General features: G+C 35.9%; 2 protein-coding genes, 1 long non-coding RNA gene and 1 pseudogene across 4 annotated transcripts; 3 read left to right on the top strand and 1 right to left on the bottom strand.

Moving 5' to 3' along the window:
- The first annotated feature begins 34,688 nt into the window (after positions 1-34,688).
- Positions 34,689-83,511, top strand: LOC140604154 (transmembrane protease serine 11C-like). The gene is made up of 10 exons (XM_072775240.1): positions 34,689-34,753; positions 35,273-35,391; positions 41,612-41,730; positions 51,274-51,341; positions 54,402-54,565; positions 72,429-72,467; positions 75,637-75,808; positions 77,057-77,316; positions 78,277-78,419; positions 81,971-83,511. Exons 1-10 carry the CDS (start codon positions 34,707-34,709, stop codon positions 82,130-82,132), a joined length of 1,293 nt encoding a protein of 430 aa, XP_072631341.1. The 5' UTR covers positions 34,689-34,706; the 3' UTR covers positions 82,133-83,511.
- LOC140603507 (uncharacterized) lies at positions 67,082-72,068 on the top strand (annotated as a pseudogene).
- Positions 83,512-95,084: 11,573 nt separating the features above from the next.
- GNRHR (gonadotropin releasing hormone receptor) lies at positions 95,085-108,991 on the top strand. The gene is made up of 3 exons (XM_072775224.1): positions 95,085-95,735; positions 105,884-106,103; positions 108,436-108,991. Exons 1-3 carry the CDS (start codon positions 95,217-95,219, stop codon positions 108,678-108,680), a joined length of 984 nt encoding a protein of 327 aa, XP_072631325.1. The 5' UTR covers positions 95,085-95,216; the 3' UTR covers positions 108,681-108,991.
- Positions 105,307-111,235, bottom strand: LOC140604147 (uncharacterized). Of its 2 annotated transcripts, XR_012007175.1 has the most exons (4): positions 110,031-111,235; positions 109,595-109,739; positions 107,503-107,715; positions 105,307-106,047 (listed from the first exon to the last, which is right to left on the bottom strand). It is a non-coding gene; the product is annotated as an uncharacterized lncRNA (long non-coding RNA). The 2 variants fall into 2 exon arrangements; XR_012007174.1 differs by having other exon boundaries at positions 105,309-106,047; positions 109,595-111,232.
- Between the last annotated feature and the right edge of the window lie 596 nt (positions 111,236-111,831).

Here is a 111,831-nt window from a genome sequence, read left to right as displayed (position 1 = left end):
GTGATAAGAGCGAGGAGTGAGAAAAACCGGTACCCTGCGAGTTAAACATTAGAGGACTCTGGATGAGTCTGCAGGGTTAGAGGAGTATTCCCCAAAAAGTCTCACTGAAACTGATAAGTAGGCAAAATAGAGAAACTCACAAGGGGAAAAAGTGGCAGGATAACTTTCAAGACAGAAAGAACAGCAAGAGGCAAGAAAAATACTATTTACTTGAAATTTCTGTTTACTCAATATTCTACAAGTGGTATAAGTCCTAGAATCCCTACAGCAATCTTAATTATCCTATAAAAACACACTCTCATAGGAACTGATAAATTTCAGGCATTTAAGAGCAAAGCTAAAATAGTCATTCCTCAACTAAGACTCCATGAATTATGATTTCATGATGACTTTTATTAAAAAATCCCTCATCTCTATGAAAAAAGAGAACTTATTTCCTCCATAAACTGATGAAATACAACACAACCTTCTCAGCTGACTTATAACTATGCAGTGCTTTTGAACAACTAAATAGGAGTAATCTTAAGAACTAAAGATCACCCAGTGCAAGTTATTTTTGAGAATTTAAGGATCCTCAATAGCTAAATCCAAGTAATGAATTTTCAGTCATATATGAAGAATTGTTTTGCAAAGAGAAAGATTAGTGTAATTTCAATAAAATTATTGTAGAAAAGGAACATTTCTCTCTCTTCCTCTTTCTTTCTCCCTTTGTCTCCCTTACACACACTTTACAAAAGAACATAAATCCATTAAAATTTAATGGCACAGCAATTTATGTAGTCTGAATTGTGAATGTAACTGAATTTTTATGGGATTTTAGCATTAACTGAAGCTTGGTTACGCATGACCATCTATGTGTCAGGGCTTCCTCCTTCTAGAAGCTACATAACATTTGGGTATCAGAACTACAACATGTGTTATGATGCAAACTTCTTGTATTTCCTCATGTAAATTGCTAAACAGATCTACAGAGAAATCTTTTACTTTTAAGGAAAAGAAGTTGAAAATTTAACCAGTTTGATGAAATGTACAAATTATCGATACACCTTATTTCAGATAAACTCTTTTAAAACTATTTCCCCACCTAAGTATTCATGGAAGTCATAGTTATAATTTATGAAGGACAATTCAAAACAATTTATTTAATTGGTTCTCCTACAAGAGAACTAACTGCTAAGTAGAATTTAAAGGCTTGGCACTTCTGCTGCCTTATAATCAAGTCCTATAACTGAGACAAGCGTCCAGCTTGACACTCCTTGGCTTTACCCTGTGAGGACAACATTAAACTGGTAATTTGAGTAAGCCTCAAAGAAAGTGTGTTTTGTGTATGGGTGTGTTGGGGTGTGTGTGTGTGTACATGCCCTCACATAATCATAAACATATTTTTATTTGTTCCTATATTTTGAAAGCTATATAAAGTACTTATTTAGCAAAATAAAACAAACTCAGTTTATTGAAAATAAAATATTATTTAAAAAATATGTTTATTTTTATGAAGAGATATTTGAATACCAGAATACCCATTTAAGAGCTCCTTTCTTATTTATTTATTTATTTTTAAAGTACTGATGGGTTCAACTTCTCTGAGACCTAAGTAACTCCATGAGAACAATTTTGGATATTTGTGGGAAGAGTGGTCATTCATAAATTCTTTCAGTTCCTAAAAAAATCATTCTGGAAACTCTGGCAAAAACTTTCTAGTATCCTAATTCACTGCCAGAAAAAGTTATTACTATCAGGGAAAACTCTGTTCAGCATATAGAAAACACAGACTAACCAGTAAAAAAAAAAAAAAATAGGCAAACAATGTGAATATTTGATGTTCAAACTGAATCCTATTGGGTTTAAAACAGTGAGTAGAACTAATGAAAAGAGAATTATCCAAGAAAGTTTAGAGCAAACAATTGGCTGTTTTTTGCACTACTTGGAGGGCTTAATTGCAGAGTGTAGATCATTCATTTAACAAATTTATTGAGCCCTAATATGTTCTAGGCTGTTTACCAGACACTAATAAAATTAAGATAAATAAGACATAGTACCTACACTTAAGACACCCAGAGAATGGTGGTTTTGATAAACATACAATAAAACTTGATGGATGCAATAATAAAGAGTAGGATATTCATTACAGAATAACAAAAAAAGGGGTGTGGTCCTAGAAGATTCAGGGGAAATATCTTAAATATCAAAAGTGGGGAGACACCTGGGTGGCTCCAGCAATGGAGCATCTGCCTTTGGCTCAGGGCATGATCCCGGGGCCTGGGATCAAGTCTGACATCGGGCTTCCTGAGAAGAGTCTACTTCTCTGTCTGCCTATGTCTCTGCCTCTCTCTGTGTGTCTCCCATGAATAAATAAATAAAATCTTTAAAAAACAAGTGAGTCTCCCAGAACATTGATTTGCCAAAATTAAAAATTACTCTGTAGTTTATATGAGAATGGAGCAAAGAACTTCTTAGATTATCTATCTAAATCTGTCGCAGACTCTCATTTACACAATTTAATTCCTATTTTCCAGTTGGCTAAACATTAAACACTTCCAACAGATCCAAAATAGGTGGGGTATTTTTATACTTTTCATATGTCCACATAATCCAAATCCCAAAACACAGTCTTTCTCATTTCTAGTCAATCAGTTTGATTAATATCCTATGGGGAAAACAGGTTATTTCCCTGCATACTTCTAGTGATTCATTTCTATAAGAATCAGTTGTCCTGGAATGCCTGGGTGGCTCAGTGGTGAAGCATCTGCCTTCGGCTCAGGGTATGACCCTGAAGCTCCAGGATCAAGCCCCCTATTGGGCTTCCTGCATGGAGCCTGCCTTTCCCTCTGCCTCTCACTGTGTCTTTCATGAATAAATAAATAAAATCTTTTTTTTTTTTTAAAGAATCCATTGTCTTTTGAAGGAACAGTTCCCATGTCAAGAGAAATACTTAGGCAGAAGCTGGATGATCACCTACAGAAATGTTTTGGAGGATTTCTACAATGGGTCAGGCTTAAAAAAGGATGATTTCCATGGTCCCTTCCAAGCTAATATTCTACCTTCAATAAGGAAATAGTTTTGAGGGAGCATAAGATCTCTGAGAAAATAAGGAGTTGCAAAGCTTTGGGACATTGTTTGCTTAATCTGGTGCACAACCATGATACAAATCATCTACAGAGAGGAGGGGCAAGACGGCAGAAGAGTAGGGTCCCCAAATCACCTGTCTCCACCAAATTACCTAGATAACCTTCAAATTATCCTGAAAATCTACGAATTCGGCCTGAGATTTAAAGAGAGAACAGCTGGAATGCTCCAGTGAGAAGAGTTCGCGCTTCTACCAAGGTAGGAAGACGGGGAAGAAAGAAATAAAGACACAAAAGGCCTCCAAGGGGGAGGGGCCCGCGAGGAGCCGGGCTGAGGCCGGGGCGAGTGTCCCCAGGACAGGAGAGCCCCGTCCCGGAGACGCAGGAGCTGCACCGACCTTCCCGGGGAAAGGGGCTGCAGGGAGGTGGAGCAGGACCCAGGAGGGCGGGGATGCCCTCGGGCTCCGGGGACACTGACAGACACCTGCGCCCCGGGGGAGTGCGCCGAGCTCCCTAAGGGCTGCAGCGCGCACGGCGGGACCCGGAGCAGCTCGGAGGGGCTCGGGCAGAGGAAGAGGCTCCGTGCGGGGGGGCTGCAGGGCGGGAGCAGCTCGGGGGGCTCGGGCGGGGCTCGCGGAGGGGGCTGCGGGGCGGGAGCAGCTCCGGGGGGCTCGGGGGGGCTCGAGGGCGGCTCCGCGGAGGGGGCTGCAGGGCGGGAGCAGCTCGGGGGGGCTCGGGGGGCTCGGGGGCGGCTCGGTGGAGGGGGCTACGCAGCCCCAGGAGCGCTAATGAAACAGCGCAGGCCCCAGAGCACTGGTCGCCCGGACACAGCCCAGGATCTGGCCTCCCCCGGGACAGGCAGAGGCCGGGAGGGCCCAGGACAGCGGGGACGCTCCTGCCCCAGCTGAGCAGATCAGCGGCCCCGCCCAGAGCCTCCAGGCCCTGCAGACCGAGAGCTCTGGAGTTACTGCGGGAGCTGACTCCAGGGCTGCAGAGCTGGAGTTGTTGTTGTTCCTGCGGTTGTTCCTCCTGGGGCCTCACGGGGTGAACAACCCCCACTGAACCCTGCACCAGGCAGGGGCACAGCAGCTCCCCCAAGTGCTCACACCTGAAAATCAGCACGACAGGCCCCTCCCCCAGAAGACCTAGATGCTAGATGCTAGATGGACAAGTTCCAGGGGAAGTCAAGGGACCTAAAGTACACGGAATCAGAAGATACTCCCCCGTGATTCTTTTTTTATTTTTATTTTTTTTGATGTTGTTTTGTTTTGTTTTGTTTTGCTTTTTGATTTGTTTCCTTCCCCCACCCCCTTTTTTTCTTTCTTTCTTTCTTTTTCTTTCTCTTTTTCTTCTTTTTTTTTTTCGCTTTTTTCTTCCTTTTTTTTTCTCTTTCTCTTTTCTTTCCTTCTTTCTCTCCTCTCTTTTTCTCCTTTTCCCAATGCAACCTGCTTTTGGCCACTCTGCACTGAGCAAAATGACTGGAAGGAAAACCTCACCTCAAAAGAAAGAATCAGAAACAGTCCTCTCTCCCACAGAGTTACTAAATCTGGATTACAATTCAATGTCAGAAAGCCAATTCAGAAGCACTATTATACAGCTACTGGTGGCTCTAGAAAAAAGCATAAAGGACTCAAGAGACTACATGACTGCAGAATTTAGAGCTAATCAGGCAGAAATTAAAAATCAATTGAATGAGATGCAATCCAAACTCGAAGTCCTAACAACGAGGGTAAACCAGGTGGAAGAACGTGTGAGTGACATAGAAGACAAGTTGATGGCAAAGAGGGAAACTGAGGAAAAAAGAGACAAACAAGTAAAAGATCATGAAGATAGATTAAGGGAAATAAACGACAGCCTGAGGAAGAAAAACTTACGTTTAATTGGGGTTACCGAGGGCGCCGAAAGGGACAGAGGGCCAGAATATGTATTTGAACAAATTCTAGCTGAAAACTTTCCTAATCTGGGAAGGGAAACAGACATTCAGATCCAGGAAATAGAGAGATCCCCCCCCCAAAATCAATAAAAACCGTTCAACACCTCAACATTTAATAGTGAAGCTTGCAAATTCCAAAGATAAAGAGAAGATCCTTAAAGCAGCAAGAGACAAGAAATCCCTGACTTTTATGGGGAGGAGTATTAGGGTAACAGCTGACCTCTCCACAGAGACCTGGCAGGCCAGAAAGGGCTGGCAGGATATATTCAGGGTCCTCAATGAGAAGAACATGCAGCCAAGAATACTTTATCCAGCAAGGCACTCATTCAAAATGGAAGGAGAGATAAAGAGCTTCCAAGACAGGCAGCAACTGAAAGAATATGTGACCTCCAAACCAGCTCTGCAAGAAATTTTAAGGGGGACTCTTAAAATTCCCCTTTAAGAAGAAGTTCAGTGGAACAATCCACAAAAACAAGGACTGAATAGATATCATGATGACACTAAACTCATATCTCTCAATAGTAACTCTGAACGTGAACGGGCTTAATGACCCCATCAAAAGGCGCAGAGTTTCAGACTGGATAAAAAAGCAGGACCCATCTATTTGCTGTCTACAAGAGACTCATTTGAGACAGAAGGACACCTACAGCCTGAAAATAAAAGGTTGGAGAACCATTTACCATTCAAATGGTCCTCAAAAGAAAGCAGGGGTAGCCATCCTTATATCAGATAAACTAAAATTTACCCCAAAGACTGTAGTGAGAGATGAAGAGGGACACTATATCATACTTAAAGGATCTATTCAACAAGAGGACTTAACAATCCTCAATATATATGCCCCGAATGTGGGAGCTGCCAAATATATAAATCAATTATTAACCAAAGTGAAGAAATACTTAGATAATAATACACTTACACTTGGTGACTTCAATCTAGCTCTTTCTACCCTCGATAGGTCTTCTAAGCACAACATCTCCAAAGAAACGAGAGCTTTAAATGATACACTGGACCAGATGGATTTCACAGATATCTACAGAACTTTACATCCAAACTCAACTGAATACACATTCTTCTCAAGTGCACATGGAACTTTCTCCAGAATAGACCACATACTGGGTCACAAATCGGGTCTGAACCGATACCAAAAGATTGGGATTGTCCCCTGCATATTCTCAGACCATAATGCCTTGAAATTAGAACTAAATCACAACAAGAAGTTTGGAAGGACCTCAAACACGTGGAGGTTAAGGACCATCCTGCTAAAAGATGAAAGGGTCAACCAGGAAATTAAGGAAGAATTAAAAAGATTCATGGAAACTAATGAGAATGAAGATACAACCGTTCAACATCTTTGGGATGCAGCAAAAGCAGTCCTGAGGGGGAAATACATCGAAATACAAGCATCCATCCAAAAAACGGAAAGAACTCAAATACAAAAGCTAACCTTACACATAAAGGAGCTAGAGAAAAAACAGCAAAGAGATCCTACACCCAGGAGAAGATGAGAGTTAATAAAGATTCGAGCAGAACTCAATGAAATCGAGACCAGAACTGTGGAACAGATCAACGGAACCAGGAGTTGGTTCTTTGAAAGAACTAATAAGATAGATAAACCATTCGCCAGCCTTATTAAAAAGAAGAGAGAGAAGACTCAAATTAATAAAATCATGAATGAGAAAGGAGAGATCACTACCAACACCAAGGAAATACAAACGATTTTAAAAACATATTATGAACAGCTATACGCCAATAAATTAGGCAATCTAGAAGAAATGGACACATTCCTAGAAAGCCACAAACTACCAAAACTGGAACAGGAAGAAATAGAAAACCTGAACAGGCCAATAACCAGGGAGGAAATTGAAGCAGTCATCAAAAATCTCCCAAGACACAAGAGTGAGTCCAGGGCCAGATGGCTTCCCAGGGGAATTTTATCAAACGTTTAAAGAAGAAACCATACCTATTCTCCTAAAGCTGTTTGGAAAGATAGAAAGAGATGGAGTACTTCCAAATTCGTTCTATGAGGCCAGCATCACCTTAGTTCCAAAACCACACAAAGACCCCACCAAAAAGGAGAATTACAGACCAATATCCCTGATGAACATGGATGCAAAAATTCTCAACAAGATACTGGCCAATAGGATCCAACAATACATTAAGAAAATTATTCTCCATGACCAAGTAGGATTTATCCCTGGGACACAAGGCTGGTTCAACACCCGTAAAACAATCAATGTGATTCATCATATCAGCAAGAGAAAAACCAAGAACCATATGATCCTCTCAGATGCAGAGAAAGCATTTGACAAAATACAGCATCCATTCCTGATCAAAACTCTTCAGAGTGTAGGGATAGAGGGAACATTCCTCAATTCCTCGACATCTTAAAAGCCATCTACGAAAAGCCCACAGCGAATATCATTCTCAATGGGGAAGCACTGGGAGCCTTTCCCCTAAGATCAGGAACACGACAGGGATGTCCACTCTCACCACTGCTATTCAACATAGTACTGGAAGTCCTAGCCTCAGCAATCAGACAACAAAAAGACATTAAAGGCATTCAAATTGGCAAAGAAGAAGTCAAACTCTCCCTTTTCGCCGATGACATGATACTCTACATAGAAAACCCAAAATTCTCCACCCCAAGATTGCTAGAACTCATACAGCAATTTGGCAGCATGGCAGGATACAAAATCAATGCCCAGAAGTCAGTGGCATTTCTATACACTAACAATGAGACTGAAGAAAGAGAAATTAAGGAGTCAATCCCATTTACAATTGCACCCAAAAGCATACGATACCTAATAAACCTAACCAAAGATGTAAAGGATCTATACCCTCAAAACTATAGAACACTTCTGAAAGAAATTGAGGAAGACACAAAGAGATGGAAAAATATTCCATGCTCATGGATTGGCAGAATTAATATTGTGAAAATGTCAATGTTACCCAGGGCAATATACATGTTTAATGCAATCCCTATCAAAATACCATGGACTTTCTTCAGAGAGTTAGAACAAATTATTTTAAGATTTGTGTGGAATCAGAAAAGACCCCGAATAGCCAGGGGAATTTTAAAAAAGAAAACCATATCTGGGGGCATCACAATGCCAGATTTCAGGTTGTACTACAAAGCTGTGGTCATCAAGACAGTGTGGTACTGGCACAGAAACAGACACATAGATCAGTGGAACAGAATAGAGAACCCAGAAGTGGACCCTCAACTTTATGGTCAACTAATATTTGACAGAGCAGGAAAGACTATCCACTGGAAGAAAAGACAGTCTCTTCAATACATGGTGCTGGGAAAATTGGACAGCCACGTGCAGAAGAATGAAACTAGACCACTCTCTTTCACCATACACAAAGATAAACTCAAAATGGATGAAAGATCTAAATGTGAGACAAGATTCCATCAAAATCCTAGAGGAGAACACAGGCAACACCCTTTTTGAACTCGGCCACAGTAACTTCTTGCAAGATACATCCATGAAGGCAAAAGAAACAAAAGCAAAAATGAACTATTGGGACTTCATCAAGATAAGAAGCTTTTGCACAGCAAAGGATACAGTCAACAAAACTCAAAGACAACCTACAGAATGGGAGAAGATATTTGCAAATGACGTATCAGATAAAGGGCTAGTTTCCAAGATCTATAAAGAACTTATTAAACTCAACACCAAAGAAACAAACAATCCAATCATGAAATGGGTAAAATACATGAACAGAAACCTCACGGAGGAAGACATAGACATGGCCAACATGCACATGAGAAAATGCTCTGCATCACTTGCCATCAGGGAAATACAAATCAAAACCACAATGAGATTCCACCTCACACCAGTGAGAATGGGGCAAATTAACAAGGCAGGAAACCACAAATGTTGGAGAGGATGCGGAGAAAAGAGAACCCTCTTACACTGTTGGTGGGAATGTGAACTGGTGCAGCCACTCTGGAAAACTGTGTGGAGGTTCCTCAAAGAGTTAAAAATAGACCTGCCCTATGACCCAGCAATTGCACTGTTGGGGATTTACCCCAAAGATTCAGATGCAATGAAACGCAGGGACACCTGCACCCCGATGTTTATAGCAGCAATGTCCACAATAGCCAAGCTGTGGAAGGAGCCTCGGTGTCCAACAAAAGATGAATGGATAAAGAAGATGTGGTCTATGTATACAATGGAATATTCCTCAGCCATTAGAAACGACAAATACCCACCATTTTCTTCAACATGGATGGAACTGGAGGGTATTATGCTGAGTGAAGTAAGTCAGTCGGAGAAGGACAAACATTGTATGTTCTCATTCATGTGGGGAATATAAATAATAGTGAAAGGGAATATAAGGGAAGGGAGAAGAAATGTGTGGGAAATATCAGAAAGGGAGACATAACATAAAGACTCCTAACTCTGGGAAACAAACTAGGGGTGGTGGAAGGGGAGGAGGGCGGGGGGTGGGAGTGATTGGGTGACAGGCACTGGGGGTTATTCTGTATGTTGGTAAATTGAACACCAATAAGAAAAATAAATAAATGAATTAAAAAAAAAACAAAAACAAATCATCTACAGTAAAGAAATCAAACCGATCAAAAATCAAGTGAAGTAGAAATCCATTTTGGAGGAAAAAAAGCAACAAATGAAAACAGGAATTCAAAACGCAAACAGGAATCTCAGGGCATTTTCCAGAGCAACGCCAACCTTTAACCTCCAACAATACAAATTAGACTGAAATTACTAATGCAATAAAAATCAGATGATACATTAATAAAAGGGGTTTCCCTACAAAATTCATCCATCTAACCAGTCATTCATTTTTTCACTCATCCATTTATCAATAGTTTTTTTTAGATTTTATTTACTTATTTGAGAGAGAGAGCAAGCATGAGTGGGGGAGAAAGGAGACGAGAAGCAGACTCTCCCCTGAGCCGGGAGCCGATGTGTGGCTTGATCCTAGGACTGTGAGATTATTACCTGAGCCAAAGGCAGACACTTAACCAACTCAGCCATCCAGGTGCCTCTAAAAATATTTTGAGTGATTATAATGTGCCAGGCATTATTCTGAGCTAGTTAAGGCAACTTCTAAGAAAGACCAAGCCAGGCAGATAAACAAGCAAGTATGTAAGTCCTAAGGTGACAATTTTGTGAGTTTGAGGAACAGTAAGAAGTCAATGTGGTTGGACCAAAGCTATTGAAAGAGAAACTGGTGTTAAAGAAGTTGAAGAAATAGGCACACAGGCTGTACAAAGAAGTTTTTATTTTATTCTAATTTGAGGATAAGATTTTGGGGAGAATCACAACACCTGGGTATCAGAATAACTACATGCATTGTAGTGCAAACTTCTTGTTTTTCTTCATGTAAATTCTGAAGAGGCATACTTTATTTCATTGGTTCTACAAAAAGAGCACTGCCAAGTTAACTCTGAAGGCTTGGCTGTTCTGCTGCCCTATACAATCAAATTTCCATTTTCCAAAGATTAATATGACTACTCTAAGAGAAAGAACTACAACAGGACATAAGTATAAGAAGGGATACAAGTCAGAAGACTCTTGCAATAATCCAGCGAAAATGATGGCTTACTTCGATTGAGGAGCTAATGGTGAATGAAGATGGTGAAAAATGCTTGAAATTTGGGAAATATTTGTAGAAACAGCAGAAATTAGCTTTAGACTAGATTTAGGGGCTGAGGGAAAGGGAATGATCAAGATTTTGAGCCTGAACAATGAAAGGATAATTTGGGAGGAGAACCCAGTTTGAGGATGGGGAATTAAGAGTTTTTTTCTGGGGCACCTGGGTGGCGTCTGTTTGTTAAGCCTCTGATTGTTGATTTTGGCTCAGGTCATGATCTCAGGGCTGTGAAATTGAGCCCTGGGTCAAGCCCCCGAGTGAACCCCTTTAGGCTCCAAATTGATTGTGGAATCTGTTTATCCTTCTCCCTTGTCTCTGCCACTCCCACTCTGTCCCTCCTCCTTTCGCTTGCACAAACACACACACACTCCTTTCGCTTGCACAAACACATGTATGTATATAAATACATATCTGTAGCTCAGAGAAGAGTCTGAAATTGGAAATATCAATTTGATGGTATTACACTTTCAGGGAAGTAGGGGACAAAATCATTTCGGATGACTGGAAGAAAAAATAGGAAATGTAGCTTCTGAAACATAAGGAAATACTTTGATAACCTCAAGAAATATCCTGATGTCTTAAGATGAAAAATTATATTTAGTATCATAACAAAAAAGACTTAAAGAAAATGTTAAATCTGATTTTATTAAATTAAGAACATTTTGTTATTCAAAAGACACTGTTAAAGAATAAAGGGAAAATGACTGAGGGAAGATATTTGTAGTACATATAACTAAAATATAGCTCATATCTAAAATCTATAAGGATCACTACAAATCAATAAGTAAAACCAAATAATAAAAAAATGTACAGAAGATTAGGTACATCAGAAAAAAAATCTGAATGGCCAATAAATGCAATAAAAAGGGTTCCATCTTATTAGAAATAAGGAAAATAAAAAAAATAAAGCCGTTATAATACAGCACAACACACCAATGGATAAAAATTGAAAGTCTAGCAAATTCAAAAACTGGCAAAGATGGCATAGTGTAAACTGTCTTAATATCAGCAGTTTAACAACGGGAAATTGGCATTATCCAATAAAGTATATCATATGTATATCTTACGATTTAGCAATTCTACTCCAAAGTGAGTATGTTAGAAATGGGTGCACATAAGGAGGAATATTCAAAGTGATATGGGAGAGCTTGGTTCTTGTCTCACGGAGTTGCAGAATGAATCTCATGGACAACAGACAATGAGCAAAGATACGAGAAATCTCTCAAAAGTGAGAATGGTCCCTACAGGGTTGCCACGGAGGGCTTTTATTGTCTGTTTTTTTATAGGAAACTGACCAGGGAACTTGGTAAATTTCTTGTCAATATCCGGGTGGATATTTAGAACAAACAGGGTAGACTTGTAACAAACAAGGTTTTGTTTTGTTTTGTTTTGTTTTGTTTTTTGTAAATATCATGAGCACAAAATGTTCCCTTCTCTCTGGTTATTATCTGCTCCGTAACATTTCTCTACATCTGGGATTTCTGTGATTAGTTAGTTGCCATTAAAGGTGGATACGATCTAACATTTTGGAGCTAGGGAGCCAGGTTTATTTTTTGTTTTTACTGTCTTATCTCAGTTTTCTTTGGATGGGTAGGATCCTGACTCTGGGCTTTCCCTTATCTTTCCCTGCCTGGCCCCTAATTCATTCCTACATCAAAAGCAGCATTATTCATAGTAGCCCAAATAGTGGCAACAACCAAATGGCCATCAGCAGGGAAATGAATAAGTAAATTCTGTTATATTCATACAATGGACTATCCTACAGTCATAAAAATGAATAAACTAGAGCCACACTTAACAAAGATGAACCTTAAAAACACAAAGTTAAAAGAAGCTAGTCATTAAAAACAAAATGCATACTATTCCATTTATATGTTTTTCAACTGTATTGTTTAAGAATTCATTTTTACTCATGAAAAACTGTTTTCAAAAAAATCAAGAAATCTATTACCAAAAACTATAAACAATGTTCACCTTTAGGGGAGCAGGGTAGAACTGAACACTGAACCTAAGAAGGGAAAGACAGAGCACTGCTGGCTTGTTAGCAAACTTCTATGGATATTTGCTTTGTAGTAAGTCATTAAGTTGTACACATGTGTTTTATGTACTTTCCTGTATGTGTATTATTTTTCACATCTCTGATACAAAACAATTCCCTTACGATCCTCAGGCATTGTAAGGGAGAGCAATGAATAATTCTTGGATCATTCAGAAAAGAGCCCTTGAAGGAAATATATAAAACTTTTTTAAAAAGTATATATCATGGTAGATAGCAGAAAAAGCAAATTTTTCCCTGTTCATAATCCATATTAATATTTTAACAATTGTTTTCATTTGAATTTTTATAGATCTAGCACAATTGCTTAGCAATGTTAATACTGTTAAGAAACATTTCTAGTAAAAGAAAAAAAAGAAACATTTCTAATGTGCATGGTACTATTAGAATATCTGGTACTATTTCTTTTGCAATTAGTAATTTTCCTAAACTATAAGTTTGAGGATAATATACATATACACATATATTTTTTTGAAGTGCTTTCATAGAGAAAGTCTTGAAGTAAGCATCTTTTAATATTCTAAACATTTCCATTTTTATGACTACCACAACTTATTTTCCTGTGTTGGTTCTACTGGTCAAGGAAAATGGTCAAGGTTTCCTGTCAGCTGTTTCTTTACTTGATTGGCAACAGGGAAAGAAAACTATCAAATATATTAGCCAATACTATGACTTAAGACACTAATATATGCTAAGAAGAGATAAATTCAGTAAATCCCTTTGATATCAGTAGATATTTAAATGTTTGGACTCATGGCAGGGAAAATGTCAGAATTTTGCCTAAACCTATTTCACATAGCTTTCTAAACTATCATAGACTTATAATTTTTAAAAGTAGGTTTTATTGCAGGCATCCACACTGAAAAGAAGCTTTAACATGATGTCAGAGCCTTATGGATACATTTTTGGATGACAACCGTATAAAGAAAAATTTGATGAACAGCAATGATACTATTAGCCTAATTGCTAAGGCCTTGCATTGGATAGTATTTTCAAATTATCAGACATTTTTATATATTGTTATTTTTAGGAAAGAAAAGGATAAGGAAGCAAATTTGACTCATGGTATGATCTAATGGTCATATTTAGTCAAAGAAGCAAGCATTTTCCCTTAAAAAGATGTTTGAACTCTAAGTAAAATGTCAGACATGAACTGAAGTGATCACGCCCACACAGTAGGAAATGGTAGTAGACGGCTCAATTGCTGGTTCTCTGACTCAGACCAAAGCTCTCTATCCCTGTACACCACCTCTCAGCAGCCACTTTAACTATTCCTTCAGTCATACTGGTCTATTGAAGGAACATGGTAGGCTATGGGCAGTGTTCCCATTTCCTTAGCTGTAAGGCTTCGACAATAATTTTCCCTTTTCACAGGGGTTTACTTCAAGTAAACTGAACATTATAATAAAATATGTGAAATGGACATATTAAAATTAAGAACAAAGATTTTAAAATAGAGTAACTCTGAGTAATTTATTTCACAACGGCTATACATTTTAAAGGCCTATTTTTATATTAATCTTGGATTTTAATTCTAAGCAAGAGGTCTTTTTCTAAAGATCTAATCAGAGTCAAAAAAAAAAAAAAAAAAAAAAAAAGATGTGCCCCTCCTTAGCGGAAAGTGCAAAATCCTCTTCCAGATGAAATTTCCAATCCTAGTAAGTGAAAGATTTCAGTTCCCTCCAGTCAGGCTGGGTAATTTCAGTTCCCTCCAGTCAGGCCATCTATTTTTAAAACGGACTGCACTGAGCTCCTCTTCAGAATTCATGCCAGACAAAACCTGATCAGGAAAAATTAAAGTGTGAAAGTTTCAAGGTTCACATGCTCTTGTTACCAATCATCTACATTTTCTCTTTAAATGAAACTATCATTAAACCTCTCTTTTTACACACAGAGATCAGGGAAAGTGTTTTTCTTAAGTTAGTAGGGGAAAGAATAAATTCATATAGAAATACCTCTGGATCACTTTCTTTTACAAATATAAAGAATTCCTAAAATACTGTGAAGTGGGCTTTTCTTACATGATCATAAAACTCATTTGGGGGATCCCTGGGTGGCGCAGCGGTTTGGCGCCTGCCTTTGGCCCAGGGCGCGATCCTGGAGACCCGGGATCGAATCCCACGTCGGGCTCCCGGTGCATGGAGCCTGCTTCTCCCTCTGCCTGTGTCTCTGCCTCATTCTCTCTCTCTCTCTCTCTCTGTGACTATCACAAATAAATAAAAAAAAATTAAAAAAAAAACTCATTTGGGTAGAACCCAGGAAGTAGAGACAATTTCTCTGAATTCTAACATAAATGTATTGAAACTGTGGTTGTTAACATTTTAGGCCTACCCTACTATCAAAGTCTATATATTATCCAAAACATATTCTGTTCTGTTAAAACTTGCTTCAGGTAACAGTTTTATAAGAATATTTGTTTTTACTGATAGTAGTTTTGTTAGGATACTCTCACATCAGCAGATTTGCTGGGTTACCCCAGTTAAACACATGTATTCACAGTTTCTTCACTTGACCAATTTTGAAGTTATCAGCTAAGAAAATTCATTGTAATCTAGAATTTACAAATATTTCCTCATGAACTTTACTACTTCATTGAGAGTATTTTTATGTAATAAGTGGAAACCATAGAAGCAAAAACTTATTTTATCACAAGAATTTTTTGGAAAATAATGTATGACAGGGGACCAAGCAAACGTGACTGATACTCCACTGACTGAAAGTATGAGCTGACAATAACAATAGTTATAAGTTATAGTTATAAGTTATAGTTATAACTATAGTTATAAGTTATAGATGATTCTGATGGGGTCCAGAATCTCAAGATAGTTCTTGAATATTTGGCTTTTATTAATTGTCCTTTCCTTAAAAATTCACCAAACCCCTCATTATAATAAAATGTTCTGTTTTGGTTCTTGACTCCTCTAACCCTGAGAGATGACAGTCTTAAGGACCTGATGCTTCCTCTGAACTCCCTCAGGACACTGCCTCCAACAAAGTCCCGCCTCTAAAAGAAAGAAAACTAACACTTTCCATATATATGTCACTGCGATGAAAACAGATGCTGAGAAGGAATTTAGGATGAAGGTATGAGTGGTGCTGGTAAAAACTTCTGGGCTTCCCGTAAGTCAGCTGGAGACCGTGTTCTACTATAGTTTCAACTTACTGTATCTTTCTCTGTACATGGGGTTGACTAAATCACACACTATCTGTAATTCCTAAACTTCTTTTCTAGTTTTAATATTGTCCTATCTCAATACCACTCACTTGTATTTATCATGGGTCACCTGAAAAATCCTGCTTTTGCTCCTCTCATTGTGATTTATGCCTTCATGGGGTGATTTCACTGACATTTTCTAGGTACCTAAATGGACTGGAATGCAATCCTATATCTTTTCAATCTTAAATATATCACTTTCTACTCTTGAGAGTAAGAGCAATCTAATAAAATATAAATTTTAGTGAACTGTTAAACTCATAAGCAATAAAGATTTTTTCAAAAATCAACACTAGCTCCAAAAATATGTTTATACCACCTACCTGAACCTACTAAAAAAAAGAGCTTTAAAATTATTCTCCAGATGTGAAAGTCTATCTAATTATATTATTCTGGTGAAGAAAGAAAGAAAGAAAGAAGAAAGAAAGAAAGAAAGAAAGAAAGAAAGAAAGAGAAAGAAAGAAAGAAAGAAAAGAGAAAAGAAAGAAAGAAAGAAGAAAGAAAGAAAGAAAGAAAGAAGAAAGAAAGAAAATAAAGAAAAGAAAGAAAAGAAAAAGAAGAGAAAAGAAAAGAAAAAAGAAAAGAAAAGAAAAGAAAAGAAAAGAAAAGAAAAGAAAAGAAAAGAAAAGAAAAGAAAAGAAAAGAAATCCTTCTATTTGGTTTGTAGCACTTCAGCACAAGGAAACTTTTATTTTCTAAAACCCTGAAGATTTTACAATCCCTTCTCTAAACATTTTTATATTAGACTTGTCACACTTGGTTTACATAAATTGAATGTAACTTCATTTTTTTTTTCCCAAACTTGGCTCAGGAAACATCAGTCACAGCATAAAATGCCCTTAATTTTATGGTAACATTTATCCTAAATGGCAGAGATTGAAATGAAGACTTCCTTTCTTCTCCACCAATTCTAGAGAACCAGAAGCATGGCTTTCATTTCTTCATAGTTTCATATTATCTGGGGGATAAATGCCAGCATAGAGACATATAGTTGTAGGACCTTGCCCAGTGGCAACATTAAGAAGGTTAGAAAATAAGAATAACTCTCTCATGAAAGAGAGCTCTCTAATTAGAGGATTCCTTTACCCTGCCTCCAAAAAAAGATTTTTATTATGTCCTTAAATATGTCCTTAAATTTCAAAAGTAAAATTGAAAATTCTTTTTTTTTTTTTTTTTTTTTTTTAAATTGAAAATTCTTAAATGAGTTAAAAGTGAACCAAATAAAATCAGGCAAAGTAATGGAATCTACAAGAATATGCTTCAGGATAATGTTTGTGTTAAGCAAACATGAAATTATCCATCAACTAAATGAAAATATTTACCAATATTTACCAATATATGAGTATATATTTTCAATACTTATGTATATATGAAAAAGTTCAATAGGATCCTACTTTTTGACATACTGGATTTTAATTACTCAGGTAAGTTTTAAACATTTAAAAAAACAAAATTTGTGTATGTGTATTTGCACATTAGGTTTCTTATGGAATTCAATAATATTGAATGATATAATCATTGGGGCTGAGAAGACAAAAATATATAGCAATTGACCTCATGACCAGTTAGGTAATAGCTTTCTCATGAAATTTACACATTCAACACACACACAGAAACTATCCACAAAATCCTTGTGGGATTTAAATTTTCAATATTGACTTTTATCTTAGAATTCCTATCATGATGCATAACAAGTAACAGACATTCAGTGAAACCTTGCCAAAGGATTGAATGAATGAAAATTAAAATTCAATGTCACTAAAATAAAATTACATTTCTTCTCATAGTAGATGGATATTGTAGAGATAGGAAATTTTATCGTATATGCTCCTATTTTTTATTATGGCTTCTAAAATCAAAATACATTTGGGAGAAAAACCTAGAGTGCATTTGATCTAAACTTTAGTAAAATTCTTTCAAAAAGTTTTCCTAGTGTACAGGCTGAGTTAGAAAATGTTATAGTGCTAACACATCAGCTGGGTACATACAGAGACATAGACATAGATATAAACATTTTCAAATATATACAATTATGGAACTTAAAGGAAATATATGTATCCATAGAACCATAATCAGGTACATTAACAAAAAAAATCAAAGAAAGTATTCTCAGGTAAAAATAGAGAATTTGACTAATATTTGTTTTTATTAGATAATTTTTACAAAAATAGATTAAAATATATATACACATATATTAATAAACTCCATAAATACTATTTCTCAAACTATGAATTGCATATATTACAGGATTACCTGTTAAACTATCTTTCTTGGTATTGCAAATAAAAATTTTTACACAGAACACTGTCTTCTAAAATGGGTAATTATGTTTAAAAACCAATAATCTTTCCTCATTCCTAAGTGCCTTTTAAAAAAAAGATTTTATTTATTTACTCATGAGAGACACAAAGAGAGAGGCAGAGGGAGAAGCAGGCTCGGGGTGGGCGGGGGGGTGAGGAGCCCAACCAAGGTGGGACTCAATCCCAGGATCACACCTTGAGCTGAAGGCAAATGCTCAACAGCTGAGCCACCCCATACTTAGTCACCTAAGTATCTTTTAAACATTGAGATATTTTTATGTTTTGTCTTTTGTGGCTTTCCTAACCTTCCCTTCATTAAATGTTTTCTATATGACAACTGGGTGGGAAAGTGCGTAATATGTATTTTATGCTTACTTTTAAAGGATATTCATTTTTAAATTTTCACATGAAGTATTAATAGTGGCTATAAATGAATAGGCCAAAAAAAATTAAGCAATCCTTCCTTTCCTTTTAAGATTTTATTTATTTATTCATGAGAGACACAGAGAGAGAGGCAGAGACATAAGCACAGAGAGAAACAGGCTCCATGCAGGGAGCCCGATGCGGGACTCGATCCTTGGGACTCTAGGATCACGCCCTGAGCCAAAGACAGATGCTCAAACCCCTGAGCCACCCAGGAGTCCCTCAAAATTACTTTTTAATCCTTTCTCATTTCAATCCTATAGTTGGTTATTTTTAACGATGGCTTTTAAAGTGAACACATGAGTTGTAACAAGAAAAAAATATTTTTTAAAGTGTTCTAGTATACATTATCACAGATGTTAGGTGTATAGATAGGGAAGACACTTTCAGACTATAAAATTATGGAATTTAAAAGGAAACTTAGAGCTGTAACTTCCTTATAACCTCTTTCTATGGCATCTTTGTTCTATATAATTTCATAAAGCTACTATCCTATGTCTTTCCTTAATACTTCTAAACATCTCATTGCTTAAAAACTAAAATTTTCTAGAAACTTTTCTTTATGATTTAAAAGCTGCCTCAATATTTAAGCTCATACTCAAACTTGCTACTCTAGCTGATATATTTTCTTGTGATAAACTGAAGTATGCCCCCCACCAAAAGTAATTTTCTTAATTATGTCTCTTTCGAGCCCCGATTCTGCCTAGTGGTGGTAACTATACACTCTCTTCTTGGTAGATTTAATCAATCCAGGGTTTTCCTACATAGCTTAGGGTTTTATCAGGCAAGCTACTATAGTCTTTCCCATCATCTTAGTTCTAGGTATTCTAGCTTTTACCTAGTGTCAAAGGATTGGGGCTAAGGGGCTGACCCTACAGTCATCATTGTCCAGACTGTCCTCTCCAAAGAGGCACATTGCCCCATCTGGTCTGCAGGCATTATCAGCCATCCACACCTGTCCTCTCAGAGGTCTGGGTTCCTATTTTATCTCTGATTTAGACTCAACTCATGCTACTAATGGCTGGCACAGTTTCCAACAGGTCAACCAGCTCTCTCGCACATTTTCTGCACATGGGAGACTTAATTGGTTCAGCATCTGACTCTTGGTTTTGGCTCAGGTTATGATCTCAGAGTCATGAGATTGAGCCCCACATCATTGGGCTCTGCACACAGCGGTGAGTCTGCTGGAGATTCTCTCCCTCATTCTGTCTCTCTCTCTCAAATAAATAAGTCTTTTTAAAAAATGAGTAGGATTTACAAAGATAAATGAGAGTGAGAACATACTGGATATTTTGAGAATATACAGAAGCATAGAGTCTGGAATGCTTTAATACAATTAAAATGGAAATTTTTAAAGAATGCAAATATATTTGTCTGATCAAGGTCCTATCAATAACTGATACAAGAACTACCATTATGGTTCTTTTTCATTCTAAGGCAAATATGATTTCTCTGATTATCTTTCTCTTTACATGTTTGGGGGAGAAGGAGGAGGTCGCATAGGTAGAACAATGATTTTACTTGATCATATGATAAGGTTACCCAAGGAAGCCTTCTGTCCCAGATTCCAGATAACTAGATTCTCCCTTGCTGCTGGTCCCTGGCCTCTGGTAAGTTCTTTCTCTTCCAGTTAGCTAAACATTAGGATGTGTCCTACGTAGTCTCCACACCAATATCTAAATTGGCTGCTGAGAATGAGAATTCTATCCAAAACTTGAAAGATTACTTGTTAAACCCATATATATTTTTAATAAAAAAGCAACACCCTTTGGATTTTAGGGCACAAAAAATTTTTAATGGGTGCTAGTATTAGGACAGCAGTCAAAATTTCATGGAGGAATTCATGAAAGGATAATATATGAGTAGAAGGAAGTTGAAGACAATTATAAATTGGAGAAAATTCAGGTCCTAATGGAGGGTTAGAACTTGGAGAGCCACTGGCCCTCCACCAAAAAGCAATAATTGCGACAGTCTTTGGAAGTGGATTCTAGAGCGTGAGAAGAGCAGAGACTTGTCTCCATATTCACAAAATGCAAAGCTGAGAAAAGGTTCACTATCCTTCTCAATCCAGGTGACCCAACTGGTTCCTCAGTCACAACAAATGAGAGTTTTAAATTTGCCTCCACTTGGGTCATAGGATTATTTATTACTTAAGGAGCAGCATATACATAGCACATGTTTTACTAATATAAAATTAATTAGTAAATGTTCAGAAAGCACTTTGAAGAGGAGTTATATGAGTGCTAAGTATTATCATTATCCTAAAACACATAAAAGTCAGAATTTCATAAGCTAAATAGGTGGAGAATGACTGTGCCACACGGCACTCAAGGAGAAGATGGCAAAGGGACGGGTTCCTCAGAGACAGCATGCATGGACACCACTGCAGAACAGGTAAGCTGATGGCAGTGGGTGGCAGGAGGGCTCGCCATTTCTCCTCGGAGATATTCTCTGAATGGATCAAATTAGTTAAAGTAGTTTCATCTCTATTTTAAAATTCTTAAAAGTAACATTTTATAAAAATAGGAACAATACATCTCCCAAATAAAAGAAAAACTAGAATGATTAAGATTCATAAATTTTAATCATTAGAATCTATTTTGGATGTTAATTTTTGTGAGAAATATCTCCAGCAAAATTAAAGCATTCATGAAAACTATGCTGAAACTGCTGAAATAAAATTGGAGCATTTTACTTTTAAAAAGAATTTCACTTTGAAAATTAAAAGAATAGGGGGATCCCTGGGTGGCGCAGCGGTTTAGCGCCTGCCTTTGGCCCAGGGCGCGATCCTGGGGACCCAGGATCAAATCCCACATCGGGCTCCCGGTGCATGGAGCCTGCTTCTCCCTCTGCCTGTGTCTCTGCCTCTCTCTCTCTCTCTCTCTCTCTCTCTCTCTGTGCGAGTATCATAAATTAAAAAAAAAGAAAGAAAGAAAATTAAAAGAATACAAAATAGTTATATGTATCTATTTCTAATGATGTATGCTGATAATAGAGACATTAATATGTTCACAATATACATTTTAGCTGTAGGATGTGGCAGAAAAAAGTTTAAGTCTTAATTTTTAATTATTGAAACATCACAGTACTTCACTGTTGGACATTTTTAGTGGTATGATTTAAAATTTTAATTGGAAAAAAGAATAGGGGATTTCATCTCTTCCCATTAGCTATGCCTGATGCTCAGATAGCAGTTGGCCTGAAAGTCAAACAAATGTGCTGACTTGTTGGCACATCGTACACACAGATGAACAAATAATTTTTATGGCTTGATTCCTATGCTAATCAAATTAAGGCAAAGATAAATGTTCACATAAATATTACAGTCTTTCCTAGCACTCCAACAAAATGAATGCTTTGATAAACCCATTGAACCCAACCCATATTTTTAATAAAATCTTCAGACAACTTTTCTGGTTGCTACATCATGCCAACATCTAGATTCTAGGTGAACAGTTTAACATATTGTGCAGAATGTAACATCACAATAAACAGCTTTAATAATCACTCACTTTACATATTCACATTAGTATTTAGTTTAATTAGCTAAGAGAATCTCTGAAATATTTTCCAAATTGTTACTGTTAATCCTTATGAATTAACAAAAAGTCTAGTAAAAATGTTTTATCTTAGCTCTCATGTCCATGTCAACTTACTCAACTCCTTGTGCTCCATAAACAGTATGTGAGAAATAATATATAGACAGATCTAGTTTCATCCATTCAAAGAATTAATAAAAAGCACAACTCACCAAAAAAGCCAGTGTTTCTGAAATCGCTAAATAATCCTAAATATCACTACCATCTTAATATAGCACCTGAATGGCTCCAGGATATACTTTGTGAATAAATACAGAAATTTGAAAAAGTTAAGGCACATTGCTAAAATAAAAACAAGATTTTTTATTGCTCATGTTAACATGTTAACTACACCCAAGACCCACTTGCTGCCAAATAAGTAATCTATTTTCAACCAAGATTCCACATAATATAACACTTTGGGAAAATGGAATTTATATGTCTGGCATTGTTTTTAGAAGAATACTTAAAAGAACTGGATCTTGACAGAGTTTAATTTTCCTTTTGAATTCAGGAATACACATACATACACATGCGTGTGCACACACACGCATATACACACAGGGGAAATCACCTTCCAAATCAATAAAACCCTTTGCAAATAGGAAGAACATCTGCATTTTAGAATACTCAGGTAAGAATGACAGCAACATTTAGTTCATTTGCCTTTAAAATTAATTTTTACTCATTAACCAAAATTTTACATTTGTGAATCTAGATAGTAAAATCACTAGTGATCTCAGATTTTGGCTGTCCTCTTAAAATCAGGAAACCAGAATGGGTGATTTGCAAAATCCTTTCCAGTTCCAAAAGGCTATGCATCTCTCATTTTAGGAACTTTATATTGGCAGGAGGATTGAAATCAATCTCCCTATTAAACAAATTCTTAGTTACAAGAATCACTTTTATATCATCTTATGACAAGAGGAGACAATAAACAAAGTGTATCTGTGTACCTCTAGGGTGAATTATTGTAAAATTACCAAAATTCAAGTTTTTTAACCAAAAAAAAGCAGCATTTTTAAATAGTTCGATCTATTAGAAGGATGCAGCTGAGATGAATAAAAAATATACTTCAAGATTTTTTTTTTTTTTTTTTTTTTTTTTTTTTTTTTTTTTTTTTTTTTTTTTATACTTCAAGATTTTGCCACCAATTTCATATTACAATCATCATGTTTTCATTGAGGCTTATTCCATGGCAAACTGTATTGAGTAAAATATATAGGCATACATATGTGGATGTGGGAGAGGATGTTTTAGGATAACAGGAATTTAAGTTACCAGGGTTTCACCATATAATTTAGTTATTTATTTTTTCCTCGAATTTTAAACACTATTCTAAACTCAGTGATTTGGTCAGATTATAAATATTTACAGGAAAACATTTTTCATAGTGAAGTGTCTTTTAGGGATTTTTATTTTATTATGAACCAAAAATGTTCATGGGCATCATACCTTCATAGAAATATGAAGATATTAACATTTATGTGCAAACTGAAAACATAATTTGGACAAAATATATTGAAATGGTCAAAGTGGTTTTTAAGTAAAATGAAATTTCTAAGAACATAAGACTTGAAAATTTAACCTGCATTGGATATCTAGTTAACATTAGCTCCTTAGGGAGTATCATCTATTCAGAGAATGACCATTAACCAAAAAATAAAATTTTTATAGGTACTTGATTCTGTTTTCAAACAAAAAACAAATAAATATAGGTATTTCAAACTAATCAATATTTATTATTATCATTTCACTTATACTGATATGCATATATGAAACATACACACAAACATATAAGCATACATGGAATATTGTACATACTGGCATACTGTTTTGTTTTGTTTTTTTAATATATTTTTTAAAGATTTTATTTATTTATTCATAGAGACACAGAGAGAGAATGAGAGGCAGAGACACAGGCAGAGGGAGAAGCAGGCTCCATGCAGAGAGCATACTGGCATATTGTATATAAAATATAAAATATATAATATCAAGTATATAATGTAATCCAAAAATGTTATTGACCTGAATTGTGTCCCCTCAAAATTCATGTCAACATCCTAAACCATAGAACATCAGAATCTGATTATATTTGGAGATAGGGTCTCTAGAGAAGCAACTAAGTTATAAGGATATCATTAAGGTGGGTCCAATCCAGTATGGCTGGTGTCCTTATAAGAAGAGGAAATTTGGGCAGACATACACAGAGGGAAAATCATCTGAAAACCATGACCATCTTACAAAACAATAAGGGAAACCTCAGGAGAAACTCACCCTCCCAACACCTTGATCTCAGCCTTCTGACCCCTAGAACTGTGAGAAAAGAAATTTTTGTGTTAAGACAGAAAAAAAGAAAGAAACAAAAATAAGGACACAGATATGTACAGAGGGAAGATGATGTGAAGACATAAGGAGAAAAACAGTCATTTATAAGCCAAGGAGAGAAGCGTTAGAAAAAAAACAACCCTGCCAACATCTCTGTCTCAGACTTCTAGCCTCCAGAACTGTGAGAAAATAAGCTTCTGTTGTTGAAGGCACTCAACAACAGTACTTTGTTATGGTAGCCCAAACTAGTACCACCCGTATGCTTGCAAACAAGTATAATAATATAGTATATAATAAGTATATAAAACAAAACTAATATTTTACATTCTTGCAGTTTGCATTTGTTAGTGCTCTTGTTCATCATTGTATACCCCCTGCCTAGCACAATGTCTTGCACATAGAAGATGCTTAATAAACATGAATACAATAAACTATTCAACTTCTAAAGAGTCATTTCCTCCACGCACATTTTGTGTGCTCCAAACATTTAACAATATTGAAACATAGAGACATGGAATAAAGTTGCCTCCCAATTCATAAATGATAGTTTATTATAAGAGCTTTTATTATTCTTATTCTCTTACTCTATCCTACTATTGTTTCCAAACTGTGCGTGTCATCCCATGCTTCTAACAATCCCATGAGTCTATGAATAATGATGAACAATCTCCCAGATTGTTTAAACATTCTTTTTTTTTTAATTTATTTTTATTGGTGTTCAATTTACTAACATACAGAATAACCCCCAGTGCCCGTCACCCATTCACTCCCATCCCCCGCCCTCCTCCCCTTCCACCACCCCTAGTTCGTTTCCCAGAGTTAGCAGTCTTTACGTTCTGTCTCCCTTTCTGATATTTCCCACATATTTCTTCTCCCTTCCCTTATATTCCCTTTCACTATTATTTATATTCCCCAAATGAATGAGAACATATAATGTTTGTCCTTCTCCGACTGACTTACTTCACTCAGCATAATACCCTCCAGTTCCATCCACGTTGAAGAAAATGGTGGGTATTTGTCATTTCTAATAGCTGAGGAATATTCCATTGTATACATAAACCACATCTTCTTTATCCATTCATCTTTCGTTGGACACCGAGGCTCCTTCCACAGTTTGGCTATCGTGGCCATTGCTGCTATAAACATCGGGGTGCAGGTGTCCCGGCATTTCATTGCATTTGTCTCTTTGGGGTAAATCCCCAACAGTGCAATTGCTGGGTCGTAGGGCAGGTCTATTTTTAACTGTTTGAGGAACCTCCACACAGTTTTCCAGAGTGGCTGCACCAGTTCACATTCCCACCAACAGTGTAAGAGGGTTCCCTTTTCTCCACATCCTCTCCAACATTGGTTGTTTCCTGTCTTGTTAATTTTCCCCATTCTCACTGGGGTGAGGTGGTATCTCATTGTGGTTTTGATTTGTATTTCCCTGATGGCAAGTGATGCAGAGCATTTTCTCATATGCATGTTGGCCATGTCTATGTCTTCCTCTGTGAGATTTCTGTTCATGTCTTTTGCCCATTTCATGATTGGATTGTTTGTTTCTTTGGTGTTGAGTTTTATAAGTTCTTTATAGATCTTGGAAACTAGCCCTTTATCTGATATGTCATTTGCAAATATCTTCTCCCATTCTGTAGGTTGTCTTTAGTTTTGTTGACTGTATCCTTTGCTGTGCAAAAGCTTCTTATCTTGATGAAGTCCCAATAGTTCATTTTTGCTTTTGTTTCTTTTGCCTTCGTGGATGTATCTTGCAAGAAGTTACTGTGGCCGAGTTCAAAAAGGGTGTTGCCTGTGTTCTTCTCTAGGATTTTGATGGAATCTTGTCTCACATTTAGATCTTTCATCCATTTTGAGTTTATCTTTGTGTATGGTGAAAGAGAGTGGTCTAGTTTCATTCTTCTGCATGTGGATGTCCAATTTTCCCAGCACCATTTATTGAAGAGACTGTCTTTCTTCCAATGGATAGTCTTTCCTCCTTTATCGAATATTAGTTGCCCATAAAGTTCAGGGTCCACTTCTGGATTCTCTATTCTGTTCCATTGATCTATGTGTCTGTTTCTGTGCCAGTACCACACTGTCTTGATGACCACAGCTTTGTAGTACGACCTGAAATCTGGCATTGTGATGCCCCCAGATATGGTTTTCTTTTTTAAAATTCCCCTGGCTATTCGGGGTCTTTTCTGATTCCACACAAATCTTAAAATAATTTGTTCTAACTCTCTGAAGAAAGTCCATGGTATTTTGATAGGGATTGCATTAAACGTGTATATTGCCCTGGGTAACATGGACATTTTCACAATATTAATTCTGCCAATCCATGAGCATGGAATATTTTTCCATCTCTTTGTGTCTTCCTCAATTTCTTTCAGAAGTGTTCTATAGTTTTTAGGGTATAGATCCTTTACCTCTTTGGTTAGGTTTATTCTTAGGTATCGTATGCTTTTGGGTGCAATTGTAAATGAGATTGACTCCTTAATTTCTCTTTCTTCAGTCTCATTGTTAGTGTATAGAAATGCCACTGACTTCTGGGCATTGATTTTGTATCCTGCCACACTACCAAATTGCTGTATGAGTTCTAGCAATCTTGGGGTGGAGACTTTTGGGTTTTCTATGTAGAGTATCATGTCATCGGCAAAAAGGGAGAGTTTGACTTCTTCTTTGCCAATTTGAATGCCTTTGATGTCTTTTTGTTGTCTGATTGCTGAGGCTAGGACTTCCAGTACTATGTGAATAGCAGTGGTGAGAGTGGACATCCCTGTCGTGTTCCTGATCTTAGGGGAAAGGCTCCCAGTGCTTCCCCATTGAGAATGATATTTGCTGTGGGCTTTTCGTAGATGGCTTTTAAGATGTTGAGGAATGTTCCCTCTATCCCTGTACTCTGAAGAGTTTTGATCAGGAATGGATGCTGCATTTTGTCAAATGCTTTCTCTGCATCTAATGAGAGGATCATATGGTTCTTGGTTTTTCTCTTGCTGATATGATGAATCACATTGATTGTTTTACAGGTGTTGAACCAGCCTTGTGTCCCGCGGATAAATCCTACTTGGTCATGGTGAATAATTTTCTTAATGTACTATTGGATCCTATTGGCCAGTATCTTGTTGAGAATTTTTGCATCTGTGTTCATCAGGGATATTGGTCTATAATTCTCCTTTTTGGTGGCGTCTTTGTCTGGTTTTGGAATTAAGGTGATGCTGGCCTCATAGAACGAATTTGGAAGTACTCCATCTCTTTCTATCTTTCCAAACAGCTTTAGGAGAATAGGTATGGTTTCTTCTTTAAACGTTTGATAAAATTCCCCTGGGAAGCCATCTGGCCCTGGACTTTTGTGTCTTGGGAGGTTTTTGATGACTGCTTCAATTTCCTCCCTGGTTATTGGCCTGTTCAGGTTTTCTATTTCTTCCTGTTCCAGTTTTGGTAGTTTGTGGCTTTCCAGGAATGCGTCCGTTTCTTCTAGATTGCCTAATTTATTGGCGTATAGCTGTTCATAATATGTTTTTAAAATCGTTTGTATTTCCTTGGTGTTGGTAGTGATCTCTCCTTTCTCATTCATGATTTTATTAATTTGAGTCTTCTCTCTCTTCTTTTTAATAAGACTGGCTAATGGTTTATCTATCTTATTAATTCTTTCAAAGAACCAACTCCTGGTTTTGTTGATCTGTTCCACAGTTCTTCTGGTCTCGATTTCGTTGAGTTCTGCTCGAATCTTTATTAACTCTCGTCTTCTCCTGGGTGTAGGATCTCTTTGCTGTTTTTTCTCTAGCTCCTTTATATGTAAGGTTAGCTTTTGTATTTGAGTTCTTTCCAGTTTTTGGATGGATGCTTGTATTGCGATGTATTTCTCCCTCACGACTGCTTTTGCTGCATCCCAAAGATTTTGAATGGTTGTATCTTCATTCTCATTAGTTTCCATGAATCTTTTTAATTCTTCCTTAATTTCCTGGTTGACCCTTTCATCTTTTAGCAGGATGGTCCTTAACCTCCATGTGTTTGAGGTCCTTCCAAACTTCTTGTTGTGATTTAGTTCTAATTTCAAGGCATTAGGGTCTGAGAATATGCAGGGGACAATCCCAATCTTTTGGTATCGGTTCAGACCCGATTTGTGACCCAGTATGTGGTCTATTCTGGAGAAAGTTCCATGTGCACTTGAGAAGAATGTGTATTCAGTTGAGTTTGGATGTAAAGTTCTGTAGATATCTGTGAAATCCAACTGGTCCAGTGTATCATTTAAAGCTCTCGTTTCTTTGGAGATGTTGTGCTTAGAAGACCTATCGAGGGTAGAAAGAGCTAGATTGAAGTCACCAAGTATAAGTGTATTATTATCTAAGTATTTCTTCACTTTGGTTAATAATTGATTTATATATTTGGCATTTCCCACATTCAGGGCATATATATTGAGGATTGTTAAGTCCTCTTGTTGAATAGATCCTTTAAGTATGATATAGAGTCCCTCTTCATCTCTCACTACAGTCTTCGGGGTAAATTTTAGTTTATCTGATATAAGGATGGCTACCCCTGCTTTCTTTTGAGGACCATTCGAATGGTAAATGGTTCTCCAACCTTTTATTTTCAGGCTGTAGGTGTCCTTCTGTCTAAAATGAGTCTCTTGTAGACAGCAAATAGATGGGTCCTGCTTTTTTATCCAGTCTGAAACTCTGCGCCTTTTGATGGGGTCATTAAGCCCGTTCACATTCAGAGTTACTATTGAGAGATATGAGTTTAGTGTCATCATGATATCTATTCAGTCCTTGTTTTTGTGGACTGTTCCACTGAACTTCTTCTTAAAGGGGAATTTTAAGAGTCCCCCTTAAAATTTCTTGCAGAGCTGGTTTGGAGGTCACATATTCTTTTAGTTGCTGCCTGTCTTGGAAGCTCTTTATCTCTCCTTCCATTTTGAATGAGAGCCTTGCTGGATAAAGTATTCTTGGTTGCATGTTCTTCTCATTTAGGACCCTGAATATATCCTGCCAGCCCTTTCTGGCCTGCCAGGTCTCTGTGGAGAGGTCTGCTGTTACCCTAATACTCCTCCCCATAAAAGTCAGGGATTTCTTGTCTCTTGCTGCTTTAAGGATCTTCTCTTTATCTTTGGAGTTTGCAAGCTTCACTATTAAATGTCGAGGTGTTGAACGGTTTTTATTGATTTTAGGGGGGGATCTCTCTATTTCCTGGATCTGAATGCCTGTTTCCCTTCCCAGATTAGGAAAGTTTTCAGCTAGAATTTGTTCAAATACATATTCTGGTCCTCTGTCCCTTTCGGTGCCCTCGGGAACCCCAATTAAACGTAGGTTTTTCTTCCTCAGGCTGTGGTTTATTTCCCTTAATCTATCTTCATGGTCTTTTAATTGTTTGTCTCTTTTTTCCTCAGTTTCCCTCTTTGCTATCAACTTGTCTTCTATGTCACTCACACGTTCTTTCACCTCGTTAATCCTCCTCGTTAGGACTTCTAGTTTGGATTGCATCTCATTCAATTGATTTTTAATTTCTGTCTGAATAGCTCTAAATTCTGCAGTCATGAAGTCTCTTGAGTCCTTTAGGCTTTTTTCTAGAGCCACCAGTAGCTGTATAATAGTGCTTCTGAATTGGCTTTCTGACATTGAATTGTAATCCAGATTTTGTAACTCTGTGGGAGAGAGGACTGTTTCTGATTCTTTCTTTTGAGGTGAGGTTTTCCTTCTAGTCATTTTGCTCAGTGCAGAGTGGCCAAAAACAAGTTGTATTGGGAAAAAGAGAAAAAGAGAGGAGAGAAAGAAGGAAAGAAAAGAGAAAGAGAAAAAAAAGGGAAGAAAAAAAGAAGAAAAAGAGAAAGAAAAAGAAAGGAGAAAAAAAGGGGGTGGGGGAAGGAAACAAATCAAAAAGCAAAACAAAACAAAACAAAACAACATCAAAAAAAATAAAAATAAAAAAAGAATCACGGGGGAGTATCTTCTGATTCTGTGTACTTTAAGTCCCTTGGCTTCTCCTGGAAGTTGTCCGTCTAGCTGGTCTTCTGGGGGAGGGGCCTGTTGTGCTGATTCTCAGGTGTTAGCAGTTGGGGGAGCTGCTGTGCCCCTGCCTGGTGCAGGGCTCGGTGGGGGTTGTTTACCCCGTGAGGCCGCAGGAGGAACAGCCCCAGTGGCGGGGCAGCTCTGGAAACCTGGATTCAGCTCCGGCAGGAACTCCGTCTGCAGGGCCTGGAGGCTCCGGGTGGGGCCGCTGATCTGCTCAGCTGGGGCAGGAGCGTCCTCGCTGTCCTGGGCCCTCCCAGCGTCTGCCTGTCCCGGGGGAGGCCGGATCCTGGGCTGTGTCCCGGCGCCCTGTGCTCCGGGGCCTGCGCTGTTGGATTCGCGCTCCTGCCCCGCAGCCCCCTCCGCGGAGCCGCCCCCGAGCCCCCCGAGATGCTCCGGGTCCCGCCGGGTCCCGCCGTGCGCGCTGCAGCCCTTAGGGAGCTCGGCGCATCTCCCGGGGCGCAGGTGTCTGTTAGTGTCCCCGGGAGCCCGAGGGCATCCCCGCCCTCCTGGGTCCTGCTCCACCTCCCCGCGAGCCCCTTTCCCCCGGGAAGGTCGTGCAGCTCCTGCGTCTCCGGGACGGGGCTCTCCTGTCCTGGGGACACTCGCCCCGGCCTCAGCCCGGCTCCTCGCGGGCCCCTCCCCCTTGGAGGCCTTTGTTCCTTTATTTCTTTTTCCCCGTCTTCCTACCTTGATAGAAGCGCGAACTCTTCTCACTGTTGCATTCCAGCTGGTCTCTCTTTAATTCTCAGGCCGAATTCATAGATTTTCAGGATGATTGGAAGGTTTTCTAGGTAATTTGGTGGAGACAGGTGACTTGGGGACCCTACTCTCCCGCCATCTTGCTCCTCCCCCCTCTGTTTAAACATTCTTAAAGATGTTTTGTTTAAGGTATTTGAAAGGCAGACTTGAGCCCTAAAATACTTATAATTACACTAAATGTAAATTGTCTAAACATACCTGTAAAAGACAGATATTAATAAAATGGATTTAAAAATATAACCCAGTCATATGTTGTCTACAAGAAACCCACTACAAAATAACAATTTAGGCCATATACGATTGCCAAGGAATAAACTTAACCAAGGAAGTGAAAGACCTGTACTCTGAAAACTATAAAACATTGATGAAAGAAATTGAGGATAATACACAGAAATGGAAAGATGTGAAGTGTCCATAGATTTGGAGAACAAATACTGTTAAAATGTTCATACTACTCAAAGCAATCTACAGATTTAATGTAATCCCTATCAAAATACCAACAGCATTTTCATAAAACTAGAACAAATAATCCCAAAACTTGTGTAGAAACAAATAAAACCCTGAATAACCAAAGCAATCTTGATAAAGAATAAAACTGGAGGTATTATAATCCGATTTCACATGTACTACAAAGCTGTAGTAATCAAAACATTATGGTACTAGCACAAAAATAGACACATAGATCAGTAGAGCAAAATAGAGACCCCAGAAATAAACTCACAATCATATTGTCAATTAATCTTTGAGAAAGGAAGCAAGAACATCCAATGGGAAAAAGACAGTCTCCTCAACAAATAGTGTTGGGAAAACTCAACAGCTACAACCAAGAGAATGAAATTGGAATGCTTTCTTAAACCATACACAAAATAAACTCAAAATGGATTAAGGATCTAATCGTGAGACCTGAAACCATAAAAATCCCAGAAGAGAGCACAAGCTGTAATGTCTCTGACATCAGCCATAGCAACTTTTTTTTTAGATAAATCCCCTGAGTCAAGGGAAACAAATGCAAAAATAAACTACTGAGCCTACATCAAAATAAAAAGCTTCCATACAGTGAAGGAAACAATCAACAAAACTAAAAGGCAACCTATGGACTGAGAGAGGATATTTGCAAATGAGATATCCGAGAAAGGGTTAGTACATACATCAGCAATTTCTGAAAAAAAACTATTGATATATGCAACAACCTGAATGAATGCCAGAGAATTTTGCTGAGTGAAAAAAAAAATCTAAAAAGTTGCATATTGTAGGATTCCAATTATATAACATTTTTTTTTAATTTTTATTTATTTATGATAGTCACACAGAAAGAGAGAGGAGGCAGAGACACAGGCAGAGGGAGAAGCAGGCTCCATGCACCGGGAGCCCGACGTGGGATTCGATCCCGGGTCTCCAGGATCACGCCCTGGGCCAAAGGCAGGCGCTAAACCGCTGCGCCACCCAGGGATCCCATAACATTTTTTAAATGACAAAATTATAGAAAAGAAGAGACTAGTGGTTGCCAGGGAGTTAATAAGGATAAGGGGACTGAAGACAAGTAGATGTGGCAAAAAAACAAACAAACAAACAAACATGAGGGACCCTTGTGATAGACATGTTAGGTATCTTGGCCATATCACTATAAATATCCTAATGTGATACTGTGCTATAGTTCTACAATTTGTTACCACTGGAGAAAACTGGGAAAAACGTACCAGAGATCCCTCTGTATTATTTCTTACAACATATGAGTCTAATTATCACAAAATAAAACATTTAATTAAAAATTTTTGAAACATAAATACACAAACTTCTCTTCCTCTGAGGTATTCCAAAGGACAACTAACCCAGTGCCTTTAATAAATCAATGTCATGAAAAAATTTAAAATGAGGGCAGAGTATTGAAGCTGTTCTAGATTTTAAAAGATAAGAAGTATAGTAACCAAGTGCAATGTGAATATTTGTATTTGATTTTTTGTTCAAAAACAAAACAAAAAAAATATTGTGAAAGACCATTGAGGACAACTAAAGATATTTGAATATAAACTTGGTAATAGAGGCATTCAGGAATTATTGGTAATTTCATTACGTATTACAATGGTCATGTTTTTTAATATCCTTATTTTTTTAGAGGGAAAATGAAATATTTAGGGGTGAATGTCATGATGCAATTATTTTTCTGCAACTACTTTAAAATATTTCAGAAAAATAGGTAAAATACTGTAAGGTGTTCCCAGTTCTTAAATCTATGTGAAGGATATGAAGGTTTATTACATTATTCTATTATAAAATTTCTCTTGATCTCATTCCTTCAACATGTATAGCTCCATTTCTTTATTACCTGTTTTCAGCAAAATCTTTTAAAAAGTGGACTGTGGTCACTACTCCAGTCCCTCTACTTCCATTGTCTTTTTTTAAATATTTTATGTATTTATTCTTGAGAGACACAGAGAGAGGCAGAGACATAGGCAGAGGGAGAAGCAAGGTCCCTGCCAGGAGCCCAATGCAGGACTCAGTTCCAGGACCCCAGGATCACAACCTGAGCCAAAGGCAGACTTTCAACCACTGAGCCACTCAGGTGTTCCTATTTGCATTGTCTTTGAATCCATTTCTAACTATTCCCTTCCTCTTCCACTCCTAAAACTTCTTGCATTAAGGTAATCAATTATCTCTATAATGCTAATCCAATGGTCAATTTTCAATGCTTGTTCACTTATTTTAAATTATCAGCAGCATTTGACAGTTGATTCCCTTCCCTTTCCCCGATACACTTCTGTTGGCTTCCAGAACACCACTTTCTCTCTTTTCCTCCTACCCTTACTAGTTGCTCCCTCTGTCTCCTTTGCTTGGTTTTGCTCTTCTTCCTAATCTCTGGATTTGGAAGTGCTCCAGTAACCATATCCTGGTCTTTTCTATCTATACTTACCTGGTAAATCTCTTCTAGTCTCAGATCCTAACATTACATATTGAAGAATGCCAAATTTATATTCCTATCTGAGACCTCTATCCTACCAACTCTATACTCAAGACGTATGCAAATTCAAACCCTTTTCACTTCCTCTACCTCTACCACTCTGGTCCACATCAACATCATCTTGTGCTTGAATTACTATAATCGTTTTCAATCTTGTGGTTCTGCTTCCACCTTTGCCATACACAATTTACTTTCCACAAAGCAGTCACGGAGATCCCGTAAGAAATTAGGTCAGCTCATCATAGTGTTCTGCCCAAAGCCTCCTAAAACTCACATTTCACTCAGAGAAAAAGCCAAAATTATTACAATGACCCACCAAGCCCTTTATGACCAAGGCCTTGGGACCTCTCATAATTATTCCTTTGTTACTGTTCTCATTCACTGTTTCAGTCACACTGCCCTCCTAGCATGCTCGTCTAGGCATACCTCTCCCTCCTGGCCTTTGTAGAGTTATTCCATCTGCCTGGGACATTCCAGATACCTGTATGGCCAACAACATCATGTTTCAAGTCTCTTGGATTTTACCTTCTCAGTAGGCCTAACCTGACCACTCTATTTAATATCATATTCTGCCTCTATCATCTCACATACATTCCCACATTTCTGATCTTTACCTAGCTCTATTTTTTCTATAGCACTTAAGATCTTTTTTTATATTTATTTATTAATTATATATAGATATATATTATTATTTATTAATTATATTCTTCTTTGCTATCTCCCCTCAGTAAAATGTAATCTCCATAAGGAAAGAGATCTTTGCTACTATGCCTAGTCCATAGTAGAACATCCATAAGTATTTGGTAAATGAATGAATTTTGATTTTACTATCACCATTATTATTCATAATAATAATGAATAATGAAAAATAAGCAGAAAAAATATTATATTTACTAGTCCTATATGTTGTTTTCCAAGCTCAGCAGTCCATTGAGTCTATAATTAATGTAAAATAATTGATGTTATGCTTCACATCAAGTACATATTTATTATTGCGAATGTCCTATTTCTTGCTCTTATTAACACTTGCTTTCCTCTCCTTTCTGCCTAGAGGGACAGAGTCAAACACAAAAATGAAACTCACAACATGTGGAAAGATTACCCTGGGTATCTTAATGCTGGCTGTTGTTGCAATAATCATTGGACTCATTGTTTATTTTGTCATTTATGGTAAGTACTTACTGTGCCTAACTTTCTAATCGCACAGAATTATTGCTTCTATTATTGGGAAAATTAGGAATTTTGAAAATGGGGGAAGGAAAGAAGTCAGATAAGAATATTTAGTAGAGAGAATTTCTTAAGGTTAATAACATTGACTATAAACTTCTTTAGTGACCACTGGCTTAGAGTATTCTAGACCTGAGGATTTGGTGTACTCTTTTCTTAAATTCCTGCTAAAGACTTGGGTTCTAGGAATATGTTGATGAATAAGCCACAGTCCCTATCATTGCTGAACTTGTAACTTTCTCAAGAGATTATCAGTAAGTTAACAAATAAGTATAAAAGCCCAGAATATGGGATTTTAAGCTAAAATTTTTTGTTTCAAAGCCTATAATTTTTTCTCCATCCAATATTTTCTTCTCATAAATTCTGACTAAACCTAGAAGATTTCCTACTACTGAGGGATGAAATCTAAAAGGTCAGTACAAATACAATTTTTTATATATTTTACATAAAGTACAAAAAATTATGGGATCCTCAAGATCAATCTCTCTTAAAAATAGCACATTGGCCAGATTTGCTGTGTGCTGTCCTTGTCTCTTTAACCCACTATTTTCTAATGTTTTCAAGAATGAGGGCCTTTTTATAGGAAAAAAAATTTCTACATTCTTGCAAGAGAATAATTACTTTGTTGAGTAAAGAAATAAAGACAACTATAAATTTAGTAATTCCTTTTAAATTAACTTGCATTTAATTAACTATATCTACCTATGTTTGAAAATTTGTAATACATATATGTATGAGAATCATCATTTTTTAATCTAGAATAATGAATGATGTATATATAAATATTTTTTCCTAGAATCATCTTCTACTGTCACCATTCCCCTATTCTATATAACTCATGGGTCATAAATTGGGAACCACTGCTTTAGAACATAATAGTATTTTCTGGAAAAAATATATTTAGAAAAAAAAGCTGTCTAGGTAAGCAACCATTTCAGTTTATAAGAAAAATAATTTCCATAGAGACAAATAGAGTTGTATACACTGGTGTAAAGAGGCCATATCCTCAAAAACTATTTATACTATTACACTTTGTCTTCCATACACACCCTTCCTACACATAGATTGTGTGAACATGATCATTAGGTGGATTGTAATGCCAACACCGCCAGACCCAGAGTCATAGTATGGCAAATGCCCATAAATCTTTGAATAAGTTTCTCACTCAAGATATAGACACAGAACCTACTGCCTTTCCTCCAAAGAATAAAACTGCCAGACACTGGAGAGAGGAAAAGATATTTTAAGAGTTTATCTTTGGACATAGGCATACCATAAATTTTTTAAGCTACTACAACCTCCCCAATATGTGAACAACATATTTTCCCCCTCATATAAGCTGAGAGATGGGCTTTGAGAGAGAATCCAATTTAAGAAAAGTTCAGGAGAACCTAGAAAGAAATTGATTTTAAGTATATACTAAGTTTCCAGAGTACTAAAGCTAGATTCCAAATTCTTAACCTTTCAAGTAAGGACCTAGAGGAGTCCAAATCCAGTCAATGAAGTGGAAAAGGAGGAATAGCAGCACTTGCTGAGTAAAGAGCTTAGAAAGAGAGGAAAAAACCCTCAGCTTTACATCAAGTTCAAATTTTGACTAAAAAAGAGATCTGGGTATTTTAATATGTGAATTGAGAGCACATTTTATGGTTTATAGTGACCAGAACACTATTTGTTACTAAAGAATTTAAAAACAAAATTGCTTTATGGTTACATACAATAAAATATACTTGTTTGAAATACCAAGTTTATCTATCTACCTATTTGTGTTTGTGTGTATAATCATCACTTGCAGTTTATACTAAAGCAATATTTTATGCAGATATTAAGTGGGCCTAGAAGAAACTATCCATATGAAAATTCATATGAGTTTTAATATATTTAAGATCTTGCTCCTAGAATTACTTATATTTATTTCCCAGAAATTGTAAACTTTAGCAACTTATAAGAATTTCTAAAAAGAAAAAAATCGGGCAGCCCCGGTGGCTCAGCGGTCTAGCGCCGCCTTCAGCCTAGGGTATGATCCTGGAGACCTGGGATCGAGTCCCACGTCAGGCTCTCTGCATGGAGCTTGCTTCTCCCTCTGCCTGTGTCTCTGCCTCTCTCTCTCTCTCTGTGTCTCTCCTGAATAAATAAAATCTTAAAAAAAAAATAAAAAGGAAAAAAGCCCAAATTAAGTACTTCTGCCTCAGAATAAGCAAGTTTTATTAATACTCCAAGTTTTCTCAAGTCATAGTAAACCTTTGGGAACAAGATTAGAACCTCCTGAGACTATGTAAAGTATTTGATAGGGCTTATCTTTTTAACATTCATTGGTTGGGCTGCCTGGGTGGCTCAGTGGTTGAGCATCTGCTTTTTGCTCAGGCCGTGATCTGTGGGGTCCTGGGATCTCAAGTTCAGCATCAGGCTCCCCTCAGGGAGCTGCTTCTCCCTCTGCCTCTCTCTCTGTGTACCTCTCATGAGTAAATGAATGAATGAATGAATGAATACATAAATGAATAAATATCATTTTTTCACCTTAAGACTACATACCTGATGCCACAATATCTTGTATAAAATAAAACATCACATGAATCAGAAAGGTCCTTTTAAGAAATCTACATATTTGTCATTAAATAAACAAAATCTCAATCTGATGAACCAAATATTTTATGTTTTATCCAGATGCTTTGGCATCATACAGAGGCAGTCTTATGATAATCTTCCTTTGAATGAAGCTTTCAGTACCATTTGAAGATTTTCTAGTTTGCTACACCAGACTCTAAACCTGAAAGCAGTGAGCCATCCTCTCAATAATTACCCTGTCACATAAACTAGTGGTTGATTAAATAAAGACAGCTAGAAAAACTAAAACACCATACATTCATTCCAGAATACCTACATTTTTATGCTTCACATGACTCTATATAATGATAATGTTGTGTTTTCTATTTGGTAAACTTTTTAAGAGGTGGGTAAATAGGTATTAAATAGGTATAAAATAGATTGATAGGAAGGAAGGAATAGAGAGAGAAGGAAGGAAGGAAGGAGAAGAGGAAGAGGAAAGGAAGAAGAAAGAAGAAAGAAAGAAAGAAAGAAAGAAAGAAAGAAAGAAAGAAAGAAAGGAAGGAAGGAAGGAAGGAAGGAAGGAAGGAAGGAAGGAAAGAAAGAAAGAAAGAAAGAAAGAAAGAAAGAAAGAAAGAGAAAGAGAAAGAAGAAAGAAAGAAAGAAAGAAAGAAAGAAAGAAAGAAAGAAAGAAAGAAAGAAAGAAGAAAGAAAGAAAGAAAAGAAAGAAAGAAAGAAAGAAAGAAAGAAAGAAAGAAAGAAAGAAAGAAAGAAAGAAAGAAAGAAAGAAGAAAAAAAGGAAGAGTATCTGAAACTACCCAGATTCAGTTCAACAAGCATTCACTGGGTGACTACTATGTATTTAATGACAGATAGTAGGCCAGGTGCCATAATGGAGGAATAGCAGTAATGGAAGACAGTTTCTAGAGCTCACCTACTCTTTGTGCTAAAAGTGCTCAGCATCTACAGTACGATCATCACACTTTTCCTGTAAAGGGCCAAAAAGTAAATATTTTTCCTCTTGCTGGGCCATTATAGGCTCTATTTCAATTACTCAAATCTGTTATGAAAAAACTACAAAAAAAGTAGTTGAAACAAATTTGTTACACAGGAACACCCGAGGTATGGAAGTAAATGTCTGCTCATTCTAAAACCATGGCTTTGCCAGAAGAAAAGTAGACAACCCCTGACCCAGAAAACATTTATCTGAGAACCTTCCATTTCTGCCCTTTTTTCTTCCTTCTCTAAGTTTCTTCCTCAGGTGAAATTATGTAGAGAAATCACATCTACATCTTGAGAATATTCCTTTAAGGCTTTGGCACAGACCCGCAACCTGCTACCACCCCAGCCACAGACAGAAGGGTCTTGAAATGCAAGAAAATCCACGCGTCTGTGTCCTTTGTCTCAAGAGAGATTCAGAAACAATAAGTGCCTGCAGTGAGGCCAGACTTTGAGTCTCCTTCCTTGTCTTCAAGGTCCTTTCTTCGTTTGCCTTTCTCTCTCGTTTTGCTTTTGCTTGTTTGTTTTCTTTCCTAAATGGTACATATGAGTGAAATCACACAGCATTTGTTTACCTCTGATTTATTTCACTCAGCATAATGCTCTCTAGCTCCATCCATGTCAGTGCAAAAGGCAAGTTTTCATTCTTTTTTTTTTTTATGGCTGAACAATACCCCATTGTATGTATATACCACATCTTCTTCATCCATGCATCAATCAATGGACCATTATACATTCTGTTTATGGAATAACAGAGTTAGACAATGGCTTTCCTCTTTACTGTTCAAAATTCATTAAGTATTCTAAGAAGTTAATATAACCCAACACTGCCTCAATGTCCTAGATTCTCAACCCTGAATATTCTAATAGAAAAATAAGTTATGAAATATTTAAGAATAAAAATATATAACAACAAAAATACTATATTCCTTTGGAATTTTCTTTTTCCAGTTTTATTGAGACATAATTGACACATAACATTGTGTAAGCTGAAGGTGTACAATGAACTAACTTGATACACTTACATAACAAAATACATATATTATATAACATATATATGTATTATATAGCACCATACACATAACATTGTTTCACATGTTTCATTGTTAGTGTATAGAACAACTGTTTGTTGCGTGTTGATTTTGTGTCCTCAATTTTACTGAACTTGATTAGTTCTAACAATTTTTTGCTGGAATCTATAGGATTTTCTTTATATAAGATCACACTGACAATTTTACTTCTTCCTTTCAAATTTGGATGCCTTTTATTTCTTTCTCTTGCTTGATTGCTCTGGCTGTGATGAGAGTGGGCATCTTTGTCTTATTACTGACCTTAGAAGAAAAGCTTTTAATCTTTCACCATTAGGTATGATGTTGGCTATGATTTGGCATATATGGCTTTTATCATGTTGAGATATGTTTCTTCTAGACCCTGTGTGTTGAACGTTTTTATGACATGAAATAACGTTGTATTTTTCAAATGCTTTTTCTGTATCCATCGGAGTATCATGATTTTTATTTTTCTTCTATTAATGTGGTATATCACATTTATTGATTTGTGTATATTGAACTATCCTAGCATCCCAAGGATAAATCCCATTTGATCATGGTGTATGATCTTTTCAATGTATTCTTAAATTCAGTTTGCTAGTATTTTGTTGAGGATTTTTGCACCCATATTCATCAGGGATATTGATCTATAGTCTTCTTTTTATGTAGTGTCCTTACCTGACTTTGGTATCAGAGTAATGTTGACTCCACAAAATGAGTTTGAAAGTATTCCCTCTTCCTCCTCCTCCTCCTCCTCCTCCCCTCCTTCTCTCCTTCCCCTTCCCCCCCCTCCTCCTCCTCATTCTTCTTCTTCTTCTTCTTCTTCTTCTTCTTCTTCTTCTTCTTCTTCTTCTTCTTCTTCTATTGTTTGAAAGAGTTTGAACTTGCTCACACTCTGGCTCTCTTTCCCCCTCTCTCCTCTCATCATGTTCTCTAATCACTAGAATGGAAAGGTACAACAGGATCTGAGAAAAATTGCAAGAAAAAGTTAATTTCTACTATATTTGATGTATTAAAATAGAAGAGTTCAGCTTAACATTCAACTTTTTCCTTAGCTTTACTTTAGTACATTTTTAAGTTTCTCTTTTTATTCTATTTACTTAATTTGCAGTACTCACAAGTCATGCTTCATTATACTTTCTCTTTTATTCATTTTCACTTCCTAGGTGTTTCATAAATGATAAAACCTAGGACCCTAAAAAAAAAAAAAAAAAAAAAAAAAAAAAAAAAAAACTAGGACCCTACTGATTTTCCTAAATGTAACTGTAATGATCCCAAAACCTAAGATAATTATCTATACTTTAATATCTGTCTTCAGATGGCTCAAATTTGAAATCTGGCACATTCAAATTTTACATTAAAAATTCCAAATACACCTTCGGGTGGGGTTATAATTTAATAAACATTGCTCTGTCAAAGTTAGTTTAACAATCACTAGGAATAAAGACTATTGAAATGTTGAGTTATCTGCAATTTCATTAGAATTTTATATTTCACATGATCCTCTTAAGAATTAAAATAGTTACAAAATGAATGAATTGATAACTGTTTTTTTTCTTTTCTCTCCTTTCCAGAGAAGACACCTTTCTACCACCACATCAGCTTTAAAGTCAATAACATTGACTATGACAGCAAATTTGAAAAACCGTATTCACAAGAATATATGGATCTAAACAAAAAGATAGTGTCTTTGGTAAGTTGACATTTTTTTCTGTGCATAGCCCTTTTAAATGTTATGTTTCTAGAAGTGCCAGAAACCCAACAATCACCTTTCAAGTTCTCGATTAAGATAGTCAGCACTTTCAGAAAGTTAGTTAGAAAACACGACCAGGAAAAAAAAAAATGCAAGAGGGACATATTTAGAGAACACCTAAGAAATGCCTGACACATGACAGACATGAATATTTCTAATGCATTAATAAATTAAATAAATAAAATATATCCTACCTCCAAGATACCTGATGAAAGTCATGCAGTTTCTGTTCCTAAACTAAGGAGTCCTTCAAGGAAGAAGAATGTCCAATGTAGAAAAGGACATATAGCCCAAAATAAAGATCTTTATCAAGTTTTAAATGTCTACTTAAAAGTGTGCTTTAAGTTAACCTTTAGCAGACTAAAAACCTAATGAAAAGTCTTGACTGCCCCTTAGACATAATCTTCCTTTATTGTAGATATACTCTAATTAGCTCAAGTAACTTTACCAACCAAACTAAATCCTGCTGAGAGCAGTGGTGGCATCATCCACCTTCCATTTTCTTGAGCAGATTCCTAACAAGACAACTTCAGATCCAGGTCAATCGGATTAAAGCTTATAGTCTTTCCATCATATCCCTCTACCTCCAAGTTTATAATAAATTCAGTCTTTAAAAATCTTGGTATGCTTTTACCATTATACTAAAAGTAGCATATAGAAAATGGAGGAAGACAATCTCCACCTTTAGTTTAGCTTTATGATAAAAAGGAAATGACAGGGAAGCTAGAGAACACAATGGTTAAGAACAGGCCTTGGACCCAGAGTCCTTGTTCAATTCTAAGTTTAGCCATTTACCAGCTATATAACCTTAAGCTATATATATGTATCTATATCATAGGATTGTTGTAAGCATCACATAAGATGAAATATGTCATAATCTTAGCAAAAGTCCTGTTATTCTGTAATCCCTTAAAATATAATAGCCTAAAAATATCTAAAACAAGAGCATCATTAACATTCTTAATAAATCATAAACATAATAGTTAATATAGAACTTCAAAATAATTCCAAATATACCCAAACTAAGAAAATCATCTTTTCATCTATAAATTTAGATCAACTCATTCAAATGAATTAACCAATGTTTACCTCAAAATTAATATTCTAAAATGATTGGTTTTATCAATTATCATATCGTGTTGGTCAATTAGCACCAATCCTGACACCTAGTTGCAGGCTCCTTTAGCAGTCCTCATTCCCAGTTTTAACACAACTATATTAAAACAGCTACCAGATATTTCTCATACTTTTTCCTCTACATGTGTTAAAGTCCTGCTTTTACATGCCTGTTTTCACTTATGATGCTCTGTGTGTTATGATTATCACCGTGTCCACAGCACTCATAAGTACAAGTATTTATAAGTACTCCTTTGGTATACGATCACCAAATGGAGTTGTGAATCATTCATGAAACTTACCTATTAATCATTATTATAATACACTGTTCTTCTTCTGGTTTCCATTAAATAATTCTTATGATGACTGACTCTAAAAAGAAGAAATAAATTGGATAAAGAAAGATGCTGCTTTCCTATGAATGGCAGTTTTTTAACTACAGAGGTTAGGCCTTCATAGGGAACATTTTCATATTTTAGACATGTGGTTTTCCAGTGGGCAACTCAAGAAGAAATCTCTATGCCATTTCTTATTTTTCGTAGATCTTCAGCAGATATGATGCCCAATTACAGTGAATAGAAATTCTAAAAATTCAAGTGAAATGAGACCTTAACAATAATTAGCTTTATTAATGATCAGTACTGCCCTAAGTACTTTGTATGTTATTTTTTTTTAATCCTTACAATATTCCCATTTTCCATGGGAGGAGACAGAGGTCCTAAAAGGTTAACTTACTCAGGGTCACACTGAAAGTTTGCTTCCACCTTCTTTATGATTTTTCTGTCCTATGCAAAAGACCATGCAAATGTAAAATCTTGAGCGCATTTCGGATTACATCAATTTCACATGGCCAGTCAAATATTGAAAAATGTTTAAAAAACTCTATGTGGTTTTCACATATAATTCATTGGATTATAGATGACCAAAATTATATCTGATATGGATAGGGTACTAACATTACCCATACCAAACAGGCCAGTCAAGCTCATATATCAAACCACTTATCACAGTGTCCAAGAGCAGGAGGCATCTTTGGTCACTACATAACCAGGTCATCTGTCGAATAAATTTTCCACTGAGTTAACCTGATCCTGATATAGGCATATACACCTTTATGCATATTCTTTCTTTGGGGCAGCCTTTCAAATGACAGGTTATCTATAGAATTAATCAGGATTAGAAAAATATAATTTTTAAAGGTAATAAAATGAAGGATAACATTAAGGACTCCTGTTCCATCCAATATAGGTTAACAATATTTTAGCTTGAGTAAAAATTGTCAGTGTTCATGCAATTTTATGCCCCTGAAAACATATCAGAAAACCAAAATACCAGCAATGGTCCTAAATTCCATATTACCATACTCTCTAAGCTATTTTTAAAACAAAATAATATCTAATGTATTAAATGATTGTACACTAAGTCTTTAGCCATGAAGAAATTAAGAAGATGCAAGGTTTATAAAAAAAAATGTAACCAACATTACAGAGCTATTATTCATATTTCAAATGATATAAATATAACTAACAAAATTACTGTTGTACTAGTTTTCTTTCTACAGTTGAGAAACAAGAATAGAAGAATGAAATACTGGATATTCGGGATGTCTGTAGTCATAGGGGGAGGGTGGTTACTGTTAAAAGGCAGAAAGAACCATAGACCCAACTTTCACTGCACATCTGAGAGCACCTATCTAGCAAACGTACTATCTCTTTGGCATCCATTTTTGGTGTATCTGTCCTGTGGAAGTAGTATTTTCCCGCCATTATAACAACACATCATCTTATAATCCTTTGTTATACATTTAACAGTATAATTTAATAATATAACAATACCACCAATAAAACATTTTCCTATATATTTGTGAACCAATTTGAAAGACAGAATTTTAAATATGTGGATGATTTGTATAAATATTAATTAAAAATGAATGTTAAACAATGCTAAACTGTTACTATACTAAAATTAGATAAATCAGAACTGGAACTGGAAATTTTTAGAAAAGCGCCTCCAATTGCTTTCTAGAAATATTTTCTTCTTTTTGTGACATAGTTATTTTTGTTGATCTTCAGAAAATCTACGTTAGTCTGAAAGTTTTCATAGACAGTTCCTTATACACAATTTTATAAAACTTATTTGTTTTCCTCAGCAGTATCTCATCGAAATCCCTCCAAGTCAATATAAAGGTATAATCTATTCTTGTCAATGAATGCATACTATTTTTTGGTGTAGATGTAGCACAATATACTTCACCCTCCCCCTACTTACAGGCATTTATTTTGTTTCTAGGTTTTGACTAATATAACCAATATTGCAAAACAAATCCTCTTACATGCAACCGTATACTTACACATATTTGATAGGTGTATAGACTAAGATTTCTTCATCAAATGACTATTTTAAGAAATGTTGCCAGATTGTTTTCTAAAAGTTGAAATAATTCACACATCTACCAGTCATGTATTTGCTTACTCTTCACATCTACACCAGCAATAGGTGCAAAAAATACACTTTTTACTTTGTACTAATCTGATAAATGTATATCATTGTTACTTTATTTTGAATTTCACTGACCAGTAGTGAGATTGAAGGTCTATTTCTCTGCATGGTGGCCATTTGGACTTTCTCATGTGTGAATTTCCCATTCACATCCTTTGCCTCATTATTCCAGTAGTCTTATCCTTGCCAATTTGTAAAAATCTCTGTAAATTACAGATGTTAATATTTCTATTTGCATGAAAATATCTTTCCAAATGTGCTTTTTACATGTGACTATTTAGATGGTCTTATGTCTACTTTATTATTTTTTTCATTTCAAACAATAAGCTTCATTTTTGCAAATATATTCTCCCATTCTGTAGGTTGTCTTTTAGTTTTGTTGACTGTTTCTTTTGCTGTGCATAAGCTTTTTATTTTGATTAAGTCCTAATAATTCATTTTTGCTTTTGTTTCTCTTGCCTTCATGGATGTATCTTGCAAGAAGTTGCTGTGGCCAAGTTCAAAAAGGGTGTTGCTGGTATTCTCCTCTAGGATTTTGATGGATTCTTGTCTCACATTTAGATCTTTCATCCATTTTGAGTTTATCTTTGTGTATGGTGATAGAGAATGGTCTAGTTTCATTCTTCTGCATGTGGATGTCCAATTTTCCCAGCACCATTTATTGAAGAGATTGTCTTTTTCCAGTGGATAGTCTTTCCTGCTTTGTCGAATATTAGTTGACCATAAAGTTGAGGGTCCATTTCTGAATTCTCTATTCTGTTCCACTGAACTATGTGTCTGTTTTTGTGCCAGTACTACACTGTCTTGATGTCCACAGCTTTGTAGTACAACCTGAAATCTGGCATTGTGATGCCCCCAGCTCTGGTTTTCTTTTTTAATATTCCCCTGGCTATTTGGGGTCTTTTCTGATTCCACACAAATTTTTTTTATAAATTTATTTTTTATTGGTACTCAACACAAATCTTAAGATGATTTATTCCAACTCTCTGAAGAAAGTCCATGGTATTTTGATAGGGATTGCATTGAACGTGTACATTGCCCTGGATAGCATAGACATTTTCACAATATTAATTCTTCCAATCCATGAGCATGGAATATTTTTCCATCTCTTTGTGTTTTCCTCAATTTCTTTCAGAAGTGGTCTGTAGTTTTTAGGGTAGAGATCTTTTACCTCTTTGGTTAGGTTTATTCCTAGGTATCTTATGCTTTTGGGTGCAATTGTAAATGGGATTGACTCCTTAATTTCTCTTTCTTCAGTCTCAGTGTATAGAAATGCCACTGATTTCTGGGCATTGATTTTGTATCCTGGCACACTGTCGAATTGCTGTATGAGTTCTAGCAATCTTGGGGTGGAGGCTTTTAGGTTTTCTATGTACAGTATCATGTCATCCGCAAAGCGGAAGAGTTTGACTTCTTCTTTTACAATTTGAATGCCATTTATTTCTTTTTGTCACCTAATTGCTGAGGCTAGGACTTCTAGAACTATGTTGAATAGCAGTGGTGAGAGTGGACATCCCTGTCATGTTCATGATCATAGGGGAAAGGCTCCCAGTGTTTCCCCATTGAGAATGATATTTGCTGTGGGCTTTTCGTAGATGGCTTTTAAGATGCTGAGGAATGTTCCCTCTATCCCTGTACTCTGAAGAGTTTTGATCAGGAATGGATGCTGTATTTTGTCAAATGCTTTCTTTGCATCTATTGAGAGGATCATATCAGATAAAGGGCTAGTATCCAAGATCTATAAGGAACTTATTAAACTCAACAGCAAAGAAACAAACAATCCAATCATGAAATGGGCAAAAGACATGAACAGAAATTTCACAGAGGAAGACATTGGCATGGCCAACAAGCACATGAGAAAATGTTCCATATCACTTGCCATCAAGGAAATACAAGTCAAAACCACATTGAGATACCACCTCACACCAGTGAGAATGGTGAAAGTTAACAAGACAGGAAACAATAAAGGAGAGGATGTGGAGAAAGGGGAACCCTCTTGCACTGTTGGTGGGAATGTGAACTGATACAGCCAGTTCTGAAAATGGCTGTGTGGAAAACTCTGGAAAACCGTGTGGAGGTTCCTCAAAGAGTTAAAAAATAGATCTGCCCTATGACCCAGCAATTGCACTGCTGGGGATTTACCCCAAAGATACAGATCCAGTGAAATGCCAGAACACCTGTACCCTGATGTTTATAGCAGCAATGTCCACAGTAGCCAAACTGTGGAAGGAGCCTCGGTGTCCATCAAAAGATGAATGGATAAAGAAGATATGGTCTATGTATACAATGGAATATTCCTCAGCCATTAGAAACGACAAATACCCTCCATCTGTTTCAACATGAAGGAAACTGGAAGGTATTATGCTGAGTGAAATAAGTCAATTGGAAAAGGACAAACATTATATGGTCTCATTCATTTGGGGAATATAAAAATTAGTGAAAGGGAATAAAGGGAAAGGAGAGAAAATGAGTGGAAATATCAGTGAGGGTGACAAAACATAAGAGACACCTACCTCTGGGAAATACACAAGGGGTAGTGGAAAGGGAGGTGGGTGGAGGATTGGGGGGACTGGGTGATGGGCACTGAGGGGGGCACTTGGCAGGATGAGCACTGGGTGTTATGCTAAATGTTGGCAAATTGAACTCCAGTAAAAAAAAATAAAAAAATAAGCTTCATTTTTTAATGAAATTATAGTCCTACTATAATATAATAATTATATAATTATTATAGTCTTACTATAATTATTCAGTATAAATATTGTATACTGAGTTTTTTAAAACTTTTTTTTCAAATTTTCGTTTAAATTCTAGTTAGTTAACATATAGTGTAATATTGGTTTGAGGAGTAGAATTTAGTGATTCATCACTAACGTATAACAACCAGTGCTCAAAACAAGTGCCCTCCTTAATACTGATCATACGTTTAAGCCATCCTTCCACCCACCTCTTCTCCATCAATCCTCAGGTTTTTTCTCTATAGTTAAGAGTCTCTGATGGTTTGCTTCTCTCTTTTTTCCTCCTTCTCTATCTTCATCTATTTTGTTTCTTAAATTCACATGAGTGAAATCATACCATATTTGTCTTTCTCTAACATAGTAGTATAATGCACTGTAGCTCCATCCATGTTGTTGCAAATAGCAAGATTTTATTCTTTTGGTGGCTGAGTAATATTGTACAGTATATATATACCACATCTTCTTTATCCATTTATCAATTGATGGACACTTGGGCTCTTTCCACAATTTGGCTATTGTTGATAATACTACTATCAACATCAGGGTGCAGGTGCCCCTTCGAATCCGTATTTTTGATTTTCTAAATTTTCTGTTTTGATTGACATGGCTTCATAGCTTCTTGGCCTTTTGGCTAAGATCAAATGATTGAAATGGTTTGCACAGTTCATAAAAGAAGTGTATTCCATTTCCTAGGAAGTTTTTGCACCCCACTTTTAAGTCTTTATCCATATTGAAGTAGTTTAGGTTAAGGTAGGAGCCTAAATTTATTTTCTTTCTGGCATAGGTAGCCAGTTGACCTGATACCACTTATTAAATAATCCAGCCTATCCCAATAATTAAAATGCCATCCTTGTTATATAACATAAATGTTATACTCTAGGATATACTTTTGGATTCCATTACTGGGTTTCAATGAATGGGATAGTATTTCCTTCCCACAGTTTCATCTCCAACAATCTTTCATTGCTTTATTTACAAGTATGATCCTTTTAAATAACAGGATCCGGGATGCCTGAGTGGCTCAGTGGTTGAGCATCTGCCTTCGGTTCAGGTCGTGATCCAGGGGTCCTGGTATCAAGTCCTGCATCAGATTCCCCACAGGGAACCTGTTTCTGCCTGTGTTTCTGTGTCTCTTATGAATAAATGAATAAAATCTTTATAAAAAAATAACTAAATAAATAACAGATACCGAGGTTTTGTTTTCAAATGCAGCCTGATAGATTCTTTAATGACAAAATTTTACCTATCCCCATCAATTGTAACAAGTAGGATACTTGATTTTATTTCTGCAGTTTCCTTTAAGTAAATAATTTATTTTACGTTTTCGCTCTTTTCCTTATTTGTGGCTGGTTTAAATTGTTTTTCATTGTATTTTTTCTTCTTGGAAATTTCAACATACTTAGTTAATAGTTATTTTTTCTGGAACTCAAAATTGGATGCATTTATTTTTCCACTAGTTTTACAGAAATTATTAGCCCCATCAAATGTTAGTTATTTCTCTTACCTAAGCCCTAACCTTAGAAGAGGCTTTTAATGACTGTCACTTCTGTTCTCTCCTCTCTTCTCATTCTTTACTCTTGAAAAGGCTTTTTAACACTTTTATTTCCTCTTTCCTCCCCCACTCCTATTTCTAGTGATTAGGTTTTGCTGAGATAGTATCTGATGCTCTAAACTCTTACTAGGATGTTTCTTAAAGTAGGTTGCTTCCACTGCAAGCATTGAAATTATATATTCATTGCATTGAACACACTCCCTCCTCAGGTTTCATTGTTCACAACTATTTCCTCTCTGCATTTTTTCCTCTATTGAGATTTGAATTCTGATTTTTATCTTGCTTTAGAGTTCTTAATCCTGTATTTTTCTCAGTGGGGATATGTGAATAATGATTTTTAATTCAGAACCATTTTCTCTCACTGTTTATTATTTTTCCCCTATCTCTTTTTTCTCTTCTCAAACTTCGATATATTCAATGATATTAAGGGTTTATTTAATTCTTAGGATGCCGGTAGTAATAAAATAAAGCCTGTTTAGCCATTTAATGATAACTGGTGAAGCTGAATGATGGGCTTATGGGGTTCACCATACTCTTTCTTTTGCCATTGTGTATATTTGGAGTTCTCCACAACGAAAAATTAAAAGTTAAAAAAAGCAAATGGTGGGTATTTGTCATTTCTAATAGCTGAGTAATATTCCATTGTATACATAGACCACAGCTTCTTTATCCATTCATCTTTCGTTGGACATCGAGGCTCCTTCCACAGTTTGGCTATCGTGGCCATTGCTGCTATAAACATCGGGGTGCAGGTGTCCCGGCGTTTCACTGCATCTGTATCTTTGGGGTAAATTCCCAATAGTGCAATTGCTGGGTCATAGGGCAGGTCTATTTTTAACTCTTTGAGGAACCTCCACACAGTTTTCCAGAGTGGCTGCACCAGTTCACATTCCCACCAACAGTGTAAGAGGGTTCCCTTTTCTCCGCATCCCCTCCAACATTTGTGGTTTCCTGCCTTGTTAATTTGCCCCATTCTTACCGGTGTGAGGTGATATCTCACTGTGGTTTTGATTTGTATTTCCCTGATGGCAAGTGATGCGGAGCGTTTTCTCTTGTTCCTGTTGGCCATGTCTATGTCTTCCTCTGTGAGATTTCTCTTCATGTCTTTTGCCCATTTCATGATTGGATTGTTTGTTTCTTTGGTGTTGAGTTTAATAAGTTCATTACTCAGCTATTAGAAATGACAAATACCCACCATTTGCTTCAACGTGGATGGAACTGGAGGGTATTATGCTGAGTGAAGTAAGTCAGTCGGAGAAGGACAAACATTATATGTTCTCATTAATTTGGGGAATATAAATAATAGTGAAAGGGAATATAAGGGAAGGGAGAAGAAATGTGTGGGAAATATCAGAAAGGGAGACAGAACGTAAAGACTGCTAACTCTGGGAAACGAACTAGGGGTGGTAGAAGGGGAGGAGGGCGGGGGGTGGGAGTGAATGGGTGACTGGCACTGGGGGTTATTCTGTATGTTAGTAAATTGAACACCAATAAAAAATTAAAAAAAATAAAAAATAAAATAAAATAAATAAAAAATAATAAAAAAAAACATAAGTCACCATTCATTTTACTTTTGAACAGATAAATGAAACATTTCATGGATCCAAACTGAGAAGACAGTATGTCAAATCTCATGTTGTCCAAGTAAGGTATGTAAAATCACCCAAGAAGCACAGAGCAGAAAATTCTGTTCACTTCATGCCTCATCTTCACTTGGTATAAATTCAAAGGATGAAATAAATTTTAGTTTGAGGCTTCAAAAGCACTAGCATTTTCAAATGTTAAAAAAAAAAAAAAAAAACGATATTCAAGATCTTTTGGAAAATTATTTAACCAGAACCAATTCTGATTGATTATGAGTTTCAGGTGAAGGTTGCATCGGTTTGTTTTTTATTTGAAGGCACAAGGTCACAAGACAAATATAAAGTTTTGTTTTTTATTTGAAGGCACAAGGTCACAAGACAAATATAAAGTCAGGAGATTATTTCAATATAGGGAAAAAATGGGTAAGATAAGAAAGCCATATACAGAATATCTGGTCTGGGGGGAGCAAAATAATAGGTAGCCAAATCTAGCTTAAAGACTTGTGGATTAAATATAAAAGTTGGGGGGTGCCTGGGTGGCTCAGTCAAACATCTGCCTTTAGCTCAGGTCATGATCTCAGGGTCATGGAATTGAGCACCATATTGGGCTCCCCACTCAGTGGGGAGTCTGCTTCCCCCTTTTCCCCTGCCTCTCCTCCCCAAGCTTGTGCTTGCTCTTTCACTATCTCAAATAAATAAATAAAATCTAAAAATTAATTAATTAATTAATTAATTAATTAATGTAAAAGTTGGGAAATATTACATAAAAGACGTAATTCTCAGAATGTGTTGAAAAGTAAAAAGATCTGACAATACAAGACCCAAACCCCCAAGTGGTAACAGTATTAAGTCTGTCTTGGTCAAGGCCTTTGTACTTGCTATTCCTTTTTTCTGGGAGATTTCTCCCTCAGTTCTCACGACTCACTCCTTGTCATTGGGACCTCACTTCAAAGAGGCCTTCACTGAAGGAGAGAAACTGAGTGGGAAAAAATTAGAGAGGAAGACAAGCCATGAGAGACTCCTAACTCTGGGAAACAAACAAAGGGTTGTGGAAGGAGAGGTGGGTGAGGGTTTGGGGTAACTCGGTGATGGGCACTGAGGAGGGCACTTGATGGGATGAGCATGGGGTGTTATACTATATGTTGGCAAATTAAATTTAAACAAAACGTTTTGAAAAAAAAAGAATCTTTCCCTGAAGCTGTCTATAATGTTGCCACCTCCAACCTTCAAGTCATTGCTGTCTTCTTCATAGAACACACCTTGAAGGTTATTTTATACCTTCATTTTCTTGTTTATCTGTTTCTCTTACTTGCATGAGAGCAGGCTCCTTGGGCTCTTATATGCTGGTAGTGGATGTAGCTCTGGTACCTAGAATGCTGTCTGCTATATTGCCTGGACTAATACACACTTGTTAAGTGAATGACTGACTGAATGACTGAACTGAAACTTCAAGAATGGAAAGGAAAACTGCCAATGGAAAAGAATTAGATGCATTTGTCAAATAAAACTAAAGATTATTTTATGAGTCAAGAGAAGGTAATATTAAAATAACTTTTAGTTCATGATTTCAGTGTAAAAGAGGGTCATATGATTCTGATGATGTCAGATTAAGAATCCATATGTTGTATTTAGTTTATTTTTAGATTGTTATCCCATCCAGGAGAAAAGTTCAGAGTGACATCTATGGTTTGACAAAATCTTTAAAATCAACAGAGCAATACAATATGCCTTGTCTATTCCATGAGAAGTAAAGGGTTTGTCTCTACAAATAACATAAGAAAATACTAGCATTGCACCTGCGTAAAAGAAGAAGAGGTGAGAATACTTAGTAAATTGACATATAACTACTAAATGCTGAGTACTGTACCTAGGAAATAAAAAGAATACATGTATAGTGCTTAGAGGAAGAGCATCTAGTGTACGTATGTCCTAAAACATAAAATAATAAAAGGTTATATAAAACTTAGCTAATCCATTACCTAGAATTACCCTGGAAAAATATTATTAAAATAATAAAGCTTTGCAATTACTTAGAAAATCTTGGATCTTAGCCATGGCTTCTGTTTTTGTTCACGGGTATTATGAAGGTTTGCAAGTGGATGTTTTCAAGATCTCTCTTGAGTCACCTACTCAGAGGTTGCTGTGGATTTTCAGATGTATAAATATAGAGAAATGCCTGGGAAGAAGGGAGGAAGTACAGAAACATAGAATAGAGCAGAATAGATATCTCATCAAGTCAGTAATAGTTATCCCCTTTTAAAATTTCTGGATAGTACACTTGAATCTTCAAGTCAGAATTACAAATAAAATAAATCCAGTCTAAGGTGTTTGCTCAGTCATGATTTCCAACAGATGAGAGAGAATTGGCCCACTCTTGCAAACTGTGCCTCCACCAAAACAAAAATAAAAACAAAAAACAAAAACCAGGGGACGCCTGGGTGGCTCAGCGGTTGAGCATCTGCCTTAGGTTAAGGGCATGATCCCTGAATCCTGGGATCGAGTCCCACATCAGGCTCCCTGAGAGGAGCCTGCTTCTCCCTCTGCCTGTGTCTCTGCCTCTCTCTGTGTTTCTCATGAATAAATAAATAAAATCTTTAAAAGCAAAACAAATGAAAACACACACATACACACAAAAAAAACAAGATAATAAATGATTCTTTCATCTCACCTGTTAAGTTTCATTCTGTTATGTGCTATTGGCCCTATGCTCTTAGAGACCATCATGGATTTATTATACATAGATATACTAATAAATTTTTTACACAGCACTGACATTTACAAAATACCTCCATATACATTAATTTATATGGTGTGTACAATAACCCAGGAAATAATATTATCCCCATTACAGAGATGAAGAAATTCGCTGAAGTACAAAGAATGCCAACCACCTGCTGTAGTCAAGGAGTTAGCAGATGGTGAATCTAGAATACAAACACAGTTCCTCTGAGTCTAAATCACACTCTCTTTACTGTTCACCATGGACATAAAGTGCCATTTCTACCCCCCTGAGAGTGGAATAGCTGCCAGGAGCTCTGCTTAGCAAAATTATAAAATGACTCCATTAAGAATGATCGAGGCTCCAGTAATAAAATTATAATTTATTTGTCTGTTTCTATTCTGCAGCCGAGCCCAAGGGAAAGTGATAATACATGCTGTGCTGAAGTTTAAATCCTGTTTTAAAAATACTGCAGCAAAATTTCGAGATAGGATTGAAACCACTTTATATCAGAAGCTAAAAGGCAAAACTGGGTCCTTATGTATAGATTCTTCTTCATTTAAATTTTCAGGTAAGTCTTTTTGTGTATGGCATAGAGTGATTTTCAAGTTTTAATTTTAATATAGTGTTTTTTGTAAAAATTAAAAACAACACTTCCCTCTTAAATATGATTTCTTTTTTTTATTTTTTTTTAAATATGATTTCATATACATCGATTACTGCTTTTAACCACTGTTAATCAGGGTCTATGTTTTAATCAATGTCTTGATATAATACCATTCTTGTACTCCTGGAATTAAACTTTACTTGATGATAGAGTTTAAAAAAAAAAAAAAGTAGTCAGGGACCCAAATAACATTTCTTTGCAAAACAAGGCAGCCATAAACTCTTAATGGCTTGTTCTGTGGGTTGTGATTTCTCCCTGAGTTCTTTTCGCTATTTCAAGAATCTAGGCTCCTACATTCCAGAAATGAGTTTGAATCTCTTTATCATCAAGCCTACTTCCTCATAGGCTTTTAATGGACTTTCTCTCTCTCTCACTCATATGTACAATCTAATTCTTTTTTTATTTTTTTTAATTCCAGTATAGCTAACATACAGCGTTATATTAGTTTCAGGTGTACAATTATACAATCTAATTCTTATTCTTGGTCACCTAACAATATTGTGAAAGACAGTTTCTAAAAGGTAGAGACAAATGCCCCTTCATGCCCAGAATAATGAGTGTCTCTCTGAGATAGCCAATGCTTGGCACAGCTAAGCTTGGCCATCAATTCTCTGCTATCACATGTTTGACCAAGACAGAAAAGTATCCCTGACCCTATAGGAAGGACTAAAAGGATGAAATGTTTATGAAAAAAATAAATCTAGGCCAAGGATTCATTTGCATAGAACATCAAACGGATCAAAAGCAAAACCTGAACATGCTTCCCCTGGATAAGAAACCATTAGGTTATTGAAATGTGACTCTTCTCAGGTTTAGATGCTTTCTCTTAGAACCTTCCTTCTCACACAGCTTATCCTATGTGTGGTGACCTCAAAAGAACACAGAGAAATAGAGCAGATCTGCAATTTATAGAGGATTTGCCACCAAAGATATATTCTTAAAAATTCATCTGCTAAAAACATGAACTCATATGTAAAGAAACAGCATTAGATTTCCACTATTTTTTTTCAGTAATTCTATTTATTACAATGCCATCCTACAATTTTAGGAAGGGTGTCACTTAACAGTGACTGTTAAGTGTAATACACTTAAGTACAGATGATGCTTTGGTATTGTCTTAGCCTCTACTTGTTGCTTAGAAACCCCCTCTTCTTCCTCTTTCATCCCTCATCAGAAGTTAGATGCCTTGTGAAACCAGGGGTTCGCAGGTAGAGTACCAAACCCAGCAGCCAACTGTACCAGTTCTGCAAAACCACAATGAAATGAGAACACAAAACTCACATCTAAGACAGCTCTTAGTTAGGTGATTATGAATCTTCATTGGTCACCACGTAAACGTGCCTCTGGTTTAGGGATTTATGAAAACCTTAGTTAGATAGTCAAGGTTGTTGTCACAAGGTTGCTGCTATCTTATTGACAGTCTGACCTTATGTTTTCTGGTTAGTTTAGTTGCTTAGAGCCTGCTCCTAAGTATGTCAATATTGCTGAATTTTATTTTTATACAAGCTGCTTAACAAAGAGGAAGAAGTCACTACTTCCCACAGCTGTGGCTTGGACACCACTGGCCAGCTCTACTAGTTACAACATGGCTAAATACAGAACTAAGTTTCCTACATTATTATGTCTAGAAAGAGAAGATACAAAATATTGGTAATTTTTTTTAAAGATTTTTTTTTTTATTTATCTATTCATGAGAGTCACACAGAGAGAGGTTGAGACACAGGCAGAGGGAGAGGCAGGCTCCATGCAGAGAGCCTGATGCGGACCCGATCCAGGGTCTCCATGATCACACCCCGGGCCGAAGGTAGCGCTAAACCGCTGAGCCACCAGAGCTGCCAGACCTGCTGAGATTTAAATCCCAGGTCCACTGTATATCAACTGTGTGACTTTGGAAAAATTGCTTCACATTTCTGCACCTCAGTCTAAACACTTCATCATGGTGATGGCAAGAATAAAAAATACTGCATATGGCTGCTGTATTTCAAAGACCTCATGCACTTTAAAAAACAGGACTACGGTAAAGTAATATTAATTGGTTTTTAGAGAAAAAAAAACACTCAAAATGTATGTCCTATGGATTATATATTTGCAAGTCAACTTTATATATGTGTATATGCTATTATTTTTATCAGTAGGCCGCCCATATCTTCTCCCCCAAACCTAGACTTCACTATGGATGAGGAGTCAGAAACTTCACTATGGATGTGTGGGGGAGTCATTGTCCTTTTCCCAAGTACTTTCCCCACACTTCAAAGTACTAGTGCAGTAGGGGCAACTCCATATCCCCCTACCCCTAAACCCCCACCAAAAACAAATTACTTCATCTGATAGAGCTTTAACTTTTTCATCTTTATAAAGGAGATCATGATTGATATACTTTATAGTAGAAGTGTTTTTTCTGAAAAAAAAAAAAATGAACACACACATCTAAAGCCCTTAGTGCAATGCCTAATGTAGAGACCAAAAAAACAGTAACCAAGATAGATTTTCTTCTATATATATACTTTGTAAGAGTATTTTGCCAGAGATCATGGTTATTCTTCTGGTAACTGTGTTCTTGAATATTCACTGCACACCAATGGAATCTTAGGGAACATATCTATGTGCCTTTGATATATAGATTCAAGGCAGGGCAATAGCCCAATGTAAAAAAAAATGTTACAAGCCCCAAGGATGAAGTAAATCAGTGGTAGTTGAATCAAGGGATGAAAAGTATTGTTTTTGCAGAAATAATAAGTTAATCAACTTAAGTGTCCATCAATGTTTCAGTACTTGATAATTACACCTACCCCGGGAAAACTGCTTTATGTAATTCTTAGTAATAATACTAAATAATTATTGGCTTAATTTATTTTTTCATTTATCAAATAAGTACTGACTGAATACTGACTATGGGCCAGGAAATTTGGATAAAATTCTCACTTCCCATTTTTTGTTTATGCTAAGAGGAAATTCATTTATTTTTCTTATGCACATACCAAATGATATTGGAATGAGTATCTAAAAAGGATATTGGTTGATTTAAAAAAAAAATAGTTTGCCATCTATCATCATGACTAAAAGGATAAATCTCACAGGATTTCCACTTAGAATTTGAATTCTCTATAACTGTCATGCAGGTTAAGTTATTTATTCCAGATCAGTGGCAAAATCAGGAATAGTGAAAATGGGTTACTGATTTCTGGTCCAAATTAAATTCATGAAAAGTGCATTATTTATTGCACTGTGGGCATTTGGAAGAACTTAAAGTTGAAAAAGACCTTAGCAATCTCTGGTCTGGTTGCCTTATTTGTAGGTAAAGAAGAGTCAATGAAATAAAATTCACTCTAAGTCATAAAATAAAGTCTCGGGCAAACCTGATTCTTTAAGCCATATGTTCTGATTTTGAGTACACTCTGCATTCTCAACACTATTTCATGAATCAGTTTAGAACTGAGAGCTGCACTAAAAATCTACTTAAGATGCAAGTTTTAAAATTCCAGTGGAAAAAGAATATCTGGCTTCTTTTTTTTAAATCTGAAGTCAATCGTTGCAGATCAAAATCTTTTAAACTCTGACTTCAGTGTTAACATCAATGAAGAAAGCATGTAAATCCATATCTAACTTAAAGAATCGCTGAGAGGAGTTGAAATCAAACATTATGCAATATTAACGCTAATCAACAATTATGAAGTACTTGAATAAACACTTTGCTAGGTACTGTAGGGAAATTTAAGAGAAAAAGAATATTGTCCCTCTCAGCAAAAAGCCTATAAAATAAATAAATACATATACGAGGATATATATTTAAGCTTACACTGATTTAGTGTATATGAAAAACACAAGCAGTATGACTATTACACAAATATATTTTAAGCTTATCTAGTATAAACAGTGTAATGTGGATTGGACCTAATGCTGTCATCAGCTTGTAAAATGAATGATCGCAAGTATGCTACTAATAGACATTGCCACTCCCAGATTTAGGATGGAAAGAATGCTTCAATTATTAATACCCATGAACACAACGTTTAATTTTCCAGTCACTCCTGAATTCCATGAAAAATTACATCTACTACTTTCCAAGGTACTAACAACCAGTATTTATGGAGTGCATTCTTTAGTTAGATAGCCACGTTTTTTCCACCAATTCTAAACTCTCCTAAGGCAAGTTCCTTAACTTAATACCACTGACTTCAATGGGAAAAATTTTTATGCATTCCCAAATCTCGGAATTTCTGTTTACTTGCACTTAATTGATATCACATTCCCTTAAAATAGAGATGATAGGGGCACCTGTGTGGTTCAGTCAGTTAAGTGGCTGCCTCCTGACCAGGTCATGATCTCAGGGTCCTGGGATGGAGCCCTGAGTCAGGCTCCCTACTCAGCGGGGAGTCTGCTCCTCCCTCTGCCTCTTCCCTTAACACACCTCCCCAACTCGTGCTCTTTTTCTCTCTCAAGTAAATAAATAAAATCTAAAAAAAAAAAAAAAATAGAGATGATAACCTCAATATTTAAAATTGGCTAACATAGTCAACTTTCCTTTATTACTTATTTTATAGTATGATTACTCACATGATCTTGTTATTTCATAGTTTAATGACCAAAACAGAACATACATATAATACCTAATGTTTATGCAATTTAAATTTTAATGCATACAAAAAAGAACAAGTAAAACAATGCAAATGATATCTCACCAAACAAGTTGACCTCACAGCATGATGCACTTGACACTGTCATAAACTATCACACCAAGAGCTAAGAAAAAAATGTAACACTAGACTAGATGCACCAACTACAGGACTGCAAGGATGACTACATGGAGGCTCTCCTAAAAGTTCTGGAAGGAAAAACTGAAGTCATTCCTTGTAAAAGTGAAAAAATGCCTCATAAGCTAAGTAGAGTTTTAACTGAAACGCCTTATAAAGTAGAATGCTCATAATTTTAATGAGTATATAGAAAAATAATAATCATTTCCTACTCAAAGATGCCTTGTATATATACTGGTACACTTAGCTATCTATTGAATAAGTATGAGAAATATTTTAAATACTTATAGTAAATCATAATTTGTTAAAGTAAAAACTCAAATTATGTGGAAGTAATAGAAAGAATAAGAACATAGAACTTTATATACAAGGATGACGATCCTAACCCATTATTAAGAGTTTTACAAGAGGAAGAATGAAGCTCTGTCCTACCACTCGTTTGGGAGCAGCTGGCGAACACTGAGATATGGATGACGATGTTAGTAGAACACATTCTTTCACGTGGCTTGATCCTGAGATAATGCATGGCTTCACTTCTACTATGCTTTTAAGGAACCAATCATTCTTTAATGATTCTTTAATCCTAGAGGACATTTTCTAAAAGCATAGGATTGCCCAGAGTGTCCTTTCTTAACAAAGAATCAATCTTAAGCTCTATAAACCTGTTTTATCAGCAAATAGTTTCTTAGAATATTCTTAGTGTAAGACCTTGACCATTCAAAATTCCTTGGAAGTAACTCTTCTAAATAGGCAAATTTTCCAAATACTTTATTTTTAAATTTTTATTTAGTCAAGAGATAGAGAAAGAGTGAGCATGAGCAGGACAACAGGAAGAGGGAGAGAGAGAAGCAGACTCCCTGTTGAGCAGAGTCCAACGTGGTGCTCCATCCAGGACTCCAGGATCATGACCTGAGCCAACGGAAGACGCTTAACTCATTGAGCCACCCAGATGCCCCCCACCTTTTTTAAGGTTTTATTTATTTATTTATTTATTTATTTATTTATTTATTTATATCTTACTTTTTTGACAAATAGCAAAAGTCTCTTTAAAAATTTTTTTTTTCAAAAACCTTTCTCAAATTCAACACCTACTTTTCTGACATCGCTATGGACATTCATTAATATATAATGGATATTGTAGTTCCCTTAGGGAAATGTAGGGTTATTGGTGCCCTCAATAAATGATCCTAATATTTAGGGTTTTCAGCTCTTATGTTTGTTCTTTTTATTTCTTTCTCATACTTCAATGTCAAGCAGAATTCTTGCTATCACTTCTGTTTTCTGTGTTCTTTCTTCTACGTTCTCCAAATTTCTTTTAAATATTTCATAGTAATTTATACATAAAAATTGGAAAAAGTAAATAGCCTTTGAATGAGGGTGTCTAGGACCTCATTACTTAATTAAATAAGCTCTAGGGAGTTAACTTTTTATATAACTTTTGACTCCTCAGACACCATTGTTTCCTGATTCTTGTTGTTGTTGTTGTTGTTTGTTCCTGATTCTTGACTTTATTCCAGAGAAAATGTTGCCAAGTCTCCTAAAAGATATGGAGCATTATTCCTGTTGGTATTTCAAAATGTCTTCCAATAAAGCTGGATATTTATTTAAAATAATATTTAAGGATTTTAAAAATGCAGCCTCAAGCTTTGAGTTTGACATGCACATTATTAGATAATACAACTATGTATTAGACATGCCTGGAACACAGACATTACTGTCCTAACTGATATCCAACATTATCCATCTGAAGTTGGATAGATCTGTGTGATTAATTTTATGTGGCAACTTGACTGAACCACAGGATGGTTAGATAGCTGGTTAGATATTACTTCTGGGTATATCTGTGAGGATGTTTCCAGAAGATATTAACATTTGAATTAATGGACCGAGTAAACCTGATTGCCTTCCCCATTGTGTGTGGGGGCATAATCCAACCCATTAAAGGCCTAAATAGGATAAAAAGATACAGAAAGGGTAAATTCTCTCTTTCTGCCTGATTGTTGAGCTAGAACATTGGTTTTCTCCTCCCCTGGTACAGGAATTCACACCATTGGCAATCCGTTTCTCAGGGCTTTGGATTTGAACTGGAGTTATACCACTGGCTTTTTGGGTCTTCAGCTTACAGATGGCAGATCAGAGGACTTCTCAGCCTTCATAATTGCTTCTGAGCCAATTCCTCATAAAACATAAATGAATGAATGAATAAATAAATAAACAAATACTTCTGTTTCTCTAGAGAACTCTAATATAAGCAAGAGTACACAGCCAGTCACCATCAAGCCCAAACAATCTCAAATTTGCTATGGGCTTTTAGACAGCCTACTTGCCTCACATACTCCTAAGAGTACTTACTGTACTCTTACTATAGGTATTAACTGTACATATAGGTAGACTAATGCCCCTTTCACCCTCAAGTTTGTTCTAGCTTTTTATCATTTCCTAAGAACCTAAGCCTTTGGGGCCATTACACTTCTTATGCCCAGCCTGAATGAGTTATAAGAGTGGTGAGTTTTAAGTTAAAGAGTTTACACTTTGGTAGGGTCTGTTAAAATCCATTAAATTACAAAAAATACAAGGCCAAAATTTTGCTTTCTAAAATTTTATTTGATAATATTGTATAAAATGAGCTAGAGGGGAGAGTTTTTAAGCAGAGAGATTGGTTAAAAAAGAAAATGGTGCAAATGTGAAGAATTGAAAATAATACTAGATGGGACACCTGGGTGGCTCAGTGGTTGAGCATCTGCCTTGGGCTCAGGTTGTGATCCCAGGGTCCGGGGATCGAGTCCCACATCGGGCTCCCTGCATAGAGCCTGCTTCTCCCTCTGCCTAGGTCTCTGCCTCTCTCTGTGTGTCTCTCATGAATAAATAAATAAAATCTTAAAAAAAAAAAGAAAATAATACTAGAAATAGTGACATATATCAGAGAGATTATATTTATAGAATTGACAGAACTTAAATGGTGTGAGGCATAACAGTGAGAGGAATTGTATACAATATTCAAGTTTTAAGTCTGAGGAATTAGTGGCATGATAACTTCATATAAAATAGCGGACAAGAGAGACATAGTAGAATATAGATGATTAGCTTACATTTTGAGTATTAGAATATACATCTCCAGATAAAATTACTGTTAAGAGGATGGAAAGACAAGCTACAGACTGGAAAAAAAATTTTTACACCACTTACAAAGGACTAGAATCTAAAATATAGAGATAGCTCTCAAAACCAGTTAAAAAAAAATCAATTTAGAAAACAGGCATGGGACACCTGGGTGGCTCAGTGGTTTAGCCCCTGCCTTCAGCCCAGGGCATGATCCTGGAGTCCAAGGATCGAGTCCCACACTGGGCTCCTGCATGGAGCCTGCTTCTCCCTCTCCCGATGTCTCTGCCTCTCTCTGTGTGTGTCTCTCATTAATAAATAAATAAAATCTTTAAACAAAAACAGGCAAAATATGTGAAAAGATACTTAACCAAAAAGAGTATACAGATAGCAAATAAGCACTTGAATAGGTGTTCAATATCATTAGCAATTAGAGAAATACAACTTAAAACTACAATAAGATATTGCTACATTTACAGGAAAGGCTTAAAAAATTTTAAATGATGGCAAAACCAAATGCTGGCTAAGATATGGAGGAATTGAATCATCCATACTACACTTCTGGGGATTTAAAATGGTACATCCATTCTGGAAAACAGTTTGGTTGGGTTTTTTTTTTGGGGGGGGGGTATTTTTTTTATTAAAAACGCAAAAGCCATAAAACCCATTAATTCCACTCCTAGGCATTACCCCAGACAAATGATGGTTGTGTTCATACAAAAATGTATACATGATCTTTACAGCAGCTTTATTCCTAATAGCCAAAAACTTAAAACAATCCAGATATCCTCCAAGAAGTTAAGGGTTAAACAAACTTGAGCACATCATATCATGGAATACTACTCAGTAATAAAAGAACTTGGATGAATCTCTAGAAAATTACACTGAGTGAAAGAAGCCAATCCAGAAAATTACATACTGTATGATTCTATTTACATGAATATATAACATTCTTGAAATGACAAAATTATAGAAAGGGAGAACAGATTAGTGGGTACCAAGGATTAAGGTGGGAGTAGGATTGGAAATAAGATGTGACTATTAAAGAGCAACATGACAAATTTTTTTTTTTTTAAGATTTTATTTATTCATTCATTCATGGGAGACACAGAGAGAGAGAGAGAGGCAGAGACACAGCCAGAGGGAGAAGCAGGCTCCATGTAGGGAGCCTGATGTGGGACTCAATCCCAGGTCTCCAGGATCAGGCCCTGGGCTGAAGGCGGCGCTAAACCGCTGAGCCACCCGGGCTGCCCAACACGACAAAGTCTTGTGGTGATGGAAATGTTTTGTATTTGACAGCATCAATGTCAATATCCTGGTTTTGATATTGTACAATCAATAGTTTTGAAGATGTCTTTACATCTCTAAGAGATATTATTACCTTTGGGGGAAATTTGGAAAAGGGTACACAAATATTATTTATTACAAGTGCATCTGAGTCTGCTATTATAATAAAATGCTGGATTTTTAAAAATTATACTTACATACACATTTCTTGGGATTAGATATTAGACATCCTGATAAGTTTGACTCTTTATCTCTTATGTTCCTAGATTTCTGGGTTACTGTTGTAACAAATATTATTTAAATGGGTCATAGCATGAGTTATTTTTTTTTTTTAAGATTCTATTATTTATTCATGAGAGACACACAGAGAGAGAAGCAGAGACATAGGTAGAAGGAGAAGCAGGCTCCTCTCAGGGAGCCCGATGCAGGACTCAATCCCAGGACCCGGGGATCACCACCTGAGCCTAAGGCAGGTGCTCAACCACTGAGCCACTCAGGCGCCCAGCATGAGTTTTTTAAATGTCTTTGAGAAGCTTGGCAATATTTTTAAGACTAAAAGTCTAGCACTATGGAGTTACTCCTACCATAATATAATAATGATATTTTATCTTCCATTCCAGCAGCCTAAAATCTTTTCTACTGAAGTATAATTGATATGTGACATCACATTCATTTCAGGTGTACAACATAACGATTCAATATTTGTATATATTGCCAACAATCACTCTAGTTAACAACTGTCACCATAAATATTTATTTAAAACATTTTCTTAAAAAAATAAATAAAAAATAAAACATTTTCTTGTCATGAGAACTTTTAAGTTCTGTTCTCTTAGGAAGTTTCAAAAATGCAATATGGTATTAATGATAGTCACCATGCTGTACATTACATCCCCATGTACATGCACATGGCTTATGTATTTTATAAGTGGAAAATAACCCCCTTTAGACTCACTTCTCCCATTTTGCCCAACTCCCCCACCCCACATTGATTGATTTGCAGATATTGAACAAACCTTGCACCCCTAGAATAAATCCCACTTAATCATGATGTATGATTCTTTTAATCCATTGTTGAATGCAGTTTGCTAATATTTTATGAGGATTTTTGCATCCTTGTTCATCAGAGACATTGACATATATATATATTTTTTTTTTTCTTATGACATCCTTCTCTGTTTGGTGTCAGGTTAATACTGGCTTCATGAGTTTGGGGTGTTCCCTCATCTTCTACCTTTTGGAAAAGTCTGAAAAGAATTGGTATTAATTCTCCTATAAATGTTTGATAGAATTCACCAGTGAAGCCATCTGTTCCTACACTTTTTTTGTTGGGAGCTTTTTGTTTACTGACTGAATCTCTTTAGCAGTAATTAGTCTGTTCAGATTTTGTAATTCTTCATGATTCAGTCTTGGTAGGTTGTATGTTTCTAGAGATTTATCTATTTCTTCTAAATTGTTAAATTGTTGGCAATATAATTGCTCATAGTAGCTTAGGATTCTCTGTACTTCTGGGTATCAGTTATAACATCTCTTTCTCTTCTGATTTTATTTATTTGAAATATCCCTCTTATTTCTTAGTGAGTCTAACTAAAGCTTTGCCATTTTTGTTTCTCTTTTCAAAGAACCAGCTCTTAGCTTCACTGATCTTTTCTATGATTTATCTCTATTTTACTTATTTCTTCTCTGACACTTGTTATTTCTTTCCTCATGGTAACTTTGTTCTTCTTCTAGTTCCTTGAGATGCAAAGTTAGGTTGAGATTTTTTCTTGATGTTAAACTCTTTTGACATTCACAAACAATATAAGATTGTAAAGGTACTAAAATCATCAGGCAAAACCACTTTGATTCTTCTTTTACTTTACTGATGAATTATGTATGACTCTTGCCTGCTTCTCTTATTGCAGTACACATTAAATAGCTGAAAATACCATATACTAGATGCCAGTTTTAATGTTTTTTTCCCCTTAAAGTGATTTTTGTTACTGATAAGTTGTGCATCCAAGAGCTTTTATTAAAGCTCATCTATGGAAAAAGTCAATAAGGGACCAAAAAAAAAAGTCATTCAAAATATGAATAGCTCTCTTTAAAAAAAAGAAATGTCTTTACTCAGTCTGTCGACTCGAGTCAGGAAGAAATTTAAACTTAGAGATTTCAGAATTTTTTCCTAACCAGTTTTTCCATTCTTTGTACCTTCTACATTCTTTGTCTCTTATGTAAAATGTCTGAAGAAACACACAGGAGTCCTACGTGTTCTGAGTAAGAAAAGAATAGTTGTGGTTTGTGTTCAATGACAGGTTACTTGTGCAACTTCAAAAACCATGTAATTTTCATGGCTTTACTCATAAGTATTGCATAAAATAAGTCTACAAGTTCTCTTAAGGTTATCATTGGGTCCATTAACCAATGCCTGAGTATTTTTATTTTTCTGTTTTTTTAAAAATGCACAGTTCCCAGAAGAATTATTTTACTGTAGAAAAAATACATTTTAAACAAGCAACTTAGGTAAATTCCAGAGAAAAACTTTTAATTTGTTCAGGATGAACAAAATTATTACAAGGTGATGGTTATTTTGCATCAAAAACTATGTGCAAACTGACAGAGAACATGAAACTAAGAAATTGTCTGAGAAGGGGCGCCTGGATGGCTCTGTTCAGGTCAAGCCCCACCTGCTCCCTGCTTAGTAGGGGATCTGCTTCTCCCTCTTCCACTCCTCTCCTTGTGCTCTCTCGCGCTCTCTCTCTCTCAGGCAAATGGCTAAAAAAAATCTTCTTAAAAAAATTATCTGAGAAGACAGAGCTAAGAAGTAGCTTCGTATATTTCTTAAGGAAAGCAATGGATACGAACTGAAAGAAATCCGTCCCCAAAGTATTCTCCGCTGGGTGTTACCCCAGAGCCAAGCCATGGAAATGCTGACCTTCACAAGATGCCTAGATCCCAGAGAGGATCAAACTAGAAACTTTTCAAAGTGAAAGTGCTAATCGTACATATTAACCTTCTATCCAATATTTGTCCTCAAAAGGGCCCCTTAGAAACACAAGCATGTCATTTCCAAAGCGTAAGACAGATGCCATTACTCACATTGCCCACTGCTCCCTGTACCAACTACCCGAATGCATTCTTCAGTACATGTTTGTCCTCTCTCCATTTTAGGAGCCTTTTGTACTGCTTAAAGGCTAAAGATCAATGATGGCTAAATATAGAATAATATCCAAATAAATTTGCATTCTTCACATTTCTTGAAATCTGCATAAAAATTTTAAAGAATTGGTGACACTGTAGAGCAATGGTGGTGGTGGCAGCCGCGCAGAGCCCGGCCGCCGAGGCCCCCAAAGTGCTGCTTCTGTGGGGCGAGCCCGCCGCCCCCCAACCCCCGCCCCACCTGAGCCCCAGGAGGAGGAAAGAGAGTAGCAGCCCAGCCTGCCAGAGACCGAAAGAAAGCTCGAATGAGGGAGCTGGAACAGCAAGTGGTAGATTTGGAAGAAGAGAACCAAAAACTTTTGCTAGAAAATCAGCTTTCACAAGAGAAAACTCATGGCCTTGTAGTTGAGAGCCAGGAGTCAGGACAGTGGTTGGGGATGGAGACCCAGGCCCAGGGGAACGGAGTGAGGCCGCAGCAGGTGCAGGCCCAGTTGTCACCCCTCCAGAGCATCCCCCCATGGATCCTGACAGCGTTGACTCTTCAGACTCAGTCTGATACCCTGTTGGGCATTCTGTTCAACTTGCATCCAGCCGTGTCCTTCAGACATCCTTCCCCAGAGTCTACAGCCTGGAGCAGCTTCCAGGGGTCCACCCAGAAGGACCCAGTTCCTTACCGGCCTCCCCTTCTCCATCACTGGGGACCTCATCAGCCGAGATGGAAGCCATTAATGAACTTATTCCTTTTGACCACGAATATACCAAGCCGCTAGTCTTAGAGATACCCTCTGAGTCGGAGACCCAAGCTAATGTGGTAGTGAAAATTGAGGAAGCACCTTTCAGCCCCTCAGAGAAAGATCTCCCTGAATTCACTGTCTCAGTGAAGGAAGAACTTGTAGATGACTCCATTCCAGAGCTGGGCACCTCAGATCTACTTTCATCCAGCCACTGCCTGAAGCCATCTTCTCTACTGGATGCTTATAGTGACTGTGGATATGAGGGGTCCCTTTCTCCCTTCAACGACATGTGCTCACTGCTTGGTGTAGACCATTCTTGGGAGGACCCTTTTGCCAATGAACTCTTTCCCCAGCTGATTAGTGTCTAAGGAATGATCAGTGCTGTTACCCTTTCCCTTGACCATTTTACTGCCTGAAGATAGCAGAGAAGCCTGTGCTTCGTTTAAAAAAGCCAAAGTAGAGGGTATACAGTCCTAAGGGATTCTTTCAAAGTATTTGTCTGTTCAAATCTTATAGGTCACCTCAAGTATTGTCTTTTGTCATCTAGCAGTGCTAGGTACTCAGATATATTACTATAATCCAGAATTACAGCTTTTGAGGTGGTACCTGTATCTTAAGGGCAGTAGTCTGACCTAAAATTCTTATGTAAGCATCATTGGACAAGTGTCTTAGACATGAAATTTGAGTGGGCCTTTAATATTTCTTTTCCCTCGTCTTGGCATCCCAAGCTGGCCTCCAATTTTAGGTCCTTTAGTTTGCTTCTGCAAGCAGAGAACACCTATCTAAGGGGGCTCCTTTCCCTCATGTACAGTTCAAGTAAAGATCAAGAATCTTTTGTATGACTATGAAAATTTACTATGTAAATACTTGATGGAATCTTTCCCTGCTAGTGTAAGAGAGGAACAGTGCTCTGGTTACAGTGCTTTCTCCATTTATTTAAAACAACCTGTGCAATTAAAAAAGTGCAATGCAAAAAAAAAAAAAGATTAAAAAAAATTGGAGCACAGTTCTACCTTAAAAACTACCACCTGCAGGGATGCCTGGGTGGCTCAGCAGTGGGGCATCTGCCTTCAGCTCAGGTCGTGATTCCGGGATCCGGGATCAAGTCCTGTATCAGGCTCCTTGCGGGGAACCTGCTTCTCCCTCTGCCTGTGTCTCCAGGATCACACCCCGGGCTGCAGGCGGTGCTAAACCGCTGCTCCACCGGGGCTGCCCTAAAACATTTTATTAAAAGATGTATTTGTTATAGTTAATTAAGTCTTAAAATATTTTTTAAATTTCATCTTCAGGGACAAAATAGCATATTGAAGATACGTGCTGTAAAAAAAACTAATCTACATCACTCTGAGGAATGACAGATATGTTATGTCTAACCATAGACATAATTTTCAGTCTAATTAGAAACATAAAGAAACGCATTTGCTAAAGCTACAGATGCAGTCAGGTGATTAATCCAAACCTGTACTGTGTGAAGAATCAGTTTTTGTTCAACCACAATCCAAGTTCATGCTCTGTTCCTTTGTGTTTCAATTCAGACCAGTCATATTAATGTTCCTTTTTGGAGGGGATGGGGGTGGTGAAAACATTATAAATAAACTTCCGAGGTGGAAGATGATAATTCCTGTGTTACAAAACAATTTTATAACAGTAACCTTATTCAGAAAGTCTATGTACATTTATTTAGTTTTAAAATTTCCTCAAACCTAACACATGAAAATTTTTAAAGATCCCATAAAAAACTCCAAAAGTGTATCAGCTAATCTCCTCTATATTTTTAATGCTAGAACCCTAGGAAAACTATCTGAAAAGTAGGATTAATCAATTTATTTAACATTTGGACTCACATAAAGTAATAAATTCACCTAAGCAATAAATTCACTAAGTTAAAGCCCATGCTCTATGCAAAATTTATGTTATAAATGTATCTACTGCTACTGTAAAAATCTTCCTTATACTTCAGAATCATACAGCTTAGTTTTCATCATTCTTATGTTTCAGATATTTTTTAAGGAAGAAAAAAGTCGCTGGATATCAGACTTTTATGAGCATATCCAAATTTGCATTTCTTATTTTACAATCCCAGAAAGACACTAAATATTAAATAATTATAGATCCAAAAGCCCATTCAGAAAGCATCTAAGCATCTCTCCTAATCCAACGTTCAACAATGAGTGAATCATGCCTATTTTGCCCCCAGTAAATTTCATTGACTCCTTTCCAAAAGAATGTTTGTCATCAGCTATTCCTATTTCCCCTGCTGCCCCTCTATGCTGCATGATTTTTCTTGGTGCATCCAATTTTCTATGCACAAATATACCATAGCACTAATCATATAGGATTACATTAACTACTTAGTTGTACATCTCTTCCACTACACTCCAAGTTCACTGAGGACAGGGTCCACATCCATTGTTTTTTATTCCTGGCCCATAGGAGATCAATGCACAGTTCCTCAGCTGTTTTTTAAAACTGATTTGTCTTATTATCCTTTGATGGAATCTCCTCCTTGGCAGAGACAGTGCCATTGTTTTTTGTCACTTCCTTTATACGCTACATTGTAGACAGTATCTTAGGTTACAGACTTGACTCCTGATTCACAGGTAAATCCATAGGAGTTCTAGCCTTTGAGTGTGAGCCAAGGGATTTAAAGGAAGGAAACACAAAGAGCCACACAGCAGTGACTCAATCCGAAGGAGTGACAGCTTAAATTACTTCTCCATTTATCGTACTTGTCTGTCCTCCTCCTACCCAAGTGATAGTTATTCTATTAAGCTCTGGGATTATACAACTATTAAAAGCAAATTATAAGTCAAAAACATTTCTTCCCTTTAGCAAATCATACATCAATAAAGAAACCTCAAAGAAAGAAGGTTCTGTGAATATAGTAGGGTTTTCTAAATAATTAGTTCTCGTAAGGTGCAGGATTTGACATTTTTCCAGTTGATTTTCAGGAGTTTAATCATTTCCCAAACTCTTACTACGGTTTGGTATATTTTACTAACCACACAAAGTTCAATATCAAACTCTAAAGGTGTCCTGTCCAAATAAAATTAGCTGCTGGAAGGCAGCTCTGAAGGATTAGGTGGAAATGGGCCACCTTTTTGTTTAAGTGGATCTGGCTCATGTCTACTCAGTCTATCTGACAGTTTAATTGGTCCTACCTTTTTGTTCAAACAAGCTGACTTTCTGGTAAGATTCTTTTGTCTCCCTGATTTGTTGTGCAACCTAATGTAAAAGTGTGTAACTATAATTATCATATACAAATGGATACTCCCTCCTGGATTTATAGAAATACAAGAGCATAATAAAAATGAACTTACATTGGCATTTATAGTATTTAACTATCAAGCAGGTGGTAATTCATTTTTAAAGAGAAACTCTTAAATAGAAATGGCTAGTATATTTACATTTCTTTCCATCTGAAATTTGGGACATAATCCTGATTCACTCGTCCACCTTCCCACACACTTTCATCATGAATTAAATAGGTTTGCAGTTCTGCAAGGATTTGGGACCTAGAGCAAAACAATCTATTGTAAATCTTAGCCTAAAATACTCCCTAGATGTCTAGGAATGGGTAGACAATACTAAAGTCTGCCTTATTACTAGAGTAAAAAATTTTTTTATCCAAAGCAAATGGTAGATGAAATGACACGCTTAATTGAGTGTTTTGAATAATTGAAACCACACAAAGGATATTAATTTTAAAAGGATCAAATTGTAGCAAAATGCACTCAACACCAAAAAATGCACTAAATATAATAATGTGCATAGTCTCTCCTACTTATTAGCATTATCTGTTATGGTAAATGGTTATTTCAGTATCTTAACCTGGTTTCTCAAAAAGCAAAGCCTGACACAGAGACTTTCATGTAGTAGTTGATCTGAGAAAGAGTAGAGCAAAAAGAACAAAATAGAGAGGAAGAATTTTCAGCATCGGAAGCAACTCTAGCTCCATCCCATGGGATCTTCTGAGTACTATATTAGAACTGTATTCCTCTATTACTAAAGGGGTAGACATTTGTCTATTGACTCCCATCTTACACCAATTCCAACAGAGTTAACTCCCACATTTCCTATTGTCCATCTTGGAATGTCCAGTGGGTTCCTTCTGGCAGAAAATGAGAAATCTAAGGCACTAACTTGAAAAGGACACGTGTCAAATCACTCCTGAGTAAAGTGGATCCAAATATGTGTAGAATTTGTTACAACATTGTTATTGGGATAAGCTACTGGTGAAGACTATTTAAAGTGGTACATAGGGGATCCCTGGGTGGCTCAGCGGTTTAGCGCCTGCCTTTGGCCCAGGGCGCGATCCTGGAGTCCCTGGATCAAGTCCCACATTAGGCTCCCTGCATGGAGCCTGCTTCTCCCTCTGCCTGTGTCTCTGCCTCTTTCTCCCCCTATGTCTATCATGAATAAATAAAATCTTTAAAAAAAATAAAGTGGTGCATAAATGAGTCATCAGGTGATTTGAATTCAAGATACAGTGAAAGATCACAATTTTTCATATATTGTAGTACTTCCCAAGACCCAGACCTCTTTTTCAACTTATAATGCGGAACTTGAGAGTCTTTTTTATAAACAGAAGAATGAATACTAAAATTTTATTTCTCTCCATGAACTAGAAATTATATGATCAAAAATGAATAAAATGATTACATTTACAGAATAATGTGTTCCTCAAAAAGAAATAATTAGTATTAATATGTTCATAAATGTAAATATTTCCTTTTTCTTTTTTTTTTTGACTTTTAGATATTGCAATGCCGACAGCAGAAAATCTTCTCAATGCCTGTAAGTTCATTAACAAAGAGTAATTTTCCAGTGAAATTTAATTCCCTGGATGGCAAAAAAAAGACTTCTACTTGACAATCAATATGGTACCCATAAGGATATAGTGGGAAGTCTGCTTTTAGAAACTTGTGAAAATGTGATTGTGGTTGGTCTTAAATAGACTGATATCATTGATTAAATTGACTGATATAAATTGATTTTAAATGAGAAACACAGGATTACATGGCATAATGACAGATGGGATCTATGGACAAGTAGTGATAATGAAGAATTTAGGATCCAAAACCAGCTGCACATCAGTTTTGAGCCCCAGATCCAACACATCCTAACTGGATGGTTAACGTTAGTTTCCAAAACCTTCAGTTCCAAGCTGTTGCAATGACATAAGAAGATAGCACAAGTAAGGTACTTACAAAAGTATACAGTTCATAATAAGCACTCAGTAGATGTTGGTTGTATTTTTTTACTCTACCTATAAAAACTTTAGGCCTAGGAACTCACTACGGAATTCTGATCATGCAAGCCAACCTTAGTGAGCTGGGACTTACATGCAAGAAGCTTCCTTGCTGACCAAGACACTCTGCTTCCACTTTCTCTACAACCACTGTGGGAAATTTGATCCCCAGGGTTGCCAGAACCTGTAGCAGGCTGTCAGAGAAGCACTGCCCTTATCTGGGCATTGACACTAATGGCAACAAGAAAGAGATCAGCCAATTTATGCATCTGAACTAAGCAACCATTCAGATCAATATTCTGAATTTGACTTGGCCTATTTGAAATTTTTAATTGTACTTTAAATAAAAAGTGAGAGGGGAATGGTAGGCAAGAAAAATCAAACAGGATTGAAGAAAGACTGGAGTTTGGTACATGACAAAATATATTAAAGTACAGTAATGAGAGATGAGATGGAAGTTAGAAGGGTAGGGAGGGTGTAAGAGCTTGGTAGAGTCTTTGATGTTTCAGAAAATGTCAACCATCAAGTCTTCATGATATTCCTTAAATTCTTGAAGTTTACCGTATGACCTTTTCTGAAATAACAAAAGCTACAAGGTGCCATTAAGATTTCAGCAGAAGGTAACGACAAGGTAATACTGCAGAGGTGGCAGCTGGAAGCTTAACAGACACAACACTATGAGTAAAGGAGAACTCAGAATGGAAATTGAGACATGGATATAAATTAGATTACAATTCTGAACAAATGCACAAACAGGAAAGTAGAATCACCCAGGGGAGGTTCTCCTAGCCCACAGAGAAGCATCTTTGTTTTCCTATTTCTCTGAAGCAAGTTGAGTAAAAGCCAACTTCCTTTAGGAGTTGTCCAAACCGAAGGGAGGATAGGGAAGAACCATTATACCTTTGGGTTCTGAGTTATTTGTTTTATCCTCTGAATATTCCATGATAAGGGAGTGGAAAGAAAGAGGAAAAGAAAAGGGCGTCACAGTCAATGAGTCAAAGTGAGACTCTCTCATTCAAAAATAACAACCACCTAGGCTCTGCTTCAGCTAAGTGGTTTTTATAAAGAGGATGCCTTAATAATCAGAGGTTTAGATTGCATCAAAGAGAACAATCCAGTATCAGAAGCAATATACAAATTTAAGGACTTCAGAGGGCTAGCAAAGACCTTTTTAAAAGTCTACATGTCCCTCCCCTGTCCTCCTGATGCCTTTCCACCTTCCAGAAAGAGTATCTCAACCATATCTTGTAGTATCCCTATGAAACAATTGACCATCTACCCTCTCCAATTAATTTAAATGTTCTCATTCTTGATACAAATACCTTTCTCTAAGTCAGAGTTTCATAACCTTAACACTATTAGCATTTTGGGTCAGATACTTCTTTGTTTTAGGAACAGTTCTATGCATTATAGGATTTTTAGCAGCATCCCTGGCCTCTACCTACCAGTAGTGCACTCCCACACATAAATTATGACAACTAAAAATATTTCCAGATATTGCTAAATTTCTGTTGGGATTAGGGGTGGAGTGCAAAATTGTCCCTGATTGAGAACCACTGCTTTCATCTATGCCCACTGCATTGATTATGGCAAGTGTTTCTCATTCTCTATATATTATGGAACACACCCATTACAGAAAGGGGTCTTGAAGTCAAATATCATTTTTACTTCAAAATATCTTGTGGGTTATATGACATAGACTTCATTTCTACAAATATTTATTGAGCTCCTTATAGGTGATAAGTTCTCTGTGATAGGTCCTAGAAATATATATATTTTAAAAGATATGGTTCCTGTCCCCTAAAAAGGTTGATTAATGAGGCTGACAATCTCTAGTAAAAGATACCACAAATCTTTAACGAGCTCAGTGCTTTTGTTAGAGTAAGATGACATAGTCAAGAGAATCAGAAAGAGACAAAATAAAAGTTGTACTATTACTACAGATTTGCTTTAAAGATTTAAAGAATCCAGTTTCTCTGGATCTAAATTGACACTAGAGGGGCACATGGGTGGCTCAGTGGTTGAGTGTCTGCCTTTGACTCAGGTCATGATCCGGGGGTCCGGGGATCAAGTTCCACAACGGGCTCCCCGCAGGGAGCCTGCTTCTCCCTCTGCCTATGTCTCTGCCTCTCTTTCAGTATGTCTCATGAATAAATAAATTAAATCTTTTTTAAAAAATAAATTGACACTAGAGCACAGTCCTGATGCAGAAAAGTATTTTACTTTGGGAGAAGTTTGGCTCCCTTCATGTGTTATTCCTTTTAGCCAGATATTGTGGATTGAACTTGAATGCAAACACGTTTCTGTTTACTGTCTCTTGTCAACATCTCATTGACATTCACCCTCTCTTATGAATGTTTCAGAGCAATCACTGCTTTAAACAACTGCTCACAAAATTAAAAGCACACATTTCTATATACAACTTAGTAACTGGTTAGCAATTCTTCTCTTCCAAATTCAAACATTTCATTTCACTTGGTTCTTATAACAGATCATAGCAAGGCCATACAGATACACAGAGAGTATATGTAACTGATGAGGGTGGAGGAGGAAGATGTCAATCTAATTTGAATGAATTCTCAGGAAATCTCATGTCCTCAGTTAGACTGTGGGCTTTTCCTCAGTCAATCTTATTATGAGAGTTTGTTTACTATAGCAATGCATGCATAGGCAATATCAATATCATTATATGCTAATGAATTCTATTTTGAGCAGGTTGTGGACAACGGACAATAACTCCTTCTGGCAACAAGATAGCAGGGGGTATGGATGCCCAGGAAGGGGAATGGCCTTGGCAAGCTAGCCTTCAACAGAACAGTGTCCATCGATGTGGAGCCACTCTGATTAGTAACAGCTGGCTTGTCACTGCTGCTCATTGTTTTATAAAGTAAGCTTTGGACTACATAAAGCCTCAAAGCTACTCATGCACCAAAAGTCTGAAACATATCTTTCAAGAATATGGACATACATCTGAAACTAATGGTGTACTATATGTTGTCTATTGAGTTTAAATAAATGTTTTAAATTCAAAACAAAACAAAAAGAATATGGCCATACAACTATGCCTCCAACTGTTCAGTATTGTGGAGTATACTCTCAAAATCACTCAATGAATCAGTTTTAAAAAGAAGATATATTTAGGCTAGAAGAGGGTCTGTCAACAGTGGCACTATTATATGTGGTCCAAATGATTCTTTGTTTTGGGATGGCTATCCAGGCATTATAGGATATTTAGGAACATCCCTGGCCCCTATCCACCAAATGCCAGTAGCATCCCCCCAGGATTGACAACCAAAAATGTCTCCAGTTATTGCCAAATGTCTCCTGGAGGACAAAACAGCCCTCAGCTGAGAATCACTAAGCTAGACTTAATTCAATTTTATAAAGAAACAATAAATCCTAAACTGAACACTGGCCTTCTATTTCTTTCTCATCATTATTTTATCTGGTCTTATTTATTTAATCACAGATATATGAATTCATCTTGCATCACCCCATATATATTATAGCCCTACTTGAAATTATTAATTCTTTAAAGGAGTGCACCAAATGTTTGGTTTATTTTTACCCTTTTGTTTGATGTTTCCTTTTTTAAATTTCTATTGGCTTTATGTAGCACTTACTGGTTTTATTTTTAAATAAAAATCCCCTTTAAACTTAAGACTTTGAAATGTTCTAACAGCACTATTTTTCAGGGCTTAATACAAAAATCCTTCATTAACAAATTGTAGTAAAAATCAGAAGCATCTTCCTCTTTATAGCTTTTAATGGTAATAGAGAATTTAGGCTACTTCCATAAGTTTACTCTGTCCCATAATCTTGCCCACTTTTTATTTAATCTTACTTTCTTGTCTTATCATATTTATCTTTCTAAATACTCTTGAGCCTTTCTAGTCAGATAAAATTAGTTCCCATGGCTTGTTTTTTAAAATATAGCTTATTGAAAAAATAAAAATATAGCTTATTGAATTATTCAGTCTATTTGTGTTGTTTTTTTTTCTTTTACATACAGCTTTACTTTTGTATGTTAAATGCACTATGGGTATTCAATACATACCTAATTGCTTTAAAACATATATTAATTCCTACAACTCTGAAATATAGGACTTTTAATAAATAAATCTATTTTCCTTAGGGCCAGTGATCCCAAAGAATGGAGTGTTAGTTTTGGACTTCTTTTAAGTGACCCACAAACACAGCGAAGTATCAAGGATATTATAATTCATGAAAACTACCATTATCCCGCACATGATAATGACATTGCTGTTGTACATCTGTCCTCGCCAGTATTATATACAAGCAACATCCGAAGAGCATGTCTTCCAGAAGCTACTTATACATTCCCACCCAATTCAGATGTGGTGGTCACTGGATGGGGAACATTAAAGTCTGATGGTGAGTTCCTAACCTTCCTTCATTACATTGTTTGAATTTGAATTTTAGGAGTTAAAAAAAAACTTTCCAAATCACAACTAAACCTGAGAGATACTCTCTCTGGATCATTTCAAAGAAGATAATGTGCAATGGATGGAAAAATATCCTCAACTACATTCATACAGAAACTACAATTTCATAGAGCTTTTGCCATAATTTCCCTTAACAATGGCAGTTTTTATAGAAATGCATTATTTGAAGCAGTAATTCATTTTCCTCTGTTTTATTCATTCATTCATTCAATAAACATTTATCTTGATTACCACCTTTATTCCAAACACCAGTATGCATGGTTTGGATATTTTCATGAATAAAAGAGGCAAATATTCCTGTCCTCATGAAGCTTACATTTTTAGCAAACAAAGACAATAACCATGAAATATAATAAATAAGTACATTACACAGCATGTTTTGTGCAGGTAAGTACCATAGCAAACAATTAAAAAGGACTACAAAAAAATAAAAAAATAAAATAAAAATAAAAACATAAAAAGGACTACAGAAGATTTGACATTTCTGATGGGGAAAAATGAGTAGCCCTAAGTGACAAGGCAATACCTAAGCAAAAATCATTTAAATATGTGCATCCCATGACCTTAATGATGTAAAGATTTAGTGGCAATTTATGTTCATAAATGCATCTGAAAGCAAGAAAAAATCTAAAATTAATTATAAGATTCAGAATTACAGTAACGGCAGAAAATCTTAGAATGATTATAAAATATATGCTTCTGGAATATGAATTTTACATTTTGTCTTCTAAGGCATACATGCAATCTGCTTTGTGACTAAGAAAGGAGACAAAACAAAATGGATGTTTTACATTGATTTGAAAATTGTACATAGTGTTAGGTACTAATAAACCTAGACAGAGATATTAATATTAACTTTAGCAAAAATTATATAATTTTCTTCCTTTAGGAACAAGTCCTAATATACTCCAAAAAGGATTAGTGAAGATTATAGATAATAAAACCTGCAACAGTGAAGAGGTATACAGTGGTGTGATCACACCTGGAATGTTGTGTGCCGGGTTCCTGGAGGGAAGTGTGGATGCCTGCCAGGTAAATCTGCCTACTCCATTTTCAAGATTGTTTTTTTGTGGGTTTTAATTCCAGTTTACTTGTTCAATTTTCTCAAAAGAAGAAATTTTTATATTTAATAAGATAGTTATTAAATTAAAATACTACAGGGCTAAACTGCTCTTACTGTTACAAGAAGCTGTCATGACGTAGGAGTGGGGAAGAGACTAAATCTGGAATAAGCAATAAAGAGATGAATGGAATATTGGCAACTTTAGTTAGATTGGTCCTCCTTCACTGAGAAGCACTTAACTGAATCCAACACCAAACCTAATGATCATGGAGCTTTCTTCTTTTGGGTGATTCCAACACTCTAAATAATTTGTTGACTTGACAATGCTTGTATAGCATCTCCATGTGGTAGGCACTGTTTTAAGCTCTTTACAAGTATTAATTTATTTACGTTATGATCATCCTGTGGCATACGTTTATACTATTGTAAGTCCATTTCTCAGATGAAGAAACTTGAGACAAGGAGATCAAATAAATTATTTAAACTCACAGGTATTAAGTAGTAGAACTCAGACTTCAGCAGAGCACACTGTGCTATAGAGCGTATACATAGTGAATGCTCCACTAAGCTGCCTTTCCTATGCTTAATATGCTTCAAACACCTCTGGTGCTATTTATAAGCAATAGTCTCAGAGTTAACAAAAGTACTACTGCAGTTATCTAGGCAAGCAGAATCAGTGGTAAATCCAGAAAGACCCTTTTTTTATTCATTCATTTTAATGGACTACTACATACCAGACGCTGTGCTAGGTGCAGAGGAGTTAAAAGTGAATAAAGCATTATCCCCGTACTCTAGAGTTAGAAGACATACAAACAAGTACTTACAATACGTAATTATCATCTCCAATTACAGATTCCCATCTTTCCAACTGCCCCACTAACCTTATTCTTCCAAGTTATGACAAGTTTAAATCCTAGTTTCTCTCAATTTTCTCTATCCATCACCTTTAGCACCATGACTCTCTTCTAACCCTATGCAGCCTAGAGGTCTTATTATTTCAACCACTCCATTGACAGTACCCTCAGTGACTTCACCATCTTCTACTTCCCCACACCTACGCTAAATAATCTCCAGCCGCAGAGCAATATGATTATTTTATTGACTCCTATATGTGAGCTCCTGAGAACAACTGGAAGAAATCTGATAGCCTTGTAAACTGGTGTCATATATATCACAGCTGGGTCCTTAACACACTACAGAATTATTTAATACCTCCTTTATAGTCTGTCAGCCTTTCATTGCATTGTTTGAATGTGATCCTATATGCCCTTACACTCCTCAACATATGACATTTCCTCATACTAACTAGAAAAAAGAAATGAAAAAAGTCATGAGAGCTCCTTTAATTTCTTTTCTACATGATAAATTTATATTTGTACTTATCTTCACCTTCCAGGCTCAGGACAAACAAATTAATTACTTGTACTCTTCAAACCTAATCTTTTGTCTGTATTCTTCACCCACTCTCTGTTTACACAAATATTTGAACTTTACATTACTTTGAACTTTCTTCCATATTTTCCAAACTGTCCCACTCCAATGGACTCTTCCACATTCCTATAAGTATTATTAGGTCTCTCCTTTAGTACACCCTACTTTATATTTCTTTTTCCCTTCTTGGTCAAATCTCTACAGAATAGTTTACCATCAGTGTTCCATAGTCTCAACTTATTTACTCTCTAACCCACTGCTTGCAGACTTTTGCCCTAGCAGATCAGTGAAAGTATTTTAGCCAAGATTACTAATAACAATATAATTGCCAAATCCAATACACGTAGAGTGGAAGATGGACTGGAAGCAAGTAAGTTAGAGATATTGAGAACTATTAAAAGATCCTAAAAAAGGTAATAAGGGCTTCAAATAAGACACATTAGGAATGAAGAGACAAGACAGGTAGACAAGACTGCAGGAGTGATTAGAATTAAGGATGAGGGAAAAGAAGGAATACATGCTAAATTCCATATTTCTCCCTGAGCAACTGGAGAGAAGATGTACAGGAGAAAAGGAAGTTTTGTGGAGAATGAAGTTTGGAGTGTGCTAAATTTGAAGTGCCTGTGAAATATCCAGGTATATATGTCCAATGTGCCATTAGAAATAAAAACCTTAAAAAAAAAGAAATAAAAACCTTGAGCTCAAGAAAGAGTTCTGGCTGTAGATATATATCTGAAAGTTATCATCACCTTGTGGTGGTAGTTAAATTCAGGAGCACTGACACAAATTGCTCAGATACAGTATATAAAATAAGCACCTAAGTGATAGAACTCTGGTATAAATGCTTTTAAGGGGCTAACAGGAAGAGATAAGACAGATCAGAAAAATAATAAGAATAAGAAATTGGTTTCATGGGATTCCAGGGATCAAAAAAAAAAAAAAAAAAAAAAGAGAGAGAGAGAGAGAATAGTTAATAGTGACACATGCCAAAGAGTAAGATAGATGCTAGAAAGAGTGTATCAACTTCAACAATAGTTTATTGGTAAAGTTTAGAAGGTTCTTTGGTAGAAAGAAAAACCATTTAGAAGAAAAATAAGACAAGAAAATTAAAATTTCAATATAAACTTCTACTTCAGAAGAAATCTGATAGCCTTTCAAGCCACTTAGCTATGAAAGGAAAATAATTAGAGCAATAGAAGAGGTCTTAAGATCAGAAAGGCTGTCATTTTTTTTGGATAGGCAAAACTGGAAAAAAAAATGTATATGCCTGGTGGAGAAAGACAGTGGAGAAAATGAAAGCATATTAGGAAAAACAAACAAGAGAAGATTATTGATAGAACATGTCCTTGATCCAGAGCGCAGGTGGAGGGATTAGCCTTAGAAAGAACTAAGTATCTCCATTTAGCTGACAAGGAGTATGAATACAGGTGTGCATTGATGCAGATGAGCCAGGAAGTCAAAAGAGACAGGACAAGAAAGGAGAGATTGCTATCTATTATTCTCCATTTACTCCATAAATTTGAAATTAAGAGATTAGATTCAGAGGGAGGGCACTAGATTTTTTAAAAATTGTAAAATAAGCTTTGTGCACTATTGGTGGGAATGTAAAATGGTGCAGCCTCTATGGAAAACAGTATGGTGGTTCCTCACAAAAGTTAAAAATAGATTACCATATGATCCAGCAATTCCACTTCTGGATATATACTCAAAAGAAGGGGCACAAATAGATATTTGGACATTTAACCCATAGGAGCATTATTCACAATCCAAAAGATGAAAGCAACCCAAGTGCCCACTGATGGATAACTGGATAAGCAAAATGTTGTATATACATAAAACTGAGTATTATTCATCCTTAAAAAGCAAGGAAATGCTGACACATGCTACAACATGGGTGAAACTTAAAGACACTGTGTTAAGTGAGATAAACCAGCCACAAAAAAAAATACTGAATGACTCCACTCAATATTGAAATATCTAGGGTTTTTTTTTCCTTTTTCTGCATCTCCCTGACTTTATTACAGAAGAGAAAAATAAGCAGTATTCACCTTTCAAGTATAGTAATTGTATGTATCCTTTTTCTCTCTAGGGTGACTCCGGTGGACCTCTGGTTGGTGCAGATTATAAAGGCACTTGGTTCCTTGCTGGCATTGTAAGCTGGGGAGATGAATGTGCTCTCCGAAACAAGCCTGGTGTCTACACTCGTGTAACATACTATCGAGACTGGATCTTGTCCAAAACTGGTCTCTAGTACAGAAGTTCTTTTATAAAGTTTGAAAAGTATACCTTTTTCAGGTATAATTGTATACAAATTACAAATTGTAATTTGTAAACAGTTACAAATATGTTTGTAATTCCCAAACCACATTTAACTTAGAATACCTTTCTTTATGTGCATTTAATGTTGCAAATATAAGGATATACAATTTCAGAACTATGAAAAATTTGTATGTTAGATTGTGAAAAGGGGCTAGTGACAGTAATGAACTAGGATATATAATTTCCCCTTTACCCCTCTCCAGACTGAAGGTAATTATATGAACAAACATGGATTACAGTTTACTAAGGAGGTCTTCTCCACCGATTTGTAGACCCAGGTACCTTAGGAAATCATAGAATAGGTGTTGGCAATAAACTCCCTTCTGAGTGTATGAATAATCCCCTGCTGAATCACACGGCTGCCACAAGATCCATGTGTTGGTAAGTTGCAGCCTAGTGAATTGCAGTGTGATGCCTATAAAAGTTTCCAAAGAAAATCTGTCTAGCTGTGTTCTTTCCAGTCTTCATGCCAATGTTAATCTTTTCCCTATCTAGGCTTCCTCACTCTGTTGACACAAAACAGCACGATAATCCCATGGGGTACGTTGTTGATCTGTTCCTATTTCTCTTTTACATGTGAGGCCAAGATGTTTCTCACAGAGAAGCACGTAATAGTAAAATTATCATCAGACACATGGGCTGTGTTTCACTATGTAGGCTTGAACATGCTATGCAGATAACATATAAGATATGTATTCCATATCTTCAATCTCTTAAAATTCCTCAATAATATCAATTACCAGACAGAATAAATAATATGGAAATTTTGCTTTCATTTCACTTTCCTTTTGCCCATATGGAAACATTCTAGCTGAGGGCACAGAGGTCTATAAATGCACTGTTAGGGCTCATGCCAACTTGCCACATAAACACATCAGTTGGCTTTTTTCATGAATATTATCTTTTGGCAGTGAGTTCCCAGACTGTGTGTGGTCCAGGCCATATCTCTAAGTCAGTTTACCTTTCTCTTTTTCATCACCGAAAGCTACCACGAATAGCTTTTACTATGATATAGATTTTGTTCATGGACCCCAAGAACAATTATGTTAATATAGTAGCTGACATTTATAGACCACTATGTGCCAGGCACAGTTTATATGCATTATTACACTAAGCCCTCACAACAACGTTGTGAGGATGGTTCCCCTGCAATCATAATTTTATAGAGAAGGAGACTGAGATAGACGGAAGTGAAGTCCAGAGAGCTTATAATTCCCTGAGCTGGGGTTCAAAATCAGAAAATTGGATTCCAGGGCCCACACTTTAAACAACTATGCGCTGTTATGTGTTATGGTTATACTTAAGGATCTATCGAGCATAGTATTCTAAAATGTAAGTTTTGTCATAGACTATGTAGATGAATGAATACAGTAGCTTTATTATCTTATGGATTTCTAAAATATTTTGACATATCTCAAGCTATACATTTATAAGAATTAGTATTCCTACTTTCTAATTTTTTAGAAATTAAGTATTTACAAAAAATATGGATATTGGTCAAGATTCATTGGTCACAAGCGAGAGAAACTCAATATAGCTTTAGTGAAAAGATTAAACTTTTGATTCATTTGACTAAAAATAAAGGGATCCACATGTGGATCCTGGGGCTAGCTCCAGGGGTTCCAACGGTGTCTTGATCTCTAGCCACATCTTAACTTTTCTCTCCTCTGCTTTCATTCATGGCCAAATGCTACCTGCTGAGGTGGTGGTAAAGACCAGCTCTATGATTAGGTTTCCTTTAGTGCTAAACTGACAGATGCACATATAGGCAGCACTCCGGCCCTCTAGCTCCATTAAAAAAAATAATCCTGAGGGTGCCACCTGGTGGAGGTGGGAGGGGCCTTAATCAATAGCCCCTCAGAACAGGGAGGGGCATTTAAAGAAAAAAAATTCTGGCAGACAAAAAAATAATGGTCATCTATTACCCAGTGCAAAATGTGTTAACTTCTGAATCAATACAGTGTTACTCTAAATTATACTATCTCACAACAGATTCTATATTTTCATGTATTTATTGTCTTTACAGATTTTGCATAAAGCAATATCATGCTATGCATATTCTGGTATCTTAGAAAAAAGCTAGATGATTTAAGTCACCAGTACTCTTCTTTTCCTAACTTCTTCGTGTTTAGAAAGTGCATAATATTCCTGTGATGGAAAAAAAAGTACAAATACTTTTTATTTTGGAAAAGAATTTGACATGAAACAAGTACATTAGGTAAGCACATTTAAGAAACCTGCCACTTCCAGATAGTGTCGGTTTAAGTAAATCACCCTGTGTAATGATTCACTCTGTGATGAAAGACTCCCTTTTCCTCTCCTCTACAAGAGAGACTGAACAGTAAGGAATGACAGTTAGAAAGGTGCCTGCCCTCTGGGTCAACAATGTCGTAATTCCTGGGTCTCTCCAGATTCAGGCATTCCTGCTCTAACATAGTATCTGGCAAGAGTTAATGATGAGAACTTTGATATAATAGTAAAAACTCAGTACATTGAATATAAATATGTTATTACCTAGTTTTTTAAATAGACAAGTTAAATATCATATAGATAACACTACAAGTAAGTACTGTGTGTTGAGGTCCACTTTTCCATCAACCCCTCCTTACTACTAGTGGTAATATGTTAATTAATTTATAAGGTTCAGTTCTAAGTTGGTTTATTCTTTTGCCTGTTTAAACCTCATGCCTTTGTGCTGCAACCACTTGGATTATCTGGCATCTCTTGCAGTATTGTGATTGTTTATCAGGTAATTCAATATCTGGCAAAACCAGTTTTATTAGAATTTGTTACCCTTACTGCAGATGAGTATTTTCACTTTGAACTCTGAGTTCTCTCATTTTTACTCAGACTGCTACTTTTCAGGACTCTTTTTGCTAAGCATACTATCCTTGTTTATGCCACTGGAAAATGCATGTAGCATTGTTCAGACTCTTTCTGCCATAATTCAACTTCCCTCAGGAGATCTTCTAGGTTAAGTGCAAAATAATTGGCTTCCTCAATGATTTTCATCAAGACTTTTTAACAAGTAAGCAATACAAAAGCAACAACTTTTGTAGTTTATTCTTTCTTCATTTTCAAGGATCCTTTTGTTAAAAAAAAATAGAGCGAGAGAGAGAACCTTATGACATACATTTTGAAGTACTAGAAAAATAGTCTTGTCACATTTTCTTTTAACCCTTCACTATGTGGGAATTTTGATATAAATTCATGTTAATTATTTTTCTAAGAGGAAAATTCTTATTTTCCCATATGCTTCAAATGACACTTCTTAAAATTTTTTCATATAAAAAATGTAAAATCCATATTATAGGCTTTCAACCTATATTTTCAACACCTAGAACTCTGTTTGATGCACAAAAACATTTGTTAAATAAATTAATGAAAAAGTGAATGAATGAGTAAAGCTTGGAACCTAGTTCCTATGACTGTATTAAATAAGGCATAACCAACAAATGAAAATACACCATTTAATGAATAGAAATCTGTGCATAATTAAAGAAAATGATTTTGTAGTTAACAGAGAACATATCCTATGAATTTTACAGGAAATAGCTGAGGCCCCAGAGGCTTGAGAGTCACACAGGGAAATGGGGATCTCTCGAGTCCCAATATTGTTCTCTTTCTTCTCTACTATATTTATTATGAAAATTTGGTTTAAATTCAATTACAGAGAATGTTATTGCCTTCAAACCCTGATTTCCTAGAATGCTTTGAATGGATTTTCTGCTTGTAAGGGACATTATTTTTGCTCCACCCAGACCCCTCTATCAGACATGGATACTCCTCCATCAATTGTTGAGCTACTCTCTTCTGAGAAATGCCTTCAGTTTCTGGGAGCCATCCCCCATCTGAGCCTGAGAAGTGATACTTCTACCCACGCAACCTGTGGGTGGGTATCAGCCAATGGGTAACTGATGCAGGAGTACAAAAGCTCAGACCCCTATATAAATAGGAAAACTGTGGTACACGTGTGCTGCAGTGCTCCACGTGGGACTGGGCTAAGGCTGAAGTCCAGCCAAAGCCACATTTGCCTGGTTTCTTCCTCTGCCCTATCTTGCTTTCCTCCCTCTTTTATAGGCTTCCCCTTGGAGCCTTCCTCAAACCACTTACACAAGAATCATCATCTCCAGTTCTGATTGACCTAATACATTGGTTAATTTCATTTTCAGGTGAGTTAGGGAAAGCCATATTTTTCCTGAAATACATGAATGTGTTTTCCTAATTCAGTAAATCCACTATAATAAACCCAACTGAATCTTTATTGTTTCAGAATATCTTGACTAAAGTTCATCATTACAAACATGATATTTCCTTGTATTGTACTACAAGGTTAGATGCAGGTAGTTTAAGCGTCTAAATGTAACTATACTGATTTTCGGACATGGTTTATGTTTAACTGAATCCCTGTTATCACTTTTCTTTCTTTTTCCTTCTTCTGATTTTCATGGTAGTATAGTGCAAAAACATGTCCAAGTTACTAACCATACCCCGGTTTGTAAAATTCCAGTTAGTCAAGTTTTGGTATTCAAAGACTTTTGCTTTAAGAGATTTTTATTTGTTCCCATGGGGGATTTGATGATCCAGTAAGAAAAAATTCTATGTAAAAATAATACTATATTACAGATATAGACTCCTATCTATGAAATTACTCTTTATAATGAGTCTTGAATATATGATATCTGCATTATAGACCAGGGAAAATAAATTGGAGAAGGGTTATTTATAAGCTTCCTATTATCACTCCTACCTTCAAAAAATACTACTAAGTTTCAAAATTACACATTCTAGCTAAACAATCACAAAAACATCCCAGATAAAAGACAATAAAATCATCTATTTGAGTAAAAATCCTTTCAAAGATTTTTATCTTCGAAAAGATGTTAAATAACTATAACATCCCTGAGTATCGATTCTCTTTCAACTTTAAGTCCTAATGATTTAAAAACGTAATATTGATTTTTATAAAAATAAATTTTTAAAAACTCTGTTTTATTAAAAATTATCATAAAAGAATTAGTGTCATCGTCATTAACTCCAAAAGGAATAGTTATGTCCCATGGAGCAGGAAAGGTTGCTGAGTGGTTTTTTGTGAAGTGGCAAAGTATAGGGTTAAGAGCCAACATTACCTGAATTCAGATTCCGGTTCTGCCACCTAATTTGCTATGTGAAGTTAGGCAGCCTACCTAACATTTCTATACTTCAGTTTCCCCATTTATAGACTCAAAATAATAATAGTATTTACCCCAAAAGGTAGTTATAAGGATTAGATGACTAGCTACAAAGCACTTAGAATAGTTCTGACACAAAATAACTTCTATATTGGTATTTGTTAAGTAAAATCTTTATTTACAAAAGGTTAACATATTTAAAGAATATTATCTTGAAGAAAGATAACCATTTACTTCATATTACCTCCTTTTGTTAAAGAAATATAAGTTAAAAAAAAAACAGGGAAAAATACTAAAATGAGAATTGCTTAAGTCGGTATATTCTTATGCTGGTGGAATATTCTGTATAGATTTGTGATATATTATTCTCGTTATTTTATTAAGTAGGAATTAGGAAATAGTTCAATCTTATAAACAGAGAGAAATTTCCTATCCTCTCTCTAGAGGTAGCATAGGTAGTAAGATAAATTTTAAAAGCATTTCTTTACTATTTTCTCAGAAAAAAATACTACGTATTTAAATATTTGTTGCATTATACTAATTATTTCTAAGCTAACTTCAGTGGCACTCAAAAGTACTTCTGGCATTTTGTTATACCTCACTCTGATATAGAATGGAATTAAAGGTTGGAAATCAAGTTAATTCTACTACAAAAAATATTAAACTTTAAAATACTAGACTGTATGGAGCACATAACAGAATTTAAAGTAAGCAATACTGATGATTTTTCATATATGCCTACTGAAAGGAGCATCAGGAATTACAAAAATAAATAAACCACTCTTGAAAATATCCTAGACTTTATAGAAACATTTTTAAAAGTAGAAAAAGAAGGAATTTGAACGAAATAATAGTGAGTATGTTATATAGGAATTAATAGGATCAATTAATTTTATAGGAACCTAGTCTTACTCAAACTTAATTTGAATAAAAATGGGTAATACCAATGACCACATACACTTTCCAAATTGTATTAAAAAATTCATGTTACTATACTTTTGCATCATAAATTCTTAAAACAATTATTGGAGATAATAGTGTTCAAATGTTCAATGCTAAAAATGATGAGGTTAAGATGTGTTGTATTTTAAAACTTGTGAAATGGAAATGCTAAGTGTGTCAACAGAAGATTATCAGCAAAAGAATAAAATTAAAATTGTACTATTTTCAATACCCAGCAGCCCACATGAAGTTTATGTGAATAAAAATATCTCAACATAATATAATTATTAAATGTTAGGAAATAACAAATATAATGAGCTTTGGTCAGCCTTTCTTCGGTAACTGCAAGTACAGTGCCTAAGACATAATGTTCAATAAATGTTCAATTAACTGAATTATTGAAATAAAAAATGATCATTCTTGCTTTATTAGCTTATATTTATTTACATATTAATTATAATTAAAACAAAAAATATTATGACTTTCAGTATTTAGTGAACATATCAATTTTGACAAACATAATCATTATGCTTCTGCTTCCTCATTAACTTCATAATATTGATAATTTATGTTATATGGTTTTCGTTAATCTTATCTGTGATATCTTATGTAAATTTTCTACCATAAATTCCTATCATTTACCTCTGACATCTCATTTCAGTTATACTGAAATGAGAACTATAATAATATCTCATGGCATGATTCTCCAAATAAGATACACTCTTAGAAAAAAAAAGGTGAATCTCCCATTTTAAATGCTATGTATAATTTAACATGGTTTAGAAAAAAATTGAATAGCTTTGAGAATTTGCTCCTCATTTCCATAGCAATTTCATGGAAACACTTCCTCAAAATGAAGAGCCCACCTTCCCTACTCAATTCCTTCCAATTAAACTGGAATGAAAATTCTCCCCCATTTACTCACATCAGAGTTGTCACAGACACTAATATTCTTGGTTAAACAAAGTACACAATGTTTTGAAAAACAGGGGAAAATATATATTCTTTTTCTCTGGTAGAGTGGTACCTCTATCTTTTCTTCCTACCAGAAGCAAAATGTTCCCCAAATATTCTTCATTTACATAGTTCTCCTTTAAAAGACCTGCCTTCTTCTATTCTTTCAGTCTTACAGGTAAAGAGTTATTAAAAATCTATTTCTTACTCCTCTGGGTCACTTCCAAACTACTATCTCTGTCTCTCACCTTAGAATTTAGACTTGGAATCCAGAAGGAGCTGAACAGTCAAGTACAAGAAGAGGGTGGAGAAGATAATATAAAGAAAAGCAAAGATACCATGTTTGAGGACTAACTCAGGGCATAAAACAGAGATTTGCTTCTCTCTGGAACTGCCTGGATTCCTGTTGGCTTTTTAGGCATTGTATATTATGAAAGTGGGCTCTATTACTTAGTACAGTCTCCTTTCTTGCAACCAAAAGGACATAATTAACATGGCATCAAACTTCATTCACCCTGTACTTCACCTACCCACTTTCATGGCCACACCCTATTCTTTCTTGTTAATCAGAACAACCTCACGTCTGGAATCTTAAATTCAAATTTCTATGTACATCCTTCTAGGTTTAAGATTCCTTTACTCCATTATAACTTGTTTTCATTCCATCAAGATCCTCTTTCCTGACCCTCCTCTTATTTGAGTCTACCTTACCCTTTCATAGACCCACTTCCTTCCCTATTAACCCTAACTCCTTGGTGCCTTACTTCGTAGTTTCCCTAATGGATCTGCTCCCTTGTCTTTCTGATACATCTGCCCTAGTCCCTTGGCTTGCTCTCCCTCTCTACTGGTTCCATCTCTAAATCTCTAAACATCCTCAAGACTTACATATCTGTTTCTAAAATCCTTTTTTCTTTATGTCTACTCCCTCAGACTTCATGTGCTCTCTACGGTCATTCTCACCAAAGCTCCAAAGCTACGCTAGGCAAGTCATCAGTGACTTCCTAATTGCTTAATCCTACTAACTCTTCTTGAGCCTCATCCTATCATAGATATTTGAGGTATGGATCACTCCTGTTCTCCTGAAATTCTCTGCTCCCACTAAGTTCTATTACATTATTCACTTCTGGTTTCTTCTTTACCTTACAATGTTCCCCATTCTCTATGTGCTCCTTAAATGATTATGTCCACAGTGTTGTTTCCTAGCACTTCTCTCTAGGTAATTGCTTCCATAGCTTCACCCACAAGTAATATACAGATATATTCTACTAATTTATATCTCCAGCCAGGTCGTTTCTCTTGAGCTCCACACTTGTATAGCTAAGCACCTATTAAAAATTTCCTTTGGGCTAATTTACATGTACCCCCAAACTTCATATGTCTAAAATTGTTCCCTCTCCAGTATTCCCAGTCTTAATACATAGCCCATTCAACTCATGTTTCCAAGTGGAAATTAAGGACTAATTTTTTATTCCATCTGCTCTCAAAAATAAGAACTAACCAACCAAGTCCTATTAATGGTACTATATATATTATATATAATATAATATATGCTCTCCATAGTATATAGTATACTATATAGTATATATTATACATAATATATATATATATATGCTCTCCATTTTATGCTATCACTGTACTTTCCATGTTGTATTGGTAGCAAGGATTTTCTGAATAAATTAACTGTCTCAAATTTTGATCTGCCTACTGCCTAAAGCATTCTCTGCATGTTACACAATGATCTTTCTAAAGCATGAATCTGGCCATATCTACACCGATACCATCCATCCTTCAAGGCACTATTTACAGGGAAAGCCCAAACTCCTTAGCATGTACAGCAGTGGCCCCTTATCTGCAATTTCACTTTCAACAGTTCCAGTTACCCCAGGTCAAGTGCAGTCTGGGCACAGATAATATATTGCCAGAAGGTCAATTGTGGCCCAATACTCCATCACAATGACTAACTCATTCACTTCATTTCAATTTCATCTCATAATAGAAGCATTTTATTATCACACATCATCACCAGAAGAGATGTGAGTATAGTACAATTAGACATTTTGAGAGAGAGAACACCTTCACATAACTTTTATTACAGTATATTGTTATTGTTGTTTTGTTTTACTAGTTCTTATTGTTAATCTCTAACTGTGCCTAATTTACAGATTAAACTTTATCATAAGTATGTATGTATAGGTACAACATAGTATATGCAAAGGGTTTGGTATTATCTGCAGTTTCAGGCATCCACTGGGGTTTTAGAACGTGTCCCAGTAGGTAAAGGGAAAATACTGTAATATAGAGTTTCCTAATCTGATAGCTGCCTCACCTGTTGTCACACTCACATATCCTCTTCCAGGTACACCAAACCTTCTAATGTCATATTTGCGTGTGACTGCTCTAGCTGCCAAGAAAGTCCTCCCCATCCATCTACCCCATCCTAAAATTGCTTTTTTTGCCTGTCTCCTAAATTCCTTTTCTCTTCCCTTCTCCTGTCTTTTGTTGTCTTTCTTTGTTCTCTTTCTTACATTGATGAACAGATACATTTTGGAAGAACTTGCATCCAAGATGAATATGGGAAAGGGAAAAAGGCAGGAAAGGAAAGGTAGAAATTAATAATACAGCTTTCATGCTCCAGTTTTTTCTTTCCCTAAATAAGAGACAAAAGGCAAATCATACTTCAAAATAATTAGATTTTTATTGTGAATATTTTTCCTTTCTTTTTTTTTGGTTTCTGGGACCCCTTGTAATAGCTTTTCTGATTTGTAAAATCTATCCAATGGTTACCTTGTTTTGTTTGGTTTCAAACATGTGGCCCTGCTCAGATTAGCTGACATGATGTGTATGCAAAGTCTTCTGAGTTCTTCAGAATAATAAACTGTTATAAGGAATCTCATTTGGCTAATCTAGTAGGTACAAATTTTATGGTCACAAATCTCAGATGTAAAAGAAATGCCTTTTTAAATATTCTATATAAACATAATTTCACTATCTCCCCTAAACTCTCAACAGCTGAGGACTCAAAAAACAGTATTTCTTTCAATCTATTGTCAAGTTCTGATAACACTTTGCTTTTTAATGTTATAAACATTTTATGTTTTGTAATACAGTTGAACTTACTTGGAAGTTCTAGTAGGAATTTCTATTTTTCTTAACGTTTTGGTTTTACTCACTGATTTTTATGTACAGGAAATCCTTATTACTTGTAAACTCACTTATTTGTTAAAATTCATTTGTAACCCCAAATCAATATCCACAGTGCTTTTATAATTATTCCTAGACATGTGCATATACAGAGAGGGGATAAATTTGAGGGAAACTGCCTATGTGCAGTTTCCAGCAGAGGTTACAGAAGGTGACGCTCTCTCTGCCCTTCTCATTACAGCTGTCACACTATAAGCAAGCTTCCTTTCCATACTGTATTTAGTGCCATGTTTTTCACATTTTTGTACATTTTGGTAATGATTTCACTGATTAAAATGACCCAAACATAGTGTTGAAGTACTATTGTCCAGTGTTCATAAGCACAAGAAGGCTGTGATGTGCCTTACAGAGAAAATATGTGTATTAAATAAGCTTCCTTCAGGCAAGAGTAATAGTGCCAGTGGCTGAGTTCATTGTTAATGAATCAACAATCCAGTACATCCAGAAAAAGGAGGAGAAAAATTGCTGATCTGAACACGTGGCTGCTCTAGAGAGTTCTAAAGCGTAATCACTGTGTGATGAAGCCATGGAAAAAGTGGAAAAGTGGCATAATATGTGGGTTCATGAGATGAGGATTAATTATTTAAAAAACGTAGTGGACAGCATTGTTGAGACAGTGAAAGCCAAAAAATTGTGGTAACTGACTCACACAATTCAAAAGGCCATCTGGTGTGAAAAATGTTCAGCTTGAAGGAGTAGCAATCTCTGCTATCAGGAATCTTGGGAACAATATTTTAAATATCTGCTAAATGTTATACAGGAAAAGGGTTATGTAAAAAAGCAGGTTTTCAATACCGAGACCACCTTGTTTTAAAAGGATGTTGGCAAATGAGCCTATATAATGCAAATGGTTGGGGGTCACAGGAACCTAACCCCATATTTTTGTTAGGACCAAGTACTTGCTCAGGATTCACCAATTCAGTGTTCGTGGCAACTTTATAGAACTACCACAAATAATGAGAGTCAAGTCTATGATGCTATCTTTGTGCTTAAAAATACACGTGATGTTTCTCCAAAAGGTGTACTTCTCATAATTTCTGACTCATCTGTTCCTTCCACTAATTATTCTGAAGTAGTCCCTTTCAGAATCAAAATGTTCCTTCAGAAAATATTTCCAGACCCTTCAGAAAGCTACTTAGGAAGCCAGAGTCTAGGTCCTGCAGTATAATATTTCATTCAAGTCTAGAAGTAGTGAGAGAAAGCCAGTAATTCTGGGGATGTGGTGACAGCCAAGAGGGAGCCCAGGTAAGCAACTGCTCTAAGTTCCTCCAGAGGCAGGAGGCAGCCAGCACAGAGGGACTCTGAGGAGACACAGAGACATACCCAATACTCTTATGTAATCTTCTGTAATACCAGAGAACCTCCTTCAAGGCCCAGATGATGCCATGTGCACATTTTATCACCTGCAAAGGCTAAGAGTATATATAATAGGTATTTAGTAACTATTTATTAAATAAATGAATATAAGATGGGAAAAAATGAGCCAAGAATGGACCATCTAAGTCAAAAGAGTCACCTCTACTCTTAACATTATTCCTGCTTTAGCTATCACAGTAGCAAACTAGTTAACATAAGACCAGTCATGTTAGTGATTTAATAAATTCCAGCGTAAGTCATAGTCGTGTTAGTAAATAACATCATCAAACATTTACTGTGAAAGCTAAAGCAGTTAACACAGAGAGTTTCTCAGTGGCCCCAATTTGAAACAATCAGATAGCATGAAAGGAATTTAAACAAATATTCATATTATATATAAATGTGGGTACAGCATTTATACAGTATTCTCTCCAATATCTAGCTACCTTATGCAATGATGTGCAATAACGGCAAGTATAATATTCAAACAAATATAAAAACAAGGCAATAATAAAAAAGAGTTAATCATTTTTACAACAGCCTAAGAATGGATGGTCTGGCCACTTAGACTGATACATAAATTTGCATGCAGGCCAATTTGTATTAGACTAAATGAATTCTGTAAAAATAATATGAGGGATCCCTGGGTGGCTCAGCAGTTTAGCGCCTGCCTTTGGCCGCAATCCTGGAGTCTCGGGATCGAGTCCTGCATCGGGCTCCTAGCATGGAGCCTGCTTCTCCCTCTGCCTGTGTCTCTGCCCTCCTCTCTCTCTCTCTCTCTCATGAATAAATAAAAAATAAAATAAATAAAAGTAATATGACGTTTTGTGGAGGATGGTTTTAAACGAACATATTTGTCTAGTGTCTGAATGTATAGCAGTGTGTGATTGAAAAGAAAAACAAATGTTTTTGAGAAATGAATTAATTTCTTAAAACAGATTTGAACTGGATAAAGTTCTTTTTTAGTATTTTTCTTCATTTTCATTTTGTACCTGTTAAAACAATAATACTAGTTTTTAGAAAATCTCTTTATTAAAGTTATGTAAAGAGTAGCATGAGTGGCTTTTAAATCCAAAACTAAGCTTCGACCTTCTCTCCTTAGGAAAAATGTTGTGAAAACCAGGCCATCTGCTGAGGTACTAAGTTACATTTGGCCCTCAGAATGTGTTTGACATGCTCTGTTTTAGCACTCTGTTGGATTATTAGCCCACAAAACAAGTTCACCTTGATCTTTTATGTTAAACATAAAGTAGCTCAGGGACAAAATTTGACATAAACCTATGACGCTTCCATCTAAAGAAGGCAGAAATAAAACGGAGCTGTGGGCTAGATTACAATAAAACATCAGAAGCGCCAGAAACACAAGTCTTGAAGCTCCATCAGTAAGGAAATATGGCAAGCGCCTCTCCTGAACAGAATCAAAATCACTGCTCAGCTGTAAACAACAGCAACATGCTGATGCAGGGCAACCTCCCCACCCTGACCTTATCTGGGAAGATCCGAGTGACAGTTACTTTCTTCCTTTTTCTTCTCTCTACAATTTTTAATGCTTCTTTCTTGTTGAAACTTCAGAAGTGGACTCAAAAGAAAGAGAAAGGGAAGAAGCTCTCGAGAATGAAAGTGCTTTTAAAACATCTGACCTTGGCCAACCTGTTGGAGACCCTGATTGTCATGCCACTGGATGGAATGTGGAACATTACCGTCCAATGGTATGCTGGAGAGTTCCTCTGCAAAGTCCTCAGCTATCTGAAGCTTTTCTCCATGTATGCCCCAGCCTTCATGATGGTAGTGATCAGCCTGGACCGCTCCCTGGCCATCACGAGGCCTCTAGCTATGAAAAACAATGGCAAGCTCGGACAGTCCATGATTGGCCTGGCCTGGCTCCTCAGTGGTATCTTTGCTGGACCACAGGTAAACCAGATCATGAACTTGTTAGCATATGGCAATCACAGATTTCCTATCTACACTTGAGTACTGTATGCAACATTGCATGTCAAAGGCAGTATTGTGGTATCTTGGAGAGCTTGGACTCAGGAGATTAGAGTGGAGTTTAATCCCGGCTCTGTTACCTTGGGCACATCTTTTAGCTTCTCTGGGTTTCAGTTCCTTCATTTATAAGATGGAAGTAATGCCTACGTTATGCAGCTTTCATGAAAATTAAATGAACAATGTATTAAAGTGCCTGGCATAATCTCTGGTATGTAGTAAATGCTCCTCAAAAAATGTAGCTATTGTCAAATTTGACCTCATCCCCGTCTTATTCTTTCAACTAGTTTTCTTTTTTTTTTTTTAAGAATTTATTTATTTATTAATGAGAGGCAGAAAGAGAGGCAGAGACATAGAGGCAGAGAGAGAAGTAGGCTCCATGCAGGAAGCCCAATGCAGGACTCAATCCTGGGTCCCCAGGATCATACCCCAGGCTGAAGGCAGACGCTCAACTGCTGATACACCCAGGTGTCCCTCAACTAGTTTTCCATTCACTCTGATTAATACGGTAAATTGAGAGAATTTTTAGGAACTGTGAAATTTGCACAGGTAGGAAGTGTTTATAATCTGTGTCATTTGGGACTTCTTGAGGGAAACTATCCTGTCTTGTTGCAATTTAGAATGATTCTCAACTAGTATGTTGTTCTGTAGTTTGCAGCTGGGTGGGACTGAACAAAGAGGAAAAATAAGAATCCTGGACTATTGAAATTTGAATATTTCCCTGAGCTTGACTTGAGCTTATCTGGAAGTAGGCTAGACTACAACAGGCTGTTAGCAAAATTAAAATTGTTGGTGTAGGCACAGGCCCTCTGGTATAGGCAGATACCGCCCCAGATTGCTCTCATCAGAGGCAACCTGATTAATTGGCCTGCAGAATCTGTCTTTTTCAGCATTCATATCTCTGAAGAAAATGACACATTCTTACAGATGGCAAAGATCCTTTAATGACTGATAAATAAGTTGTCCCTAGACATACCCTGATGATGAACCCAGGGTACAAGGATGTGTCGAGAAGTAATGTCAAAGTTAACTAGAATGTTCCAAAAACTGGCCACTACAAATGGAAGTTATCTAGACATTCTAAATGAGCCAGGTGGTTAAAAAAAAAATAAAGAAACAAAAACAAACAAAAAACCTGCCATGCAGAAACCACTAAATACATTAAAGCACCAGAAAGTTGGATTACCCAATTTTCCCACCAATTCCTCACTTAACTAATAGCTTTTGGATATTAGATCAATTTAATTAGGGTGTATTTTATGGCAGGAGAAATGGGAAATGCTAGTGTTTTGATTTCCCTGGAGAAAAGCATATTATAATGATTCTCACAGTGACTAAATATACAAGAATAGGTTTAGTAAATGTGTCTCTCCAAATGAGGTTATTTAGCCAAGGCTTATGCCTGAAGTTTCCATTTCATTTCTTTAAATTAAGAGTGCTCCTTACTTACTGGTTTTCTTGGGGAAGATAAGCAAGTTAGGCTCTTCACACTGAGTGTGATACTGAAACAAAGAAACAGCCCTCAAAGGAAATGTAATTCAGTTGTGGAGACAAAACTTATATAAAACTAATGCAACTATATACTAAACATTTTTTAAATCTATTACAAGTGTAAGAATAAGGAGAGATGAGTAAGAGTGGAAATGGGGAAGGAATGTTTTAAGGCTATAGGTAGGATACGTTGAGTCTTTTAAAATGAACAGTATTTGGATGGAAAAAATAAGTCAAAGATCACATGTATTTTTTAGCAAGAGTTGAAAAGTGTGCTTAATTTTCAGACTTCTCTGGCTGAAGTAAAAGATTGAGAGATAGGATGGCAGGAAATCAGATTTGGTGGTTGCTCCTTTTCTTCCACCTCATAGCACATTATTTGTCATAAAACATCATAATTATGCATTTGCTTGTCTTTGCTATTAAGGAATATACTCTAGAATGATGGAGACTCCATTAAGTTCAACTTAATTAATATTTACATTACCGAATAAGATAACTAGCAAAAATAGAAATTTAAAATGTTTGCATAATGTGATTTCTCTTCAGATCAAATAAATCCTTCACCTTTTCCTTAAACAAAAACTTCAGACGGATGAATCAGTGAATGGGGGTATGATGGACCTGTATTATAAAAGACAGTAATAATCATGGGGAAATTCTGAAATTAATGTGGGAACCATAAATCCTTTGTGAGTCCTGGGCAAGAAATAAAGTGATTTTTTAACAAAAATACTTTTAGAAAATTTACATAGACCCAAATAGACATGAGAGACAGAGAAATCTTTTCCAGCTTTTCTGGCAATGAGGTGATTAGGTTGGTAGCTAAAATAGTCTCAGAGAGAACTGATTGTAAGAGGGACGTTTCAAACAAAAAAACAAAGCTTGGCAACAAACTGGATTTAGGGAGTTAATAACCAGAAGGGTGTAAGCTACAGCTCCAATACTTTTAGCCAAGGGGTTTTAACAACCATTGAAATAGGCAGGTAGATTGAGAAAAGGAGTGTTTGCCTCTTTGTTTCTCTGTTTGTTTGACAGGGAAGGGAAGGCAGGCTCTGAAAGAGCTGAAAACATTTGCTTTAGGACATAATGTTACTAATATGAGGTCATTGTATAAGTACAGGTATTTGGAAAGTAAGTTAGGATACTGATGAAGGTCAGTTTATGATAATAACTGAAGCGCAAACCAATAACATCGGTCTCCCTTAAAGGACTGTCCCAGAGGCTATAAAAAATATATTGATTTATTAATTCAATTATTTTCATCTAAGTATATGACAGCAATAATAGAAAGGTAGTGTCAAATACTTGTCTATCTTGATGTAGTAAAAAGAAAATATGAAATTAAATTTGAATTGTTTAGGATGTTCATGTAATAGCCTGACCTCAAATACATTACTCTTCCTGAGAGATTTATGTGAAGATGGGCCACAGAAAATAATGGTATTATTTTATGGTGAAACACATGACTCATCCTTACTTTCAGCAGCCGATTAAATTTATAAAGCACTTTACTGAAGTTTCCTGAAAAAGCCCATTCTATGCAGTACATTATAGCCATGTACATATTATCCCTATCCAGTGCATCAGAGAATGTACAAAGAAGTTTGAGAGCAGTGGCAGGCAAATACTTCTGGCAGTAACCCAAAGTAAGACATCTGTACCACATACAGACCTTGAGAAAATATTTCATAAAATAAATATTCAACTGTGTTTCATTTCATTCTTTAATGTTGATTGCAACTAACCAATGGGTACAATCTGCAGTTCAAAAACAACAGTCTGCAGGGATTCATTGACTTTCCCAGGGTCAGTTGGGTTGTTGGACTCATGCCTTTTTATTAAGTCTAGGTTTTCTTTTTATTATAGCTCTCTGCTTTCTCTCTGAATAGAAGAGGTTTTGAATTCCACGACTAATGCTTACATATATTAAATGGGGAGGATAAGAGATTGAAAGGGCACATTTCTGTTTCTAGACTGGCACATACCAAGCCCTCCTCATGCTTCACCATGTAGTGGAATGAGCCCATTGACAAAGGTGCATCCTGTAGGCTAATTTACACTGAAAGGAAGACTTTAATCATCATCCTCTGGTGCATATATTAATCATCTATTACTTGAGTAATTCTATGATGGTTTGAGGATATATTTTCAGAAGTTTCAGCATAGCATAACTGAACTTTCAATTTTTTTCTTAGTAAATGGAATTTTTTAAAAAGCAAAATTCTATCTGGAGTCCCAATACATGAAACATATAAGTGGAGCTATTCTTGTTGAAGAAGGATAAGAGAGGCCAGTCTTCTGCTTGGGCATTCACTAGCCCCGTTCATGGTCTCTGAAGACCTTAGATCTCCTGCAGCAAAGCTTGGAAGGCAATGGAATAGTAGAAATGGCATGAGTATGGGTTTTAAACAAAGTTGGTTTCAAATCTCAATGCTGTCTCTTACTATCTCTGTGGCTCTGAGTAAATCACTTAACTAAATTTAAAAGAATAATGGTGAAGAATAAATTGTAAAGAATAAGATACATAAACTCACCTAGGACAAGAATTTATAATTGGACATTCCATTAATGTTCATTCCTTCCCCTCCGCCTGTTTTCACTCCTTTTGTTCATAATAGAGTTTTTGAAGTCAGGAGGGAAAATAACAGGAAATATGAGTATAAAAACTACATGATTCTTTAAGGGACAGCAAAGATAATTGCTTATATGAAGATTGATTATTTCTAATTTCTCAAATTATAGCATTCATTGTGACTGATAAGTCAGTTTAGCCAAACTACCTCCTAGTCATCAGGCTATCCTACTCATTCTGAAAGCTATATATGCCAAAGCATAATTATTTAAGTCTTGAAGGTATTATTTGTAACAGTAATATAAGGATGAATGGAAGAGGGACACCTGAGTGGCTCAGTGGTTGAGTGTCTGCCTTTGGCTCAAGTCATGATATCAGGGTCCTGGGATCGAGTCCTGCATCAGGCTCCCTACAGGGAGTCTGCTTTTCCCTCTGCCTATGTGTCTGCCTCTCTCTCTGTGTCTCTCATGAATAAATAAATAAAATCTTCAAAAGAAAAAAAAAGATGGATGGAAGGAAGAGTGAGGGATAAAGAGAGAAAGAGAGAGCAAGAAAAGAAAAAGGAAGGAAAGGAAGGGACAAACATGAAAGGAAATCTGCCTTAAAACCATGTGTGGTTAGGCTGGTAAGTGCATGTTGAGGAGAAAACATTTCCTGAATTAGGTGTGTTTATATCTAATCAAAAATCATATGGTTTCCAATGGCAATCATCTCCCACCACAAGAATCATTTGCAGAAGTTCATACCACTAGTTTTTCTGTGTTAACTGGAGGATTACATGCTGACAGGATTTAAATTCTATCATTAACCCAGGTTGGAAGGCAAGATAGATGAGACGTCCTTTGGTCTTTGGTGTAAAGATATGTGATCTGAAGCTGTATAGAGGCTTGCCTTGACACACAGAATGCACCTGATAGGACTAGAATGCACTTCTGAACTTGACAGGCAGCTTAAATTCAACAAATACTCAACACACATATACAATATGCCAAGAACTATACTAGAACATAGAGTAGCATGCTAATAACATAAATAACACCAATAAACATAAATAAATAACAACAATAATGATGATGGTGATGACAAATATTGAAGAGATAAATATGTGTCAAGAATTGTGCTAAATCCTTTTGCTGCACTATTTCATATAAGGCTCCCCCAAACCCTATATATTGTATACAGTTATTATCTTGATTTTATTCACACAGAAACTAAGATTAAGAAAATTATATAAAATGCCCATGATTACTGTCTAGTAAGTGCAGGTGTCAGTACCAATTAACTCCATACCCAGAGCTATTGGCTACTACACTGGATCACACTACACAATATCGTCTATTTCCTTTATTCTTGTAGGAGGCTAGAGAAGGAAAAGGCAGGAAAGTCTTAAATTGAGAACAGATAGTTAAGAGCTATCAGGAAAAAAACACATGGTAAACATTTATAAATGTATAAATAAATATATATGAATACACGTTTATAAGTTGTGTGTCTTGAAATTTTTATAAAAATAACGGTTATGGTTATTACTTATATGGCACTACGTGCCAGGCATTTTTCTAAATGCTTTGCAAGCATTAACCCATTTAGCTGTCTTGCCAGCTCCTAGAAGTAAATACTACTAATATCTCCTATTTTATAGATGAGAAAGTTGAAGCACATCATCTAAAGATAATTACAACGGGAAAAGATTTGGTGATAACGTAGCCTGGGGTAAGGTGAGGGTGAAGACAATAAGAAGCATCTGCAAATGACTGTAAAGAAGAAAAACAGATTGTTCTCGTTTATGGCAAAATAAAGCAAATACTTATGAGACCTGGGGCCAAGGATAAGAAAGAAGAAACTAAGAAATTAAAGAATTATAATCCAAAGACAAAAAACAAAACACTGAAGTAAAATGGATCTCTATATTAATCATTCTAATGAACGTGGATTTCGAGCACAAAATAAACTGAACCTAGCCTAAAACAATTCAAGGGCGAGTAAGATTCTGTGTTACTGTCACACTCTTCTGTATCACTCTTTTAGAACTTACAACAATCTACCTTGTGTGACAGGTGTCACATACATGCTTTAGCTCCCCTACCAAATTTAAATTCTCTGATAGCAGGATATATCTGGTTCATCTTTTATGACAGAGAGCACCAGGATAGTTTTTCATCAAGAAGGTGCTTTAACAATAAGCATTTGGGCCACCTGCTTGGCTCAGTCAGTTAAGCAACCAATTCTTAATTTTGGCTCTGGGTCATGATCTCAGAGTTGTGAGATCAAGTCCTGTGGTGGGCTCTGCACTGGGTGTAGAGCCTGCTTAAGATTCTCTCTTTCTCTTCTTCTGCCCCTCCCCACTATGCACTTGCTCTCTTGAAAATAATAATAATAATAATAATAATAATAATAATAATAATGAAGAAGAAGAAGAGGAAGAAGAAGAAGAAGAAGAAGAAGAAGAAGAAGAAGAAGAAGAAGAAGAAGAAGAAGAAGAAGAAGAAGAAGAAGAAGAAGAAGAAGAAGAATATTGAGGGAAGCCTGAGTGGGTCAGTGGTTGAGTATCTGCCTTTGGCTCAGGGCATGATCCTGGAGGTCCTGGGATCCAGTCCCACATCCCGCTCCTTGCAGGGAGTCTGCTTCTCCCTCTGTCTGTCTCTGTCACTCCTTCTGTGTCTCTCATGAATAAGTAAATAAAATCTTTTTTAAAATTGAATTATAAAGTATATTAAATAAAGATATTAAAGATAACCATTAGTTCAAATCATAGCACTTAATTTGTCATTTTACTGAAAGTTTCATAATGATTTAAAAACATGAAATATTAAAGTGAAAATGTGGCAGAGTAGTGCAGAACACAAAGTCAACTTGGTTCATCTGGGTCCAAGGATGGTTGGGAAGATGGGGAAAGAAGTAGCTAAGGTTTTAAAGAAATACTAGATTCTCAGGTTCTATGTGAAGTAACCCAAAGACTTCAACTCACAACATCTGTTGGATCAAATTCAAAACTGAGTTTTAAATAAGGGCAGGTTGCAAGGCAGTATAGAAAATTTAAATGGTTCCTTCGTGATGTGGAAAAAGTGGATTGTAAAGTAGAATCAATTGAAGTGGTGTTGGAGTTTCTGAACTTTAAATTTGATGATATGGTCATTGGGCGCTCTCTAGTGGATTAATTTAAAAATAACTGTTTTGCCCTTGAAAAAAGATCTGAAACTGAAAATCAACATTTTAATTACAAATAAAAGATTCAGCATTATGTTTTATATTACGTTTACTTATATTTTATTTATGGTATGTTATATTTATACCTTTTAAAAATCTTCTACTCTACAAGCAAAGAAAGGAAATACAGCATTTTTTTAAGGCACACTTAACTCCCATTCCAATGCCCCAAAGAGGAAAGAAATCCGGGGCCTGCTGATTAATTAAGCTAAATTAAAATTTATTAATTGAGTCAGAAACTTTTAAAAGTCAATACTGTCTCTCATTTGCTTAAAATTTTTTAAAATCCTGTAACATTTTTGTTTTAATTTATTTGCTATTAATTTTACAGTGCTTGGGCATGCTTTTCATTTTAATAATGTGTCACAGTAAAAGGAAGTTTCTCAGTGGAGAAACTTAGAAATGACTGGATAACAAGTGTGCTTCATAAATGGGGAAGGAATGAGTAAGTAGACACTTATCATTAGAACTTGTTTTTGACAACTACTTGAAACATTTCTTAAGTAGTTGATTCAATTTGTGATTTTAAAAAACATAATTTAATACTTAATGAAAGGTTGCAATAATCATGAAGACTTCTGGAATAGCTTTCCTTCAGCTTCCCCAATATTAACATTTTACTGCATCCATTTATTTGCTTTGTTTCATATATACATTTTTTTCCGAACTGTTTAAAAGTGAATCCAGATATGATGTCCCTTTAAAAAATACTTCAATGTGTTTTTTCTGGCATATACCCACATTACAAGTATCAAAATCAGGAAATTAGCACTGAAAAAATATGATTATTTAATCTATATAACTTATTCATATCTCACCAAATGTCCCAATAATGTCCCTTTTAATAAAAGAAAATCCAAGATTATGCATTCAATTCAGTTGCCACATCTTCTTAGCCTCCTTTAAATTAGAACCATTCCTCAGTCTCTCTTTGTGTCTCACAACATTGACATTTTTTAAGAGTATAGGCCACTTATTTTGTAGAATGCCCCTCTATTTGAGTTTGTCTGATGTTTTCTCATGGTTAAATTTAAGTTATGCACTTTAAACAGAAATACCAAAGTAGTGGTGGTGAATACTTCTCAATGCATTATATAAGGAAGCAGCTGCTGTCCAATGGTTCCATTATTGGCAATGTTAATTTAATCATTTGGTTATTTTTGTACTGTCAAGTTATTAATTTACTCTTCATAATGACTAAGTAACTTGCAGGTATATATTTAGAAATTATATAAATATCCTGCTTTACTCAAAATTCGCCCATGTTTTTACTATCCATTGATGATTCTTACCTGAATCACTTATCATTACCATTCAGTAATCACTACTTTCATTATTCCTAATACATTTATTAGTTTGCTTTCTATAATAAATAGGTTCTTTCCCCTCTCCTCATTTCTTTGTTGTTATTGTTTCATAATTTATATCAGCGTGGACTCAAGGATTCTTACTTTATTCAATGGTTAATCATGCCTTTTTATCAGGGTTTGGTTTTTTGGTGTTTGGGTTTTGTTCTCAATGCTTATGCTGTCCCAGATTTGGCCAATGGGAGTTCTTTCAAGGTGGCTCCAGACCTCTTTGGACATGCTCCATTATTCTTTTAGTACTTTTGCATTTTGGGCACAAGCTGTTCCAAGCACCTGTTGTAGTTTGTCTATGCCAGCCTTGAGAATCATTCACTTTTCCAATGAGCTCTGGTGCTCTTTGATAGAGAATGGTATTTAGACAACGAAATCCAGGTACAAAATGTGTTTATTGCTACTAGGATGTTCCTAGCCTCCTAGAAGACAAAGCTACAAAATAAACACACACACACACACACACACACACACACACATACATAAATATACCTAGAAATATTTCTTACCTTTTATGCAGGTGTATAGGACTCCATTGTGTGGTCCACCCCATTTTATTCAGCTACTGTTCTATGTTATTTTCAAGTTTTTCAATTACAAACAATAACAACCTTCTGCCTATGTATTTTCATATAATGGAGGTAGGAGTGTATCTTCTGAGTAAATACCTGGATGTCAGATTGCTGGGTCAAAGGTAAATGCATATATAGATATGTCACTTATTGCCAAATTCTTCTCCATAGGGGTTGTGCCAATTTGCATTCCCACTAAGCAGTGTGGGAGAGTATCTATTTCCCCACAATCCGCCCTCATATGAGAATGTGTTGCTATTTTTCATTTTTGCCAATTTTGAGAATGAAAAATGCCATTTCAGTATAGCCTTAACCGGCATTTTTTTAAATCACAAATGAGGTTGAACATCTTTTCATATGCCAAAGGGGACTGCTATATCTTTTTTTGTGAATAGCCTATTCATGTCTTTTGACCATTTTAATGGGGTTTTCTGTCTCAAAAAAGTAAAATTTAAATATGTATTTGGGGGGCACATTCTAACCACTGGACACAGTTTTGGGTGCTGCAGATACAATGATAGACAAAATCACTTGCAAAAACTTTACTCAGCATAATTATATCTGATAATGAAATACAAACAGAATTTAAATCCTTGGTTGATGATTGTTCTGTTAGTTTGAAATAATTTCGAAAAAAAATAAAATCCTATAGATTCATTCACATTATCCAAATATATTTTAAGTTAAGATCCATTTACAACTTTTTACTGAAGGGTCAAAAGGATAGTATCAAGAAGCTGAGCCCTTGCTTTCGGTAACATGTTCAAAGGCCTGCAGAAGACAAAAGGAAAAAGCTTTCAAGAAAATATGCAAATAGTGTTTGAAAGAAAGTAATGCCACTCTCTGATTTTTTTTTCTTTTCTCATACAGTTGTACATCTTCAGGATGATCCACTTAGCAGATAGCTCTGGACAGACAGAGGGTTTCTCCCAATGTGTAACACACTGCAGTTTTCCACAATGGTGGCATCAAGCCTTTTATAACTTCTTCACCTTCAGCTGCCTCTTCATCATCCCTCTTTTCATCACGTTAATCTGCAATGCAAAAATCATATTTACTCTGACACGAGTCCTTCATCAGGATCCCCATGGTACGTATTTCTTAGATTTGGTGTTCATTGTGGGTAAACAGATTTTAACAGCAATGTTCACAGCAGAGTGGCATGTACAAGGTGCCAGATACTGTTCAAAGCAGTTTGCATATTTAATACAGTAACTCCAAGAGCTAATACTTATATTATACTTTTACTATCCTCAGTTTACAGATGAAGTAATTTGGTATCTCCCAATGTTCCAAAGTTGTACCGTGAAATTAAAAATGAAATAACAATTTTCTCATTTTACCCAAGATACGAATTGGCAAATTGCTCCTGCTGGGCCACCACAACACTATGCCAAACGCCTGATTTCTAGAATACCACAAAGCACGCCTCGTCAAATGGTAGTCAAAGACTTGCTAAGGTTAAGCTGTTCCATTTCCCACTCAGATCCCCTTTTCCACACAACATAACTGTATACATGTATGCATGTGTGTCTTGTGTGAAATACTCTTGAATATGGAGTTGACTCTTTCATCTGAATCTTCACAGCTGTGGTTGTACCTTTTTTGCTTCAGTAATCCAGAGTAGTCTCGAAAACTAAATTTATGAATTTGCTAATTAAACGTGGCTATATTGGCCTGACGTCCAAAAGACATGTTTTCAATGGCATGGTGCATAGTTAAACGTGGTACAACTTAACAGGAAAATCATCTTAATTACTGTAGCATGATTACTAATCTCAGCAGATATTTTCTCAAGGAAATAATTGTGGAAATGCTCTATAATAAATACTTGAGCAGTTCCCAGCACAAAATGGGTATTTGATACTTCTTAAGTATACAAAAACATTTGCCCTCAAAATCTTATCCCAGAGAAATTCAGTTCTATAAGGGATATCTAAGAAGGCCATATGGAGAATAAGAAGATAAATCCCAAATAGGGATTAATCTGAAGAAATGTGAGCTAGGCAGAAGCAGAGAAATAAAACAGCAGAGGCAAGGAGCAATAGTTCAATATTACTAACACAGATTTAGTTAATTAATCTTTTCTCTATTCAACCAATATGTATTAACTACTCAATATTGCTGGAAATGGTGATAGATGTGGATACCGCAGTGGATAAAACAGCCCACTAACTATCCTGCTTTCATGGAGTCTACAGTCTTGCAGAAGACGGTATAACAGTAAACCAATAATGATATGTGATGATATTTCAAAAGAGGTCGAAGGACAGTTATAGGAGGTTGAACATTTTTTCAGATTCAGCCCCTGTGCTAAGCCAAGATGCTTCCCTAAATGTGTCCATTCCTATTGATTGCTTTATTACTTATATCATTAGAGTTTACAGATACTGAGGATTAAATGAAATAATGTGTGAAAAGAACAAGGCCCATAGCAAGGTACACAGTAAATGATAATTAGGTTTGTATGACAGAAATCCATAACCTACCTGTTCTCAATAAATTACTGACTTTAACATTTGTAGTCAAAAATTAATTTTATAATTAAAACATCATGCACGCAAATGTTTTCATCCATATTTCCATTCTTTTGTGATCAGTGAATAAGAAGTTGCAAAATGGTTGCTTCTGAATAGCATGATCTATGTCCCTCATGAAACATACAGCATGGGAAAGGCATTTTTTGCTTCAAAATAGCAGTTCTGGCGTATGAAATACAAGAACAGATTTTGAGCACTTTAAAACTGCAGTTAAGAACTATGTGCTAAATTTCATGCAAGCAGCCTGTGAGTGTCAAAAATTCCATTAAACCCTAGTGAATTTACACACACACACACCATATGTGACAAACACACACACCTCACATACACCACACAGATGGCACACATACAAGCTTCACACATACATCACCCACACACCTACATGTGGACTTTAAGCGATTTACTGATATGAAAAGGGAAATTGTTTTGAATATCATAGAGAGAAGCACATGGTTGAGAAAGATAATTTTGGACATACACTTTCATCCATACGTGATTCTTATTATCTTTACTGTCAGAGATAGTAAGTATGGTTCTGTGTAAACACACAATTCAATTTAGCTCAACTTTAGTCTACTCTCAAATTTATGTTTTAAGAGTTTGAGTACCCATACATTTCAAATCCAAATTATTTGGTGGAAATTTATTTTTAAGAACACTGCTATCTTTTAATCTTTTTTATTTGTTATGTGACATAGGGGAAAACTTGGAATATTAAACATTAAAGAAAATTTTCAAACAAATTTTCATTATGAAAAATATTGGAATTTGTTCCCTATTCCATTAATTAGTTTGAATTAGTGAATCTCTCTTTCTTTTTTTCCATGTTGGTTTTGTAATAAAACTGGTCTTTAAATATCTACTTTTTTCTCTATCTAACAGAATTACAACTGAATCAGTCCAAGAATAATATACCAAGAGCTCGGCTGAGGACCTTGAAAATGACAGTTGCATTTGCCACTTCGTTTACTGTGTGCTGGACTCCCTACTATGTTCTAGGAATTTGGTACTGGTTTGATCCTGAAATGTTAAACAGGGTGTCAGATCCAGTAAATCACTTCTTCTTTCTTTTTGCTCTTTTAAATCCATGCTTTGATCCACTTATATATGGATATTTCTCTCTGTAATTGATAGTCTATGTAGGAAGCCATATAAAGAAGAGCAAGGTGGTAAATTTCATCAAATGGAATAATAAACACAAAGGTCGCAGCACATTTACGGATAAACAGAGTTTAAGATTATATTAACATCCTTTTTCTTTTTGAAAACACATTGTCAGAAACTCAAATGCAAATAAAAATCACAAACACAAAGAAAAAGAAAATTCAAGAAAAATAATAAAATATTCCCTCATAATCATAAACCTCTGAATTCAAGAAAAATAATAAAATATTCCCTCATAATCATAAACTTCTGAATTAATCTGTCCCCTTTCTGGGCTTCTGAATTAATCTGTCCCCTTTCTGGGTTTCTATAACACATTACATAGGTTTCTTATTACTTTCTCCTTGTCTAATTATGTATAAAAATTTTAAATAGCCATGGCCTAAGGCATTGAGACTCCAAAAAGTAAGGCTGAGGGCTGCCTGGGTGGCTCAGCAGTTTAGTGCCACCTTCAGCCTAGGGTGTAATCCTGGAGACCAGGGATGGAGTCCCATGTCGGGCTCCCTGCATGGAGCCTGCTTCTCCCTCTGCCTGTGTCTCTGTCTCTCTCTCTCTCTCTATCTCTCTCTCTCGTATAAATAAATTTTTTTAAAAATTTTTAAAAAAGACAAAAAGTAAGGCTGGGAATCTACAACACAGCCTTAACCTAGGCATGCCTTTAAGAGTTTTTTTTCCAAGGAGCCTAGCAGCAGTTATATCTTATGCTCCAATAATACGCAAAGCACAGAAAATTTCCCTGTCCATAGGATCAATTTTCCTTCCTCTGGTTAAAAAAATGCAACAAATATAATTTTTTCTTTGATTTCAAAAGCATTCTGAAGTTTTAAGTATTCAGCAACCAACTCACCAACCATTCCACCAATGTGATAAAATTTACAAGTAGTTCTCCTTTATCCCAGTCTTTATCCCAGTGGAACAGTGTGAAGCGCCTTCATAAAAAGAGGAGGGGTAGAGGGATTAGTATTTGGACAAAGGTTAGAACATTCCTCTAGGCTGTAGTCAGTGGAGTTCGTGGTGATTACCTGTAGTAATAACATTGTTTTTAATACAATCAAGAAAAGATTGATTATGTTTTATATATAATATGCACTCTATTTTAATATGAGAGATTTTTTCCATCTTCTGATTTTACTAAATCTATAATCCAAAAGTCACTGAGAAAAACAAATCAAGCAAATGCACAAGTGAAAAGATATTTGATACATAAGAAGCACACTGAAAATGACAGTGTGCTTTAATATATACAGGTCAAAGAAATCAACAAAGTATTGAGAAAAGGAAAAGAAAATTTGTAAATGGTAAGTAACACTTACTGATATTCACATTAAGTGATGGTTTTCAAAATATACGGGCACAAACCTCTTTTAATTCAGGCCTGTTTCTACCTGTTCCATGAAAAAAGGGGAGGATGAAAATTAGGAAACTGCAATATACACAACGAAAAAAGTTTATAAAGAACTTTAAAGAAATTCAGCCATCCTTTAACTTCTTCCTAAAAAATAGGTAAAATACTATTATATTCATATGAGGTATGTAGTGCCACCCAAAGACAAAATGCAATTTCCAATTTTCTAGGGCATAGAGAACTGTGGAAAGTAAATTACTAATTAGACTAATGTAATCTTTCCTTATTTTTCTCTTCTCATACATATTCTTCAGTGTAGTTGTGTGTGTATGTTGTGTGTTTCCACAGCCTATATTATTTTCTAATTTCCACTTCCACTAATCTGTTTGTCACCATTCAGCTCCTTCCTTCTACTCTTTCATTCATATTTTCTTTTTTACTAAGCCCATACCTTTAATTCATCAATCCATGTGCCAACTCTACAGTTGAATTGGTCAAGGCTCAATTCAAGGCATCGAGAAACATATAATGTTTTGAAATGCTCAAAATTAACTTTTAAGGCATGTATATTGATACCAAGATTTAATAGTTCTACCAAATGACACAATAATATTGGTAAGTCACAACAAAACCAATTTTCTTCTTTAATCTTTATCATATACTTATTCCTAATTTGATACAATTCTTACTTCCAGACTTAAAGGCAAAACAACAAACATATAAACATATATAAGATATGATTTAAGGGCTTTATTAGATATGTGTTTAATGAACACATGCCAGCTTGGCTCTTAGAATCTCCAGAAATTGTTCTATTTAGATATGCTCTCAGGCATTTTTTGATACTAACTAAAGGGCTATTCAAAATTTGGTGTAGGGGTTAGTAACCTATGGTCCATGCACAAAATTATATTTCAATGCAACTGTTTTTCTTTTATTTCTATTTGTATTATTTTATGCATTTAAAAACATTATCCTAAAAGACATTTATAGGCCAAACCAGACTGCCAAAGGAGCTCATGTCACAAAAAAGGTTGAGTTCCTTATTGATTTTGTATAAAAAAGCTTTTTACAATAAAATTTTATCAGAATGTATTCATTTGCTTATAAGCACGCATAATAATATTAATATTAGATTATTTCAATTTGATTACTCACCACTTCAGATTTAAAAATTTTTCTAAAGCTCAATATGTAATTAAAAACTTTTCAGAAATAAGTATATTATATAAATATAATATAAATTGAATTGTAATATAAATTATAATATGGATTTAAATTAAAATTTATAGCTCAAAAGGTAAATGTGGCTTTAAATTAAAGATATATACCATTCAACAGAGACTATTCAATACATTTGATATTCCAGTCATTTACTCAATTTTCAATCATAACAAAAGATGAAGATTCCTTGTAAAAAAAAAAGGATATATTCTGTAGAATGAATTCAGAATTCTATCTGGGTTGTCTCCTTTATGTAGCATATAAAATTGGGTATAGCTTGGGTTCCTCTTGCAAGTCAATTTAGTAAACAAATGACATAAATGAATGACAATGAATTGAACAAAGACTGCACTAATTCAATTTCAGCCTAAGAAACAGAGCTATAACAGCTGAGAAGGAAAAAAATAAACTATAAGAGAAATGGGTGTCATAAATATTACTTTCCAAGGACCATATATCAGTGTAAATGAGCTAGGAATGTCCTTAAAGTGACCTGGTCTCAGAATTTACTTTGTAGTCATAAAGAGATAATACTTATGGACAAG

This window comes from Canis lupus, chromosome 14 (assembly GCF_048164855.1).
Source record: "Canis lupus baileyi chromosome 14, mCanLup2.hap1, whole genome shotgun sequence".
Lineage (NCBI taxonomy): Eukaryota > Metazoa > Chordata > Mammalia > Carnivora > Canidae > Canis > Canis lupus.
The sequence above is the reverse complement of the archived record's forward strand: the minus strand, read 5'-3'. Positions and strand labels throughout refer to the sequence as shown.

What these genes read in the sequence shown, in the direction of transcription:
- LOC140604154 (XM_072775240.1), top strand. Translation starts at nt 34,707, where the DNA reads ATGGCCAACAACATCATGTTTCAAGTCTCTTGGATTTTACCTTCTCA. An exon ending in TCTCATGTTGTCCAAGTAAG is followed by an intron (nt 51,342 to 54,401) that starts GTATGTAAAATC and finishes TCTATTCTGCAG; the next exon opens with CCGAGCCCAAGGGAAAGTGA. An exon ending in GGGAACATTAAAGTCTGATG is followed by an intron (nt 77,317 to 78,276) that starts GTGAGTTCCTAA and finishes TTCTTCCTTTAG; the next exon opens with GAACAAGTCCTAATATACTC.
- GNRHR (XM_072775224.1), top strand. Translation starts at nt 95,217, where the DNA reads ATGGCAAGCGCCTCTCCTGAACAGAATCAAAATCACTGCTCAGCTGTA. An exon ending in GTATCTTTGCTGGACCACAG is followed by an intron (nt 95,736 to 105,883) that starts GTAAACCAGATC and finishes TTTCTCATACAG; the next exon opens with TTGTACATCTTCAGGATGAT. An exon ending in CCTTCATCAGGATCCCCATG is followed by an intron (nt 106,104 to 108,435) that starts GTACGTATTTCT and finishes TCTATCTAACAG; the next exon opens with AATTACAACTGAATCAGTCC.